The sequence below is a fragment of the Falco rusticolus genome, chromosome Z (genome assembly GCF_015220075.1).
Source record: "Falco rusticolus isolate bFalRus1 chromosome Z, bFalRus1.pri, whole genome shotgun sequence".
Lineage (NCBI taxonomy): Eukaryota > Metazoa > Chordata > Aves > Falconiformes > Falconidae > Falco > Falco rusticolus.
Window position 1 is genome coordinate 59,772,360 of NC_051210.1, and position 144,179 is coordinate 59,916,538.

Genomic DNA, 144,179 nt, shown 5'->3' on the forward strand with positions numbered 1-144,179 from the left:
AGCGGGGCGCCGCGCTCCCCCGATCCGCCCGCCCGCCCACTCCCGGCTGCGGAGATACGGGGCGCCGCTCCTCCTTCCCGCGGCGGCGGGTCCGCTCCTCGCCGTCACGCCTTCTTCTGCGGCGAACGGGCGGGCATCATCCTGGGGCGCGGCGGGTCGGTCGCTGCCAGCGGGCGGCGGGAGGGGCTGCCGCCGCCGAGCCCGCGCTCCTCTGCGGCGGGGCCGCGGGCTCAAGCCCCGCCGGTGGGATGGAAGGAGGGAAGGAGGGAAGGAGGGAGGGCGGGGGGGCGCGACTGCCGCCTCAGGCGCTTCGCTGCAGCTCCGGCGCCCCCGAGCCGCTGCCTCTGGCCGCTCGCATTCCCCGCCTCCGCCTCACACCTCCGCCACCGCCCGCCCGTCCCCTCGCGGTGGGCAGGCGCAGCCGCCGCACGCAGCCCGAGCCTCTGTTCCGCTCCTCCCGTGGGAAGGGAAGGGAGGGCAGGAGCCGAGCCGAGCCGCGCTACAGTCCTGCCCTATAGTCCCCCGCGCACGCCGCCTAGCCCGCTGCTGCTCGCGGCAGCACCTGCCCGCTCTGCCTCCATCCTCCGCTCGGGGAGCTTTAAATAGCAACGTCACCGCGCTCCCCTACGCACCGACGTCACGCACCGCTCCCGGCGCTGACGTCACCGGGGTGCGGAGGATGATGTCAGAGTGGTCCACGCCGCCGGAAGCTCTTCTATAATAGGGAATGGCGGCGGGGGGAGAACCGGAGGGCGGGCGGGCGAGCTGGCTCCGGGCCCGCCGCGACGACGACGACAGCCCCGCGCGCCTCCTCGGGGCGCTGGCGCGGCCGGCCCGCCTCGTCCCGCCCCCGCCCCCTGCCGCGCCGTCTCCGCGGCAACGCCGCGCGCGCCCGCCGCCGCGCCCCGCGCCCCGAGCGGTGAGCCCCGCAGCTGGGCGGGAGGCCCTGCGCGAGCGCCCCCGGGAGCCGCGCGTGGAGACGGCGCGGGGCCCGCTCCCGACTGCGGCTGCGGCAACTCTCGGCCTCTGCCCTGCGGGCGGGAGCGGCAGGGCGCCCCGCTCCCGCGGCAGTTGTACCCCGTCCCAAAGGCTCCCCCACGCCCCTGCTTTGCGAGCGCTTCACACTCGACTGCGTTACCGACTAACGGGGAAGGAAAACCAGCAGCCGTTCCAAAACTGCCCCCAAAATGCTGGTTCCAGCACGTCCATGCTAGCAGTATGGCAAAGAAATAGCCAGCCCTGTCAGCTTGCTAGATCCTGCTATTTTTGGCTCAGTCGTTCAATGGTGCCATGCAAACAGCGTGTGTTGCTGCTTCTAATTAACACAGCAGCCCGAGCTTGAGCACCACCTACTACCTTGCTGAGCACCTACCTCATCTTAGGTTCAGCGAATTCTTCCATCAACTTTCCGAAGTTTTCCTGAATTTATAAATGTTAGGTGTAACTGCTGCTAGATGATGCCAATGGCATTGGGATACCTGAGGTGGATCATGCATCCCAGCCCCTTGCTACTTTTAGGATCGCTTTCAGTATTCTCACAGTATTTTCCTCCTCAAGCAACACTGTAGTCACCACAGGCATATTAATGGGTGTAAGAGGGAGAGATCAGTAAGATACTAGATGTTAACCCCCAAATAGAAATGGAAGAAGACCCAAGTTTTACCAGTGGATGTTATGGCATTGTAAAACATGACAAAACCAACAATGGTAGGTTCACAGCTGTTGCTTTAACAAAAAGTTGCTTGTCCTCTCATAAGAGCTCCACTACCTTGGACTGAGTGTGTTCCAGGAAAAGGATTGGAATGAAAGGCAGCAAAAGGACTTTACTTAACAATCTGATCTCCCCAGAGTAAGGACAGCCATTTTCAAAAGCTATTTTAATTCACACATGCACATGTTTTACAAATCCTTGCTTCGGCATTTTGACCTATAACCAGCTATGGGAAGAGTGAAGATGACAAATTAAATATCAAGGGAAACCTTCTCTGAACACATGAGTAAAAAACCTAGTATGAATCATTTGGAGCAGTAGCAGTAAGGCAGACTGCCTCACAAGGGAGAAAACAACAGCCTTCCCAATTCTTACACGCCACCTCATAACGTAAAGGCTGAGCTACAAAAACTTTAGGCTGAGTGGCAACAGTTTGAGGTTTGTTGTGGGCAATGCTTGGAATATGCATAGTTAGGATGAGGCCGCATCACTTTTCTGGACTGCCCTTGTCATTTCTTGGTTGGGTTTCACATGCTAACTCTGAAACATATGAAGCTCAATGTATCTTCCACTAAAATTAGTTGTACAGGCTTCTATCAGTGAAACTGTTTGAGGCAGTCCCACTGCAGGTGGGGGAAAGATTAAGAAACTAAGGCTCTAAATCCACATGAGCAACTCTTGTTGCATCAGTGTTGTTCTTTCAGCTGAAGCTCACACACTAATGCAGATGCTTTTCACTATGTCCACAGTATTCTGTTTAGGCATCACAGAGATGGCTCCATCTGTCTCTGCCTTTTAACTTGTTCACATATTTGTCTTGCATGAACTATGTTTTCCCACTGTATGGGCACAAACCCAGAAATCCCCGAGACTTAAGATAAAAGGAAAAATATAAAAGACAGCACATTTAGTCCTGGGGGAAAGAATTGCATTTTCACTTGAGAATCAGAGGTGTGAACAGATTCAGGGGCAAAGAAACTGTTATCTTCAGAACAACCCCTTGTGGGATACCAAGAGTGTCTTTACTGACTTGTGAAATGCCCTATGTATTTCATGCTCCTCTGCTAAGTTATACAGTGTGAGTACTGGGACAGTTGAAAACCCAGGTGTGGGAACAGTAGGGACAAAGAAAGCATCACTCCAAGCAAATCTCATGGTTCATCTTTTTGTTTCTTCTTAGTTCTTCATTTAAACAGTATTAATTGATTATTACAGTTAAGTGTAGAAGCTCCACGTAAGTGATCACTTCCTTCCATATTTATTGTTACTGTTCCTCCTGGTCTGACAGCTTTTGCTAAGTCTTAAGCTTTGTCTCAATGACACTCTTACAATTTTGATCAGTTTCCAGGTTGATTTGGTTGAGTTAACATTATTTGTCTTGTGGGAAAAGCCTTTGTTTATGCTTGCTAAACTTACTGAAATCACTTCTCTGTCTTGCTATTCTCCAGATTAGTACACAATACAAAAACACAGTGACGTATGTCAGCTAAGGCTGAACTGCACATGCAGATACAAAGAAAGCAAGCTAGGCAACTAAATCAGACGTGAACAGGAGAAAAAATACACAACCACCTTATCCTGAAGGCTGAAGTAATACAACATGGAGAAATTTGACAGTGATGACAAGAGGCTCAGCTCTAAGTGGGTTGTTTTAGTCCCCCCACCCCCCACCCTTGCTATTTTAGAACACTTCTTTTCCCAGAGCACTCTCACGGAGGCAGTCTTGAGCTGCAGAGCACACTGCCTGCTGGAAACCACCAGCAGGTCAGTGGCTGTTATTTGCAAAGATACCAAGCAGTGCCACCATCAAAGATGGCTTTAGGCAAGGCAAAGCACAGAGTGGTGCAGGAGAAACACCGTTGTTTGCTGCTCTGGCATGTGTGTTTGTAGCCAGCGCTGAGGCTGCCGAACCCTGCTCTGACACCCTTGCCCTGAATGGCCAACCAGTGGCGGCAGCACCTGCAAACTTGCCAGCAGTATTGATACCTTTGAAAGGAGTGTTGGGTTGAACCTCCTGGTGGGATACCTGTAGACAGAAAGAAAACAGACAGCTGTGCTGTCTGAATCTCAAGCCTGCTGGGTATGACATGGCCACTGGCCTGCCCAAAGTCCTGGAACAGCAACAGAACAGAGCTGGAAAAGCAAGGAGCACAAGGGTTTGCATTTTACCTAACCTTCCACGGTACCTCTGTTTTCTCCATGCAAAACTAGATCTGCACCAATTGACTGCCCATTGGTTAGGAGCTACTATTCCCATAGAAAAGAGAAATGTGCTTGTAAGTGACAGGGAGGTCCCATTTCACTGGATAAAGCACCAAAAATATTTGAACTGCAACTCCTTGTTCAGCTCTAGTCAGCATACTCAAAATAAAGGGATTCTAGCTGCACCAAAACCAGACAGAAACTCTAAGGGTGTTTGGGGGAGCCTTCCAAACTGTTATTTGAGAGTTGAAAAATAAAAATTTACTTGTCTGGTTTATCAAACCAAAATCCAATACAATATACTAATGCTCTCCAAATATTTTGGGTGAGGTTAACACAAGCAAGGGAGCAAAAAGAGCTATGAAAAGGCAAAAGAATACATGAGTATGAACTCTCTATAAATATTTATTCCTGGCACTCCAAAGGTTGTTGATCTTCAAGGAGCTGGTAGCTTCAAAAGTAACCTTCAAAACAAGGACTGGGTGCAAAAGAAGCAGCCACTGAAAATCGCAGATCACTGCCTCCATGTGGGAGGTGAAGGCAGCTGCAAGGACGGACACATCCTTCCTCTAGCAGCCTGCAGCCCTTCAAACACTACTTCCCTCACAGCTCTGGGCTGGGCTACTACTGCTGCTCCCTTACATCAATCAGCTGCTGTCTGGTTTAATACCAGATGAGTGTAAATTCCAAATTCCAAAATCCAAAATCAAAAAAAGTGAGAATGTTTATTCCTTTTGAAGATAAGGGAGACAGCACCTCACACTTCCCTCATTTCTCATCCATTGCTGCTTTTCAGTGTCTTCCTTCCTCCTACTCCTTTATGCCTTTTCCTTGCCCTCCTTTCTCCTGTCTAATCACAAAATCTCCCTCCCCACACACATACTCCTTTCAGTGAGTGGGATCACTTCTCCATCATTTTCCCTTGCAGGATCCGCATTTAATACAGAAATGAAGTAGAGGAAAGAGGGGAAGAGAGTAAATGGCATCCTCTTCCCTGAGCCCAAGGTTTCTGTCTGCATTTTCATCAGTCCAGAAGAATCTTCACTATCATACCAGGTGGGCCTGGAGGGATTCTGGAGGAATTTACATTCACCACATTTTTCTCCTGCAATACATGAAGAAACTGTTGCCTTATATTCCAGTAAATGCGGTACTCTCAAACTAAGACTAGATTTGATTTTGAAAGAAACTGTATGACAGAATTCCCTGAGATGCCTTATGGTCCAACATTTCTAACTCTGTCCTGTTGCCAGTGAATGCTGGTTTTCCAGCACCCACTTCCAACATTTCATTGTCTTACCACCATAAATAGATCACACATCTCCTGCACAGCTCTGTGGCACTACACCCCTACAGGATTTTTTTAAGATACTGAGCCCTGAGTAATGCTTTCGGGTTTATTAGTGGCTGTTAGTTCCTCCAGTGTTTTTTCTGACCATACAGAAAGCACAGTTTTTGCCAGTAGACTGATATGTCAGCTTGTCATTTCTGTCTAATTACTCCGAATTTATCTAGATACATCACTCAGCTTTGCTTCTCCAAATCCTTGCAGATATTTTTGCAGTTTCAGCTGAAGGTGATAAAAATATTGTAAAACAACAGTGCATCTTTCACTTCTGAGTTATGAAATGTAGCAATAATGGCACTGTGGATGTGAAACCCTTCCAACAGCATTCCTTTCTTGGCAAAACTGTACTTGCACACAGTGAGTCTTCTTTTCTGGTGATTTCTCTATGGATATCTGAGAAACCTCATACTGATAAAAAAACATTTTTTCATTCGTATTTACATTATGGACAATATGGTCTGTGTTTGCAGAAAGAGTAAGTCATAGCAATCATACAGCATTTTTCTTTTTGATCACTCCTGCCAAACCAGACCAAGTTGATTTCTAATAGAACAAATTACCCAAACATCACCCATGATTTATGTATCCATTCTTTCTGTCTTTGAAATAATAGGTTAATATTTCTACTTCTCAGGGTCTGAAAGCCTGTAGTGTATGAAGTACTCATTCACTAGTGACTATGAGACTGCCTTAGAATAATTAGCTTCTGGTTTTAGCAGTTCTTATTTTCTACTTGTTTTTTAAAAGTTCTTGTAGATGTCCTAACAATAGAATCTGTGAGTATTTGAAGAAACCACTTAATTTTCTGCCCGAGTTTTCCTTCTCAGAGATTAGCTGTTCTGAGACTTTTAAAGAGTCACATTTGGAGCAAATTATGCTGTATTTCTGTAAATCTTTCCATGAAGAACATCTGTAATTTCCAACTATTTTCACAGTTTCCATGAACCTGGACCTAAGCTGCTGCCAGGAATGGCAGTCCTAGCATATTACAAAGGTTTTTGTCCATGTGAGAAAACTTTGACCAAGCTTTGAGAAGCTCTAACATCTTCACGCTGTGAAGCAGAAAATTGAAATCTGGCCATAAACGTCATGAGTATCAACAAAACCAAACCAAACCAAAAAAATTTTTGTTATTATTTTTAGTCTTCCTCCATTCCTCTGTCAGGTTAGTCCAATATGCAACAAGCTAAACTTTGAAAAAGAAATTATTTTTCACACACACTTGGGCATTTACCTACAAATCTCTAAAGATTTCTCCAAAGCCATTTTGCAGCTCAGGCTTAAAAGAGAAGATTACTTGGAGACTGGGACAAGCTTAATAAAAAGTTAGTCCAGCTTTTCACATTATGGGAAAACAGTCAGAAGTCCAAGTGGAAACCACGATTAAGGACCAGTGAGAAAAATGGCAGGCAAAGGAGTGGGAAACAGTGGATCAAGGATGAAACAGAGATCAGATAAAGACCCACAGCTAAACCCCAGTGAGCTTGAAAAAGGTAACAGGCAAGGAAACTCATTGAATTAAAAACTAGGCTGGGGAGAATCTAATCTGGAGGGTAGAATGGAGTCTTCACATTGGTAGGCAGTCTGAGTTCAGAAGCTGGAACTGGCAAATCAAAGATAGTATAGATCTGAGGAGTCAAAAGAGGAGAGGGTGAAATGGGGTGTCACAGAGGGAACAGAACTGTTCAGATCTGATGGGTGAAACTGGATGGGCAGTGTGCCCAGCAGGGCAGGTGTTTCCTCCAGATGCAGGTAAAGGACCCAGCATGTCATTCCTCTGTGTCAGAACACAGCAATGAAATCCACAGGCTCCATGTCCATTTCTCCCCTGACCACTCATGTCTGTGTAACGATGGTAAACTGTACATTGTACTAGTTATTCTAGTGACATCATTCTGCTGATGGCCCGTGTGGCACCAAAGGATGCCAGTGGGTGAGATTTGTCTTTTATGGTTCAGATTTTTTTTAGGACATTCAGAGATTGCACTGAAAGGTTGTATCGTTAGGCTCCCAAGGGTTAGAAATTCTACAACTAAGGGTACACAGGCAAACTGTGTAGTTTCCTTGTGTATATAGACACATTATGATAAAGTAAATAGATGACTGCAGATATTTTTTGCACAGGATTCCTACCTCATTCAACGAATAGGATGGATCTCCTTGGAAGATAGCTTACAGTGAAGGAACACCCACACACACACCCACACCCCCCCCACACACACCCCACCCCCACCAACTCGGCAAGAAGCCTTGTGTATTTCTTTACTTGGAATGTATGCATTTCCTAGTGGAACTTTGGGCTCAGAACAAAAGGCTTGTACTATAAAGGCTCTAAGAAGAGCCACAGAAGTAGGGTTTAAGTGATAGAGGAAGAGAAATGAAATGAAAGAGATGATGGGTTTATAGTAGCTGAATTCTGTTTAGGGCACTCTAACTCCTCTTTGCCGCAATACTTGCGTAGTTCTAGCTGAAAGACAACTTTAAAGTTGGCATGAGTGCTCTCCATCTTCTGGGAGACTCGAGATTTTGGGCATACTAGCAGTTAGGATTGCTAGTAGGATTTCTGTTTCAACAGACTGAAGGGTATATTAAGTGAGCATAACACATGCATACAAAGCAGCTGAATTAAAATTACACCAGCAACCTCATTCCTGTCATTTGCTAGCTCTGAATACTTGTCTTTACATTTGAATTCTGTTGGCATAGTTTGGCATAGTTTTTTCTACATCTCAGACATGTTATATTAAGGGGTTGAGGTTTTCTTTCTTCAAAATCAGTGAAATAGAGAAATCAGACTGGGATGTTACCTTTCTCCTCCATCGCTGTTCCCATTTTCTTCTGTGTTTTATTATTCCCTTTGTCTTTTCAGTGTACTTTTTACACTCTTGATCCTGCTCATCTAATGACCTTAACAAGCTCTGTAATAGCCCTGTGTCAGTGCCCACTGTCTTGCCCCACCAGCAGCCGGGGCACCGCCACCCTCACACTACTTTCAAACAGCCCAAAGAAAAATCCACTTCTCCTCCCCTCCTGATCAGGCCAAATACCTCATCCTGCCCTTTGAGCTACTGTGCTTCAACCTCTCTTGGTCAGACTCATAGCTCATGTGCTGAGTAGGGCAACTAACACAGCTTTCAGCAGTGTCCCACCCAACCTCCCCGTCCTTTGGCCATGGAGACTTCACAGTGTCCTGGTGTTAGAGCAGAACAGAATAGAGTAAAATAGAATATTTCAGCTGGAAGGGACCTGCAACGATCATCTAATCCAACTGTCCGACCACTTCAGGGCTGACCAAAAGGTAAAGCATGTTATTAAGGGCATTGTCTAAATACCTCTTAAACACTGACAGGCTTGGGGCATCTACCGCCACTCTAGAAAGCCCATTGCAATGTCTAACCACACTCTCAGTAAAGAATAGTTTACTCATGCCCAGCCTGAACCTCCCCGGCACAGCTCTGAACCATCCCCACAGGCCTTGTCAGTGGATCCCAGGGAGAAGAGCTCAGCACCTCCCTCCCCACTTACCCCCCTCAGGGAGCTGCAGGAGCCACGAGGTCGCCCCTCAGCCTCCTTTCTCCAAACCAGACAAATCTGGAGCCCTCAGCCGCTCCTCACAGGACATGCCTTCCCACCCTTTCACCAGCTTTGTTGCCCTCCTCTGGGCCCATTGAAGGACCTTCACATCCTTCTTAGACCGCGGGGCCCAGAACTGCACACAGTGCTCAAGGTGAGGCCACACCAGCACTGAATACAGCAGGTTGATGACTCTTCTGGCCGGCTGGTTAAGCTGTTTGATGCCCCCCAGGATGCCGTTTGCCCTCCTGGCTGCCAGGGCAGCCAAGCTGTCAGCCAGCAAGCCCAGACCCTGCTCTGCAGGGCTGCTTTCCAGCCACTGCTCTCCCAGTTTATACTTCTGCCTGGCATTATTCCACCTCAAGTACAGAATCTGGCATTGGAACTTGTTAAAGTTCATCCCATTAATCATTGCCCTGTGCTCCAGTCTAGCTACATCCCTCTGCAAGGCATCTTGTCCTTCAAGAGTCAACAGCACCTCCCAGTTTGGTATCATGAGCAAAGTTGCTAATGGTGCATCCAACTCCTGTATCCAGATCATTGGTAAGTGTATTGAACAGGTCCTAAACACTACTGCTGACCAGTTACCAGCCAGATACAGCCCCAAAGGCAGTGGCATGCCTTTTCCTGGGCCTGTATACAGACAGATATTTAGCCCTGTTTGTCCACTATCATCTCAGTCAGAAGTGCTCAAAATCAACGTAAAACAGCACGACAGCACAGGCTGAACCACCTTTACAAAATATTTACCTTCCAGCATAAAACCTCTTCAGGTGCTGTTTGACAATTTCAGCTGTGTAAATGTAGACACTCCATTACACATTAACTGACCAGTCTATGTAGTCTGAAAGGTAAAGCAGGCTGAAGTACCCTCAAAGATGCCACAGGGAAGCACCCCTTCCCTTCCCTCCCCTCCCCTCCCCAGCAGTTAGCCCTCCGGACAGCAGATTCACTTACTTCACAGGAACTATATAAACCTTAGGAAGCCTTCTTGTGTCCTATGTCTTTGCCTTTCAGGGAGCACCATGAAGGGCACAATTCACACTTTGAGAAATTAAAAGAAAAAAAAAATCCGAGTTGGAAGGCCAAACCTGATTTTCAGAACCAGCATATTAACTAAGCACATAATATATATCCTTGTTTCAGAAGGAAATCTAAAACTTTTGATACACACCCTGCAGTGACACTGTGCAGTGACCTCACAGTTAAACTGCTCCAGTTCTTGCGGTTCTACAGCTGAATAAACTGTTTTCCCAAACGAACTGACTGACTGCCCCCACCACCATGCACTCTCGGTGGCTTCGCTCAGTTGTTCCTCGGGCTGTGTCCCTTGGAACCGGCTGTGTCCCACAAGGAGCAGCCCCAGCCTCTCCTCACAGAGGCTAGCCCTGCAGCCCACCCCTGCCATGCTCTGTATTAAAAACTGTCGTGACAGGCCAAGCCAGAAAAGTCAGCCTTTTAAAAGAGGGGTGACAGCAAGGCTAAGCAGAGTCACTGCTGTCAGCAGATGACTAGTGCAAACCCGTGGCCTGCCTCAGCGTGGATGTGGGGTCCTCCTGAGGACCCTGCTTGGTAGAGGGCTCGGAGGGGCCCCACAGCCACCTGTCAGGAGGCAGTGAGATGGTCTCTTCCGCATTTAAAGCCTGTTTCCTGGCTCTCTAGGAAGTAGTTGCCAATGAAAACTGTAGATATAAAGATTTTAATTTACTGGAACACCATGCTGACCTGTTTTAATATTTATATATTCTACAAATATATTTACTATTACCCAAACAGTGCTGCCAAAAGTGCTACCAGCAGTTTGAGAAACAAAAACTCATGATGCTCATTTTAACATCTTTCTCACAGTACATCCTGTTACTTACACTATTTTGATCATAATCTTCCAAACTTTAATGAACAACTGGAAATTTTAGTTGCAAGTGTGCCCTCTTCTGAAACAGGTTGTCCCAGACCTTGTATGAATTGCTGTCATGGACAGAGGACTTTTTTGGAGTAACGCACCATCCTATTTGCTACTCCTTTCAATATACAATACTAGAGATGTTAGCTTGCTGCCAGGTCTATCAACTTGAGATTTCTATTGAGCCAATGGCTAACCAAGAGACAACAAAAATTCATATAAATCTGCCTCTTTAGCAGACAGATGCAGGAATTCTGAATTGGGCCAGAGAATTTTCAGGTTTGTAGCCTAACGCAAACTTTGCAGAGGCGGCAGGAAACTGGAGAAGGAGCAAGAGTTATGGCCTGTGAAGTACAAGATCAAATACTGGAGGGGAATGTACATTTGTAAAGCATTAATGCTATATTTTCATGCTTTGTGTAGGAGTGTACCATCATCCTGGTTAAACTTCCATGAAATACCATTTTCAATTTAGCTCCTGTAAATGGCCCATGTTTTCTAAGACTTTGCGCTTCTTGTGATGATACTCTGTAATGTGATGGCCACGGTGTGCAATTCTAACCCAGAAAAAGCACTTTGTAATACCTTGGCCTCTAAGTTAGCCATAATATTCTCTTCTAGATAACGCATCATACAGTCACCTTAATGTTAGAGTGCAAGATACAGTCATTCACAGCTAATGCCTGATTTCTGATGTTTGCTGAGTAGCCAGTGCAATTAATGTGTATTATAAATAGCATTCAAAATAATTAAATTTCACATAATAATAAAAGGACATCTATACAGAGTTGTATAAAGAGGAAGTAATTAAAACCATAGCATACTACCTACCTAAAGGTATATATTTAAGGTTTCCACGGCAACCTTAACTGCATTTCCTCCCTTGTATGATTTCAAAGGCTCAGCCTCAGTGGTACTTGAATATAGTATTTCACACTGAATACTTTCACCAATTGAAGTATTATTTTGAAACCTGACATTTCTAGGGTTCTTAATACCAACCCAGTTCACACAGCAACATTATAAATTATTCAAAAGAAACTGTCCTAATACATAGCTCACAACAAAGGTGGAACCTGCCCCAAAGTGGTGTCATGTATTATGGATATGTAGCCTTTTCATAGATAAGGTACTGCTGGCAGCTTCCTTTTGGAACCCTGTTTCATCTCCTCTGTGACACTGGCTGAAAAACTATCTGGCCTGGAAAATGCCATATTAAAACTGAAAGTAAGAAGGAAGACTTCTGCAAATATAAAATGGGAAAAATTAGTTTATTTGAATTACAACTCATTAAAGAACATACACCAAGTGCACCTGGAAAAATGCTGGTTGTGAGCAAAAGCAACACTGGATTACTGCTGCATTAGCTCCAGTTGTTCCAATTTTGAACCTCTAACTTTTGCTTAGACCTGTAACTGACTTCAGCAATTGTGTATAGTTACACAGATATGCGTCCACTTCTTGGCTGCTTGCATTTTAAAAATGAAAGTCACTTTTACAGCTTACTAGTAACATAAAGGCTAGCAACCTGAGAGAGGGACCTGGGTTTTTAGAGCCAAAGTAGATAGGTCCGACTCTTTATAGGCTGCTTTACTTAAATGCTAAGTAAAAACTACGTTATTTAGTTATTCCTATTGCAAGGCCTCATAGAAAAGCCCTGAAGAAAACACATTTACACATATTGTCAAGTTTAAGGTAATCTTTAAAGTTGTTAACAAAAATGTTCCGATACCTTGAGTAAAAACTCTTCAACACTAATACATTTTGTTTCAGAATTTTTACGGTACATGAAAATTTCCTCATTCTGCCAAATGCATTTGAAATTTGGCAAACTTTACTATAGCTTCTGTGTAAGGAGACTTGTATTTTCAAGAGTAACCTAATAAGGTGCGGTACAAACAACTCATCTGGAAAAGATACAGGGATCATTCATATGTAGACATGCTTTGAGATCATCACAAAAAACCCCTGTAAATATGTATTTGCTATAAATCAGCACAATAGATTTGTAAAATCCATATTTTAAAATTGTAAGTTGGAATTCATAGATACAACATACATGTTTTCATAGTTAATTAACATTTTCATATCAATGCCTATGATACACTACTACATTTCATAATGTACTGTATATACATATAGTATAATATATAAAGCATATAAATATATATAAAATATATACAATTAGCATATTGTACTTAATAAGTACATCAACTGATCTTTCACTTAAAAAGCACTACAGAAAGCCTGTAAAGGCGTACATGGACATCACTGAACCTGGCTGAATGCTGAACATCAGAACTAGAATGCTGCAAAGTGGGGAAAAAAAATACTGCATTTGTTTAATTAAGAAAATTAACAATTTTTCCTTCAGTATTTACTTGCTAAAGTTTTGAATCTTGCTTTTAATGTGGTGGATATTTACATGGTTACTTGCTAAACTTAAGCAATTGATTTGTGCATTTTTAAAATTGTTTCTTAATGTACATCTAATTATTAATATCTTGTATTGTTTTCCTGAGGAAAGCTACTTTTTGCCTGGTACATAAAATTTATTTTAGACCTAAGTCTCTGGTTTGGCTTCAATCCCAGTATATTCTGATTTCTAAACAAACTGCAAAACATATCATATGCGTATCATGATTAAAAAGCTGCAGTCTTCACTGTGGATCCTGCACCGTATTAAATCACTGCTATAGTTCCATTTATTGCATTGGAGTTACATTTCTTATTTTAATATACTTGCCAGGTTTGGTCTCAGTATAAAATAAGAAAATGGCCTACTTAAAATGAAACACTGTACTGATACAACTTTCATCATTCCAGATCTGGTCCTGGAGACTAACAAATGATCATATATTACAGCTGGGTTTGAAACTGAAAAATGTTTCAAGTAAGCTAAGTAATTTCTCAGTAGGGAAAGGATAAGTACATAAGTACATGTTTTTAAATGCTCTTAATCAGGTGCCACTTTTAAAAGCAGTAGTATCAAATGCTAGTAGTATCAAAGGCTGCTTGCTACAGTAAAGCACATTCTAAACATATACGTGTTTCAGTTCCCGTACGCTTTCTTTCGCTGGTGCCAAGAGACAGAGAAAAAAGCCTATAGGCTTTTTAAGTTTAGGCAAAAGTTCCACAGAGGAATAGGGTTTTTTTCCTGCATTTTTTCTCCTTGAACTGTTGAACCTGGAGCTGCTCTGACCAAACCTTCCAGCACTATTCACCTTCATACAGCAACAACACCTGGAGCATTTCATCTCTAGAAGTTTCAGAAAATTGCAAATAGCACCAAATAGGAACCTTAATGTCACGTAATTGTTTCCATTCTATGAGAGAGGCTGCAGCTGTTTTACCAGAGACCTCTTTGGTAATGACTTCTGGAAACCACTCTCTTTTCTATGAGAACTAAGTATTGTTTGCAGAGGCTGAATTCCGCCTCTGCTTCTATTACAGACCACAGAGACTCCTAGGAACTGTCCTCACCTTTAATGTCCCCAGGCCCTTAACTGCTGCGATGGAGAGACGGGACGCTGCTTGATGCAAGCAAACATCGATTTATTGTACACAATCACGAGTTTATATATGTTTTCAGAAGCTGCGCGCTAGGCATTACTTACTAGGCAATCCCCGATTGGCGGTTAACTACAAACAAAGGACACTTTAAGTAAGTGTTTACAGTCATCAGTTAACAGCAAGGTGTTACCTCTCCTTGGCACCATCCACCCCCCACTCCCCTATCCTCTCTCGGCATGACTCACCCTGTTAATTGTTACCTATTCACACTCCGAGTCCTCCCAGGGTTCCTGACCTATGAGCTCGAGCACACTCCCCTCAGCTAACTGATTGCCACCCATGGTCCTGATTTCCAGGCCCACTCCTGCACTTAACCACAAGTAAATCAAAACATGGCCCTTGTGATAAATTGCGAACTGTTTGTTCATCAAACTTTGGCAGAATAATGGAAATTTATGTGAAGTATGCAAGGTCAGCCACAAACATCCAGCTATGTAAACATGATATGCAGGAATGCTAAAGAGACTTTAGAAAGAGAAGGAGCTGGGGCCTGAAACTTGAGAAAGAGAGGGGTGGGGGACTCATGAAGACGAGGAGTCCGTGACGTGAGGAAGACAAGGTGCCTTCATCCCCACGACCACCAGGAGGAAGGCAGCAAACGACCCCCTTAGCAACAAGCCGCGCAGACACAGAATGCACCACTAAAAAAGACACATATACTGGAAGACAAAGGGTATAAAACCAGTGACTTTTGGGAAGTGAGTGCACGCCGTTGGTGGAGCAGGAGACTCCCCGGCCGCTCAGCGCTGTTTTGCTTACTTGTTGCTTGCTTTAATAATTATTTTTTTTTTTAATTTGGCCAGTCTCTGTCATTTAATTGGACAGGTAAACTATAACAGCCCTGACAGAAGTTTTTGAGGGCAGTTCAGCAACCAGACTGGCCCTAGGCAGGGCCTGGCCCTGGGCACTGCTTGTCCCCTAACCCTAGCACTGCCCATAGCTCACTTCCCGCAGCCCAGACCTCCCCGGGGCAGCCCCTTGCCAGTCCCTGCGCCCACCGGCTTCATCTTTCTCTGAACTCAGACCCTAGCCTTACCCCAAGCCACAGGCTGAGCCTTACCCTAGGACCACAAATAATAAAAACAATAATAAAAAAAAATTGCCAAAATAAAAAACTGTCAGGGGAAGTTACTTTCTGTCCAAAGATTACCTTTGTGGTTTCACTCCATATATGCCACTAGGGTTTGTCTCTCATAAACGTAATTCTAACCACAGCATAGGCTGATCCTTATACAAGGATCCCAAGCCACGGCCAAGGTGAAAAGTCCTGTGGGAAGGACTCACCTGGAGCCGAAACCCTCCGCTGCCAGTCCATTTGCAGCCCTACTTCATCCGGGCCCCTGCACTTTCTCTTCCATTAAGTCCACCAGGAGCAGCCAGAGCCGGACACCACGCGGCCCTGCCGGCGGGCTCTCCCTCAGGCCAGGAGCTCTTGGGGGAGCCAGCCTCAGCTCACCCAGTCCCTCTCAAAGACTGAAGCTTTAACAGCATGTGTGTACACAAACTCTTCGTTTCAGCTCCTAATTGACACCAAGAGCTCACTGATGGCAACTGTCCCTCCCCAGAGCAAGGAATCAAACCCTGATTTGGCTCTTACCTTCTCAACTCTCCATCTTTCAGGGCGCAAGCATCAGCCCATCCTTGACTTCAGATTCATCCTAGCACACTTACAATCTGTGGTGGCCAAAACCTAACTTATGTATTCAAATATTACCTTTTTCACACTTCAGAACAGTAGTTCAATTACAACTGGTCAGTAACTTTGAAGGCAAAATACCCGGGCTGTTATTCCCATCTTTTGGCCTCGGCCCGAACCGGCTGCGAGGAGCACTGTGAGCTGCCACCTCTGCCCTTGCTCCCGCGGCAGCACCGACCGGCCGCCAGGCCCTTGCCGGACAAACCCCCGGCGAACCACGGCAGCCGGGGCAGGGGGCTGCGCGGAGCTGTAACGGCGGACGCGGTGCAGCTACCGCCCCAGCGTAAGGCGCCGGGCTGGCACCTCCCGGGAACAGCTGCGCCCGAACGGAGGGGCCGCCGCCACCGCACGGCGCTGCCCGCGCCTCTCCGCACCCTTAGCACCTCACCGGGAAGCTACCCCAGCCGCCAGCCCGCCGGTGAGGTGGCAGCCCTATCCGGCGAGTAACGACCACCGGCCCCACGGCCCGCCGGGCCGCTAAGGGCGACGAGCCCCGCGGTGCGGCGGGGAAAAAGCGGTGCGAGAGGCGGGCGGAGCCGCCGTTTCCTGCCCGAGTCTCCTCATCCGGGTGAGAGGCCCTAGCCGGAAGGGCTTCCGGGTGTTGTGGGCCTCTGCTGCGGTGGCACGGGTGCGAGCCAGGGGCTTGGTCCGTGCTGCCTGCGGGCCCACGCCGCCTGTCCTCGCCCCCACCCTAAGTGAGTCTTGCTGTGCGGGGGTCCCCTTTTGCTACGGGGAGAGGTGCGGGGGGGTTGGGGCCCGAGGAACGGAGGGTGGCCCCGGCCGCCGCCTGCTAGGCCGCGGGGTGCTGAGGGCTGGCGGGGCGCCGCGGGAGCGGTTGTGCCGGGGCCTGTCTGCTGGGGCTTGGCTGCCGGGGCAGCCTGCCGGCGGGCACTGTGGGCTGCCCCCGAGGGTGCGCTCCTACCTGGAAAAAGTGCCCCATGGGACAAGCGCACCTGAGTTGTAGTGGTTGCAAAACTCCTTTTGGAGACCTAGGCAATTTCTACCAAGGTAGTCCCTGCTGAGAGTCATGGTAAATGCCTTTGCAGCTGCAGTGAGACAGCAGTGTTGCTACATGGTTTGGTTCTGGTTTGGGGAAGGTAACGCCTTCGTTGCTTTTCTTTCTGGTGCCTACAACTTCAAAGGCTAAAATGAACATGTTACTTTTGCAACTCGATCTTGAATTCTGACGCATGGTTCTGATCCTGATGAATTATATCCATAAACTGGTTATGTATGCTGTGTGTGATGCTGAGAGTGCCCAGGCTGCTCAGAGGTGAACGAGATGTGTGTATTATATTGCCTGTCCATGCTAGAAATGGAAAAGTTCAGATGCACGCAAATATCATTCAGATTAAGTGCATCAGGTGGGTTTCGTGCCATGCAATTTGCATTTATTTCTTCAGCAGAATTGAAAGTAAACATCCCCAAAGTAACTTTCATTAATAGGTAATATTACCCTGCCCCGCCCTCCCAAGAAAAAAAAAAGAAAGAAGCCTGTGAGGGCATTAATCTTGTCAACTTTTTTTTGGCACTAATACAGCAGTGGCTATGTAGGTAGTACTTGGACTTTGCTAGTGTGGGCTGTTGTCACAGGGAGTAAGGAATGAAGACAGACCAAATAAATTCCCTGGTATTTATTTGCCTGTGTTCCATGCTAATGCTGCATGCAGTGACAGTTGGAGCTGTCTGAGGAGGTTAAAACATGACAACAGTCCATAGTGCTAGGAGAGAGCACTTCAAAGGAGATATCATGGCTGTGGTAACAGTGAGACCTTACTACAGTAAAGTTAGGAATAACCAATTTTATTTCAGTGCATGAGAGAATGCCTATTAATATAACTGTTTATACAAATTTTTTTTTGTGTGTGTATATATATTTAGTTTGGTAATTGAGACAACCCAAAAGTGATACTTAAATTTTTATTCCAAATAGAGATTGCTGCGTGGTGATAGGATTTCCATGCCAAGGTGTGGGCCTATCAGCACTTTTTCCAATTGTATTACTGTAGTATTGGGTTGATAAAAGGATTTTTGTGTAATAGTTGGAGAAATACTGCCATTGTTCTTATGGCTTCTAAATGTTCCAGCAAAAAGTTGCTTGAAAAAACGTCATCTTCTTGTATTTGAATCCCTGTATTGCACTAATTGGATAACTATTGTTATGCAGAGTATTGAGATCAGTCATGTACAACTGTGTTTATCAGTGACACATCTTTGGTTGCAAAGCTCCTGCTTAAGACAATAAAAAACAAATGAAGAAACCTGAAAATAATGTCAGGTTTTCACTGCAGCAAAGAGATATGTCCAGCACTGATACCTTGTGTTTAAAATCTTCTGATACATTTTTTCCAGTGTAAAGTCTGAACTTTTGTTTTCAGCATATAAGTTGAGCTTAAGGTAAAATACTAATGATTTGCAAAGTGGTTGCAGTGCACAGTTCAGCCTGTTGCAGAGACAAAGGTTTTCTTTTTCATCCAACGTTTCTGCTAATGTGTAATGCATATAATGATACAAGACCAAATAGCAGTCAGTTGTGCCAGGATAAATTTCAAATTTAGGAGATGGTAAACCTACCTTTTTCTATCATGGATTCCATTCAGCAAGCACAAACATTAAAATTACACTATATATATGACATTTTTAAAGCATGATAGTTGACTTTCCAATTGTTGTCATTATTTGACTGCTTCTTTGCATATCATATCTTGAAAAAAATTAATTTTACTTATAGTTCATGATCAGCTGCATCTTCATGTTTTTATGATGTAGTCAAGTGTTTCTTCACACATATTGTGAACCTCATTGTGGAATGTTTGAAATAAGAAACATATTCCACTATAATATGTTACTTTTCCTTCAGATAAAAACTATGTCTTGTGTCGTGTAATTTTTCTAAAATTAAACTTAAAATGGAGGGGACCAAATAAAAATACACTTTTAAACATAAATAAAGGAAGTAATAGTTGTGAAACTGAGGAGAATATACTATTTTTATTTGGTGTCTTCTCCTGAAAAGAGATAAAACTAGCCCACAATCACAATTCTTTTAAGGAATTTCTGGAAATACGTTTTAGATTATTTGAATTTTTAACCAAGAGTTTAAAATGTAACTAGGATTTCTTGTTGCCTAATTTTGACTTCTTTTTTGTTTTTTAAATGTAGGTGAAAGGATACATGTTCACTTCAAGTACAAAGGAGGATGTTTCCAAAATCCCATGATTTGAGTCATCCACAGTTCCTTTCAAAATATCAACAGCAGAGTGATTTCTTCAATAAGCTTTGTCTAAGTATACCACCTTTTCTCTTTCAGCAGCAAGTTACTGATGCTCAGTTTAATTTTCAGAACACAGAGTAAGTACAGTAAGATTTGATAGTGGGGATTGGGTTGTAAAAGAGAGTTAACAGTTTCTTAAAAGAAATATTTCTGTTCATGGAGGATGTGTTTCACTGTTTTTAACATTAAACTGCGTTAAACTTTAAAAAAAAAATAGGAAGGGGTTGTGTAAAAACAGAGCTGTAACATTTCTGTTGGTGACCTGCAGTTTTAATGTTCTCCTGCATTGTGCATAATGAATGAGATGCCATTGCACTGACTAGAGGTGGTAATCCACAGTTCAGTTTTAAAGATCTTAATTTGTATTTGTTTACTGAGGATAACAGGGAGGACATGAGAAGGGGAAGAAACGTTTATTCTTGGGGCTAGATTTGAAGACACTGAAGTGTTCTTTAGGCTCTTTAAATTTAATAGTACCTAAAGCTAATTTGTTTACTGACCTCTTCTTACACATGTGCTATGAAGAATGACCATCTTCTGTTTCATTAATGAAAAATATATTACATACTGAGATACCTTTTCATTTTGAATAGAAAAGACAGATGTATTTCTTCTAAGAAAAAAATGTCAGGACTAGCTGAGTTTAATATTCACTTTAAGAAAAACCACTAAACCATAAAAAGCATCTTGGTTATCATATGAGTAACAGTTATGGACTGTGGTCTCTCCAGGGCTCTCTTCAGTGGGAATCTTCCAACTACTCCTCCTGTTACACTGCAGCCAATGACTTGCAGAAATAGCAGTCCAGGACATATGTCTGATGCCCCCATGTCATTCCGAGCAAGAAAGTAAGTTCTTTGTGTGTATGTGATTAATTCTGCTTTTAATGTACCTGTGGTGAAGCTTGTCTTAATACCAATTTCATGTGCAACTTGATTACGTTAGCAGTTCCAGTACTGAATAAAATGTTTTTTGATGAAACAGGCCATGTCATGGCTTTTTAAAGCATTCGTGTACCTGCTTTTGAGAACTGTAGTACTCATAAGTGACTTAGTATGTGTATTTTTTCTCTTCAAACAGTTGTAGCCTTACAGAACTGTGATTTACATGTTTTATTTTAATACTGTAATAGAATGATCAAATCATTTAGGTTGGAAAAGACCTTTAAGATCATCAAGTCCAACTGTTAACCCAGGACTGCCAAGTCCATCACTAAACCATGCCACTAAGTACCACATCTACATGTTTTTTAAATATCTCCAGGGATGCTGGTTCCACCACCTCCCTGGGCAGCCTGTTCCAATGCTTCAGCACCCTTGCAGTGAAGAATTTTTTCCTAATACCCAAACTAAACCTCCCCAGTGTAACTTGAGGCTGTTTTCTCTCATCCTGTCACTTGTTGTCTGGGAGAAGAGACCCACCCCCATCTGCCTCCAGCCTCTTCTCGAGAGAGGCAGCTGTAGAGAGCAGTAAGGTCCCCCCTGAGCCTCCTCCTCACCAGACTAAACCACCCCAGTTCCCTCAGCCGCTTCTTATAAGACTTGTTTTCTAGACCCTTCCCCAGCCCCGTTGCCCTTCTCTGGACACGCTGCAGCACCTCTACGTCCCTCTTGAAGTGAGGGGCCCAAACCTGAACACAGTATTTGTGTTCAGTTTCATTCATAGGTCATAGGCTGTGTGTGCTTGCCTGCAAAAGGGTTTGTGTCAATATAATTGAGTGTTCTTTTCCTGTTAGTTTGTCAAGAGTAAGACTGTACCCTCACTCTTTTATGGAAATTGTAATGTTTTTCTGGTGACACACTAGACATTTCTCCTGATTTTCTTAATTACGTGATCCTTTATTTTTCAAACACAAAGTGCTAAATTCAGGCATACGTAAGTTCTTTGAATTTTATTCAAACATAGTTTTTCTACTTTTCAAAAAACCTAAACTTACTTGAATTTACATAACTTCCTTTGTTACTTTAGTTACAACAGAAGGAGGAATTTCAGATGAATGTGTGGTTTTATTTTCTTTTAGCATTCTAGAAAAAGTCACTTCTTAGCAGTTCAAAAATAGTAGTTGATATGTGTTTGTAATAATTCTGTGAATTGGCTGATGGGGAGGAAGCTTTATGTAATCTGTCTTCAAAACTATTTCCTGTATGCTGTTTCTCTTCCAGATTTAACAGATCATAAAATACATAGAATTAAGTATATGGTGTTAAGCTTTAATTGAGCTTATAACTGTCACATGAACTAAAGTTCCTGGTTCCGTGCTACATGCATGTTTTCCCCTTGACCAGTCTGGTTTATGGAAAGCTATGCTATGTTAGGAAGTTTGCAGTCAACTAGTTGATCCTTAGATCTTGAGTTGACTCTTCTTAAGGTATATTTGCTGAACATAATTTTATGCAAGTTCTCAGTCAAAATACGCTGAAACAGCGTTGTGCTTTGATTTAATGTTACGTTATGAGTTCCTTTAAGATTGCAGGAAGGTAATGTTATTAGAACCTCTTTCAGACTGGAAAACTGAAACGATGGCTTGAGGTCTCTTCAGTTAAATTTTTGTTATTAGTAATACTGTCTGTTCAGGTCCCCAAACTACTTTGATTCCAGCTTTTCTGACTACAAGAAATTACTATGGTTTTACTAATATTTCATTTGTTGACACACATGAACATTTGATTACATGCTCTTTAATTAGAAGAATGTATGATTACCCCCATACTGGTTAACTTTATGCAATACTTGACCTATAAACAAAGCATGAATATTCTTTACTGTGGATGGGCCACAGTATTCGGCCACTGATCAGCTTTTCAGCTTTTTCTTAATGAATAGTTAAGACGCCAAAGTGTAATACCAGTGTATCTCTTCAAATATATTTGAGTTCCTGTGACAAACAACGTAATGAAGATATACAGACCAGTGTTTGAAACTGAGACTTCAGGTTTATGACGCGTCTAGCTTAATATCATTGTTAGTTCTATTTGCCAAATGTAGTGTTTCTTTCTTGCCTAGATTACATGGTTTACTGTCTGTATAATCTAAGACACTGGCAAATGCTACATTGAATTGCTATTGTGATATTTCTTTTTCTCTCCTCCCAACTGCTGAATTCATTAATCACTGGGTATTCAGAACTCCACAAAACTTCTCACTGCACTTACGTGAATTTAAAAGAAAAGTACCTTTACATAGTCTGTGTATCTTTTTTTTTTTTAAAAAAAAAAAAGTATGTTGTCCCTGAACTACTGTGATAACTTTTCAAGGTGTCCTTGCTTAGCTGAACTTGCCATTTAGGTTTAAACCGGTTAGTACAGACACTCTTGTAAAGTAGTTGCATCAATTCACTTCACGGGTAGCTGCACTTTTACAGTTGTACATTCTCTTTTCCCATTCCAGGTTTATTTCACCTAATATCTAGGATGGACACCTTTTGTTCAGTAGAATACTTGCTTTTAGTGAAATAGTCACATAATTAAGCATTGATATTTGTACTTTATAGCAACTTTCTTCTGATCGTAGACTGGAGCTTGCAAACTAGAGGGATTTCTTTCTTTCTCTCTCTCTCTCTCTCTCTCTAGGAGACTAAGTGTAGAAAGTGCTCCGCATGATGCCAAACGGCAGCGGTTTCATTCACAACGTCCTCAAACAACTGTAGTTAACCAAGCAGTGCCTTTACCAGGGGGATGTAGATACTTCTTTCCAGGATCAATTCCATCTCCACTGTTCAATACACGTAACGTACAAGATTTAGGTGGATGTGCCAGTCTATTGCAAGATACTATATTTCCAGATCTTACAGAAACCACGCTCCCTGCGGCCAAAGATAAGGTAATATCTTTCTATGCCTGTGCTTTACATCTGTCTTCTGAGTAGGCAGCATGCAAGTGGTTCTGTGGGAGACCACAAAAATTTCTGCAAGGTTCTTAAATATGTCATAGCATCTCTATTGCTGAGCTGTCATTAGAAGGTTACATTTCAATAAATGTAGCTGCCACTGTGGTCCTTTATAGTCTCCTTGTGTGTGTTTGGGTTTGGAGCATTTCTGGGGAGTAGGGGTGGTGTTTGCTTATGTTGTTTGGTTTCCATACTAATGTCAGGAAAATTGCCTGCTCCAGGAAGCAGAAATTGGAGGGATGGTGCATTTGTCACATGTCTGGGGGTAGGGAGAGTCTTGATGAAAGAAAACCCGCCCTAGTAATGGCAGAGAAGCCCATTCTGAAAAAATAGTGTTGGACCTGTAAAGACATTCTCTGCCTGTCTCCAGAAAAAGATAAAAAGTTACTGTCCTAGCTGTTCTACACACAGAAGAGGATGCCTTTTTTAGGTGGGCAGTGCAGTTGGAACTCAGGTTTTTTTCTTTTTTTAGTTAGATGAAAAGCATGTGGCTAATCAGTCCTCATACTTGATCTGCACCAGTGTGAAAGGGTTTTTTAGTATCAATATGCCTGTTGATTATAGCATATAACAGTGTTGTGAAAGAGAAGCAGTTAGTGCCTCCTTCCACCAAAGGTCTGACTACTTCTTTAATAGTTTCTGTGGGATAAAAAAGCTAACAAATAAGTTTTAATATTTATTTTTCTCCCTATTATTGGTAGGCAAACTGTTGATGTTAAAGTCAGCAGAAGATATCTCTGGTCTTTCCCTGCTTATTCCCTGAAAGGCTGCAGATACTGATGAGGCAAAAATTATTTCCTGTGGATAGATACTTTACAACAGATAGAACAATTTAAATATAAAAACCTTGCAGAAATTTCTTCTAGGGAGTTGTTCAATATGAATTCAAGTGCACTAAAACCCTAGACAATGGAATAGGTCATAAAAAATTATGCTGGGTATTTTTTTTTTTAATGCAGTCTTCTGTGTTTCATGTAATTGCATCTCTGGCAGGAATGAATGTTCACTTTTCTCTGTCTTTGCTTTTTGAATGTGTGTGTCAAGTTAAGTCAGCAGGTTTTGGACTTGTTTCAAGTGTATCAGCAAAAGAACTGTGATTTGAACAGAAAAGAGCTCTGCAGAATAGAACTCCAGAGAGAAATTCAGCACATTTTTCCACGTATGTTTTGCATTTGATTACTTAATATCAGTTTCAATGTTTTTCAGGTTTGCGGTTCTTCCTTCCTTTTAAACCATGATATGTCACATGAATTTTTATTCTGTGATTCTTCTGTTACAGGGAGCAGACTCTTTTTGGTTGGGTCCTCACTGAACGGGTTTGGCACTCGTAGCAGTGATGGTGACTTGTGTCTGGTCATTAAAGAAGAACCAGTAAGTAATGAACATACATAGTTGAAACAAAGTCTGTTTTTATAAAGTACGGGCTTTTATAAATCTAGATTCTAAACAGAGAAACTAATTGTCAAATTCTTTTGATAACGTATTTTTGCACTCGTAATAGCTATGAACTATGTGGCCAGTAACGTCACAAATATGAATTTAACCCAATGAAACATTAAAAAAATAAGTGTTACCTGCACTCCATAAGTGAAAAATGCCCAGCAAAACAGAGAAGCAAATTCCCTAGAATCATCAAGAAAATTATTTAGAAAACTCTTAACTCATTTTAGATGCAGGAACAACTTTTAATAAGTACAATTATTTTTTTTACTTAATGATTTAACTTTTTAGCAACTAATTTTTGTGAGCAGGAATAAGAAGGAATTTGATCTGCAAAATATCTTTATTTTTGGTAAAAGAAAATACTTGAGTAGAACTTAAGTTGAGAGAAAAGATGTAATAAAAAGATCTAAATAGAGCATAATTTTGAAAGAATTGAAACATCATCGAAAAGGAAGAAAAGGACATTTTTGTGTAGGTGGGACTAGGTTCTTATCAAGTTCTATGATTTTTGAATGTCTGATAGTTACTTTTTATATTGAATATGAATTGTTCTGTCTGACATTTGCCGCACTAAATGTGTATGTAGGCAGTGGAATTTGTTAGTATACAAGTTCATGTTTTATTCTGAGAATTAGTTTTATTTGAAAAGTAAAGCATGCTTACTGGAAATATCTAAATGAGATATACCAACCTGTTTCTTTAATTTTAATACCATATTTCAGGTAAATCAGAAGACTGAAGCAAGGCAAATACTCAACTTAGTCAAAAACCTCTTCAGTACTAAACTTTGTAAGTTTCCGGCTGCAGTGAGGTGGTAAGATTATGGGCAGTTCTGGTAGAAGTATTGATGCAAAACTGTAACTGCATCTTGACTAGCTTCTAATACAGTTTGTTTGGAGAAAAATGATAATATTTGGTAATATTACTTGGTGCTGGTGGATAGTTATTAGAAAAGCATAAAGGTTGCCTTGTAAAATAGGGGACTTGAAGAACAGGTAGCATCTAAAATGACTTTTGAATCGTGGACCACAATTTGAGCAGCGGGTGTGAAAGTAGATTTCTGTTTGGGAAACCTGTTACTGAATTCTTACTACTTTACTAGATTGCAGTGCCTTCCTGGGGACAATACTTTTGTAAAATAAGGTGTTACTCACAGTACACAGTGTAGAAATGTTTTGGGTTTTTTTGGGGGGTGTGTGGGGAGGGGCTTGGTACCAGTGAAATAATTGGGTGCCTAGTCAAAAAATTATTAACATGTCGACAGTACCAAGACATACAGGAGAAACATGTCAATTCATAGTTCTTACAAGTTGTTTTTCAGAATCCCTTCAGATGAAGAATTCACATGGGCAGTTCTTGACTTAAACGTGAAAGCCTCCTACTTCAAAGAGGCTTTTGTACCATCCTTTGAATTATAAAAAAACCTTGTCATTTATTGATACCAGTGACTGTGTCCCCCTGCTTCTCAGATTTCTCATCATAATCTTTGATGCCATTCCTTATATTGCTACTCTGAACAATCCTGCAATGGTAAAAGGAACAAACCATGAATTTAAATGCAGACTTTAAAATTTCTTCCCTGGCAGGTGTGCATACCCAGATTTCAACAGCTCACTTGGAGAGACTTAATAGATCCATCACAGAATAAGCATCTGATATTTAATGGCTTATTACTGTTGCACATTGGTGTTTTCGTAAGGAGTCCAGAACTTAGTCTGGGTTTGCCAAGGATGCAAGTCATTCTAGTGCTTCCTGAGAAGCACAGTGATAGACCAGGTGTGTTTTCAGGGGTCAGAAAGGGAGCACCTGAATAAACCTTTTTCAAGAGGTTGTGTTCTATGACAGAGCTTTAGATAAAATCAATGTCTAAACATCAAACATCAAAAAAAAATGTTTGTTTGCCAGACAATATGAGTATCAGCTAATAATGGTCATGTGCAAGTGATCCCTGAAAGTTTTTTGGGCCGTTGTGCATTTTTGATGCTTTGCTAATTCTCTGTATCTTGCAAGTGCCTTTGGTCAGCTTCATTTAATTAAAAATGTTCTTTGGAAGGTGAGGCAGGACAAAACACTGCTGATACTACTGCTCTTGTCATACTGTCTCCATTATGGTATAGACCCCTTTGATCATCTCTTCATGACCTTAGTGATGCTAACATCATGAAGCATGAATTCCTGTACCTAGCCATCTGTCCTTGTGTTTTTGTATAGATGTTCTGTGGATAGAACAGATAAACAAAAGTTCTTTGAAAATGTTCATGACTGAAAATGAAAAGACTTTGCTATATGGATCCTTCCATTTGGGTTTAGTTTATTTACAAACTGTAGCTCAACTATGCTAAGGTTCAGTAATTCTGAAACAAGGGCTGTTGCCCAGTTATTTTAATTAAAGCTCACGTAAGTAAATACAGTTGCTGTCATCCATAATTTCAAAACAGCCTGTGGGTTGTTTTTGGTTGGGGACAGGGAGGGAGTTCCAGCAGGCTAGATTTCAGAAGCTAAGTCCTTCATACACTTTTTCTTCACCTCTGGAGAAGTCTTAGCAGTATGCATTTAAGTGGTGTCCTGTTGGTGCTCCTGTGTGTTTGTGGATTCAGGTTTATGTGCTTAGAAATGGCTGTTCGTTGTCAGCTCTAGATTGGCTACGAAGTTCTTTTTTAACAGAACTTGCACATAACTTAATGCAGTTTTTTAAGTTAATTCCTACCTTCTACTGTTTTCAGAAGTGAACTGCCACTTAATCATCAAGCGTGGGATCTACAAGTACATACATGTAAAGAAAAAGCCTACAGAAACTGTAATTCTTTTGAGATGTTACTTCAGCTTGAACCAGAGTTCTAGATTTACAACTTTTAAAAGGTTAGCAGTACATGTATGCTGCTGCTGTGCACAAGCAACTGTAAGATTTGTCTGTACCAAATTTCTTTATTAGTTGCAACTTAATTCCAACAGTATTCTGAATTTTACTGCATGGGCTTTTTAGCCACTTAAAAGGTATAAAGCTTCTTCTGATCATTATTTTTAAGTTTTTGCTGTCCCATTAATATGTATGATGCTATCCTGTACTCTTAAGGTAATCACAGAATGGTCAGGGTTGGAAAGGACCACTGGAGATCATCTAGTCCAACCCACTGCTAAAGCAGGTTCTTCTAGAGCAAGTTGCACAGACTTGCATCCAGGCAGATTTTGAATGTCTCCAGAGAAGGATACTCTGCAACCTCTCTGGGCAGCCTGTTACAGTGCTCTGTCACCCTCAAAGTAAAGAAGTTCTTCCTTATATTGAGACGGAACTTCCTCTATTGCAGTTCGTACCCGTTACCCCTTGTCCTGTTGCTGGGCGCTACTGAAAAGAGCCTGGCCCCAGCCTTTTGACACTCACCTTTAAGATATTTGTAGACAGTGGTAAGATCTGCTCTCAGTCTTCTCCAGGCTAAGCAGGCCCAGCTCCCTCAGCCTTTCCTTACAAGTGAGATGCTCCATCCCCATCACCATCTTTGTGGCCCTCGCTGGACCCTCTCCAGTAGTTGTTCCCTGTCTCTCTTGAACTGGGAAGCTCACCACTGGCTCTAGCACTCCAGATGCAGCCTCACCAGAGCAGAGCAGAGGGGGAGGATCACCTCCCCGGACCTGCTGGCCATGCTCCTCCTGATCCCCCCAGGATCCCACTGGCCACCTTGGCCACCAGGGCACACTGCTGGCTCATGGGCACCTTGCTGTGCTCCAGCACTCCCAGGCCCTTCTCCGCAGAGCTGCCTTCCAGCAGGTCAGCCCCAGCCTGTGCTGGTGCGTGGGGTTGTCCCTCCCCAGGTGCAGGACCCTACACTTGCCTCTGCTGAACTTCATCAGGTTCCTCTCTGCCCAACTCTCCAGCCTGTCCAGGTCTCACTGAACGGCAGTGCAGCCTGCTGGGGTATCAGCCCCTGCTCCCAGCTCTGTATCATCAGCAAGTTGCTGAGGGGACACTGTCCCTTCATCTGTGTCATTTATGAGTAAGTTGACCAGGACTGGTCCCAGTACTGACCCAGGGGCACACCGCTGGCTACAGGCCTCCGGCCAGACTGTGCTGCTGATCACAACCCCCTGAGCTCTGCCATCCATCCAGTTCTCAATCCACTTCACTGCCTGCTCATCTAACTTACTGAGCTTACCCATGAGGATGTTATGGGAGACAGTGTAAAAAGCTGTGCTGAGGTCAAGGTAGACAACACCCACTGCCCTTGCCTACCCAGCCCAGTCATTCCATCATAGAAGGCTATTAGGTTGGACAGGCACAGTTTCCTTTTGGTGAACCCACACTGACTGTTCCTGATGACCTTCTTTTCCTACACGTGCTTTGAGATGGCCTCCAGCGTGAGCTGTTCTCATCACCTTTCGAGGGATGGGGGTGAGGCTGACTGACCTGTAGTTTCCTGGGTCCTCCATCTCGCCCTTCTTGAAGACAGGAGCGACACTGGCTTTCCCCCAGCCCTTAGGTACCTCTCCTGTCCTCCATGACCTTTCAAAGATGATGGAGAGGGGCTTGGCATTAACATCTGCCAGCTCCCTTAGTGCTCAGGGGTGCATCCCATGGGGGCCCATGGATCTGTGGGTGTCAGGTTTGCTTAAGTGATCTCTGACATAGTCCTTTGACCAAGGGGAAGTCTTTCTTTCTCCGACTCCTTCTCCTGCCTCCAGGGTCTGGGATTCCTGAGGGCCGGCCTTGGCAGTGAAGACTGAAGCAAAGAAGACATTCAGTAACTGCCTTCTGTCTGTCCTTTGTCACCAGGGAACCCACCTCATTCAGCAGCGGGCGCATATTTTCCCTAGTCATCCTTTTCCTGCTGATGTGCTTGAAGAAGCCCTTCTTGTTGTCCTTGCTCTGCGCCACTCCCCCACCCCACCACCCCAATTTAATTCCAAATGGACCTTAGCCTTCCTCATTGCCTCCCTGCATGTTCCGACCACATTCCCTATATTCTTCCCAATCTTCTAAAATCTCAGAGCAGAGACTCTTCTATATTGTCATTCTGCATCTAGAGTACTGACTGAAATGAAGGTGTTCTTTTATTTTTGAACAGTCTAGTAAAGTAGGAAAAAGCCTCTGATACTTACTGGTTTTGTGTGACGTGTTAGTCTTAAAGGTATGTATTGGGTTTCTCCTGAAGTAGAGACCTGTAAGGTTAGCAGTATTGAAGAGAGTATAATTCAAACCACTGAGAGTAAACATCAAACTAATTACTTTCTTCAGATTTATTTAGGCAAGATTCATTTGAAAAACAGCTTAGCAGTACTTGGTTGACTGGTCTTTCCTATCTGACTAAATAACAAAAAGCTCATTTTCTCTTAGTTACACAAAGAGATGAAGTGGTGTTGAGACTAGGATATTGGAGTGGAATTTGCTAAGTGGTTTGTCTAGTGGGGAATGTGCAACACCTAGGACAGGCAAGGGAACGCAACTTAAATGAAGGATCTTGGGGGATGATGCTGGTGGGTGAGTGAATGCCTATCAACCATGAATTCATCCTGTGCCAGGCGGTACGCTCCTAGAATCTTCAGGACTCTGGATTCAAACATTGGTGTCAGCTAGTTTCTCTTTCTATAATATAACCCTATCGATGAGAGCAGTCTACTTGTGCAGGGTGCTAAAGATCTTTTTGTCATATACCATGCTTGGGATTAATATTTTGTACAATTGCTTAGTCTTATATAGTAAAAGAAAAGAGAGACTAAAGTTGCTTAATCTGAAATTCTGCATGAGTAGGTTATTTAGGAAACACTGCTTAGTCCTCTTTGAAGGGGTTATGTTCTTTTTACTATAGCTGAAGTGGCAGTGTTTCTTTTTTCATAGATGTGCCCAAAACTGTGGAGCAGCTATGTGGAATTTTTTATGTGTATTTTGGTGTAGGCCCTCTGGTCATAGCTTCAAGGTCAGATAGTCAGCCTAGTAAGGCAGTTACTCAAACTGCATGTATTTCAGAATTCCAGATCCTATGTTTGTCATACATAACAAGGGAAGAAACAGTCAATCTAATGTACAATAGAGATTCTGCGAAGTGTTATTGGTATGAGCCAAGAAAAAGGGTACTAGCAGCAAGTTACTGTCTTCTAACATTGTCTTTGCTTTGTTTCACCGTGGGAAAGAGATTGGAAATATGTTTTGTGATACTTTTTTTAAAATTATTTCTTAGCCAACTAATTTGGCACAAGCATCCATCAAGTGTTGGGAGGCATTTTCAGACAAGGATGTGTTTGGAAGTGGATTGCCACTAGAACGAGCTCAATTGACTACTGAAGGGCACTTGAGAAAGGTCATAGTGAGGAAAGTTGAATTGCTGTGGTATGCAGATAGATACACACTGTTGTCTACCATGTGCTAATGTGTTGGGTATCTTTGTCTTAAATTTGGTAGTGAAAGGAAAGGAGGCAGGGAGCTGTACACGCTTTATAGCTCCATTTTAAGAATGTTATGGGAAGTTGAAGGAGGGGTGATTAGATGTGTCTGCAGGTGCACCTAGAAAGAGGAGACATTAGTTATATTAGACTGTACGCTCAATAAACATGGAGTTGTTAAGATTCTTCCTTTAACATTAGGAAGTTAGTAAGATTATCTCTGGTTTTGAGTGCCAGTCTGTGTGTTGCTTAAGATAATACAACGCATCGTGCCAGTCTGTGTGTGGCTTAAGATAATACAATGCATTAAAATCCAGATAAAGGATTACCTTGTGTCAAATATAGGCATACATAGACATAGGCCCGTATCTACCATCAAGCATAGCCATAAAACACTTCCAGGAAGTCTCAGAATAAAAAGAAAAATTTGTTTTAGTTTAATACTGCACAGTAAGTTTTACCAAACCTGAAGTTGTCATCTAGACACAATGGGGATGATACTGTGTAACCATGGTTGCTATCCAAACTGATAGAAATGCCTCTTAATTACACTCCCCCCACCCCACCCCCCCAGAAAAAAAAAGTGAAAATCAGCTTTTATTTAAGGTTATTTTTCATCAGTGTTACTTCTAGCTTTGTCATTTTATGCTAATTAGAGGTTAATTTATAGAAACAAGGGGAGTGTATCATGTTAGATATGGACCTAGACTGTGCAACAAATCTTGTGGTCCTAGATCAAGCAACAGAAGAAATCACTGAAATCATGCCTTTTGCCCAAATTTAAATTGTGTAACCTACGGGCTTTGCTTTTATTTGTCTTTTCCATTACTTTCTGGGGCACATTAAACATTCAGGGTTATGGACAACTATGAAATATAGCCCGAGGTACCATCAAGAATAAGGAAACAGCAGATAATGACTGATGCAACAGCGTTGGGGAGCTGAGTTGCAAAGGTGCGTTAGGTGGCAGTGTACGAGTCTGGCAGAGTTCAGTATGTTTGGGTTTGGATGGTCTGGCATTGAGCCTGTGTGTCTGTACTGTGTGGATAATCATCTGAGGTGCGATCCTGTGATTGTATACTTGTTGCATGTCCTAGCACCATTAAAGCAAAAGGCAGTTAAAGCTTATTCCATCTTTGCTGGAAAGTGTGTTCCTTTTTTCAGTAAAAATTCAATAGGAAACATGTTTCTTGGTATGTACTTTATCAGTCAAATATTTTTTCAAGGAAGCGTTAAGCATAATTGGTGCATAATGAATACATAGTTATGTTACTTTTTATCAATAAAATACATGATCTGTACTATTAAGCAAACTAGACACAATTAAAAAGCTTATCATATGCCTGTTGCTACAATGTAGCACTTGGCTTAAGTGTCTGGCCATCCTGGATAGATGTGTTCTTGCTCCCTTCTTTTTGAATCTTAAGTATCAGGATTTCTATTACAAGTGCTGCTTAGTGAAAACATTGTAGAACTGCATTCCTTATGTTCCAATTTATTGAATATACTTCTCACACAAAACTAATGCACTAATGTTTTTTTCTAATGTTTACTGCAGGGTGGGTTTTTTTTCACACGCTTTACTAGGTTGTATTTTTGCAGTTGCTGAGGGTTACTTAGTTTAGCACAACCCTTCTGAGAATATTTATGCTAAATTTAATAAGCTACTATTTGCTATGAATCACTCAATATGACTTCTTTAGGATCTTTCTTCAAGATCAGCATCTTACATGAAACTTAATTGCATAATTTTCTCCCTTCCAGCAAGCTACATTGAGCGACCTCAGCTGATTCGAGCAAAAGTGCCGATAGTGAAGTTCAGGGATAAAGTCAGGCAAGTATTCATTTCAACATCATTTTTTAGACTGGCACAGGAAAATACTCTATATAGGTACTGTCCGTATGCATAGTCCCACTGAAGTCATGCTTTGTTTATTTGTGTTGTACTATACTATTACAAATTTGTATGGCTAGTGTGCAGTGGCAGTCAGCTTAGTTCCTTGATGGCCTGAAACACCTCATGTGGTTGAGATGCTGTTTAGTTTCTTTGATGTGAATTAGTAGCAGTACATCACATATTTCTGTGGGTTATTTGTAAATAGCAGACTGCAGTTGATAAATCGTTCATGACAGAAGAACAAAGGTGGGAGGAAAACTGTTGTGAAACATAATTTTGGCTGTGCAAATATGACTATTGAGCTATTTAAAGACTAACTCACAGCATTTACACTATACAAACAACATTAAAACAAACTTTAGTTTCTTGTGATGACATTATTTTCTTGATTCAGAAGTTTTTGTTCATTTTAGAAGAATATATTCTGTCTTCTAGAAAGGTATTCTTTTTAAGGTAGTGGTATTGCATGTTCTGTTTATAGGTTTAGGTACTAATTTTGTGGCCTCTTTTTTAGAATGGGGAAGTAATTGGAGAGAAGTGCATGTGTTGTATGTTGTTCTGTCTTCATCATGAAGACATGAAAATGAGTAATCAAGAGGAATGTACTAGGACAGAGAGTAGTGCAGCTCTTACTGTGTGTGATAAAAGTATCTGACAGAGGAGAACGTTGTGTAAAGCACTCTGATTGGGAGTCTGAGTACAATGTTAAAACCTTCCGGTATCTATGGGCTTAGATTTTGTAAGACTTACATGTATCATCTTCATGTAATAATGTGATTTGACTGTTCTTTATTTTAGAACTTTGAACAACTGTCTTGTATCTAACTATATTACCCTGCCTATAAGCTTCTAAAATTTTGCAACTCAGGCTCTGTATTTAAAAACAAATAAGCCAATTTCTCTGGCCTCTCTTCATAAAAGTGTATCACAATATGCTTTTATCACAGTGTACTTTTATCGGGGCAGAAATCCTGCTGTGATAAAACTGAATCTGTCGTGTTTACAGTTTGAACTAACAAATACTAATTTAAGCTTTTCTTGCATCTGAGATTATGTAACATTTGCTTTACACCAAATCCTGTATTTACTTCTGCCTACCTTTTAAAAATTTGAGTAATTTTTATCTAGTAACTTTCTCCTCTAACAGTACAAAAGGTTACTTCTCCCATACTTTCTGAAAGTATTAAAACTTGTCAAGGCAAAATTTGCATTATATGGCTCAGCTACATATAACAATGTTGTCTTTTCATAGATACTTAGAATGGTAAATTACTGGTACAAATATTGAATAAATTGTGGGATTATAGCAAGAATATTTTATCCCATTTTAAAAGCGGAAAATAAACTTTTAAAAGAAGCCTAAGTATGGAAGTGATTGTGTCAGAAGACGGAAGTCTTTTTATAGGCATTTATAGTCCATACTACAGTCACTTGCCAAAAGTAGTAAGTCACGATATTCATATACCTTACAGACAGGATTTAAAGAATTCTTTATTTCCTACTAAATCAAAGTACAATGTTCTTAGACTAGAAGCTGCCCATCACATTTTTCGGAGAAAAGAAGTGCTGTTCACCATTTGGTTTCCTGTGTTGTTTTTCTGGACAAGGGGGGCTGTAGGGAATGATGTGACTTTAGGTTGGGGATCTTTTTTTTTTTTTTTTTCTATTTCTATTTTATGTAACCTGTCACCTCCCCACATATTTTCTCTTTTTATTTAAGCATCTGTCTCTTTCCAGTCTCTGATTGGCCTCTGTCTTTTGTAGACTTATATATATACATATATGCACACTGATTCATTTTTTCACAGAGGTCTTGAAAAATGGATTGGATATTCTGTACTTGGGGCATTAAGCTTATTTTAGCAAAAACCAGAAGCTAAACGTCACAAGCTTCCTGTGGAAGCAAGTTTTTTTGATGCCCAGCTGCTGGGAGAAGATAGTAGAATTCAGTGGGTGGTATCTCTGCATCTCAATTCTAAGGTATTGCCAATGGTCCATATATACCTGAAAACTGCCATTTCCCACTTTGATTTGGTGAGTGAGAAAGCATTCAGTTTGTGGTTGTTGTCCTTTTACCTCTTAAAGGTGGGGGGTTTTTTGGGCTGTAACAATCAGAGAAGATCCATTGCACTTAAAGACTTAAATTTTTTTTTCAGTCTTTCGCAGAAAATAATTCTGATGCTGGCTCTACTACCAGACAAGCTTTTTATTAATGAACAAGTTTCTGCACTACAGAGGATGCAAAAGGATCCTTTTCTGCCACATCTATGTGCAGTTGACCCTTTTCATCTCCTTTAGTGCCTTTAGTAGAACTTGAGTCCCAACAGTACAAAACTTTTTTCACTTGCCATATTTGCAACTGCTATTAAATGTGCATATTAAAGTACAAAACTGCAATCGAACTTCCTTAATCAGCATCTGGTAAATAGTAATCTTGTCAGTTGGGGTTAACTGGAATTACATGTGCAGCCTGACTTATTTCTGTGTTGTATTTGCACATACAACTCACATTTTTACTGGTGTTTGTGCTTATTTTTACAACTGTCAAGCAGTAGCTCAGGCTTGTTTATTTCCTGTACTATTATGTACTGTGCTTTTGAAACATCTAAAAAGCCATGCTTGATATTAATTCTGGTTTAAAATTGTGTAGCATTTTTGATGCAAAGAATGTTTTAATGTAGTTAATGATGTCAAAAACTTTTTGTAGGCATCTAATGTGTTTTACGCAGTTTAATGAATTCCAGGTCCATGTTCCCCTTACAATAATTCAAGACAATCTAAAAGAGTATTCAGGCAATCAAATGCTATGTGAATGAAACCTAGCTATATAAAATGGTAATAGTTGTATGTTGCAGATAGAGATAGCTACTTCTTTGCCAATAGTAGGCTGTTCTTGTTGTGCATTACAGTGTTGCTATAGCTTATTGACTATGACTTTATTACTGTTTCTGGAGTACTGTGAGTAGTTAAGCTCTGTATGGCATATGAAATTCAAACTTTGGAGTGGGGTGTGATACAAATAAAGCAGGTAGTGCTTGTTTGCCTTGTTTGCTGTTAATATTGTGAAACACATTAAAACTGTTGTATCACAAAATCTGCAATGTTTACTAATACACAGCTTTAATTTCAAAGTGCTTGCTGAGCATCATTGCAGAAAAGAGTTTCTTAGCTTTTGACCTTTTCCAGTTCTCCTCAGTTCATTGGCGTGATTTCCTAAACTAATACCTCAGAGAATTCTTCCTGGCATCAAAAGTTGTCCATAGGAAATCATGTAGTGCAAGTGGTTGGGAGAAAGATTTGTTAGATATATTAAGTTGTCCTAATGTCTAAATTTGGATCTACGTGTATTCTTTATATAAAACAACAATTACATTTTTATAATAATGGAACTCAAGTACTGTAAACAAAACCAGTATAGAAATCACAGCCTCAAAACACTATTTGAATGAAGTTTCTAGAGTATTATCTTAAAGTTACATTTCTCCACCTCTGTCACTAAGTGGGTAATAAATATTCTGAAATTGAGTATCATGATGCTTGATTCTTTTTGTTTTCTTCTCCCCGATAGCTGTGTGGAGTTTGACTTGAATGTAAATAATGTTGTAGGAATAAGAAATACATTCCTTATGAGAACCTATGCATACAGTAAGTTTTTTATGTACTTATTATTTCTATAAACTTTGGTTTTTTAATTTGTATTTTAGTATTGATAGATACATTGATAGAATATAGATATATTCGGTTGAATATATTTAGGTTACTACATATATGTATATAATTATCTAAATAGCTGCATCGGATAGTTTTAATATAAGTTCTTGTTGCGTATTCTAAATACATGGAGAAAACTGATATATTAGCTAGGTATGTCTTTAATTTAATATAATATTCAGAAGGTAACAAAGATTCTTCATATTGAGGTCCGCATATCTACTACAAGGTCTGCTTCAGTATTCTGCGGGTAACAAGATATTTATACTAAGGGTTATCTAGTGGTATAACTTGCAGCTTTTTATTACCTTACAGCCACTGATAGGATGTGTGGCTGATAACTAGCTGTGTCTCTATGCTGTTACAGAGTCTTTACTTGGAAAATCCAAAATACTGCTTCAGGTGGTTTTTTTACTAACCCCAAAACAAAACTGGTTTATGTCTCCTCAGGAGTTCCATGTCAGGGAGAGATTGTGAAACACACTTCTGAAGGGGAAGTAGTAAAAACAGCAGTCTTAATGCTAAACTAAGTTTTTCTTACTTAGCATCACAATATCACTTGGCGGATAAATATCTAGGGAGTGGACTTCAGGCTAATTCTTCTAGGTGATCTGCATTTCTTCCTTGACCACCTTCTGCAGTTCTTGCTTACAGGAATTGCTTTCTATTTAGGGTAGGAAATTACCAGCAGAAGTTACTTTTAGTACTTATTAATATTTCAGACAGAATAGTTTCAGTGTTCCATATTCATGTTACTAGGAGAGTCTATATTTTTTCCTGGATCAGTTGGTTAACTGTGATTTCTTCATACATCCAGGAAGGAGTATGCCTGGAGAAGGATTTCCTTCCAAGCTTAAAAAGGTTAGGCAGATAATCTTTGTTGTTCCTGGCTACAGGTGAGAAATCACTTCACCAAGTCTAATGTTGATATAGTTGTTCCCAGCTTCTGCCACAGATTTTCTTTATTCCTCTCAGCAAATCGCTGTAGAGGGCAGATGAGAGTCCAGATGTGAAAAGAACAGTGGAAGCAGTCCTGGTATCTCACCTTTTCCTCTGCTCTGCCTTGGTGCCCACTTTTATAAGGCCAGCAAAATTAACTTTTTGTCTCCTGATGAAGGATAAATATTGTTATTTTCTTGAGGTTGAGTAAGTGAGTAGCTGAGGGAGACCTGTGATTGAAAAGTTTAGCTCCTCAGTGTGCTAGACCTTCCTAAATGGACAAGTAGTATCAAGCATGGTGTGTGGTGCACCTTTGGACCGGAAAACTCTCAGGTAACATAAGACAAACTGAAGTAGATGGAAACATTGTATCACACAATCTCTTTGCAAGCCTTATAAGTCATATCAACCGGGGTGGGTAGCCTTAAAAATACTAGCCTGCTCACGAAAATTTGTGGCTGAAGGGCTTCACTCTGCATGGGGGAAAAAAAAAAGATCAGATTACCTCTCATGGAAGATGTATGAGTCTCTGTTTCATTAGGACAAATCAGATGCTCAGGCAAACAAAGGACTAGTTATCTTGGTTTTTTTTTTAACCATGTTCACTAAAACTCATAAATATTTCTGTGAGTGCTCTTCTATCTTTATTGAAATCAGCACTTCTATATTGGTGTATAGGCACTGTAGAAAAAATCAAAGATGATATGGCAAAGTGAAGCAGAATGTCCACAGAAAATGTAGGTAGATGAAGCAGAGCTAGAAACTGAAGTCTGTGCTGTTGTGTTATCAGTTGTTTGCCTAAGGAGGCATGTCTGCAGTTAAATCAGTTCATGGTAGATATTTTTCAATTAGTGGAAGCTGGACCTTTAAGCTTGGAGGAAATGACATTACTGAGCATTTTCTTGAGAGGGTAGCTTGTTTACTGTTGAACTCAACAGGCACTAGCAGACAGAAAATCTTGGGTAGCTTGTTTACTGTTGAACTCAAGAGGCACTAACAGACAGAAAATCTTATCTCAGAATGTCAACTAAAAAGAAATCCTTTCTATTGTAACACAGACACACAAGGGTCCCATTTGGAATTTGAGCCTATTTGCATTGTTCTTTCATGGAAAAATCTTTTAGTTAACACATATTCATATGATGTCTGTACAGTAATTTTTCTACATCTTGCACTATTAATAGTTCCATTTTTTTAATTCAACTACTGGTGAATGATGTCGGGAATGAGGTGACTGATGGTAAGGAGTTTTGTTCTGTCTAAGAGGTCTTCCAGATCTAGGACATTCAGTCTGAGAAGAGTACCACTTACGGAGCATGTGTGCTGAACCACTGTGAACAGGTTGTGTGAATATCATGTGCTTGATACAACTTACAGAATAACAGAGAGCACCTCAGCTTGCTGTTGTAGGATGTCTGTTGTCTTGGATGAAGTGATTACGTATTGATATAATCCTGTCCTGATGTGCAGTATACAAAATTCTGCACAGTGATGTCAGTTTAGAAATTACACTCCAGAACAAATAAGGCTTTGTAAGGCCACCATAAGAGATTTGACTTGAGCCGATGATCTGCTTCCACATATCTGCAAATAAAAAAGTACTCTGCAAGGTCCCTAGGTGGTGATGGTGAGTGACATCTCTACAACAGATCACTACCTTAATTAGAAGGCTATCTATGTTCCCCAGAAATTCAGAAGATCATACCTGGCATACAACTGTATTTATGTCTTTCCTAATGAAAAGAATATGTCTTGATTTAATGAATTATTGTATCTAACATCTCATCTACACAAAAAGCTACTGAGGACAAGGCAAACTTAAAATAATTTGCCCTGCATACATTTGTATGCAGGGGTTACTGCTTTCATGGATCTTCAGGAAAAGTTAAGAATGAGCTCTGTGTTGTCCAACCAGGAAAATTCTTTTTCTTGCTGTCAAAGTTTATATAATGTAAATAAATAAATTTTTAAATCATGTGTGGTCTGTCCTGGCAGCAAGTTAATTCAAGGAAAATTAGTACAATGAACTGGAGAGAACTTAAAAGTAGAGTGTGACACTGCTGCATTGACTGATGCATCCAGTTTTGTCTTACCTGCAGGTTACTTGGCATACCCCTTGTAGTGTGTCTGTGGATCTTACTACTCAAAAGACTTTTCAAATGCAAATATTTTTTTCTGATTTTTATAAAATGGATAGAGTTGTATCTATCTACTTCATGTTGTAGAGTAAGTAAATCTTATAAAATGATTGTAAAAGGTAACTTTAAAATACAAGAGTATCATGTTGATCAGGTAGGAACAAATGTTGATTGATTGCTGTCTAGTTAAATGAGCTTTTTTTGAGATGTATTTATTTTATTTGCAGTTGAGAATCGAGTTCGTCCATTAGTACTTGCTGTTAAGAAGTGGGCGAGTTGCAATGACATAAATGATGCCAGTCGTGGTACTTTAAGCAGCTATAGTCTTGTATTGATGGTTTTGCACTATTTACAGAGTAAGTATATTTTTTACATATTGTAAGTGTCCCTTTTAAGTTCATATTTGTGTTGTTTTCCTCTTTAATGAAATTAAACACCAGCAGGAGTCATTTTCCAAACAGAAAAATCTGAAAGCAAAGTGGGTTTACTCCGTTTCCTTACTGCTGCATTTTTCTTTAACAAGTGCACCTCTTCTATAGAGGCAGAGTTACCAGCTTCAAAAAGATGAAAAACCAAAAAAACCACAAAAACGCAAAACCCAAAAAAACCCCACCAAAAAACCAAAACAGTGTACTCGCAGGACACTGTGTAACTATAAAACAAACTCAAGCCCTAGCTAACAAAAATCTGTCTGTTAACAAAGAGAAAGACCTGAACGTAATATTCTCAGTGGGGTTTGGGGGGGATTTTGTTGGGGTTTTTATTTGTTTGTTTTTTTCATTTGGGAACTTACAAGAAAATTCAAAGGGACAACAAATGCTATGGAGTTATTTTTCTGTCTCCTGATAAGCAAAGGCCTGAACACAGGGGACATACACAAGAGTGCACTACCATGTGGTTAGATTTTTCCACTGATTACTGTCTTCTGTAAGGTGACAGATATCAAAGACCATTAATAGTTGGGATATTTGACGGCCAGTGGCAGTATCTTTCCTTGTGATTTCAATATATTGAAACGGTGAACATCTGTATGGAGCTGGAGAGTTTTACCTGAGAAACTAAGGGTCCCTGTTGAGAGTTCAAGAAACCCATGCAGTCCAGAAATGTTTTCAAGGAATGGAATGAAATTACCTTATCCCCCTATTTCTTTCATTACAGGAAATTAATGTTTGTGATTTTTGTAGTTTGTAGTTCATGCTTAAGGCTAAAGGAATCGTTTAAGAAATCATTTAGCTCAGTATGCATTTCTTCATTGTTTATTGGGAGATAAGTGGCTTCAGAAAGGAACACAAGGGATCTTTGAAGTGTACATCTTGTGGAGTGACATGCCTGTAGAAGTATTTTCTTAACTCCTGTCAGTTCACGTATAGACTGTGTATTTTGCTGCCTGTATTTGTTCTGTGTGTCTGAATTTTTTTGTAACAAGCTGATTACTCTTGTTCATCTTATTTTAATGACAACTGGTTCTTAACATTTTATGATCATAGCTGTGGATAAATTGAGTAGTCTCTCATTTTAAAATTTTCCTCTTTGTCAGTTTACATAGGTTTTAATTTTTTATTTTTTAAATTGGGTAGACACAATATTTAGCTCCTGACAGCTTGTTTGGCCTAGAATATAGACAGTTGCTGTAGAGTGCATAGCCAACTATTTATTGGTTTCAGAATTGTGCTACACCCACTCCGTGCAGTGGTGGAAAGTTTTTTATGATAGTTGACTCAAGCTGGTGGCTTGCTTTCAGCCAAACAGTGTGTGTAGTAGATGACCTAGGAGGGCATTTTGTGTGTTTGGGATCCCATTGGCTGAATTACTTCTGAATTATTTTGTGCTCATACTGTGTGCTTGTTACTGTACCAGTCATGAGGACAGTAGGACAACCTACAAGATCCAGCAACACTAGGCTTTTTTGTCTACATCTGCTGTGGTGGAATTAGATAGATTTTTTTGTTTCTATGGAAAGAAAAGAAAATGTGGCCAAGTCTGTTGTCACAGGTCTGAAACCACACTGGAGGTGACTGAGTACTTCAGTGTAGGCCCTTAATATACACCAAGGGTGGGGAGTGGGAATCAATCAAACAAAAAATGTTGATTTGGAGATGAAATTACAATGGTCTTAAAGACACCAAAATGATTATTAGATACAAGATGTAAATTTTGAGTACTACTGGATGTGAAGATTGCTATACAAAGGTGAAGCACAAGATGAGGAGAAAAAGTATCTTTACATGGTCTACCAATTAGTGACCATCCTAACAGTGACTTGATAAGCATTTGATAGTTAGTGTTACACTTTCAATGGAAACAGACCTTTTCACTTGTAAATTTATTCTCCAAATTATTTTCCCTGTATTTCACAGTTACTCTAGAGACTTGTATTTCATGCTGTGTGCAGTCATGGATAGCCAATTACTGAGCTGTGCATAAATGTAACATACAAAAGGGAAGACAGTAGGAGTTACAAGGAAGTATAAAGGTGTAGGCTTGACAGAATGTTAACAGTGCAACAAGCATGAGGGCATTAGCTGTAGTTATCTGTGTCAGCTGCAACAGCTGTCTAGGGAAGGGGAAGAAAGTTCAAATAATCCTTTTCAGAACTACGATCAGTCAGCTGTCTGGGAGGGATCAGCACTCTGCAAACCAAACAGGAGCCTTTAACCTGTGTTTCATCAGCCTTTTCTACTAAAAAAGGCTGAATTGTGGTGCTGGACATGTATCTAGCACCAGCTGTTTAGATTCTGATCTTTCATTCATGCAGATTTTAAGTTGTGGGTTTTTTTGCTTCCCCATTTCTGCTACATGCATGTGATGCTACTGAAAGTAGCTTGTGTCCTACCTAGTCACAGAATTTCTAATAGAGCTTTTGTTCATCTTACTGTGGAGGGAAAAAAAATAAAGTAGTGTCACTGTCTTCACTAGGGAAGTTTCTTTCCTTTACTAGTTAATACATTTCCATATTCTTATACTCATGTGGATGTCTTTGGAGCTAAGGTTAGTGTGGCTTGAGTTTACTTTGTAGATACATCAGTGTCTTGTACATAAACTTTCTTCTACGTAGCAGGTCTGACTGTCTCGTACAGTTAGAAAAGGAAAACTCATGTGGTAAATTCTAGTGATAAGTGGTAACTTTTCCTCTTAACTCCATCCTCTTAATATAGCATACAGACCCAGATAAAATATCTTGATTGCTTGTATTGCTCAGATTTTGTTGCCTTTTATTTTTGTGTGGCAGAGAACTGGAAATTGTCCAAGATGCAGAAATGAGATGCTCTTGCGTATTTCTAAACACCCACAAAAAAATATTATTGAAGCAGCTGTGATCATATTCTTAGCAGTCCTGCTAGTTAATACAGTATATACTCTTTGAAGATAACCCAAGCACATTCTGAGAATTCTGCTGTTCTGATTCCTAGTCTGTATGGAAAATGGATTCTATAACATCTCTTCTCATGTGAGGCCTTTTCAGAAGGGTGAATTAAATCCCAAGTCCAAGTCTTGTGTGCTGAACTTAATTACCATTTTCCCTAGTGAATTATGTAGGCCAGTTGTTTAAAAAAATATATATGTGCTGAAGACATGGCATTAAAGCTTTAGTATGAGAAGTGCTCTAACAGTTCGGTAGCTTCTCTGAGGCTTGAGTGGGATGTAAATGCTTCAGAATGTTTTTGCTATCTGTAGGACCACCTGATCTGGCAGATAAGTTTTTTCCCCTGTTGTTTTTATTGTGCAATAGATGGTCTCCCCATCCATGTCATAAAAGTTACAGTTGTTTAGTTAATTTTGTGTTTGTTGGTGTCACTGGTTTGCATAATCTGTATAACATGTTTGCTGTTCAGTAGACCAGCTAACAGCATTATACTGTATTTATGTATTTTGTTGGGATTTTGCTAGCAATGCCTGCTAAGTGTTTTGAGCATTTTATCTTTAGGTTACTTTTGGAGAGATGGTATGTAAGACATTGCAGATGAAGAATGTGTACTTTTGCAGTATCTGGAGACTTCCTATGCTGTGATAGAATCATATTGTATTGGGGGGGGCGGGCAGGGGGAGGGATTTTTTTTCCTTTAGGGAATCTAGATTAGTTTCTTATAGCAGTGAATTTGTGAATTTTAAAAGTGAAGTCATACCCAGCTGCTGTAGCATTTTTCATGACTTCTGCAAATAGCAGTATCTTAGTAACAGCTTCCCTTAGCCTTCTGTTAACTCCTTATGCTACTACAATACTAAATATAGTAATAGAAAGATCTGCTGAATAAATCTTATGTTACAAAATGCATGAAAACAGAGTTGTCGATAGATGTCTTTAAGTTGGAATTTCAGTCCAGCCCTTCGGTGTAGCTGATGTGATACTGTTTACTGTGAATTACATGAGTCACAGCAACTTTGAACTTTTTTTTTTTATAGCTCTACCTGAACCCATCCTTCCATCCCTCCAAAAAAATTACCCAGTAAGTGTTTCTTGCAAATTTACTACATCATATATGTGTATGAAGCTGCTTATCTAAAAATATATTAATTCTTACATATCTCTAATGGATTAAGTTAAACACAGCCTGTAAGCCTGGTCATTGATACACTAAACGTAAGTGTGAAAAAGGTTATTCGCTGCTTTTGATAATTTCTTTAGTGAAAGTGGTCTGTTACATATAAGAAGATTTCCCATGCAGTCGGAAACAAGTGGTTATGAGAGCTGCTGACCTAATTCTCTTTACACTATACTGAAAATACTACTGTGCCATCTGTAACTTTCTGATTCTTATTTCTTAATGTATTAAGTAGTGCTTTTTCCATCCCACTGTAGTGTTTCAGAATTCCATACCTTCCTACAGCTGTTGGGTTGCCTGGTGTCTTTGGGTGCAGAGAATGAATGATACACACTTACTAAGGAGAGACTTCTGAGATGTGACAAAATGGGGCTTCAGTCCAGCAAGAAAACACCTTTAGGGGACTTTGCTGTAATGTCCAGATCATACTTAGCTGGTTTCCAGAGAACTCTGAAGTCAGTATGCTTTGATCCTCTGCAGCATTAGAGCTATAATTGGTGACTTAATCTAAGGAACGTTACCTAGAAATAAAAGCTACTCTTCTAAATATTGTCTGGGGACAAGAGGGCCATGGCTGAGTAGTTCCATGCTGCAACTTATTTGCAGAAATTCTCAATTCCTTCCTCCTTACCTCTCATCTCACCTGTCACTTTTTAAATTTTTCTTTATTCATGGTTGCCACAGTTTGGTGTCCCTGTATCTATGTATGGGTTTTTACTGTTGCTGATAATTGTGCTGAGGTAGAATTGGAAAGCCATTCTTTCTTTTGCAAGTATTTCCTATAGCTGGAATGGGAATACTGGATGACACTGTACAGCAGGGAGAAGATGCTGTGGTGTCAGCCATTTTGGGTAATTAGGATAATTGAGATGCAGAAGAAAGCTTTGAGCAATAGTACACTGGAGTTTTATTTCTATTTTGTAAACCTGCTTAGGCATACCTGTGTTAAATATTTATGGTCTTTATTTTCCTCTGATTTTTTTAATGTACTGTGTACCTGCTATTTTTTTTCATTATTGGTGCTTAAAAGCATTTGAAGCTGTTCTTCATTTCTTGTACACAATTTTGTTTGATGGGGTTTTTGAATTGCTAAATTTGGTAATTATGTTTGCTTAAAGCTCATATGCTGTAGTGTTTTAAGTTCTGCGTAGCATGTAATTTAAAGAAAACTAAGATTTGGTAGCTTTCGACTCCTTTGTAATAATAATGCAAACATTTATGTTTGTAGTGTTTGAACTATGTGATGGTCTTCAGAGCACTACAGAAATATTAATGGAGTAGAGGAAAAGTGTACAATACCATAAGCTGAATAATCTGATTAATTTGTACTAAATGCAAGGTTTTATTTTGTAAAAGTGGTAAATCGCTTGCAAGTTCCTGTTTCTAGAACACTGCTGTAAGGATAGCATTTTTTACCGTGTTTAAAGGTAGGGTTTTTTGTTGTTGATGTTACCTTGCCTTTGGAGGATGGACTAAATACTATAGGATTGCTAATAAAATATAGTTTTATATATGCTTACTATAAAATTTAATCAAAACTATGGATTAAATTTTTTTAAAAGCTAGAGATTTGCAAATATATTTTTGGTCTGCTGTCTCCATCAAGAGTATAATTGTTGAAGAGTTGTGGAAGTTACAATTTCTGAATACTGATATTGCAAGGAAATTTAAAATGAGAAATATACCCAAAGAATTCTGGTCTTGTAGCTTGCAGTAATAATTACAAAGCATAGGCAAATGTCAGTATCCAAAACACCCATACGTTTCTCATGTGGTTTTAGCTGGTCAAAGCTGTGTCCGCATAAATGCTGCTTCTCCCCTTCATAAACAAAGCACCCTGTCACAGCACTCTCCAAACTACCCAGCTGCAACAAGGTCTTTTACAATCTCATACCAACATACTCTTCATGCTGGTCCCTCTGCTGCCTTCTCCTAGTCTCTCCTCTTCCAGGGCATGTTCACTCTTACCTCTGCTTCCTCCTCTCTCCCTTCCTCGGCTGCTCCCTCTTCACTGGCTGCCCAACCCCTTAACAGAACCAGCCACAGCTGCACCTTGTGTACATCAGCCAACCCACCGACCCTGAAGCCAACCCACAGCTGTATATTATCAATGCTAATTAACCCAGCTACATTGCTCTACAGCACCCTACCTACAATTTTTCAAAATTAAATCTGCAGCTTTCTCTGCAGCCTGAAAATACTTCTGTGCTTTGAAGGAAACTGCTTGTTTGAATTTGTAGGTGCCATGTAAAAGAGGCATGCTTCCCATGAGCGAGAAACAAAAGGCAGATTCTGTGACTCAGTATATCTGTACTGCAGATGTGAAGTCAGCAGCCCTTGTTATCGTTCCTTCCCCTCCTCGTCGTGTTTGTTTCCTCATGAGCTATTATACTGTTAATACTCAGTTCATTTGTTGTGACTCTTCTGCAGTTTTCTGTGGGAGTGGTCAAGTCATGACTTTAACTCTAGTACCTTTCTGATTAACTTTAGGGTTAAAGCTGTGCATACTGTATAACAGGAATAACCATTCCCTTTTTAGATCTTCATATGCTGCATGTCTGCTTCTTATGTCTGTCTCCATGCTTTTGATGTGTTCTGTTGGATTGTAAGCTGTTAAATTCTGAGCTCTACTAACTATAATAATATTTTATATGCAAAGTTGTATCATGTAAGAGAAAGACTTGGAATTTTTCATAGCTGGAAGAATTGTCTTTTTTTCCTAGGAGGTATTGTGAAAGGCTCCAGGAAGTTTTGCTAGAGTTGACAAAAGAGGATGGGAGTACCAAACTTTGAAGTCCTACTGGTTTGATTGCTAACGATACTTTTCTCAGAGGAAGCATGCCAGCTGTGAACATGGAAATAATATTACAGTGTATAGTGCTTCCACTGGTATTCTAGTACTATAAAGTTTGAGTCATGCCTGACACTACTCTTTAAAATAACAAAAGAATGGAAGGGGAGATACAGTAATGATTGAATACATTTCTAAATTTACGTAGATATCATTCATTATGTGAATGTAAAGCTTGCTCTTGTGTATCTTGTGTATTTTAAGGAAATTGAACCCAACATTGCTGTAAGATGTAGTATCACAATATTATCTGCTTTTAAAAATTGTCTCTCTAGCAAAAGAAGATATGTTCTCCATGTACCCCAGTCTCTCAGAAGAACCTAAAGAATTTAGAACCATGTTAATTTAATCTTGTATAGATTCCTTTTCTTCAGCTGGCAGCAGTGCAGTAGTGACTTTTGTTTACAGCAGACCTGACTTTCTCCTCCCCGCCCCACCTCTTGAAGAAAACCATACTTCAGCTTAAGTGTTGTGTTCTGTGTATTTAGGTTTTTTGTATGACTTTTTTTTTACGCTTTCAGATAGGCTGTCTAGAGGAGGTGCTGCTGCAGTCTTTGAACTCATTATGTGGGAGGGTGCAGGTTCATATTAGAGGCAGTGGGTTTCATATGTAATTTTAACTCTGTGCTGTGGGAAATACAAGTCAGGCCTTCCTTTTGGGTTGTTTCTATACCAGTTATGAAAACTTGGGGGTAGGTGCATTAGATTGAGCTACCCTATCAGTTCAACTGCAGCCAGCTCAGTGCAGGTTACCTTACTCAATTTCTGCTCATGTGGTTTTACTAGCATGTAAATGCAAGTCCAGTTCAGCGGTTCTCCCTTCTTAAAATTCTTGAGCAAGCAGAAGGCAAGAGATGGTCTCGGACACTCCTGTGCAAGGTAGTTCTACTTGAGTTCAGGGGGAGTTACCTAGTATCCAACAGAGGAGCACAGGAGAAATAGTCCTTTGCTGGTAAGCTGTCCTTGAACTTCTAATAAGCAAATGACAGGCAGCTTTCTTATTGTGAAAAATACATGCACCTAGATTAAGGCTCTGTGTGTGTGTCTATATATATATAAGCTCTCGTGATTTTATTTTGACAGGAATCTTTTGATCCTGCTATGCAGTTGGATCTTGTTCATGAAGCTCCACGTACCATTCCTCCTTACCAGTCAGAAAATGTATCAAGCCTTGGGGATTTGCTAGTAGGCTTCTTCAAATATTATGCTACAGAATTCGAGTAAGTAATAAACTCGTCTTAGTGTTTTAGAACATGCAAAACTTTAATTCCTTCTGTTCAATATACCAACACTTTATAACTGTTAAAGAGAAAGAATAGCAGTAATGCAGGAGTGGTAGCTGATGGAGAGCCAAATAGGTGAAAAGACTGAAGGACAGCAGGAATGCTGACAAAAGAGTGTCTGACATCTTTTGCTTAGCCAAGCATCCTATCCTATAAAATAGCTGCCTGAAGTTAGAGAGCTTTGTGCTTTAAAAATAGATGGATTTTGCTGTATTATGCTGCCTATCCGTGTGTGAGAAAGATCCGTTCTTTTTAGTTGTTAACATGTAGATCATGACATGAATTATTTGGACCTCAATAGCTGCGCTTATCTTTGTCACCCTGAGTCAATGGAGATAACTAACCAAGTGGCTCCATACTTTGACTATAATATACATCAATATAGGCCACACTAGTCAAGAATTCTGCCATAGGTAGTTGGTTTGCTAGAATCTGAATTTAATTTTGACATCTGAACTGTTTTGTAGAATAGAAGAAGTTAAAGTTGTGAGGGCATCTGAGAAAGTTGTAGATTACAAATATATTGCTAACTTGTCACTTGAGAATTTCGTTTATAAAGTGCTTGTCCATGTAAAATATCAAATGGTTGTATTTCAAAAAGAGATCTTCTAAAGGACTTGTTTCTGAGGCAGTTGGTTCATACATGTTGCTGTCCTGTGTATGTGTATCATATCCATTTCCTGAAAGGATAACAAAATGTGTAACCACTGGATACTCATTATAATTTTGTACTGTTATTTTCGAAGTAGATATATTTTCGAAGTATATCCTTGATAGAAAAACATTGCTGGGGTGTGCACTATATGTGGAATATGTAAGCTAAATCCATATGGCTTGTGGCAATTCATGAACTAATTGCACTTTGTGCATGGTTAAGCCTCATTCTGAGAAATTTTCACATAAAGGATTTTCTTCAATGATCTCTGCATGCTGCGATGGAGGGACAGGGCGCAGCCTGATGCAAGCAAATGTCGTTTTATTGTACAGAAACACGAGTTTATATACACTTTCAGAAGCTGCGTGTTTTAAACAGATTGGTTCTTTTAAGCTAAGCATTGCATACTAGGCAATCCCCAATTGGTGGTTAACTACCATTAATTAACAGCAAGGTGTTACCTTTGGTGCCTTCCGTCCCCCACTCGCCTATGCTCTCTCAGCGTGACTCATCATGTTAATTGTTTTGTCTATACGAGCTCCAGCACATTCCCCTCAGCTAACTGATTGCCACGCATGGTCCTAATTTCCAGCCCGCTTCTGCATCTGCAGTTAAAGGAATGGTCTTTTGCTCTAAAAGTTTCTCCTGAGTACCTGTCTTCATCTGGTAAGGTGTTGTTTGCTAAGAAGATAAATTAGAAGATACCCTAATTAGAAGATATTTGAGGATATCCTCAAATTTCTAATTTATGTGGGTCCTTTTCTACTTGTCTGTACAATGAGCTGTTATTTGCTTTCATGTATAAGGTTATCTTTTTAAGGAAGTGAAACTAGATTTCTAGTTTGCCTGTGCAAGCTAGCAGAGAAGGTCTTGTCCAAATGCAGGTAGAATACCTAATCTGACTCGTCAGGTTTGGGTGCTTATGAACATAGTCAAGAGCAGATTTCTGTGTAAGTCAGTAGCTGGTCCAGGAAGATTTATTTTTCTTTTTTGTCTGCTGTTAGGCATGCAGGATATACTAAGAAGCATGAAGACTAAAAATGCTGCAATATCAGTACTTAAACTGATGGTAATCCCTGAATATTATTTTTCATGATGATCATAAATGAGAAAAAAATGTTACCTAAATTTAATCAGAGGCATGGAGGAGTTTCTGGTTAAAACAAAGTTAGAAAAAGTGGACAGTGAAGAGAGGATAGTTGCAAATATCAAGGCAAGAAAATATTTTTAAAAAACAATCAACCAACCAGCCAAACAAAAAAAAAGTATCTGGCTTGCTTTTCCAGTGTTAAGTTAAATATTTGACTGGTGATACTCTGTCTTTTTAAAAAAAAACAAAACAAAACAACAAAAACCCCCCAGCCTCTAAAAATAGTCTGTGTTGAAAATCTTACATAGCTAAGAAGTCATATCAGGAAATGACACACCTAACGCAGCAACCTATAGTATTTTTAACCCTTTCTGGGACAGAAATGTTTACTTGACCATCGATATATCCCTGACAACTATAAATCCTGTTTGAAAGGGCGTGTGTGTCTCAAAGATAGTAAAATTCCATGTAGTTTCATAAAACCTGGTAACTGGCTGGAGAAGAGAAAGCCAAATTAATGCTATGTGAAGTGAAAAGGCAGGCAGAACATGCTGTTTAAGAATTTTTGTGTGTGATAGCCAATGAGATCAAGTATAGCGTCGTGCTATCCACGGTATCTTGAGGTTGCTGATGGAAATAACAATATAGGTGGGAATGAGGATAAATACACCCAATGCAGGGCTCTTAGTTCTGCATTTCATGGAAGAACTATTTTATTCCTGAATGTGTTGAATGTTTTCATTGCTGTAATCAGCATTTTTTCCAGTGTTTGCTTCTGTTGTAAAACTAGTATGCACAGAGATTTTGAGATTATATTTCAGATACTATGGCTATTATTTTGGGTCACTTTTAAATGACCAGTACTGTGCCAGTGAACACAGTATTTAACTGTAATGTTTTTCAAAAGATTACTAGAGAGAATACTACGTCAATTTTCATAGAAGTGACTTTTGTAGATTCCTGTCTACGCACTAGGACTCAACACTACCAGGTTCGATACGCAGGATTTGTTTTGCTGAAAGAACAACACACAGTCGAGAATGATCAGATCATGTGTGAAGATCATAATTTTGGGCAGAATGAGTCATTGATGCCACCTGCCTGGAATGCTTAACTGATCAGCTATTTTGCATTTGTTGGTCAGGAGAATGAAGTGAAGATGGAAATACATTGTTTTGCACTTCCCCCTCAGTCTAGCAAAGGCCAGTAGGTGTTTCAGTTAAAATCTGTTTTATTGTACTTGATGTAGTGAATAATATTTAAGGGCAGGATGGGCTCGAAGAGTAGGACACAAAGGAAGAAAGAGGATCCTTGCATGCTGAGCAGCCATGAATAAGCTCATCTCCTTGTGCTGTGTCATGAGAAACATTATGCAGACTTGAACTCTTACAGCAAGCTATTTATGCAACCATGTTGGCAAATCAAGCTTTGCTATATGTAGTGTGTAAGCCCAATAATATATGCAGCAATTTCCAAGTCATGTTTTTAGTAACTTATGAAGGGGGGTAAAAATTACTCCTTATGGACACACCAAAAATCCCTGAGTAAGACTGTAGAAAGTGACTGTATAAGTAAATGGTAATCAGCAATTTTCTAAAACAGCTTATATTCTAAATAAACAAAGCATATTAAAAGTATAAAGGGAAAAAACACAATAGGGAGATGAACTTACTCATAGCTGCACAGCATGCGAGGCACCTGTTTCTTCCTTTGTGTTTGTAACTCCATTTTAACTTTGAGTGTTTAAAAGTATCAAAGGTCTGCTGATCCTGCAGTGAATGTAACCAAGTGAAAAAAATGTATGGAGGTGTTCTCGAAACAAAGTATTTGGAAACTGGTCCATGTTTACCGGTCTGTCTGAAGAGTGTCTGATTTCATTTCTGCCGGTGTGAGTGAAGGCAGCAGGTTTTCACTTGGCTGTCTTTTTCCAAAGCAAGACCTTGAAGCAAGGCCCTGCACCCCTGAGTTACTGCTAGGGAACTTCGAGACTGTCTTTTGAGACTGTACTTCTCTTACTTCTTTTAAACCTACTACTTTAAGTTACATAGCAGTTGTTTAAGATTGCTTACCGGTTAAGTTGTATTTGGTGGACTTAATAAAAGATTGGTGACATAATTGTGACAAAACATAAAATACAGGTTCTCAGGGCTCTCTTCAGGGTAGAATTGTTCAGGTAATAAAGGGATCATTTTTTAATAGTATATTGAATTAAATGTGCTTGCAATTTGTACCCATCTTAGTGTGTTTATGGAGGTGGCTTTGGCTTATAAGAACGCTCTGGAAAAGACAAGCTTTTTAATCTGTTTGTAGTGTATTCATACACACTTACACCTGGAAATGCCTGGTCCTTTTCTTCCAAATTCTTGCCTTCTGTATGAGGAACACATACCTAATGGGGCAGTGACACCAGAAATAACTGATAATTGAAATAGCTGTTTAAATTGTTATTGTTAAGTTAACGGATTGGAAGCATATGTGGAGAATATGCTTATGTGCCTATGAGAATATGCATATGTGAATGCTTTGTGTTGACAATAATGAAATTATTGTGTGCAAGCTAAAACGGTTAAAATTGATACACAAATAATTTGCTATTGGTAATTAATTTCTAATTCAGGCTGATTTTGGTACCAATGCAGGGTTAGTGAAGGTTTAAAGAGACTATTAAATAAAGTAGTTGTTTTCAAATTTAAATAAAAAGCTGTTTAAATAGCTAGAAATATCACCTTTTGTTGCTAAACCAGCATGTTACAAACCTACTGTTTGCTGAGGATTCAAGCCAAGTGTAACCTAGAGAAAGGAAGTCAAGAGAAAAATTACATATTTGAAGTGAAACAATGTTTACCCAAACACAGATCAAATATTTTGTTGTGTGGCTTTACCCCCACTGCCCTGGATCTCTCTGATCTTTAAGGTTTTAAAAGAAGCAAAGGAGTTGAACTGACAACTCCTGCGCGTGACCAGTGTTCTGAAGCTGCAGTTTAAACTTTTTTGCTCTAGTCACATGCTTTTTCTCTTTTTTTGTGTTTGATTTTTTTTTTAATTTCTTGTTAAGCTTATGTTGATGGTAGTTTATGAAAAAGACTTGATAGGAAAGTATTTGGTGCCTCATGATATCTCCAGTTCTTGCAAAAGGAGTCTTACTATGGGAATTAAGGAGATGGAGAGTGATGGGTTAGAATGAAAGCTTTAGTTGGCATTGAATGCTAGAAATGATCATTACCTGTACTAATTCTCTAAAGAATATATCAAAGAGAAATATACAGAGCAGTGGGTGAATAAACAGCCTGAGTTATCCTAAACTATGCCTCATATGCTGTGTCTTGTATTTTTTAAATAGGCCCTATTCATATTCTTAAATAGAAGAATAATGTATGTGTTCTACAGAAGTATGGTTACTCAAACAGCTGACATTCATAAGTGGTTTTAATCATGAGTTGTATCCAAGATAATGTGTGGAATTACAGGCATGGTCTTTTAGCCAATGTAAACTGTCTTATCACCAGTGACTTAATGAAGTTAAGACAGCTGATCTGTGGCCTAGGGAGCACAGAGTTCTTCCAGATTTAACTGATGAATTATACTGTATTTTGATTTACAGGTGATATTTACAGATTTACTGCAAGTGGTTCATGCACTCAGTCAAGCTCTTCTCCCTTTGCATTATGTCAAAAGATTGATTCTGTCAGGAGATCACATCAGGTGTACATAACACCAGTACAGCCAATAGCATACTACGGAGCTATTTCTAAGCCACATGAAGTCAGGGCATATGGTGATAGACTGCTGGTGATCAAGGCGCTTTGCTGATATGGTAGTTCCCTGGTTTAGTTAAGAGCACCTAAAAAGTGGCTGCGCAGATGAGAACATAAAACTGCAAGTGGTTGCTTTGGCTTCCATTACGTTTGGCCTAGTCTTGTGCCAAGCATCATAAAGATGCTTGGGAAATGATAAAGATTGCTTTGTAAACTGCCTGCTGTTCCTGTTTCACTGACATTTCCTATGGTTTTGTTGTTGTAAAATTGTGTGCAGGAAGTGGTAAGTATCTTCAAACATGTATTTGAGTTGTTGCACTGGTAGGAGATCTAAAATTCAGTATATACAAAGTGCTAGTGCTTTCTCCTTGCACCAAGAATGCTGGCCTGTAAGCATGCTATCTTTATGTATCTTTTTACTGTTGAATATTAATTTTTTTTAATAGAAGGCAGAATGTGACTTCATCTGCACTTAAACTTCTTACATTCCTTCTCTCCACACAAAAAATTCTGAAAGATAGATTTGAGGTTATAATTTCCTTTGAACTTAGAAATAAATGGAGGTATCCATATTCAAGCTGAGATTGTTTTCTGAAAAAAATAGTCTGTCATGAATATAAGTTATTCATGGATACCTGTGATGTTCTGTTTTGGAGATGATTTTTTAAATACTGTTTGTGGAAATTTTTTCTCGTTTCCTACGCATCATTCCTTAGCCTTACATAGTGTAACAGTCTGATCTTCATAATTTAGTGAATTATAAGGTACTGTGTTATCTAGGCTTAATATCATAGCGATTTGACATTTTTTTTAGGTAAACTGGTATTTTTAATGTAGAAGTAAGAGTTAAATGTTCTGCATATTGTTTTCCCTTTCCTTAGTTGGAGCCATCAAATTATTTCAGTTCGTGAGGCCAAAACTGTTCCAAGGACTGATGGTATTGAATGGAGAAACAAATTTATTTGTATAGAAGGTAAGATGTAAAGCTGCATTAACATTTTTAACTGTTACAACACTAAATACCTAAACCTGTTAATCAGACTTTGTCTTGATTGTGTTTTAATAACGCACATGGGTGATGTATTTATGTAGAAAATTTAATTTTAACTAATGCAAATAGTTCTGGAAACAGTCCCACCCAAAACATTTGAGAAGGAAGCTTTAAGTTCTACAGTGTTTAAAAATAGTTCTCCTGACCTTTTCTTCAAGAGCGCTCATTGCCCTGTTACTTTTGGAACAGGGATTAGGACTTAGACAAGGAATGGCCTTTATGACAGTAGTGTGTGTTCTCCTGCTCTGCAAATGTAGTTGTCAGTTTTGCCAAGACTGGGCTTCTGAAAAAACAGCAGACACATTCAGATTACTCTGCAAGAATATTATTTGTTCTAGAAATGCTCTGTCATTCCAAACATTAGCAGTGACTAGATTATGATCCCCTTGTGGCTACTGTTTTTGGCTGGCTTGTGAACATACAGATTCTGAAGAGACTGTATGATGCCCTCCATAAGTGGAGGGTAAACCAATGCTACCTACCTTTTGGAGTTACATGTCTTGGCTGCCTTAGTGCAGACTAAACCAGGCAATATAACTATATAGGTAACGGGCTTCATGTGCTCTTGATACCTTTCAGCTGCCATGGGGAATCTGTATGAAGAAGATGAACCGTTAGCGTGCTTAGGAGATGAAGCTTGGACCAAGGAAAGAGCAGATAACAGACCAAGAGAAGGACTGAGTTGTTAGGAGAATGAAAAGAGAAGCAGGGAAAGGGACTGAGAGGTGCTGTGTAACTGGAAAGAGTTAACACAAAGAGACAGAAGAGTGAGAATCCAAATGCAGCAGGTGAAGGGGAATTGGTTGGACAAGGGACCATGGATAAGGAGCCAAGGTGGAATGGAAGCAGGATTAGAACTAGGTGTTTTAGTTCACTGAGGTGAAGAGGGAAGGTGTTTGAAATGGGAGAGGTGGCCTGGGCCCTGACTGTAAATAGATGGAGGCTATTAGGATCAACATATTAAGAGCTGAAGTTTTATGATAAAAGCAGAATATAATTTGGACAGGAGTCACATGTTGCGGAAAGAGTTGTTGGAGACTGGGAAAATTTTGCTGGGGGAGAAGAGGGGATAGGGCAGAAGTCCTGTGGGTGGACAGATATTTCTCAAGATTGCTGGGGTGAGAGTGCACCCATGTGTGTATGTATGTAATTTCCTGCATTTGTGCTGCTCTGTGCAAGGAATAATCATCTTCTCATGAAGCTGGTTATTCTGTGGCCCAGAGCTCACCAACTTGGCCATAATCGTATGGATAACAGTGTGAAGAAGACACATGATGGGATTCCTGTTCTTTATTTGTCTTTTGCGGGGGAAAATCAACTACCAGTCATAGGGAAAAAACATGCTGAAAGACAACTGCATGCTTGACTGCAGTCTCAGAGTTGAGAAATATAAGAATTAGACTATCTGCACAGCTGCAGTCATTCAGGACAGCATAGTGCAGGCATTGTGGAAGCTCTGGTCTCAGTGTGGGAGGTGGGAATGCTGGGCAGCAGTGTCTGCTGCTGTCACATGATGCTGACCCTCTGTGTTGAAGGGGGGCTGTGTGTTTCAAGTTCTCAGTTTTTTATGATGACATTACAAAGTGGTTGAATAATTAAGTTTTTTTTCTGTCAGGTTGGAAAATAGAATATCAGCATACAAAATAGGCAGTTCAGAATTTGTATTAAATGGGCTTGATTGCATACAACTCTTCCTTGAAAATGCATTTTGCATTTGAACTATTAAAAAAGCAAGATTATCTATAGGTGGCACATCTGATTCCTTTCTGTTAGTGTGCATCAAGACATTATTAGGAGTGGGTTTTAGCCTCACATACCAAGTTTTTACTTCTAAGTTGGAAGGGAAAAACTTAAGTTTCCTATTTCAACTCAAAGTAGGTTTCATGTTTGTAACAGCTGTTAAGATGAACTCATTTAACAAAGTGTGTAAATGACCTTCTGTGTACTTTGAGAAGAAGCTTTTAAAAGGTAGCTAAACATATCAACATATTCTGGTTTCTAAGTCTTTGTCAGATTTTCCAGTTAGCAAACTAAAATTTCAGTAATTGCTATTATTGTGTATATTTTTTATTATTTTAAAGATATTTCTTAGTAGATTATGCAAGTCATTGCCTGCAAGTTACCATATTTCTGCACGTAGCACTGTATTTAGGTTTGCTCAAAGAAAAAATCGTGGTGTTTTAGTTTTTATTTGCCTTAAGACTGATTCTCACTTGTATTTCTATTAGAGAAACAAATATAGCAGAGATGCTCTTTTCAGATGGTTTAAAATCTGGCAGGCTATTACCATTATGGGGATACTGAAAACACTGCTTTTAGCTAATGCTTGTGAACATTCGTTGTTAGAAGCTTTAAATTGCTAGCAACTATTCTGGTTTCAGTTTAAATCTTGCCTATATCAAATGGTATCTGTGAAAAAGAATTTGGAAAAGCTAGAAGCATGGCAATTTCATGAGACTATGAAATTGATAGTCATTCAGGGAAACTGGATCAGAAGCTGTCTAAGCTGTGCCTGATTCATGCTTGTACTTTTAAATCTGTCAGATCCACATGTTAAAAATAATTCCTCAGTGCTTAGTTTGTAGCAGTTCCCAAGTTTTATGATTTCCTGTATTTTCATTTGGAAAGATGATCCCCTTTAGCCTTTCTCTTAAGCATCAGTGTTGAAGTTGTATTACTTTTTTGATTTTAATATTCTCATAACTGTGTGTGAACAAGATAACTTTTATGATGGACTCTTGTCTTGATGATTAGAAAAATGTAGTGGTGTAAATAGTAGCTGATTGCAAAACTTCTCTTGCTGCGCTCCAGGGAATGAGTCTGTCTTTTGACAGTCAGTAAATACGCAGGAAGAATACAGGGAAGATGTGAGTTGGCTTTTGTGCTAGAGTACGTTTTTTCTCACTGATGGTTTCAGAAGATTGTATAGTTTTGCTCTTTTTGCTTTAAAAAAATACGTATCTCTTGATTTAACATAAAGTACATAAAGGTCCTAGCATTAAAGAAACAGTTAACATCACATATGACACACAAAAGAAATGCTGTACTGCTTCACATGGTAAGGGATGTGGAATTATTAGTGGCAGTAGGTCACTGTATCAAATTATGTGACTGACTTTAGAGGACTATGTACCTTTTTTATTTGATTGCCAGTTGTTTTTTCCCAATCTAAATGTATGATGCATTCTGAAGTAAAATAAATCTGCATGTTCACATCCACTAAAAAAATTTATATGTAGTTTTAAGAGAAACCTTTTCGAAAACTGCCAAATACAACATTTGTTGCCAGAAACAATGTGTGAATTTAAATAGATTGCAGAAATAAAAATTCCAGATTTGAAGCCCCAGTGTCCTTAATGGCATAAGCGCTTCTGATCTGTTTAATGCTTTATTTGATTATATGTCCCTATCTGAATAAAAGCAATTCATAAGCAACTAAACAACATACATAAACAACCTAAAAAGACTGTAAAATCTGTTTTGTAGTGCATTGTAATGCATAGTGTCTAATTTTCTAGTATTTATTGCTTTAATGTTGGCAACCTATCAGTAGCAAGGAATACTTTTTTATTTCTTCAATTAATACTTTGGAACTTTTTTCTGTTAGCAAAAAAAAAAGGTAAAACATCACATAACTTTGTAGTCTTATTAGCAGGTACAAGCACCAAATTATTGATTTATTAATAGATATTGTAGAACAGGTACGAACTGATAAAATAAATTATTAGAGCAGCTGATACATCTCACATAAAAAGTTATAGTAAATATTTTACTGTACTCCTTGTATTTCACTGAGAAGTGGTTGAATGAGATGAATCCAAAGTAGATATTTCCAAGAGGCACGTGTAGTAAGTTTCAAAACATTTTAGTATGCAAATCATATTCTGATATGTCATCACAGACTAAAGCAGTAACAAGTAATTACTGATGCATAATTTCAGCACAATCATGGTGTGCTTCAACAGATATAATAACCTGATTTTATTATGGATTACATAGCATGAAAGCATTCAGGCTTTTGGCCTTTTTGGGGGGTGAATGATTGTGCAAATGGATTGAGAAGCAAAGTAGAATCAGCCATTCAAAACAGTCTTGGGAAGCAACAATATGCTGACCTTTCTGGGTTTTCTCTGACGGCCTAGCTTTAAGATTGTTTTAACTCTTTTAATGTTTGTGTTTTATCTTGCAGAGCCCTTTGATGGGACAAACACTGCTAGAGCTGTACATGAAAAACAGAAGTTTAGTATTATCAAAGGTGAATTTCTGAAGGTAAAAAGCGTATCTCATTTAATATTTCTAGTCATTTTGATTTCCAAGGTAGTTACACAAATGCTAGTCATTTAACCTTCCTGTTTCTGATGATTGTGTTACAAATATTTTTATGCTTTGTACTATAAAAAGAATAGAAATTTATTTTAAAAAAAATTTGTGGAAAATTATTCAGTAAGAGTATTAATGTCTGCCCCTAACATCAGACCAAAGTTGAAATGGATACTTGAAATAGTAAACTCTTTGTCTTGGATCTTCTTGTGCATGTATAAAATTGTAATGATGATCAAGAACTTCAGAATTGCGACTTTATATTCATTACATGTGTTTCACTGGTAATAAACAATGGTTTATACGTCTTACTATATAAGTATAATATATATTTTTTTTATATAAATATCGCCACCTATGGTTTTCTGCTGGTTTTTGACAAGCAAATTAAATTGGTAGTTTCCTTCAGGGAGGCCACACTCATAGTTTTAGAACACGAGTAGTTCAAACTGGAGCTTTCACTGTTCCTGCCAGTGGAGGAGGCAAGGATGGTTAGAAGCACACAGAGATTTAGGCCTTAATTAAACATAATTCTTGTAAAAACCCTTGCTACCAACTCTGTCTTATGCTCGTCTCCTATCATAGGCATTGCATTTGGAATCACAGCTCAAATTCCAGTTTTTGAGGCTTCTGATTATTCATAATGTAGTGAAGAGTAGGGACTTGCACAGAAGTGGCTTCCAGCTTTAACCAGTTAGACTCCCCTGTTGTGCTGTCATTGGAGGATCCTGTTTGCTCCAGTTAGTCAAATCTTTAAACATCTTGAGAGTTTCTCCAGCTAAAAGGAAATCAATGCCAGTTATTTATAATAGAACAAATGCTGTAAGGCGTTGCCTTAGTCAGAAAAGAATAACTTTCTTGCTTTGTAATTCTATTTGGAAATGTCAGTTTGCTAACATTTAACCATGTTAGCACACAAAATACTGAACTGTTCACGTATGCTTACATAAAATACTTGATTTTGCGAACCTGCTAAAGCAGTATTTTACAAAGTAGTTTGGGTGTTCTCACTGTTCTGTGAAAACAGTGAACCCTTTTCAGATTTTCAGTTAAAAAATTCATTTCAAACCTGCGTGGTTTTCTGAAAATTGTAAAAGCAGTTGTTTGCTCCTAGCTTTCTAGAAGCCTATATACTAGAGTGTCACGGCCCTGAAAAAATTTTCCTCTTTACTAGGAACCACAAGGAATGACAGTTGCCTAAAGCTGCAAGTACTTACTAATAGGTTGACTTTTTTTAAGAAGCCTAAGGAATCTGTCTCATCACCCTTGAGAGATTATTCTTCATGTGGTTTTCTTTACACATTGTGGTTTAAATTAATTCTGTGTAAAGACAGGAGGGTGACTGCAGTTATTTGTGGGCTCGTGGCCTAGCAGATGTGACAGATGTGTCCTGGAGTTAACACTAGAATACAGAAGAAAATTCAAACAACCTATTTTGAAGACACAATTAAGTTCTGAAGATGTCAGAGTATAACAGCTTGTATCAGGAACTTTGACATGTGTGAATTTGAGAGCATTATTTTGCAGTTAGAATATCAATGTAATGCTTAAATAATGTTAACATGTCAGTCTCCACAAATCTACTCTCTTCTTGAGAGGCTGTAGCATCCTCAGTAATTCATTGCATTTTGTGTACTTTTTGGATTTTTTCATGCCTTCAAAAAAAACCGCCCCCCCCCCCCCCCCCCCCCCCCCCCCCCCCAAAAAAAAAAACCCACCAAAACCCACCAAAATCCCAAACCCCCTCTCTTCAAGACGGGGAAAAAATATCAACCTGATTTTTGTGGATTTGTGAGGCTTACTGCTTACAATGATGTCTAAATATTAACAGCAAAGATTATTTAGCCTTTTAAAACCTTGTGCTTTTTTTTCCCCCCCCCCCAGGCCTGGCAGGTATTACGAGACAAAGCGGACCTGAACAGTATATTACCTTTAAGAACAACCACACACCAAAAATAATCAACTTATTTCGCTTCCTTCTTATGGCACCCTGGTGAAATAAGGCACAGTATCAAAATCACAAGGCTGTTACCCCACATTTTTTTATGAAATGTTTTTCTCTGTAAACTTCTATTAAGGAAATTTTTTAATAAGGATTGCATATTTTGTTATCAATATTTGTTAATACAGCTGTTCATTCAAAGGAATATGTAATAAATGATACAAAGACATTCAGAGCTAAACAATATGCAAGTCCAACTGTATCCTTAAGGTAATCTAAAATGGAATTTGCAAGCAATGTTTCTACTACAGAAAAGTTGAAGTAAAAAGGACGAATCAATGTACATGAAGGCTTCATATTCACACAGAGCGTATGAAGGAGAGATGGGGAAAAAAAACCACACTAAAACCAAAACACCCCACAACCCTACCACTGCTACAATAATTTGGGCTTCTGTTTCTATTTTGTGTAAATATTTGTAAATTGGTCACTACTGTAAAATGAATAGAGGCAAGTAATCTTGAAAATTCTAGCATTAAAAAAAAAGTTGTGAACCCTCTTTTAAAATCCTGAGTACATTTTGTGCCTCTCACATACTTGTTATTGAAAATGAATTCACTGTTAAAACTGCACTTACCCTTATTGTCAAATTTGTATTTTCATTTTTGTAAGTTTAATATTTTGTATCATGTCACATGAAATAAATTTATATATGGAAGATACAGCTTTTCCATTTTATGTTGTACTGCATACTTAAAATATTTCTTATAATTAAGTAGAAAAGAAAATGCCCTGTAAAAGTAAGGCCTCTGCTGAAAATCATACACTTCTGTATGGCTATTCTGCATTGCACCTGTGTACAGGTAAAAGTTTCATCTATTGCTGTCTCTAACAAGATTGTGAAAACCTTTATAACTGTGTAAAATAACAAGCATTAGGTCTTCTTGTGCAAACTTTTATGTTCTAATTTATTTCAGGTTTTATGATTTAGATGTTCTAGAAACTGTAAAGTATTTGCCTGCTGTGGGGTTACTTACTAGACATTTCATGATCTAGTCTCTAAGATTTTGGCTTGCTTCTTAAAACATCTTCCTTCTGCAATTTAAACAGTCTTTCAGTCATAATCTGACCGTAGCAATCCATTACTCTCTGCGTATATTCCCCCCTCGCTGATCTTTCTCTTTATAAGGTGGTAAACTTGGTCTTAGTGAAACACTCATTTTGACCTGTTTTATGTAAAATGGAAGCATGACTTTTTAGTACAGGCTGATGTCTACAATCAAAGATGCTATACAAGTCCTAGGGGGATTTGAGGAAGAGAGGAGGGCTGTTTCTGTTTTTCTAAACAAACAGTTGTTGACTATGTCTTTGTCTAGGAAAATTTAAAACGTTACCAACGTAGGATAACTGAATGGACAAGTTCAAACTTGGCAAAAATGTTATTTCAAGTGAGCTGGATGTGCAGCACAAAATTTTGTACTTGTCTCTCTCATGAGTTTGCATTGCATCACGTAATGCGTCAACCTGTCTCACACCTTAAATTACTGCTTTATGTTTGAAACCGCTTCTTCCTGTTTTGAAATAGACAGTTAAAAAACCTGTGATACCTCCATTCAATTCTGTAAAAATTGACCACCACTACTTGGTAATCCTTTTAACACAAGCCAAGATCTGTAACCACAATGGCCTGTGCCTTTTGAAAGAGTCTTTTTGCCTTTTTTCTCAAGTTCATGTACTTCTGATAAGCTACATCTATAATTAGAAATACAAAGTCTAGTTGGTAGTTTTCCACAGTTGCTTGGGGACAAGCCTGTTTGTTGTATCCTCTCTAACAACAGAAGACTCCCCAGTAATTTACTGTGTTACCTAAGCAAGGTGCAAGATAGTGTAACTTGGGTTAGCTCATAGTGGAAGAAGCTAGTGGGTAGTCTGACAAAAGCACGGAATGTGGCAGTGCTCTTGCACGCTAAAAAATAATCTGTGGGGTCTGGAAAACATATGTTACCAGACATGGCATTGTATTATTCACCTGTCAAGGCAAACGGGAGCAGCACCACTTTCTGTGAGTGAATGTAATGATGGTGACAAAATGGTGGGTTGCAACTTTCATCAGAAAGCTTCAAATAAAACACCACAAAATAAGTGGTTTGGGGACAGCGAGTAGGAGCTGGACTTGTAACTTGGGATTCAGTTCTGCATAGTATGAAGTTGTTCAGAGGTTTAATGGCCTGAATTTCCATCTACTTATATTTCATGGAATAATCTACTCTGGGCAGGTGTCCAGAGTGAGAAATCCCTAATGGCTATCATTAATCTTAATGTTACCATGAAGTTTTCCCTTCAACTTCAAAATAAAAACCTTCACACTCCTATCCCTTGGCATACACCCTAGCAGGAATTGTTTTTCTGGGAGACCTTTGGTAAAAGGTGTTTTTAATGGCCGACCAAGATTTCAGCACATGTGCAAGATGCTAACTTCTCTGGGGCTTCTTACAGCCTTGGAATGAAAATGCTTTAGTTCAGCTCTGGTTGTTATTTTAGAACTAGCTTTGACTACTCATTTTGGCATTGGGTTGGTCTGTAATTTCTCACTTTGTATAATGTCAGAAACTACTAGTGTCTTGCATAGGATTTTAGGAACTCTTCGGTCCTCTAGGAGTGCTTTTAATTAACAGGCTCAGGGGTGAATGGGAAGATCGAACATTAGCAAGAGCTTCACAGTCAGTAACAGTAGTGCCAGAAATGGCACAGGCTGTATACTGTGAAACTTGAAATTTCTCTTCTAGTTCTAATGTCTCCTAAAATGTGATTGCGTAAGTGTACTCTCTTAAGGTACCTTAAGGTGTCCTGACAGTATAAGAAGTTATTTTTAAGAAATCCCCTACAAGGAATTCAATATAAACCAATTTTAAGATTCAAATTGCAGGGTTATATGGGAGAAGTGGGCAGCCAAGACAAAAGGATGGAAGATGATATGTAGATAATCTTAAGTTAGCGTTAGTGAACACCATTCCAAATGCTTACTTGGAACCAGTGCTTTCTTTGAACTTAAATTTAAATCCATCAGACAAAGCCGCTCTTGATTTAATGGACTTTGCTTGCTCTGGGTTCTCTCATGTGTATTTTGAAGCTGTTTTTTTTAAAATGTTTGTCTTGTTTTCTCTAATCCTTGTGTGTTTTGATATAAATATTTTCCTCATTGATTTTACAGAATCAAGGCTTATAAGAAGAACATGAATATGCTGGTTTGGTCAGCTTGCAGGTCAAATGAAGTTGTGAGAAGTACAGAAGAGAGAGCACTAGGTCTGGAAATAATTTCAAGGGGTTCTGGTAAAAGGGTACTCACCTTCCTCTTACTGTGCTAAAAATGAATCAAAACTTGTGTGATGTATGTATGCTTCGTATAAAAGCATTTCTAGAAGATTGTAATGCTCTTTTCCATGCATAAAGAACATTAAGTCCTCTACCTTAAATTTCATTGTGCTGTGTACACCATCTCTGTGCTCCTGATAAAATGTGGAGCTTAAGTTAGCATCTGTTTCAAGTATACTTCTTCAATGTTCTGAGCTTGTAAATTGTGTACTTCAGCGGGCAGGTCAAGAGAGCAGACAGGTTTTATCTGTATGTACTGTGTAAGAAACATTTTACTTCAAGTGGATCTGTCAGCAGAATTTTAATTTAGCATTGCAGAGAGAGCTTGTACTCAGAAATATCTGCTTGGGTGTTTCTGAACTTAGAACACAAGTAAAAATTTGCTGATTGATTTATAACCAGCTATTTGTTTGAAGAAGAGGAAGAAAAAGGGATTAGAGTTATACTGTGTACACAATGTTTTATACCTGAAGTAGCTTGCAAGTTCTTTATTTAGAATCAATTTCAGTGCTTCTTCCCCATCTTCCAAAAAAAAAAAATTGTAAAAAAAGTCATTACTTTGAATAGTACAGGTTGGAAACATTTCCATTTTGTCTATGAAAAGCACTGCATTTCATGTGAAATGCAGAATAATAAAGAGTAAGGGTAGCTTAACCTACACTGCAATGTAATTTATCTTTGCTTTAAATTAAAATTGGTTCCAGTCCACATGAAGAGGAAATTTGAAATGTCCTGCTGTTTAAGAACACATTCATAATTTTGGGGGTTAACATATATTCTCTCTGCGTTATTAAAAACTGCAGTGCATCTGACAGCTCTCACGGCACAGTATTAATTATTAAAGGTGTGTCCTGGGCTCAATTACTAGTACAGTAATTGTATTAGAGTCCTCTATCTCAAATGTGAGGCACTCTGGGTATGCTCGGGGTGGAACTTGCTTTCAGCCACACTAAATGCACCTTTTCTTGGGGCCACAAGAAAACGGTCCTTCAGCTTCATCTGTGCATCACCCCAGATTTGCTAGAGGTGGCTGGGGAAGGTCTGCTGGAGCCCCAGCCCCTTCCTCCCTGCCACCTCGGTCGTGGGCTGGCAGGTGGAGGGGGCAAGCAGCCAGATAGATGGCTGCCAGGTCTGGCCATGTGTCTTGGCACCCGGTTGGTGCTAGGACCCAGGGTAGGACCAGCAGCAACTTGGCGCTGTAGCTTCACTGCCTTCTATTTAAAGACTGCCCTGAGTCAGGAGAAGTGAGAGCTGCTGGGGATGACAGTTGCTTCAGGCAACCCTGGGGAGGACAGGGTCGGGGGTAAAAATCACCGGCGAGGGCCTGAGCTAGAAGGGGCATGGAGGGGAATCGCAGTGCCGAGTGCGACAGGGCGTCTGAGACCTCATCCTTCGTAGAGGATGATGAAGAAGAAGAGGAAGAAGAGGAGGAGGAGGACGAGGAGGACGAGGAAGATGTAGACCCAGAGGAAGCAGAGGAGCTGACTAACAGGTACTGCCACCCCAGGGACTGAGCCTTGGGAGGAGCTGGCAGCTGCACCCCAAAGCACCAGCCCAGGGGGATGCCAGGACTGGGGCGTGGTGCTGGTTTCAGTGCCTTTCCCCCTTCCCTTCCCCAGCCACTGCAGATAAAGTGGGGGGGGGGGGGGGGGGGGGGAAGGGCGGGGGGGGGGGGTCGGGGAGGGGGTGGCAACGTGGGGGTTTTTTGATGGGTACGGCGGTAGTTAAGTTTTGTGCAACAAGCGCCTGCCCTGAGTTCCCTGAAAGCTTTTCTATTTAGAGATCCTCTGGCATGCCAGCTCAAGTGGCATCTCCCTCTGCTCCTCCCTCTCTGGCTGACTCTTTGTCACATATCGATCTTAAATGCTCTGCAGATTTGCTTGTCAGGGAGAAAATGGTCCAAGATTATAATGGCGCATTGACACTTGTTCCTTTTTATGTCCCTTTCTTCCTTCACACTTGTCCCTCCCTCTTTAGTTTCTTCTTCCCCAAAAAAGGAAAAACTTGCTGTACGTGCTCGCCTCCACCAGCCACCATTTCTGTGGCTGATTTTTGGGGTGGAATGAGGAATATTTTAGCACTTTTGATTCCCCATCCCCCCTAGTAACTCTTGCACAGAGGCAGTTTGTTGTCCTAATATTTTGCTTGTACCGTCAGGAAAATAATGAGTGAGGCAGTGGCCCAGTGCCTGGTGCCTGGCCCCCTGCCCACGCGGGGTGCAGAGGGGCCTGCAGCCTGCCCCACACAGACAGGCTCCCCCGCCATGCCAGCCCTGGTGGTTTCAAAGAGACTCTGAGGCCTGGGCCACCTATTGGGTCACAAGATTTCTTCCTCATCTTGTGTAAAGCCTTTCAGGTTTAAAGTTTTGGCTGGATACTGTTGGAAGAGCCAAAGACGTTAACGTGGATAGTTTAAGGTATTTCCAGAAACCATTTTTTAAAGAAATTTGGGCCATACAGTTCTGAATACCTCAGTGCTATGGAGCCAGCCTGTGTTTACAAGCCACTCTGGGTGTACCGCATAGTTCAAAGCACTTTCTGACATTGCTGATGGTCACTGGGAGAAAAAACACGGAAGAAGAGAGGCAGGGGGTTTCTGCACAGCCCACCCCACCCCAAGTGCTGTGAGAGCAAAAGCCAAACAGGGAAACATAGCCCAGAACTGCAGGAAAACCTCCTTGCAGAAGGAACAGAGAGCTAGTTTTTCAAATGGGTGGGGGCGTGTAATGCCCCTTTTCTCACAAACGGAGATGTTGACTCTTCAGTCCTGTACTGGCAGGGAGAGGGGATACATGCCAATAAACACTGCTTGCACATGGCAGCAACCCTATGAAACAACCAGCTGAAGTCAGTGGAGTGGAGCTACTCGCTGCAGACAGCTAAAACACAACTGACTGGATATTTCTTAATGCAATCTGAAATTAAATGGCTAATAATAAAACTGCGATTGTGAAATGTAAGTGGGAATGGCTAACTTTTCTGCTAAAGGGAGGGAAATCTGTGTAGGCTTATTTCCACGGGTGCCTGTTAGGCAGCTCCCTGCAGCTGGGTCTTGCTTCTGGCTGGCAACTTCCACAACACAACTCAGGCATTACATCTTGCCACTTAATTAAATCACAGCTACCCTTCCCTTTAGGTCTCAGTTATATTAAACATTGCAGCATTTATCTCTGTCCTTAACCACCTTACTAATAAGAGAGGTCAGAGTCTAGCAGAGCGGTTTTAAGCAGCTTTTCTCAGTTGTAGCAGGGTATATTCAAATCCATTTGATTATTTTAATTAGGTTAAAGAAGGTATAAAATTTTGGGGTTGACAGGTATGGTAACTGCACAAGCACTCAGCAGTACCTTAGTAAAGTTAAATAAACCTGACGCTTTAAATGATTAAATTTTGTTGCTGCAAATGCCAGCAGTTGTTGAGCTTAAGGCTTCTCCTGCACCAAGTGCCTGGGCAAAGCTCCTGGGAGGTGCTGGCAGAGGAAAAACAGCCAGGTCGAGACCCTGGGATATACTTTCTCAGGCTGTAAGCTAATTATTTGTTGACAAACAGGTTTTCCGGCCCCTGTTGCAGAACAGATTTTTTTTATGTGTGCTTTGAAAACATAGCTTGGAGGCGGTGTAACCAATATGCAAGCTTGGCTGAAGACAGCCTGTCCTGGACCCTGCTGTCATTGATTTATTTTTAACAACCCCAAGCTCTCTGCTGCTTTTGTCTTCCTCCTCTGCATGAAGTTGAACAGCACCTGGTTGTGCAACATTGCAGTCAGTAAGAAGTTCCCCATTGGCTCCTATTTCCAACTTTCAAGCATACTAAACATTCTGATACCTATTTTATAAGAGAGTTATGCAGCAAGATAGATGGCCCATGGTCAGCCAGTGCCTGTGTGAAAGAAACAGAAGAGCCCTGGTGTTCCTCCAGGACACCAACCCCCAAGCCCTGACCAACCCACTCTGCTTCCACACCTGTCCCTCTACAGCAGCCATAGGGAATAAAATCCCAAAAGCTGCAGCAGAATTATGACTTTTCCCAAAATTTTAATCCAGAAAAGCAGAAGAAAAAAAAGCAGGAAAGTTTGGGTTTCACATTTTTATTACCCTTTTTAATGTAAGCTTTAAATAATTCAGTTTCCTAACACAGATTTTTATGCAAGTAATGAGACTAACATGCAGCAGCAGAACCTATTATAAAGATGTGATAATGCATTATATCCTTGCCAGCATAAATAACCCACTGGTCATGCAATGGGCTCATGCAATATTTTCTTGCCTTTGGTGTTTTGCTACCTGAGATGGACAGATCATGGCAGATGTCTTTGGTTTCTAACTCCAAGTAAAATTAGTCATCTAAACATGGAAAATATTTTGAAAGCCTGCATTGTGTGTTTTCAGGTAAATGTGAGTATGACATTAATAGGCTTTCATTTTTATGTTGGTAATGGTGAGAATTAAATCTAGCTATAGGAAAATAATTTACTGATTTACATACCCACTGGAATATCTGTGTCTCTAACAACTACGTGATGGGTGAGCTGCTCTGACACAGCTCTGTCACTCAGACCATTCCTGGCTGGTGTCCTTTTCAATGGTAAGGCCTCGAGATGTGTCTCTGTGCAGAGCTTACATAAAAATGGCTTGGCAGCCAATTTGTACATGTTTCCAGGTAGCTGGTTTGCCTGAAATGGTTACAGGCCTCATTTTAGCTATTCATTTAGTGGTGATTTAAGACCACTAAATGGGGAGAAAGACCTGGAGTTCTGGAATTATTTTTTCATACTTTTTTTTTTTTTTTTTTTTTAAATGAAGCAGACCTTCCACAAGAAGAACAGAGGTGTGGAAGCTTTAGAGCCAAGTCTAGCTTAAAATAATTGGTGAAAGAGGTGAAACGGGAAGTACAGTGGAGAAGGGGACTGCCTGCCACGTGAGGAAAGCTGCAGCATCCAGGAGAGCGAAGGAATGGAATGATAGCAAATGGGATGCTGGGAAAGAAGTGGTGGGAAGGGGAGTGCTGGGGTTTTGTCTTCCCAAGGAAAACTTTGTCATACCCTCTTCAAAGTAGAAAAATATGTGGGGAAAGGCTGTGTGGTTTTAGTTCCCTAGACAAGGCAGCGCCTGCCTTGGGCCAGGGTGGAAGGGGCTGGCAGGGCCATTTGTTGGCCGCTGGCTGCAGGCGCAGCCTCAGTGAAGGCAAGAGCAGTGGAAAGCAGAGGCTTTTGATTGCCCTGCATGAGCCATTTTGAGTGCGGCAGGGCAGAGGCTGGAGCAAAAGGGCACTGGGAGCAGCTGTATGGGTGCAATGTTGAGGTGGGGGTGTTGCAGCAGGGTGTGGTGCAGCTGGTGATCCCACTGTGCGTCCCAGCTCCTGCAACAGCTGCAACCAGATGCTCCACATTTTGTTTCTTTTCAGCCTTGGCAAAGGTGTACATTGCAATTTGTGGATCTAAAATAACACTAGACTTCAAGAAGTTCCCCATTAGGTCTCAACAAAGTGATTAAATCCCTGTGTAAAGGAAGTCTCCCACCCAGACAAAAGTGTTTGTTCAATAACTGTGCTCTCTCCACAACCTGTACGATGGAGAATCCAGAATGCAGGAGCAACACAGACCTCTGAGGCACAGAGCTGCTGTGGTTTCTCAAGCAGCACCTGAACCTGTTTACTGGCAATGCCATCAGGCCATGCCACAACTCAATGTCTGGAAGAGACCAGCACCCCAGCAGGTTGTGCCCCTTCCCAGATGTGTCTTTGATGATACAAAATGTGTGAGACAGGCCCAGCTCCTGGCTCCCAGCTACTCTTAATGAAAATCAGCTTTGTAAGCAGTGAGCAGCTATCTTACTGCTTTTGGATAATTATTCACTTGAATTCGGACAGATGAATGAGCCATGGTGTTGCCAGAAGGGGCATCATCAATAGTAAAGGAAGTTAGCAGTAGGTTAACAAGTGAAAGGCTGGGTTTAAAATAGGGACTTCTGTAGCTCCTCATTCTCTTACCCTGAAGAAGGAGATGGACAGGCTATAGCCCTAGGCAATGCAGAGCAATAGGCAGAGACCTCGCTGAGCATACTGATTGCTGTAGGGGGAAGGGGGTAGCGTGGTGAAGGCAGAAACTGCAAGATTGTACAGAACAAAAGTGCAAACAGAGAGAAATAGAATATTTCCTTCAACTCGGAAGGCAAGCTTGCCAATAACAATTTCCACCTCCCTCGCACTGTGCCTGCAGGGCTGCAGTAGGAGCCTTCAGGGAATGAGAGAACTTGTCAGTATAGGCCACTGCCACAACCAGGACACCCGGGTCATTTTGTCTGGGTTGTTTTCAGCTTGCAAGGTGCTATGCAGCAAACAGCAACAAATTTTGATGATAACCAGGAGTGACGAGGTCTGATGTGAAAAGGCTGAAGGGAGACTCAGGAGGATTTTAGAAAGCTGATGGGCTGGCTGTGCTTCTCTGTGATGGTGCTGGTGTAGCACAGATGAACAGACCTCGGTCAGTGTGTCTGAATGCAACTGCTCTGGCAGCTGGGGAGGTGGAAACTCTTCCCTGCTATGATACGTAAGGGGACATGTGCCCAGCCTGCCAGGATGGATAGAAACCTGAAATCCCAGTGGACACAGCACAGAAGTTATAGTGAGAAGAAAGAAACGATAAGAAAGATTTGGTTTTGAGCTATTATGGCAGGAAGCATGAAACTGGTTGTCAGCATCTTCAAGAATCATGAAAGGTTTGAGTCAATGTCCTAGCAGTGAAAAAATAAACTGAAACCACATGCGCTGACAGGATGGGTTGTGAAAAGTCTACATGCAATGATGGCAGCACTGGCTTTTGTCCCTGGATGTCAGTGGCTTCATTATGCATTTATGGAGCTGAAATATTGCAAATGTCCTTTTGCAACGGCAGAAGCGAGTAGAGAGGGGTGTTTCAGCTACTACTGTGCAGCATGCAAATTGTATACAAAACTGTGGTAACATTTGGAAGTATATTGGAAGGAAATACTTATGTGCCTTTCATTCTGGTCTTAAAGATATAAAACACCAACTCATCACACTGTAGAGGAATATGGGCTGTGACCATAACCTTGGAAATGAGAAAATGATGTGAATAATTCAAGCTTTTTGCATAAGCAGGGCCAGGGCAGCCCATTCTTATTCACACTATATCAGCTGAAGTGGGAGTGCTGCTCTGTTCTGCATGGGGTTTTATTTAATAACACTAGGTAGTGCAGAAAAATAGGTTTAACAACAGATTAAGGAGATTTAGAAGTTGAAAAATGTAAAAAACATATCAGTCATCTGTTATCATGGACTCACATAAGACCTGAAAGCTTCCTTAGTACTATTGCTATAGATTGATTTGATTTGATTTGATTTGATTTTTCTATGCCCAACTCAACCTGATGCCAAGCCGTGAAACTGCAAAGGAAAAGCTAACAGCAAAGTTGATATATATTTGCTTGCTTTGCCTCTTCCTCCAACCTGTAAATTTTATCTTATGGAGCTAGCCTCTTTAGTGAGTACTGCACCAAGACGGATAATCAGCTGTAGACCCTAGGGTTTCTATCTGTTTGAGGGCTGGGTTTGGTATTGTTTTTGGTTTTGGGGAGTTTTGCTAAGGTGTCATTACTTAGTATTGCACTGCCAGGCTCACTTTGAATTGTGGGCTTTAGTCCAAGCTATCCTGCTAGTCACAGTCTCCAGGCCAGCCCAGTCACCACAGCTGGCTTTAAGCCCCATCATTGGACTTCGATACCTTGTTGTCCCTCCACTGCCTGGTCAGGCTGCTGTCCCACAGGGTGACTTCAGTTTTCAGTTAGCATTGAGGACATCAGAGATTAGATAGTCTGTGTATAAGTTTGCATAGACCTCATCATGGGCCAGCCAAGGGCAACCCTTCTTGTTCTGTGCTCTGGAGAGCAAATTCATGGAAAGGTAAGGCCAGCACTGCTAGTATCAGTATTACCTTTTTGTTTCTGATAGGTACTGAGCAGTTTTGCTGAGTGCCCTTCACAAAAACCTTACAGTTCAGAGAGTTTGCTTGATGGAGCAATTATAGCTCTCCTCAAGATTTCCTCTTCTCCTCCTTCAAAGACCTCTGCATTCTGCCAGGCACTTGGTGCCCTCTAGAGTGATGCCAGTTGCTCCTCAGAGGTGTCCCCTGCCTCTGCAGCCATCTCTGGTACCCACGTGGTGCTGGGTCATAGCCTATGGCAGTTGGTGAGACAGATTCTCTGATCCCATGGTCAGGAGCCAGATATTTTTCACTGCAGTTGAAGAAGCACTTTATTCCAATCACCTGGAAAGTGACCCTTCCCTCTGTTCAGTGGAAGAAAGATGTTGTGTGGCCATAGGTTTGCATCCTTCCACGGGAGTGAAAGAGAATTCACCACTCTGCTCTACTGAAGCCTCTGCCTTTGCCAGCAGATACTCTGCCTTCCTTTCCATTGGCTGCTATTATGATTTCCCTAGATAAACTACTGTCCACTCAAGAAGTATCAGGATTGAGTATTGATTACCTTTTCTATTTTTTTTAATTACTTACAACCCTAAAAATATTTTTTTAAAAAATATGTCTTTTAATTGATTTTGCTATTCTTCACACTCTTATTTCTAAGCTGTTTTTCTAATGTTTCTCAGAAAAGATTTCTCCAGCCTTTTTTTTTTTTTTATTGAGAGAGATTTGATTGCAGTATATGATAGTGTACTGATTACGTATCCTAAGGTTTAAAGTTAGCTTTATAAATCATTGTTATTTCATTTGAGGAGGGCTTAGTATATTTTTTTATTGTTGAATGCATTCTAAATTACTTCGTAAAATATGTGGAGCGCTTAGAGGATGAAACATATCAAAAGACATTAACAAACTAGCAAATAGATTCTCTACCCCTTTGAGAACTAATAATCATTTACTCTTGGGCAAAGCAAGTGTGGGTGCTATTGAAACACTGACAGTATCTTGTAAGTGTGTAATGCAAGGTTTAAATTATACCGTGAGATAACCATGCACTGGCAATAGCCCCAGAATCAGCTCAATCTCACACTGGCTAAACAAGGTCAGATCAAAGACTTTTTTTCCTGCATTGTCAAGAGCATTTAAACACCTGTCCTTCACTGAAATAACCTTGCAACGTGCAGCTTTACAAAACTATCTAAAATGGATGTCAGATGAAATATGACTTTCCTTATGCAAAATTTATGCACAAGCAGTATTTTTTAAAACCTTGAAAATCAGTTTTGCTTTAATGCAAATATTTAGATTTTACTGCAAAAATTTAATTTGTTGTGTGTTTTTTACAGCTCTTTTTTTCTTTGGTTTTTTCTGTTTTTAGTTTAAAAGATGTTATCCAAAATGAAGATGTGAAACCCAAGCTGCAGTACATCATGACTAACCCTTCCTTTTCTATGGTAACAGTTCAAAGTGAAGACAGTGGGATAACCTGGGAAACTAGCTCAAGCAGATGTTCTACTCCCTGGGCCTCAGAAACTAGTATGACTTCTGACCTTTACAGTATGGAAAGTTCACCGGTAGGTTCTCCTCCAGGAAAAGTTATCTTTATTATGGATGAAGGTAAGATTGTTCGGAAAAGGAAGCGCAAATCTTCAAATAGGGTGCCAATGGCTACAAGACTGAAGGGAGGCCTGGGCAGTAAAAAACGTGACTCTTCTGGAAGGCAAAGGCAGGAACCAAGAACTGTCCTAGGAGATGTGCAGGCAACAGTGTTAAATGTTGAACAGATGGAAGTACAAGACACAGATGAGGAAATGTTGGATGACGAAGAAGATCTAGAGAACATTGCAGAAGAGCCAGTAAAACGTGCTCCGATAAGGTCAATATTTAGAGAGAGCAGACTGAGAAAAGTAGGGCCGATCCTTGGAGGACCAGTACAAGCTAGAATCCAGCTGTTCAACTCAATTTTTGGAGGGACTGAGCCAGCCCCTGAAACATCGGAGAAAACCAGAATTCAGAGAAGTAACTCAGTTTCAGGGGATTCTGAACAGTTCCTTGAAACATCAGTAAAAGAAAGATTGCAGATGTTCAGTTCACTTTCAGAAGCAACACATCCAAAGCCTTTCCAGACAGCAAGAAGTAGAAATCTTCAAACACCATCAGAGAGAAGAAGGGAGCAAAGACAACAATCCACAGCACAAGCAAATCAAAGCGATTCTTCACCAACAAGACCTCTTGAAAACTGGCTTACTAATAAAGGTGGTATTTCATCTGAAAATATTAAACCCATTAAAACGAAAGATAAACCAAGCAGATTTTCACACTTTGGTGCAGAAACAACTCTTCAGCATGAAGAAAGAAAAGACAGACAATCCTTTTTGGAGGCTCCAGATCAGGTACCAGGACACTCACTGAAGTCCTGCCCTCCTGAAGAAGGCAGGAAACAGCAAAGTTATTCACCTGCAGACAAAATGTTAATAACAGAGCAAACAACCTCTGTTTCATTAGAGTCTGATGATAAAACAGAGAAACAAGCACCACTGCTCTCAGCTGAAAATGCAAACAAGAAAACAGACCAATCCCTGCTGACAGCATCAGATCATCTGGAAGAACCAGAGGAGCAGGAAATTCAGCCCAGTGCTGCATCACAGTCTGTTTCAGCAGATCTTGTTAATGAGTTAGAAAGACAAGGTACCCAAAGTACTTTGCCTATAGCATCCATGTCGGATCATCCTGGGAGGGAAGCACAGAAGTCAGCTGTTCAGTCTTACTTACCTAGTGCTCCATCAGATAAATCCAAATATTCCACTCTTTCTGAAACAAGGCAGGAGGATATTATTCCTCAGTCATCAGGAACTGCACAGGCTGAGTCTGAATATATGTTTTTACCACACTCTGAAGATGAAACAGAGAAGCAAGAAACTGAATGTCAGCCACCAGTAACTGCACTGCCAGAAAGTGAGCCTTCAGGTCTGTTGTATTCTTCCAAAAAAAAAGAGGATCAAAAGATCCCACCACTTGAAATCCAAAATGTTCACTTAGAGAAGCAAACAAAGTCCAAACAAGACTTTTCCTCCTCCCTTCAGGAAACAGAGGAGCAAGGGATTGCACTAAATACACCTATTTCTGAAAAAATAGATTCTAAATATCTTGGAGTTTCATACCCTACCCACACAGAAACAGAAGAAACTGAGAAAACTCCAGCTACAAATAAAGCAGTAGATTTGGATCACCCTGATTTTCCCATTGAAACAAACGAACAAGCAGAGCGTGTGCAAATGGAGATGGAGCATCCAGATTTCTCATATCCCAGCAAAGAAATCAGAGAATCAGAGAGAACACAGATGGAAACAGAGCATCTGGGCTTCTCTTTTTCCAAGGAAGAAACAGAGGAATTGGAGGGTGCACAAATCGAGATGGAGCATCCAGACTTTTCTTTTTCCAGGGAAGAAATGGAGGAACCCAAAAGTGCACAACTGGAGATGGAACATCCAGCTTTCTCTTATGCCAGGGAAGAAATGGAAGAATTGGAGAGTGCACAATTGGAGACCAAGCATACAGATTTCTTATACTCCAGAGAAGAAGCAGTGGAATCGGAGAGTGCAGAACTGGAGGCAGAATATCCAGAATTGCTTTTTTCTATGAAAGAAACAGAGGAACTGGAAAGTGCTCAACTGGAGACAAAGTGGTCCGATTTCTCATATTCCATAAAAGAAACAGAGGAATCAGAAAGTTCACAACTTGAGAAAGAGCGTCCAGACTTTTTTCCCAAGAAAGAAACAGAAGAATCAGAAAGTGTACAGCTGAAGATGGAGCACCCAGATTTCTCATATTCTGGAGAAGAAATGGTGGAATCAGAGAGTGCACAGCTGCAGACAGAGTATCCAGACTTTTCTTTTTCCAGGGAAGAAATGGAGGAATCAGAAAGTGTACAGCTGGAGACAGAGCATCCAGATTTCTCATATTCCAGAGAAGAAATGGTGGAATCAGAGAGTGCACAGCTGGAGACAGAGTATCCAGACTTTTCTTTTTCCAGGGAAGAAGTGGAAGGTGCACAGCTGGAAATGGAACATGAGGGGTTTTCACTTTCCAGGGAAGAAACAAAAAAACAAACACGTGTTCCTTTTGAACTGGAACAACCAGAGTCTTATTCCCCTGAAGAAGCAGAGCAAGAAAAAACAGCACCGCTTGCACCAGTACCGTCAGATTTATCGTGTTTGATGGAAAAAGCAGAGAAAGAAAACACCACTGAATTCCAGTGGTCAGTACATCCAGATATATTTGATTCCATGAGAAGAGCTGAAACAGAGCAAACTGGATATCAGGAAACAGCACATTCAGATTTACTCTATAACATGAATAAAACAAAGCAGCAAAAATTGGCACAAACAGATTTGGACAATTCTCTTATGTCAGATTTTAGTGACAAAGGACAACAGCTGCAGCCTGTACAGCAGCATTCACAACCTGGAGATAAGTTGTATTCCTGTCCCAAGGGAGTACAAGGAGAAACTACTCCACTGCAGTCAGAGCATCCAGTTTTGTCATATTCTACTGGAGAAGAACAGCAACATAAATTCTCACAGCTGAGGGCAGAACAGCCAGAGACATTGAATCGCACTGGCAAAACAGAGCAACAGAAAGTATTGCAACCAAAGCTGGAACAAGAAGATTCACCATATTCCCAGGGAGAAACAGCACAAGAAGCTGTACAAGGAGACTTAGAAGGTCCAGAGCCATCATGTTTCGTTAGTGAGGCAGAGCAATGTGAAAACGTACAACCAGCTTCAGAAAATAGGGATTTCTCATTTACCACTGGAGAAGTAATGCAAAAAGGAGTGGAGTCAGGATCTTTAGGGTCCCTACATTTGATTGACAGAGCAAAGCCCTGGGAAATGTCACAAACAGAGCAAGAGCAGTCACTTGACTCCTGTTCCGCTGCTGGTAGTCATCAACAAGAAGCACCACCACTGGATATGGTGCAGCCAGATAGATCATATTCTTTTGGCAGAATGGAACAACAAGATATAGTAGAAAGAGAGATGGAACAGCAGGAAACAGCCCAACAAAAAGCTAAGCAAACGGGAATGGTGTGTTCAGATTTGTCAGAAACCTGGGAGAAAGAAGAGCCACTGGTCACAGACCAAATTAATTTGGTACATCAAGAAATAGCTCAGCCAGAGCTGGTGCATCCGTCTTTGCCGTATTCTTTCAGTGAAGAAATGCAAGAAGAAATGCAAACAGAGCCAGCATATCCAGAACAGACATTTTATGTAAGTACAGAAATGCAGGAGGAAATGACACACCGCAAATCAGAACAAGCATTTCTTTCATGTTTTACTAGCAAAACAGAACAACAAGAAATAATACACCCAGAACAGGAGCAAATATTTTTACCATCTTCCACTGGAAAAGAAGCTCCACTGGAAAAGGAAATGAGTTCAGAATATCCAGATACTTCGTATTTCCTTCATGAAACTGAACAACAAAAAAAGATGAAACATCCAACCTTACCACTGATGAAACATCCAACCTTACCACTGACGAAACAACCAGATTTTTCATGTGACAGTGGTGAAACAAGACCAGGTGACATCATAGAGCAGGAGTCAGGACATCCAGAGCTTTCATACTCCATGGGAGAAACACAACAACAATTAGAACATTTGGATTCATCAGGAAACCTGGATGAAGCAGTACAAGATGAAAGTATGGAAGTAGAATCTAAATGCCCAGATTTATCTGATGTCCAAAGAAACCAGCAACAAACTTCACAACTAGATTCAAAATATCCAGATTCATCATTTACGTTTGGTAAAGCCAAAGAACAAGCAACTCAAGACTTTGAATCTAAATATCAAGAATTGCCTAAAGTGGCCCAAAAAAGACCTTCTGCAGCACAAATAGAGTCAAAACATCCAGATTTGACATATTGCCCTGGCAAAGCAAATGAGCCGGAAACTGCAACATGGGAAATGAAACATCCTGATTTGTCACATTCCACTGAGACAAACTACCAAGAAGTGGTAGTGTTGGATAAGAAACACAGAAAAGTTTCTGTTGGCAGAGAAAATCAGCAGCAAACCACAAAACAGCAGATAGAGCAAGAAAAGTTATCACTTTCTCCTGGTAAGACAGAGCAATTTAAACATGCCCAGGAGGACTTGGAACAACCAGATTTATCATTTTCCTTTCACAGGCCAGATGATGAAATGGCACCACCAGAGGCAGAGCACACTGATGTGATATATCCTCTGGAGAACACAGAGGTGCAACAAAGAGTGCAACAAGAAACAGAGCAAACTTACCCCTTTGGAAAAGCAGAACAAAAAACAGTTCAGCGGGAAGTGGAAATTCCAGATTTGGCCCATTCTGTGGGTATAGCAGCAGCAGAAGAAGAAACGGCAGAACCATGGCAGAGACATTCTGACTTGCCTTATTCTGATTTGAAAATAGGAGGACTGCAAAGTGAAAAGCTGAAACCTGAACACCCTGGCCTAGCATGTTCCCTGGACAAAGTGCAGGAAATGAACAAGCAGAAGTTGGAACAGTCAGGTGCCTTGGATGTTCATGACAAAACAGAGCAAATCCCACCTGCCCAGCTGGAGCTGGGCCACGCACACGTGGCATCCCCTGCCAACAAAGTGGGGCAGCGAGGAATGCAGCACTCAGCCTCAGGGTGCCCAAGTGAGGAACAGTCTGCCAGCAGAGCACAACATCCACAAGCTGCAGAAGAGAAACTAGGAGCTCTGCAGGCATCATCTCATGGTGGAAAAGCAGAGGAAAGAGAAATGACAAAGCCAGAGCCAAAACATCCTGATTTGTCATATTCCATTGATAAAACACAAACAGAAGAAACCACACAACTGGTGTTAGGAAAATCAGATCTACCAAGTTGGCCTGGCAAAACAGAGCAAGCACAAACTGCACAAGAGGAGCAGCCAGGCTTCTTGCTTTCTTCCAAAAAAGCTGCGCAAGGTAAGAAAGCACAGCCAGGACTGGGACACTCACAGTTACCTCATTCTGCTAGTGAAGCAGAACAAGAAGCTGCACTTGCAAAATCAAGCTGTTCAGATTTATCTGCTGGCAGATCAGAACGCCATGAAGTCATACAACCAGAGACAGAAATAATGGATTTATCAAGTTCAACTGGTAAAACACAGCAACCTCAGATTGCTGAAGTGGATTTGGTTTATCCAGATTTATTGCATTCCAGTGGCAAAGTACAACAACAGGAAAAGTTTCCACCAGAGCAGGAACAACCAGGTGATTTCTCATCATCTCTCAGCAAAGAAGAGCAATGGGAAGGTGTAGGAATGCAGACAGAACACCCTGAGCTGCAGTGCTCTGTGGGGAAAACAGAAGGATTGCAAAATTCACAAGCAAAATCAGAGTATGCAAATTTGTCATTCCCTGTTGACACTGCAGAAACTCGTAAAACAACACAAGCGAAATTGAAAGAAGACAATTTGTTGCATATGTCTGTTGAAACAAAGCCATCATGGCCTGCCCCACTGGAGTCTGAACATCCAGATGTCTCGGATGCTATGGGCAAAGTACTGCACCCTGGTGTGTCCTGTGCTTTTAGTGAAGAAAAAACAAGTGCACATCTGGAGGTCAAACAGGAGAGGGGAAGCTATACATTACACCCAGAGGAAATAGTACACCTGAAACTGGAGCAGACAATGTTTTCAAGTTCTCATGGCACAGCAGAGCAACCACATAGGGCCACACTGGAAGGGGAATTCCCAGGTTTCCTCTATTCCTCTGGCAAAAAAGAGCAACAAGAAATGGCAAAACTAGAGTCAGAACATTCAGATTTATCATACTCCACTGATGAGACACAACAACAAGAAACCACAAAACTTGGGTTAGGACTACCAGAATTATCTTGTCCTGAGGAGACAGAGCAACCACAAATTGCTCAAGTGGAAGCAGAGCATCAGGATTTACTGCATTTCACTGGCAAAAGAGCATGGCGAGGAACAGCACAACCAGAGGTTGAGCAGCCAGATTCATCGTATTCCAGTGACCAAGTAGGGCAGCCACTAGCTACACAACGGATATCAAAGCAGCCTGTAACACCCTATCCCATTGGAAAAACAGAGCAACAAGGAAGGGCACATCCAGAACGCGAACTTCCTGGTTTATCTTATGCCATTTGCAAAACACTATCACAAGAAGCAACACAAATGGACTTAGGGGTACAAGATTTAACGTATGCCCTTGGTAAAACAGATGAAATGCAAACTGCGCAAGGTGGACTGGAACATACAGGTTCATTGTATTCTTCTGACAAAAGAGAAGAAGAAATGACGTTGCCAGCATTGCAACATCTGCAGCTGTCTTACCCTGTTAGAGAAGTAGAGGAGGAAACTATTTATCAGAAATCAAACTATCCAGATTTGTCATATTCTATTGTTCAACAAAAGCACCATGAAACTGAGCAACCAGAGGTGGAAGAAATGGACTTATCCTATCCAACTGGCAAATCAGAGCACTCACAACCTGCCCAAGACTTACTGCAACAGCCAGAGCTTAAGGAGTCCTTCAGCCAACTGGAGGAAAAAAGAATGGCTCAGCCTGGCTTTTTGCACTCCATTGGTGAAGAAAAGCAGAAACCAGCTTCACAATTAGAATTAGTGCAGCCAGGTTTATCACATTTGCTTGGTGAAAGAGAAAAACAGGAAATGGCACGAGCAAGGTTCATGCCTTCTGATTTTTCATATTCCACAGGAAAATCAGAGCAGTTGCAACCAGAACAGCTAAAATCAAAACATCTAGATTTGTCTTATTCTCTTGGCAAAGCAGAGACTCATGGAATGAAGCCACCAGATTTATTGTATTCCTGTGGCAAAGCAGAGCAGTCACAAACTGCCCAGCTGGAGCATCTGCAAACATTGTCTTTCACAGGTGAAACGGAGCGGGGGGATGGGGCCCAAGCTGAACGGCAGTGCATCAATTTGCAGTCCTCCGTTGTTGAAACAGAGCAACCAGAAACACCTTCTGTATCACATACCTTTGGCAGGCCTGAGGAGCAGGGAACCACACAACTGGACTTTGAGCAATCAGATTTATTAATTCCTACTGACAAAGCAGAAAAGCATGATTTGGCCCTGCTGAGAGCAGGACGTTCAGAGAAGCGAGGCAGTGGGGCTACTTCATCTCCAATTGCTCAGATGGAAACTGAACAACAAGAATTATCCTTTTCCACTGAGGAAGCAGAGAGTCAAAAAATTCAACCATATTCCTCTCCTACTGAACAAACACTGTCTGTACCTGTGGGTGTTTCACATTCTGTCTCTGAAACAAAATCAGAAAGAGGTCCAAAGTCTCCACCTGTAACTGGAAGCCTGTTGCCCAAGCACTTAGAGTTATCAGAGCAGTCAGAAACTTCCCAATCTGAGTCAGGTTTCTTAGCAAGAAAAGAAGCAGAGAATAAAAAAAGTCATATACATTTGCCTGTGGCTGCACAGTCAGAGGCTGAACACATAATTTTACCTGAAACAGAGAGAGAACAGACTCCACAGTACTTCCACACAGCTATACAATTAGAATCTGAACAATTAAATTTATCATATCCTACAGATAAAGCAGAAACTCTAGAAAGTCAAGATTATTTATCTTTACCTTCAAAAACAGAGTTTGAATCTTCAGTTCCATTTTATTCAGCTGATGAAACATGTCAGCAAGAAATTCCACCTTATTCAAAACCAGCCTCTGAGTATTTGGTTCCCACATTGTCCCTTGCTGAACAAGAAAAGCAAAGCATGCAGGCTCAGTCTACACAATCAGAGTGTAAACATGTAATTCCACCACATGATGAAAAAGAATTGCAAAAAATTCAGCTCCCTTCACCTAAAACAACAAGCTTGAAGACAGTGCAGTTAGAGAGTGTGTCTCTAATGCATACACAAGACCAAGACAAGCAAGAATCTCAAGATCATTTGTTGGACACAAAATATTTGTCATCAGAGCAGAGAAGAAATCCCTCCAGATTCACTACTAAGCAGGATAACCAAGAAATGCAACCTGATGTGGGGACCATGCCACGGTCAGTGACCACAGAGTCAAAGATGACTGCTGTAGCAGGCCAGCAAGCAGTGTCATCAGATTCATTTTTACCTTTTCATACATTACCTGAACAGCCAGTATCAGTGGCTTTCATTGATGATGAAGAGAAACAAAATATACCTTCATCTTTGTCCGACATAGTAGGCATGTTTGGAAAGCAATCTAACATCGTTTCAGGCATTTATTTTAAAGGAGAGGATAGATGCAAAATGCAACAAGATTTTGCAGATCAAAACCATACGTCCTTAGAGTCTGTGGGAGCTGTTTCATCAGATGTTGTTTATGAAACTGTGACACACAAAACTCAGCATCATTCCAGTGAACAGGGCAGCCTTTCTTCAGCAGAGATGAAGTCTGTTATCTCTAGTTCTGATCAAGAGGAGAATCCAGATATTCCATCTCTTGCGCTAGCCAGCTGGCTGACAGAAGAGGTGGAAGCTCGCTCAATTAGTCCAATAAGAGCTGCAGAAGCAAGCAGGCAAGGAGTTCAGCTTTCTGCAAGTGAAGCTTCTGATTTTGGATCAAAACAATTCCCAGCTGGAAGCTGCACAGAACTTGCAGTTCATGGTGCTACAAAAAATAAAGATCATACGTTTAGAGCTTCTGATTCAGTGTCAAGTAAAATTTCCCACGAGATGTCCTCAGACTCCAGAAACAGAACACAAAGGTATAATTTACCAGCTCTGGTAGGAGATAATCCAGGTCCAGACAAAGTTTCAGAGCATGAAACCAGCAGTGGAAATCCTCAAAAAATGGAAGCAACACAACATCCAGAGGTAGACAATGTGTCTGAAGTACCTGAACATTACCTGAGAGGAGAAGAGGAAGAAATGGAACATGCGAGCACTGTAGAAGGCACTCAGCATGCTCCAGAGACTACTGAACAAAAAGATATATTTAATATAATATCAGAAGGTTATGAAATACTCAATATTCATGCTTCTACACATATTTTTTCTGTTGATGAAGAAGAAAGTAAACACATGGTAGATAAACTAGAATACTTGGAAACAAATCCTTCATATAAAAGAAAATCAGCTGATGATGGCCATAGAGCCCTAGCTTCTGGAACAATCACAGAAATTTCAGAAAGCTCATTGTTGGGAAAGCCTGCGAGTGATGAACTAAAAGAATTGATCAAAAATGATGATGTTGAGGAAACTGGAGAAACACAACAAGAAAATCCTGTTTTGCCAGAAAATGATAATAATGTGGTGTTGGATCCTAATAATGGTATGGCCGATATGGATTATTTTGAAAAATATACATTGATTGATGACAAATCCCCAGTTAAGCCACATTTTGAAAGACCAAGTTCATTGTTTTCTGTGACAGAAGTTCCCCACGAACCTGTGGAAGAAGCCACAACTTTTAAAGAAAGCACCGAGGCAGATACTTTGGAAGAGGAATTCTCCTTACTTGAGGATCTGGATGAAGTCTTTTATGGTACTGTGAAAGGAGAAAGCAAAATGCAGTCCTACGCAGATTCTCCAAAACCTTTACCTCTGCAGAAACCAATTGATATTAGCAGTAAAAAGGTTACAAATGTAGAAGATGAACAGAAGTCACCAGGGACCCCACTGTTTGATTCTGAAGAAGGAGTGCTAGAACGATCTCTATTGTTTCCTACCACTGTTGCTGCAGTTAATCCAGAGCTTCTAGAGGAGCCACCTGCTCTGTCATTTTTATACAAGGACCTCTATGCAGAAGCAGTAGGAGAAAAAACAAAGGATGGGACTCCCTCTGATGAAGAAAGTGGTAATTCTAATGCATCTTTTCCTAGTAGAAATTCAGACACAGATGATGGAACAGGAATGTATTTTGAAAAATATATTCTTAAAGATGAAATTCCAAGTAAGGCCATAGGGCCTCAAAAGTATCAGATACCGGAGGATGAGTCCTTTACTGGAGGAATTTCAGTTCAGAGTTCACAGGACAAACAAAAGCAGGGGTCTGGTGATCTTCAATGTGTCAGAACTGAGGTTCTGCCAGAAAGGGGTGTTGTGGAGAGAAAAAAAGTTCAGGTTGACTGTAACATTCAAGCAACAATTTGTAAACCAATGCATGCCATTCCTTTTGGAAGCAAAGTCATTCCTTCAGGTGCAGCAACTGATACCACTGAACAAAGAGAAGAAGAAAATGTACCTGTAGAAACAACTGAGGAGTTACCAGATCAATCAAGTCAACAAGCCTATAGTCAACTAGTGGATTACCAGAGAGCTGCTTATCAAGAAGCTGGTAATAAGCAGGAAGAACAGCATGACATAACAGCCGTTCCTCAAATGGAAAAATATGTCCCATATGTCAGAACTCCTGTTGAAGACAGTGAAGATGATCAGTATACTCAGGAAAATCTTTCATGTATCCCTACCATTCAGCAAACAGAGAAGCCAGACTTGCAAAGAGAAGAGCACCACTCTGATATTTATGAAGATCTTGCTGAGTCAATGGACTATGATGTAATTACACAAGAAGAACTCTTGCAAGATGAAATATCATCTCAATTGACACATGAGGAGCTGTTATTTGAAGACAGGGACTCTTTTGAGCATGCTGGTGATAGTTATGAATTTGTTAATGAGCCAGAGCAAAGAACACCTGTTGAGCTTGAAGATTCAGGCTTTGTGGTTATGTATCCTGAAAAATCAGCAACAAACATTCCTCAAGTTGAGAGCCCACAAAGAGAACTGAAGAAAGCACAAGCAGACACATATTGTTACCACTGTAAGTGCCCAATATCTGCTATTGACAAGCTTTTTGGAGAACATAAAGACCATGAAGTCACAACACTAGATGATGCTGCAAACAAGATGAAGGTAAGAATTAGTTTGGGTGGTGGAAGGGGCTACTGAGGCTAATTTCTCCAGACCTCCTGTGTTGTCAGGGGAGAGGCTTCAAAGAGCAGTCCAGAGGCTAAGTCACAGTACTTACAAAATAAAAACTATTCCTAAACACCTGTTAGTGATCTTGAACAGAGACTGTCTTATTAAGGTGTTCTCTGGAGTCCTAGGCTTGCTAAGCTGGTATTTTTGCTTGTTCAGAAGTTTGAATTACTTTGTTTATATGTAGCTGCTACCAAACTTTCCATCTTTTAGATTTCTCACCTGTAAGTTTATTCTGGTTTGTATGTGTAGAGGAAGAAATGGGAAGAGTGTTGTTTCTATGAAAAGAAAATTTTAGTAACAGCAGCTTATTTCACTTAGCAAAGTACAGAAACCTTCTTATGTGGGGACCAGTATCATCATGAAGTGTTCCCTGTCCCGGCTACAGGTGTTTGTTGCTTGGAGATGTTGTATGAGTTGCAAAGTTCACACAGTTTTGTTGATATGCCTTCTTCATTTTCTGTTCAGTTCGTGTTCATCTATGCCAATAGTGGTTTAGCTGTAGCACAGGTAGGAGTTTGGCAAGTCCTACTTCCCACTATCTCTAAGCTGTACCACTCTAAAAGACAGAAAGAATTGCCCTCCATTTCAGTAGCCTAGTCCTTTGCTATCAATACTAGTGAAAATGCTTTTGTTTCTGTGGAAGCTGTTCCTCATTAAATTGTAGTTCTGCTTGTGAAAACAGCATGCATGTGATGTCTCGTTTTTCCCATATCAGATTTGTTCATGTACAAGTATAAAGATGTTCCTTTCTTGGTCACCAGCTACTTAATCTTGTAGTTGACTGGCTCAGTATTAGATCAGACATATGTATATACATGGTTGATAGAGGGTCAGTCTGTTATTTAACTCGAAATTTAGACAAAATATGTAAATATCTACAATGAAAAACAAGAAAGAATTTGAAAAACAAAGTATGTTACAAATTGTTAATGAAACAGGGTCTTGGGAGGACTAGACACCATAAATAATGTCAAGCTGGGGCATAACAAGGTAACTCAAGGAGAACCAAATAGTTAATGAGACAAACAGAAAATTACTTGAACTATGTATCCTAATCACCATACTAAAAGATCCACCCTGAGCGAAGAGAGCCCCCTACTAACAAAGCCCCCTCCCCACAAAACATAGGAGGTGAAAAAAAAAGAATGCTGTACCTTTAAATGGAGACAAGGCTCATAAGAACAAATGAAAATTAAGTGACTAAACATAACAGTAAACAATTGCTCAAAGTGTATAGAAAATTTTACTATGTGCCAGCTTTGTGGATTTCCTACCTAGCACCCATCTCTGTGCAGACATGCAATGAATAGGTACCTCAGCTCTGTGTGTGAGATTGGCTTTTTGCACACCAGGTAACAAACTATGTTTGTGAAACAGCAGTCTCACCCCCGGAACCTGAAAGGTGAAGTCTGTTTCATGTTCATTTGATGGTAATACAGATTGTGCGTCATCTCACTAAAAATCCAGAAGCTTGTATCGATGGTATTTACGTTAACTTTATGTTAACTCATCTGCAAAAAAAGAGAAATTTAAAGTAGTAAGAGTCAATGTAGAAGTTTCAAATGTCAGTATTTACAAACTATCTCCATGGTGTACTGACATATGACAGCAGAGTTTCTTTTTATATGTGGCCATTCATGCTTGACTTAGAAATGATAATCAGCCACCAGTAAGTCAGCAATAAAGTCACAGACCCCAACCATAACTCAATGGTACCTGCACTGCAGCAAGTCAAGCCACAAATAAACATCCCATTATACCCCTCCCTGGCTGTGGAACATGGACATGAAGCCAATATTAAATCTGGCTACAACACAGACTTGGCTTCACATGATTTTTAGGGGTCAGGGCTCAGGTTACCTTGACACAGCACTTGTATGTTTCTTGTTACTTCTGTGCAATTACTGTGAAAACTTTAAGATGGCAAATGTATTGTCATCTGAATTTTAACTGTAGGAGCATAGCCCCACAGTAAACGAAATGTGCTATGGATGGCATATGTCAGATTTTATAGGTTATCTTGAGAAACAGAAGTTTGCTTCCGAATCTTGGTGATTGGCCCTAAATATTTATAAAACTGTACAGTCCAATGTGACATTGCTAATCAATAGAAAGTCATATGTTAGTTTTCAACAGATCTAGCTGTAAAAAAATTGCCACAATATGAAACTGTTACCAAATTAAGTTAACCTTCCTTTTAGATTTATGCCAGCTAATTAAAACTAAATATTGTCATAAATTATAAATTGCACCTGAGCAGATATCCAGCTTGCTTTCACAAAAGGTCAGGAATGACCAAGAAAAAGTTCTGAGTTGTCTCTGATGCCTGTTGTCCCTTGAACTGCTTTTGTTTCCACATCTAATTCAACCAGTGATTTTGATGATTCTGGGTTATAGGAAATATCTTTAAAATTCCGATTAAAAAAATCATGGCACTGCATGTTCTATTAGACTCATAATCACCTGCATTATCTTCCTTTTTATGGACTTGTTCTTGTGGTCTCTCAAGGACCTTCATGAGGTTCTGAGTACCCTCAGTCTCTAGCAAAGCTACATTGGAATTCATAATGTTCAACAGCTTGTATAGACACTCAGCACCTTGTCGATCTGAGCTCACTTTTCTGGTTTGGAAACAGTTTTGTGACTGTTCCAATTGCTATTTCTGTGCTTGTCATTATAGCAGGGTGATACTTGAACTTAATTTAGCAATTGTTCCAATGGTGGCTCATAGCAAAACAGAAATATTCACCTAAAATAAGTTGCATGTAAACCCTGTATAAAACAACATGTTTATATTACTGAAAATTTTTAAATTTCAGAATCAGTTAAATGAATTACTAATAGCAGTGGAAGAAAAGTCAATGAAGATTGAAGAGTTTGTAGGTGATATTGAATTACTATTTAACTCTGTTGAGGTAAGTCCAGTGTTTTATCACACTAGTTTTCTTTCCCTCTATTTAATTTATATATATATATATATATATATTACTTATAAGATATGCTTGCCTTGTTTTGTAGCGTCATCATTTCCACTAAAATAGGCTGTTTCTCCAGTCCCCAAATTGACTTCTCCCACTGGAAGGTGTTAACTGTAGGGGAAGAAAAAGATTGCTTTTTTTGCACATTGTTGCAAAGTGGAATATGTGACTGTCAAGCACTGGAGGAAAAGGTTCCTTTCATTTTTTTTGTGCTTATAAAAAGCTCACACTGTTTGTGTCTTTATTTAGAATCCTGTGTGAAGCATTTAAATGAGTTGCCCAATGTCAAAAGTTCTTAATGCCGAAATTCTTAAGCCTTGAGGACTGTATTAATTTCAGTTAGAAGTATGGACTTATTTATCAATTTTGTAGTCAGACTTCCTGCTCAGTGCTTAAATATAGAACTTTAAACATTAACAGTAAAAAAAAAATTAAAAAAATCTGTCATTGTTTTAATGTATTTCTCTAGCATTATTTCTCCCAGATGAGCTTGCTTACAGAAATAAAGTTCTCTTATTGTCAGGATGCGAGAGGATAGCTTGTATTGATGTAATTGTATGAGGAATTGAGATGTAATGAGTAATTGAGAATTGCTGTGTATTCTTTAGATGTTGTGATTTTTTCAGCAGACCAATTTACATCTGCTTTTATTTTGCAGGAAAACTGTAAGAAAAATGCAGAGTTATTGGAAAAGCAAAATGAAGACATGCTTAAGAAAGTGGTAGCACAATATGATGAGAAATCAGAGAACTTCGAGGAAGTAAAGAAGATGAAAATGGAGTACCTGTATGAGCAGATGGTTAACTTCCAGCAAACTGTTGATTCAGCAAAGGAAACTTTGGAGACAACAGCAAAAGAAATGGAAGAACTTGATGGATTTGTTTTCCTAAATGTAAGTAAAAATGGCTTTCATACTGTAGCTTTCATGATACTTGTTAGGAAAGCACTGTACTGTATCTAGGCTGAGAAAGAGTTATTTACCTTTTTCTTTTTTTTTTTTTTTCTTTTTTTTTTTTTTTTAAGACGGCTAAATCCTGCAAGCTCAGCTATTCCATTCTGAAACTGCTAGATCATTTCTTTTTGTCATATGAATTCTCAGAGTGAATTGCAAATGATGCACAGGATGAAAACATGACATGCCATTAAGATTTTTTTGTGAAGAGAAGGCTAAGAGACAGTTCAATAATTTATCTACAATTAATTGTCTGCTGAGGAATAAGAAATATTAGAGTAAAAGGTACTTTATGAAAAATGAGGGTGAAACAAGAAAGTGTAATTGAAAATTATCCAAAGCAGAGTTTTTGTTGGGTTGTGATGTTTTTGTGTTGTTGTGGGTTTTTTTAATGAGCACAGACAGTAGTTATGCACTCAAATTACTGAGGCTGTGATAAATGTTTACTGCTGAAAAACAGTGAGCAGCTGTGTGGTGCTTTGTTGCCAGCCAGGGTTGAAGTATGAGAATGGGCTAGGTTTAGGAATGTGCATGTGAGGTGCATGTCTGTAATGGTCCTTTCCGGATGTAAAAAATATCCCTTATGAATCTGCATGACTAGAGGTACCTCGCTCATACTGTTGTCAGTCATAAGCTAGTTTCAGGGGGTCTTACAGGTTAAAAATTAATGGCCTGGGTCCTCCAAGATTGTTCTTGTGCTGCACAACTTGTCTGTAAGCTAGCTGTGGTGCTTTCTCCTCTATACAAGTTTATCAGCGGTCTTGAAGGGGGTGGGATTTTTGGGACAATAATCTCCCATTATGGAGTTAGAATGTAGTCTGACGTTGCAGAGAAACTATCCTGGAATACAAGAAATGGAAAGTTCAAATTACTGTCTAAAGATCCATCATTTGTGCAAAATAAAACAGCTTTCCAAATACAAACTCCCAGCCCATATACCAGCAGTTATAGAAATAGCAATATTTGGCTTCCTCCCTTGTTCCAAGCTACACAATGTCTTAGTATCCTGAAACCAAGTGAATGCTGTGGTAGGTTGGCTGTTTTGGGATGGATGAAAAATATAGCTTATTTTCCGGAATTTTGTGAGGTAATAAAGCAGTGCTTTCACAAAGAGATCTTTGCAATCTGGAATTCTTTTGGGGGCTGTGAAAATTACTGGATTCCCTGCTCCTTTCTGTTAGTGATAAAGAACGGAAACTTTTCTGTCCACAAGCCAGGGAACATTAGCTGAAGATTCATGGAGCACAGGGGGGACTCTCACTCCATGCATATACATCTCACCCAGCTTCTAGTGATAAGAAGTTATGAAGGAGTGTTCAGCCAGAATTTGGATTTGTTTAAGTGTAAAAGTCTTGGTTTAAGAAAATATCTGACTGTGCTCCAGTCTTTAAACCTGGGTATTGAATACTGACCCCTCAGGGGCTTAAAACCAGATTTAGACTCTGATAGCCTGCTGAGCCAGAGCTTTGAAGTGCTATATTGTTAAGGAACCAAATTCTCTGCTGCTGTGAATGAGCAGCATCCCAGACATCAAGCCAATAAAGTCATGTGTATTTTATATCTGTGGAGTAGCAAGACCGTTAGATGAGTGGCTCTTCAACATTTTCAGGGCTTTGAAAACTGTTAATATCTCTTTTTCTCCTCCTCTAGTCATCGAAAGAATTCAATAAAAGGTATATGAAGTATGAGTTAGTGCACTGTAGTGAGTACTAGGCCTAGCATGCTGGGTGCTTCATTTAGTATTTGCAAGCTTTGAAAACACACTGCTAATATTCATAACTACTTTTATAAACCTTGCAAAGAATGATATTAAGAGAAGAGCTGCTGTAACTGACTGGTTTTGAAGTGTTTTGCAAATGTTCTGTAATACATCAATTGAACAAGTAGCATTTTAAAATGTCAGCTCAATTTTTGATCTCTACACAGACGTTTTTAAACAGATGTTCCTTGTAGTTGTTATTATATACACATATACTAAAAAACATTTTGACCATACTTCCATCTCTTAGACATCACTGGTATGTTCTTTTTTCACTAGTCTGGTTCTATAGTACCTGGTCTCTGAAAGTTTATAATGCAGTGTCACTCACATGGCTGGGGTTGTTTGACTATATTTCTGAACACAGCTCCAGGAAAAATAATGAGATAAAGTAGCTTTCAAAAGCTTACCAGGAGACTATAGGCTGATGTTTTCCTATGTCTCTCCATCGGCACTGCCTGATTCAGGATGTGTCAGAGGACTGGTGCCTCACCACAGCTGCATCCCAGCCTGCCTGCCAGCCAATACCAGTAAATACATACAATTGCGAACAGTTCTCTGGCGTGTGTGATTTCCTCAAGGAAGTCATTTTGGTGAGACCCATCCTTTATGAAAGAAGTGTTTGATTATAAGCCCATATTCCCCCAATAGATTTTCTAAGGTGAGCTACAAATATGCAGACAAGCTGGCTGCAGGCTCCTCCTATGCAAGACCCCAGATCTGCCTTGCCCACACTGCTGCCGTTGGCTTTGCCCAAAGGGCATGGGCATTGTGCAATGTATTTCAGACATACCCTTGTCAGTGCTGCCACAGCCAGCCCAGTGATATGCATACTGACATGGACTGGGATATAACGATGACACTAGGGTTTCGATTTGTGGTCAAACTACAACCTTCGGAGAGTGGTCTGTAAGAGAATGTGCCCAAAAAAACCTTCATGGTTCCTGTTAATCTGCAGAATTAGGAGTATGAATTTGGACTCACATGTTGTAAATCAAAATGTGAGAGTCTGGACACATATCTGCATGTACTTTATTGCGTAAGAATAGAGCAAGTGTAATGGGACAAAACAATTTTCCAAGACTTCCTGTATACTTATCTTTACTTGTTTACTTACACACTAAACATAAAGTTTATTCTGTTTTGTGCATGGGTTTTGTTATTACTTTCCTTTTATAATAACTGACTTGCTAAAAAATGTCAAGAACAAGTCTATATAACAATTAGGTTTTTTCTAAAGAAAGTGTATTTTACATTTGTTGTGCTTTGTTAAAATTATGCATGATTACTTCAGTGACTGACAAAAAAGAAGGGGAGAAAGGTAAAATTCAGTTGCCTTGAAAAAAAATAAGCTTTCATTTCCTTGAGGCTGCTTCTACCTCAGAGTTAAAAATATGTTGGGGTTTTTTTCCTGTAATGAACTCAGCAAATATGGGCTAATTAAGTGGAATCTATCTTCCCTCTCATGTTTTGGGGTTTTTTTGCTTGCCACAAGCAGCTGTTTTACATCATGTCTCTGGAGTCAGCTGCTGTATTTTAGCTCTAAGGTTTGTAACCTTTAAGAGCACTGCATTAGTAAGTCTGAGCCCCTGTGCTCTTGGGAGCCTTGCTGCGAACTTCATGTTCTCATGGGTTACATCTATACAGACCGTGTGCACTCTCACGGTGCTACAGATTCCAAACCGCGGTATGCTCTACATGTTCAAAATCAGGGAAGCAGTTTCTCCTTGCATGTTGTCCTCAAGTTCATAGGAAGTGTTTGGAGAAACGTACATTGCATGGTCTTTGCTTCTGGCCTCTGGAAAACTATGCCACAAGGGATTTAACTGGACAGCTATGTGTTTTCTTCCAAACAGATTACTTTCTGCGATGGACAATACCCTCTCTTTAGAAAAGGTGCCCAGTGCTTTTTCACTGTTTGAGCACTATGCGGACAGTCCAGGACAAAGTAACCAGCACTCCTTAAAACATGTGGCTGGTAAGGATCTCAATTTCATCTTTTTAAAAGCCAACATTTTGGCAATGCTTTGGAAATTTTAGTGAGCTAAAAAGAGAATCTATTTGAGAAGTACTGGTTTGCAAACCATGTAATTAGCAATCAGAGCTGAATGTAAAATGAAGTCTAATTGTGCATAAGTGTTTGGCTTATAGTAGAACACTAAGAGGAGCAACAGAGGGAAAGTGGAGGATTCTTGCATTATTTCAGCTGTCTCTATGTCAGATTAGCAGAAAGTCTCTACCTGTAAATCTCCTGAGGCTGAAGAAGTTGCTGTTTGCTTGCAGTCAGGGACAAAAAGAAGCAATTAAAGGGTGTCCTGAGCTCTCTTCCTCCGAGGGGAGCAGCCCCAGCATCGGTGGTGTGTGGAGGTGAGCAGGAGGCTGGCTGACAGCTCGGGTCCTTGGGCTTGTGCTAAGTGAATGGAGGCACCTGAAACCCCCACGGGATGTGAAGGGAAAGTGGTTAACTGTAGCTGGAAACAGCCTCTGCTTTGGAGATCATCGGTGAAAATTGCTTATCTGATATTTCATGTCCTGTAAAAAGCCTGCCTGTGTGGGCTTTCTGCTCTGCCTGTGCATACATCTATGGAAATTGTCTGGATCTGGACAGCTGTCAATGAAGAATTTGTCAGCACCAATTTGTGGATTTGTTTTCCTCAAAAAGGGGTCTTACTCCAGTGTCTCTTTCTCAAGAGAAAGTTTGTTAGGGATCTTGCATCTCACTGTTATGCTTTGTGACCTCTTGTTCACGATCGCATGTATCACCACCATCATGGTCACTCTGTGGCTTTACAAGCAAGGCCTCTTTCTCACGTGTTTGGTCCCTGAGCACTGGAACTAGAGCATCGATTTCCCTAAGGTGCTTTGTTTCTTGGCTGGATTTTCAGGTGCCTAATGGAACACTGGAGAAGCACCATCTTGCACAGACTCTCCGGTGTCTAGTAAGAGCTGAGTGTATTCAGCAGCATCATTATGGGGACATGGTCTCTCTCCACCCCACCACTGCTTTTATTAGACTTAGATGAACTGAGTATCTCTGAGACTTTAATGTCCTTTGTCAGATTTGTATGAATTTGCCTGCAGCATTCGAAGCTTCTCAGGTGGTCAGGCAGCTGTGCATGCAGTGTTACCTATGTCATTTTTTTAGGAAGTCACATAAAAAGATCTTTTTTGTAACGCACTCTCAGTCAGAGTTAACTTAGTGATGTGAATGTGCTATGTGTCTTGGTTCGGTTCCTAAACTTCCTCTTGCAGTCCCATGGGTGCAAACATTCTTTCTTCCTGGCCTGCTACCCACTGGCAATGCCATCCAGGAGGACAGACCCATTTTGTCATACTGTATTTCCTTTTCCTACAACTCACTTCCACGTGGTTTTCCCTAAACTGCTGAGATCCGCTTTTCAGCTCGATTTGCATTAGCTACTGTGTTTGCTGAACACCAATGGCTCCGGACCAGTTTGCTTTGACAAACTGGAAATGCATGACTACCCACTAGCAAGCAACCTTCAATGCTTCTCATCCTTTATACTTTCTTCTCTTTCTGAAATACCTGGTTTTCATTCTTCACTTTCTAGTACCAGGTATTTCAGTTGCTATTGTGATTTTTACTTCGGTGAGCAGTGGAAAAAATATATATTTATTTCTTTCAAAATTACACCCTTCCTGAAGAAAAATAGAGGTAAATGCCCACATGAAACTTTATGTGGAATTGAATGTCTTGAGTACACCATTTATCACGTAGCGGAGGCAAACGTCAGACGCTCTCAATTTTTTTGACTGAACCATTTGATGAAATACATGTGAATTTACCATGTTTCTCCAATCAATGTGTTTTTTCCTTCAGAAAGTATAGTCTTTTGCTGAACAACTTAATAGAATTTCATTTTCACCACTTCAGTAATATCTTTCCTTCAAAATGCCCTCAGTTTCCAAATTTCCATATCAGCTAATGAAAGGCCCTTTTCCCTCAAATTCTTCCTCCTATCATGTAAGCCCCATTGAAAAATGCATAAGCATAAAAAATCCTTGCAGCATGACACTGAGTGTATTGGAACCCAGGCTCTGCCACAAGAAGAGTGCGAATAATTTTAAAATTTTTAAAAATATTATTTCCAAAGCCTGCCACGAGTCCTGCCCTTTTATACCAGAAGGTGAGGATCTTGTAACAATCTTCCATTAGAGTCACAGGGGAATGTAACTGCTTTTCTTCAAGCCCACAAAGCCAAGGAAATTTTATTTCTCATTACATTGGAAAGGAGTAAATATCCATAAAATATCTGGGATTATTAATTTTTTCTCCTGGGGGCTGTGGAGATTAGGTAACATGAAGTAAAAACTTCCTTACACCACAAAACTTCAATAAAAACCGAACTGATGAGAAAACATCATGGTTTTCTGTAAAAAAATAAGATTTAGTCAAACTTGTGGTGCAAATATTTCATTTCTTTAACTGAAATTCATTTAAAAAGGGACCAGCATTTTGATAGCACATAAATGCTCTGGTTTTGAAGAAATAGTTCAACTTCTTGCTTTGAAAGTATTTCCTTTCAGAATTTTGTATCATACTAAGCAAAAAGGAAATTAGAAATAAAATGTTTCTCAATGTTCCCAAACTGAATTTTTATATATAATTTTTTTTCAGGAGTTTTATTCATTAAGCTAGCTTCTCTTCAGATTTGGCATAATAATAAATCTTGCAATTGTGGGGTTTCTCTGATCATAAAACAATTGTTTCTAGGCAGCTTCACAGGAATAAAAAAGCTGGTTTCCCTACCAGGTCCACTGAAAGGAAGTCTTTTCCTAAAGATGATCAATTTTTAAATTGATCAACTCTAGATGCAGTCAAAAGACAAAATGCAGATTGTTTTTAGCAATTAGAAGGTTGAGGGTTTTTTTCAATGGGAAGCAGATGTAGTCCTACTGTACTGATAGCTCTCTGTATAAATCATAAGGCAACAGCCAGCATCTGCATTTGCCTTTTTCATGCCACAGGGGATCATCATCATTACTGTGAAGATAACTGAAGAAAAGCAAAAGCTTGCTGCTGAGATTCTAGGAGAATTCATGCAATATGGAAATTTACTGGGTGAAGAAATAGAACCATGTATTTTTGTTCCCTGCAATCACTTTAACAATGAGCATCTTTTGGGGCTTTTTTCTTCTTTCTTTACTCTCCCTCTCATTTAAGCCATAATTGTAGAAAGGAACAATATCTCATCAGGGATGGATTTGTGCCGATCAGGAGACAAAGTTTATAAGAAAGCTGGGGAGCCTTGGAGGTCTTTGAAGCACTCTTTGCGAGGGATGCTCCTGTTTGTCCCATTGGGTTCAGATGCTTTGGCAGAGCTCAGTTTCACCTGTGCACCAATTATTCGTTGTCCACTGGGTCTGTGGGAAAATGACCATGCCAGGCAGGAGCACCTAGCTGTGTACCTGCAGTAGGAGTCCACCTCTGGGCAGGGGTGGACTTGAGTCTGCAGGGAGCCACCTGCTCCCCTGTGCTGTTAAAGCCTCCCTTTGCTTATAGCACATCCCTGCTGCGGTCAGTGTCTGGATTTGACAAACTGCATGAATCCCCTCCTGGTGTGTCAGGTCCTTTCCCCTGCCCACCTTTCTGGGATCAGCTATATACATCTGTCTCTGGAGAAGGCTTTCTTCTTCTGCAAGCTCCCTCTCCCCATCAGTGAGCTATCCTGTGCTGTTTGCTACAAACAAGTGCTTTCAGCCTCTGCTTTCGTGGGCATCCTCTTCATAAGGTGTCCTCTCCTCTGGTGCCTGTGCTGCAAGGCAAAGTCAGGTAATAGAGAAGGCAATCACCCAAAGGAGCCTGCATTAAGCTCCAGGGTCCAGTCTTCTGGCCTTTCTGAGGACGTGGCCTGAAATTCTCAGGAGTCCCTTGAGGTTTCATCAGCACGTGTGCCTCAAAGAGTGGAGCACAGAGCTGGAGGACCCTCCCTGTGACTGAAGGGAGCAGGTTTCTTGGGGAAAGGAGAGGGATTGTTGGAGTGGTATGACACCTCTGCATGTCCAGGATTGCTACAGCCCTGGGAGCCTCCCCACTGGAGGTCAGAAATGAACAACTGTGTCATGACTTACCTGCATGATGGTCCTGCCCCATGGGGAAGGTCCCCAAGAGCTGGGCAGGGCATGGACTCATGGTTTGTGTTGGGTTCAGGTGTACTAGGACTGGATTTTATTTTATCCAGACTGTGGGGGAAAAGGACAGATTCCAATGCTAAGAAATTATTTTTTTCTTTTCTTAGTTTAGGACAGCGTATTGCTCTAAAAGTGCACCAATATTCCACATTTCATATACTTATTGTGCTTGTTCTGTGGAAATAAGCAATCTGAGTGAAAATAAGCAAGGGTGTTGCCTCATGAACCTGTAAGTAATTTGGCTGAAAATACAGGAGTGTAAGTAACAATGAAAGACTTTCAGTCCCACAGACACCGACTGTCATACCTCAGGAACCAAACTCGGCCACCAGCACCTCCATAGCTGTCTACTGGGCTGTGAATGATGGGGACGCCATTGACTGCTTCCAGGTCTACTGTATGGAGGAGCTGCAAGCCAGCAAAGATGCAGGGGGTACGTAAGGTCTTCCCTTCACAATGGCAGGAGTCCTTTCTGCTCTGGTTTGGGGTCATCAGAAGGGAGGCCAAGCTGCAGGGGAGGTCCCAGGGCACAGAGAGATGAGAAGGGATGTGAAGGCATTGTATGTAGTACTAAGGATGGGTAATGGTGGAGGAGGGTGAAGTAGATGCTGTTCCTTCTGCTCCCATTTGTCCCCCAAAATGCAAGATAAATATCATGGTCTGTGAAGTGCAAGGCAGTTGTTTGCAAAGAAGCAGCAACATCCCTGTTGAGGTGCCCTGTTATGAAGTGGCCTGGCCTTCAGAGAGGATGTGTCTGTGCTGCCCCGTAGGAACTCACAGGGACTACAGACAGGTCTCCCAAAGGGTCTGCCTTCATTAGGCTTTTAGGGTCCTGTGTGTGCTTCAGAAATATGTCCCAAGAAAAAAAGTTACAGGAAAAGATAAGCAGTATTTCCACAGCATTTGCATATGCAGACAGTTGGGGTTTTTTTCCAAATTGACATTAAAATACTTAAAATGTTAAATATGAAGTTGAGAAAAGGGGATTGAATTGCTCATTCATTAGAAAGCTCAGACTGATCATAAAGTCACTTTAAGCAGCTGGGCTTTGCACAAATCCATGTGTGTATGTGGGTGCGTGAGTATATGCATGTGCATGCTAAAGGTTGCTAAGGGCTTTTTATAATAGCTAATTTATAGCTAAGAGCTATAAAGTCCATTATGAGAAACTGTTGGTATAGAGTGGTGAAACCAGGGTTGATACCTGCTGATTGTATGTCACAAATTTGCAGTCTAGTACTCAGTAGGACTGAGGGCCATAGTCTCCCTTTGCCATCAACGGTGTTTGAGTGCACTCAACTCAAGGGTATATCAGAAACTTTCTGTCAGAACTGTGTCAGAGTAAAAGAGGGAGATCTCGGCTAGTAACACTTTCTGGACTTTCTGCAGTGGCTGTTTTTTACCTGCTAGTTGAGAGATGCCATCGTAGGCCGTATCAGTGCAACATGTGAGTGTGACGTCCCGTTCATGTGTGTGTTCCTCCTAGCTTTGGTGGAAGAATACAGAGTGACGGTGAAGGAGAGCCACTGCATTTTGGAGGACCTGGAGCCAGATTGTTGCTACAGTGTGTGGGTCATGGCTGTGAATGGCACAGGCTGTAGCCTACCCAGTGAAAAAGCCATTTTTAAAACAGGTATGTACATATGTTACCATTGATTATTATTTTGACATTTGATTATTATAAGCTTCAGGTCCTCGGGTGAATTCTAGTCCATAGTGTTACTGAAACAGAAGAAACTTCTTGATTTAGCCCATCTGGCAGATATCAGGCAACTCATGGTCATTTCTTTATTTGCTAAGAGATAGTGGCTTAATTGCTCCAGGGAGGAAACATGAAGGCATTCATATTTGAAGATGTTCCCAGTCTCACACCTTGTAAGTGGGGCATTGGTGCAGCACATCACAAATTTCTCTCCTAAGTACACTGCAATGCTCCAAGAAGCCCTGGGAAAGCCACCTGGCTGTTCCCTGCTGCTTCTGCTGCTTTCTCCTGCAGAAAACAGCTGCAATTTTTGCCTCTCTGCCATCCTCCCAAATACGTCTATGTTGGATTGATTTAAATTATTAACTTTTCAACGGAAGGCCTGCTTTACTGAGGTTACATGCTGTGTCTAGCTCAGTGGGACACAAATCTCTGCTGTGGCTGAGAGGTTCTGCTGCTGTTTAAGTGGTACAAATTATGATGAAGAATTAGATGAGTACTGTTCATGAGCTTCATTTGACTGGCTATTTTTCCTGAGTTATAATTTCCTTAGTAATTTGTATTGACAAAACTATTGCTTCTTGAATTACAAGCAAGGTGAAGCATCCTGTGTCTGAGGCCCTCTTGCAGGCAATTTTTTTAGTGCTACAGGATAAAAACAATTATTCCATTCTTGCAGTCACAAAATACAGACAAGCATATTTAACAGTTTTGTAATTAAATAACTGTGCAACACTGAGTGTATTGTTGAAATCACTTGGCAGCAACCACAGCTTCAAGCCTATTGCTTAATCCACTAGACTTCAAATTTGTTGATGATTCTCTTTGATATTCGATTTGCTATTCATTGGCTCATCAAAGATTATTTTCCAGACAATTCAAAATAGAAATTCAAATTTTACAGCCTCAATAATGTAATTGTAGGCATAATGCAGAATTCCTGCAAAATGGTCAATAATAATGAATTATTGCTACCTAATAAATCATAATTTATAAAGGGGTTTCTCACCTCTTTGAAGCCATTTGAAGCCTTCTGAAGAAGTTAATAGCCTCGAGTTTTTCATGCCTTTGTTTGGCCTGTTTCTTTAAGAAAACAAATAAACTAGATCAAATAAGGGCTCATTTAAACACCTTCCCTCAAGATGAGGTGAACTCCTTCTGGAGCGTGCTGAGCCCCAGATGGACTTGCGGGAGCACTGGTGAGCACCGATTAATGCAGAACCACTGCACCCCCTTAACACCAAAGTTGGAAAGATGAGCGCCAGTAATGGAAACGAGTTCCTCAGTGTGAGCCCAGCTACCCTGACATAAAGCTAGAGAATACTTTGATTCTTCAAGCAGTCCAATAAACTCAGAAGCAAGATTTTAGAGTTTATGTGCCGGCTTTTAATCTGAATTACCAAAAATAAAAGAAAATAATTTGCTGGTATATGCAGTTATGGGAACATGCACATTAATAGTGGATCAAGGCTGTGCCTTTTCCAGGTGTTGGGAACCCCCACAAGGTTCCTCTGTTGGGATAGCACCTATGGAGGTGGCAGTGAGCCTGGGGAGCTGTGGGCAATGCAGGTGGGTGCTGCTGCAGCAATCCCCCCAGCGTCTTCTGTCTCCTGCTCTTCCACCTCCCAAATTCACAGCTTGTCTGACCCTTCCCTCAGGAGCACACTGTTTCCAAGCTGTATTTTCTGTGAGGGAATGATGCTGAAGGCAGCAGGTATCCCTCTACCTGCCATCCCCTGTCTGTCTGTCTCAAACTGATCTCTGGATGAAGGCTCTTTGCAATCCTAAAGACACAGGTGTGAATGCACCTTCCTCCGTTGTTCAAAACTTATGTGATCCTCACCCTGTACCTGAGGGACAGAGTAATAACTTACTCTTTTTGCCTTTTATAAAATCACTGGACTATTATGAGGATATCGGATACATATTCTAACCGCAGTTAATTTGTTAAGATCTCAGAAGCACAGTAACAACTTTTTCTGGTATGCTCACTCCATCTACTCTTTAGACAGATAATTTCATATTAAAAAAAAAAAAAAAGCTTGATGTCTTGTGACATACTGTTTGCACATACGTAAGTGAGGGTATGTGTGTCAGTTGCTGAATGCAGGTATTAGGGGATTTAGCTATTAATTTTACATTCTTTAGGAACAGATGCATTTAAAAATAGGCAATAATAAAGTATGACGGAAGAGAATGAAGGGATTGTTACTAAGGGAGCTACACAGATGTATTACCAGATGAGAATCAATCTCACGGTTTCATTGTTCTGCTGAATACCTAGATTAGCTGTTCCTGTAGTAAAATATCAAGTACATCTTAACCTGAACTGCTAATCTCCTGATTTTCACTAAATCAGGAAATTGATATGTAGTTGTAGGTGTTTTTCTTTCCTGTTCTACTAGTAACAAGTTGTTTTTCTTACAAAACAGGATGCGTCTGGAATGCTTGTTGCGCTGCTGTAAGATTATCATATCATAACACTGTCTAATTTCTACTTTTGTCTTAGGCCTCTTATTTGGAACCCAGTATTTTTAAAAGCAAACAGCTTTCTATGACTAGGATTTTTTTAAATCAATAACCTTTCTTTTAAGGATTGGTATTAAGAATGTTTGTATGAGTTTCAACAACAGGTTGTAAGGTTCATTTATGTTGCTATTCCTTGGAGAGGGAAAAAGCAAGTGAATACAACTGATCCATTTTCAGCCCATGATGCTGGATGTGCAATTTCACACAATAGCTTTTGATTACTTGCATTCAGTGCACTATTTTACATTCTGTTTTCTGTTTTGCAGTTGGGCCTGTAGTTCTTAAACTGAGGTTCTAAAAGAGAGAAATTACAGGACCAAATTGTAGCATTGCAAAAATAAACAGGACATAATTAAGCAGAAAGTCAGCATCTCCCTGTGAGTTCTGCAGCAGCACATTTGTTTCTGGTGCAGTTCATGCAGGGACTGCTGAGGACAGGACTGAGGTGATGCAGGGAGAGCTGTAGGCGGTACTGCCTTGGTGCTCTGCTCCTTTAAGATTGGCAGAAATGAGGAAAATGTGCTTGAGGAAAGGCATAAAAATCTACAAGGGTGTTCTAAGGATGTGCAGTAATGCACAAATACTCACAGTGACTTCCCTAGCATGGGTTTTTCCCCCGTAATGTAACCCTCTGCTGTTGAAACACAAACAAGCAAATGGTCACTGTAAAGGTGGGCAAAACTGACTATCCTGTGGGATTTTGGGGGAGGTGACTTTCCTTTCCCTTTTGAGCATCTCCCTCCAGCTGCTGGTGCACTCCTTGCGGTATGCCTAATATGTCCCTGTGTCCTCAGCACCCACTGTCCCCACCATCAAGGCCGAGGACTGCACAGTGTGTTGGGACATGGCCACTGTCCGCTGGCATGCTGGCTCGGCGTCGGCGGAGTCCTTCATCCTGGAGTACTGTCGACAGCACTCGCCAGAAGGAGAGGGTCTCAGGTCAGTGCCACCATTGCAAGCACTGCTCGGTCGGATTAGGCAGCCACAAATCAGCATCCCCAAGACCGTGGGTCATTATGCAAGAGATTATTCTGCCTCCAACTGCACAAGGAAGAAATCTGCTTCTGCGTGCTGAGGAGCTCATAGGACAGACACTAATCTATGAGATCAGGCTGGGACATAAAAATACTTCTTTTTAATTCTGCTTAACCAGGAAATCCCATTCATTTGGGCCCAAAACCTTGGAGATGTTGCACTGTCTGCAGTGAACTAGAAGCTGCAGGGCTGTGGTGGCTGGGGAACCAACTGCTGCCCTGCAGATGTCATGGCCCTGGGCAGGGCAGGGTAGCTGCTGAGCTCCAAGGGAAGGAGTGGGATGGAGGAACTGGACCCAGTTTGCTCTCTGCTTTGTGGTGAACAACGTAGGAGCCAGACTGGAGCATAGTGAAGGTGGTATGGGTGTCCCAGTAATATTGGTGATACATCTCCACTGTCTGGATGTACAGGCAGGTGCCTCTCAAAGCACAGCTGAACTAAGCACTGCTGAACTGTGCAGGCATGCCACAGAGGTCAAAGAGCAACCTAAAGAGCAGCTTTGAAAATGGGGGTGGTGTCTGCTTACGCCAGACTCTCTCTGGTTTCGCCTACACAAAGTCTATGCTTCATAGATTGGAGGGTGAGGAGGAATGCAGGCACCACTAAGCCATGAAACCACACACTGTCGAAATGTAGAAAAATTATATGGTGCTTTGTAAATACTTGGGGCTTGGGGGTTTTAATTTGTTTTTTACAAACAATGAAAACATTTTTTCCAGTAAAATATAGTTGCAAATGTCTAGGAAGCTTTGGGAGGTGGAGGGGTGACTTGCCATATGGACCCTGTGGAAGAGCTTCAGTCCAGCTGAGTTTGTCATCTTTGCCTCCCTGGAAGCCTGATTAGGGGTCTTCACCTGGAAGATAGTTCACATGGATTTCATGGAGATATGGCAGAGAAGGAAGAGCTCTACCCTGTGCAGTCAAAATTAGTTGACTAAAAGGTTCATGGGTTTCTAGCAGACAAGTATGCCAGTGAAACTGTGTGTGCCTTGCTGCTTACAAAAGTAGGTTAAAAATTGAAATAAAAAATTTCTGTGGGGTTGGGAGACCTATTTTTCATGCAGTAGCAGCATGCTGCATTAATGCAATCAAGGACTGGTCTTGCCAAGCTCTCCTGCCTCTCAGAGGGCAACCATGACCTGCACTGTTTCATACATATTTCATGAGGCCATCAAGTCCCTGTCAACCTGCCAAAGTCACTGTTGGTCAAGGATAATGCAGATGCTCCCAAAACCTGTGCTGTGTGTTTGCCCTCAGATTTCTTTGCTGTTAACTGGAATTACCTCTTTTTCTCAAAACTGGACCAGAAAGTGTGACAGTTTCTGTAATTGGTGAGCGAGGTGTCAATAACACCAAGCAGTTTCCTTGTGGGGTGATAAGTGTGGCAAAAAGCTGCCAGAATTGACCCATTCCCTTTCTCAGTGACCTTGTGGAAATTCTAACTTGTTTGTAATTACACTGAGTCACATTTGACTTTTTGGCCTCCCTGTGAGTGGAAGGTGGCCTTTTACTGTGACAAGTGTAAAAAATTCCCACAGGACAAAGTCATGAGTCTTCTCAGAATTGCTGTAGTTTAAATTTCTGTATTTGTAGAAGGGCTCTGACTTCTTTTTACAGTGTCAAAGATGATCTTTTACCACTTATTTTCCCTTAAAGCATTACCACTCTTTTCTTTTCCAAAAGCAACCCCCTGAGATTAACCTGGAAAGCTTCTGTAACAGCGCAAGACATTTCAGTGATGGAGAATATTTTTTTTTATTTTATTTATTTATGTATTTATTTATTTTGCATAAAGCCAAGGAAAAAAGAGCCTGCTGGTACATGGAGCATACTGCTGCCTGTATTGCTCCCATCCAGGGCCCCCATGGTGCAAGTGAGGACTAGAAATCAATGCCTTATGTAGCTGATATAGTGAGAAGCTGCCTTCTTGGAAGTACCTGTAGGGAGCTTAGAATTCCTATGTCAAGTACTTTTATCAGGTGGAATAAAACTGTGTCTTTATGGACACCTAGCATTTGCGCCTGGAAATACTGTAGTTTCTTCTGATTGCTTTTCTTGAAAGTTGGGGTTTGTCCTTTGCAAGTTTCCTGAGCAACACTCATCTTGGGGAGCAGCCAAATGCGGAGTCCTTTGACAGACAGCCTGTGCCTCTCATGCTTGTGGTGGCCCTGTAGCTGAGTGATTTCTCAGTCCCTGGGTGGGAGTTCAAATACGTTTCTCAGCAACTCTGGACAGTTCATACAGTTGCAGCTGGGGACACAGCCTGAAAACACTGGTTGGGGAAGGACATCCAAGCCAAGTCCTGGAGAAAGTGGCATGGTCCCACCCCACAAGGCTACTTTCACAGACATTGTTCTAGGAGCTCAGCCAAGGCGAGGGACACAGCCAAGGGAGCAGGCCGGAGAAATACCCCCATCAAACAGCCAGAGATGAGTGTGGACCCCCTGGTCTGGGCCAGCCCCCTGTCAGGGAGCCTTGGACATGTCACAGAATTGCAGGATGGTTGAGGTTGGAAGGGATTTTTGGAGGTCATCTGGTCAACACTCCTACTCAAACAGGGCCACATGGAGCCACTTGCCCAGGCAGCTTTTAAGTATTTCTGAGGAGGTCCTTAGAGTAGTTCTGGAGCAGTCCCAGCTCCCCAGGGAGAGAATTTGAAGCACATCTGGAAATGAGTTCATTAAAAGTTCCTTCTAAATACTATTTTAGAAAATATTTTTATCTGTGTTTTCCCTTCTGAGTTCTCTCTCCTTGCCAGCTTGCCATCTGAGGGACATGGTTTCATATGAAATCATCTTAAGTCTACTGCAACAATGAGTCCCTGGCCTCCTGCTTTGGTCTTAAAGCTCCTTCCTGGGTTGATTCTTTTTCCAGAATCTTCACAAGGCTTGGAAATTTTCTTTCAGTTTCCAAAGCTCTGCTATTTTCTCACCATTCAGGCTCTTTGTGTTGAGAAGTCAATGGAGCTGTGGGTGGAAGATGGAAAACTGTGAGAAACGTAGTCCAGGGATTAAGTGTGTGGGCTGTTCAGATGGAAACCATGTATCACATTATGAGAAATCTGTAAGACTCATGGAGGCAGAAATTAGTACATTATGCAGTGAGTTTGTAAAAGTGGAAGTGACTGAGTGTCACCCTCTCTGCCAATGCAAGACCAGCACTTCCAGTAACAAAAAGTTTACCGTCTACTTGCAGAGCAGGTCTAATGCTGGAATAGCGAGAAGACAGAAGAGGGCATCACTGTGCTTAAGATGTTGCCATAAACAGCTTCTGACAAATAGCTCAGCATATCCTCCCTTCATCTCACTTGTAACTACTTGCTCAAAACTTCTTTCTGGTAGTCTGTGGTTCAGATACATGTCAAAGATGTCAAAATGGTGCTTTTACAGAACAGATTGGGTGAGACTTGCCCAGGAAGCATGGACAAATTTCTTCAAAGCTTAGATGCCCACTTCTTTTCCCCTGCCTCTGCTTCCATCCCAGTTTTCCTTTCTCTCACTTCTTTTATATTTGCCTTCTTGCTCAGTTCCCATCTTGTATTTTTCTTTAACTCATCTTTCCTTTTTCTCTTGTGCCTTACACTCAGATGAGCTTTTTTCCTCTTCCAAGTCTAAAGATCTCGGGTTCCTTTCATCAAGCAACTCATCAGGTTGCACCTTTTCCCTGAATCTTTCAGTAAGAACCGACCAGCCTGCCAAACTCCCAGTGCCTTGCTGAAGTGCTCTTGTGGTTGGTGCTTTGGTTAGTCATGGGGGTGAAGCAAACTGCAATTGCTACCACGTTTGGGCAACCCATTTCTGTTTACCGCATTAGTTCCAGCATTAATGTAACACATTTCCCAAAGGTGACATGGCCCTGTGCTGATCACGCAAGAGCCCCAACCTCTCTGGAATTCTTTCAAATTGAAAAAAACAGATCACAGGAGCACCCTGTGCTTTTTCTCAGTGCTTTCAATCACTTTCAATGGCAGCTGTCAGTACAAAATACCTGTTACAATCTAACAAGAATGATGCACCAGTCTTTCCCCAGAGCCATCCTCCTAGACGCAGAGCTCTATGTGGTGTTAGCAGGAATTTGGTGTGTGTAGTGCTATAGGATTTTACCTTTATGTAATAAATGCAGCAGAGGCAAGCATGTGAAAAACCCTGATGGATGAGCACCGATTATTCTTCAGATTGTACTGCTCTCTGGTGAGACATATGTGGAAAAACAGACACTATGAGTGAATAGCAATGATCTGATCTGACTGCTGACTCACCTACCTTACCTCCTCTGGGGTCACAACAATTAGGGCTAGAAAAGGTAATTTGTTTAATTTAGCTTCCCATAGAGACATTACCTGTGGGAAGGAGACCATCCTGGGTGCCACTCTCAAACCTGAGGTTGAAGGGAAAGTGCCTTTACATAGGCACGTCTCCTATTCATGAATTTAAATAAATTGCCTTGAAGATTTGTATAAGCATTTCTGGGAGGCAACTATCACCTTTATACAGATGAACAGTCTTTACCTGCAGGCATACAATGCATTGAATATATACTCTCTGGCTTTGCAGCTATCAGTCAAAGCAAAATCAAGGAAAATCAGGATCCAGTGTATGAGAATTTGTTAAGCCAATTTTTCATACTCCTGACAACACAGAAAATAAAGTTGGCATCTTTCTAGCCATCCAAAGTACTTCCAGTGGCACTTCAAAGCACCTGTGATCATATTGAGTTGGTACTGACTGTTGCTTTCCAGCAGTGTGTCAAAATACCAACAGTTGAGTATGTGAACACTGGAGGTTTTGAGGCACCACAAAGCAGGGCACTGTGCAAAGGCAGTTCCCCTGCCGCTGCCTTTTGCTAAACCAGTCTGTGAGACTGCATGGCACCATAAGGGAGACAAAGTCAAGAATTTGTTGATAAACAATTTGTGAGCCAGGAGGTCATAAGAAGAACTGTATGGTTTCAGTATGGTCTCAGATATGGGTATCCTTTTTTTTATCTGGAATATGTGCCCAGAGAGTACAAACACAAGAATTGTTTTCACTGTGGTGCAAATGAATTAATTAAAAGGGTTGGGGTTTTTTTCTTCAGAAGCTTGTCCATTTTGTAAAACAGATTTTTCACAGGAGGCAGATGAGAATTCGATTCTGTGCTGCTTGCATTTCATGTGATGACTTATGCTGTAAAATGAAGTAAGCATTACACCAGATAACTGCACGGAGTGAGAAGGTGGTACAGGAACAAAGACCTGAAAATTTGTCTGAAAAAATAAGGAGGATCCCTCAAGTGACAAATGCCAAAGCTCCTACATGATCCACTTGTTTGTAAAATAAGTGTTTGCCTTTCTGATTTGGAGTTTCCAGTTGTGCCTGTTGTTTCAGTAGTCGACAATACTGTTAGCTGGCTTAGCTGTTTGAATAAATTAGTCTTTCCAGGTTTGGGTATCTGCATACATTTTCAAGTATGAAAATCTTAAAACTTTGCAGATCTTTTGCTGGTATAAAGAGACCTGAACTGAAAGTATCCCTGGAGCCCAATGTGAACTATTTCTTCTACTTGAAGGCTGTCAACCCATTTGGGACAAGTGAACAAAGTGAAGCAGCTCTCATCTCAACTAAAGGTAGATCACCATTTTCTGATGTCAAAACAATGGGACAGAGGGGCAAAGCAGCCAAAGATGGAATTTTCCTCTGGAAATCAAACCTAAACTTTCTGATAGGAGAGTATGCAAGTTATTGAGATAAAAGGGATTGTGTTTTATCTGCTGCTTAAAATCAGCACAGTCACGGATGACTTCACTTTAAGTTGGTGTATTTATGTCAGTGTAAAATTGATGTGACCTCAGAAGCAAAAACATTGAATTCTGTCAGATACATGAAATGATTAAAAATTCTTCAGGGATCTCAGTTTGCTTGAGTCTGGCAGAGCACGTTCTGATAAAAGATAACATAATCTTAAAAAAAAGCCCCTTACAATTAAATCCTTGTGGACTTTGGATTTCAGGGATGAGGAAACACGCAGAACAGTTTTAAAATGTAATGGATGATTTAAACTTTAAGGTTTCCAGATGAATATCATTAAAACATGTCTGGTTCTTCCAAACCAGCCTCAAAATTCAAATTTGCTATTTTGAAAAAATAATAGATTGAACATTATTCAACCTTTTTAAATAGTGAAGACTCCTTTATCACTTAGCTACAGTTCTGAATATTAGACTGCCATCCCAATCAGGCACAGCTTAGAAGACCCTTAGCATTTGCATCCTATTTTCTGTTGCGTCTACCTGCCAGCAGACACAACTCTGTCCAGTTGACAGCTAAAACGGTAGTAATTGTTGCTTAATGTTTTATGATTCATCTTGTGTTAACATTGCCAGCCTCTCATAACTGGTGTTTCCTTTTCACTAATTGTATCAGGAACTCGGTTTCACCTGCTGAGCAACACAGCCCATCCCGCTTTGCAAATCTCCTCCAATGCAACAGTGATCTGCCTTCCTGAGAAAACAAAATTCATGGGGTGAGTAGCATCATGACAAGCATGATCACCCTGTGGAGTTCAGGATGGGTCCCTCACTCTTATTTTTGCCTATAGGTAGCTTTCACTTGACACTAATTAATTTTGTAGAACTGAAGCATTTCAGTGCTGGCACATTTCAGACACAGCCCCTGGACTTTGCGTGGTTGACCCCCACTTTCAAGCACTGCAATATTTCAATAAAGCCAGTAGCAGCGTTGATGTACGTTCTGGGAAGAGTTCAGTTTCACACTGAGGAACTGCCAGAAAGTCAAAGGCAGTGGTACCTACTGCAGTTGCTGGGTTTGCCTCAGTCCATGGTCACTTGCTTAATCCTTCAGAGCACTTCAGTCTCAAAGCAATTTGTAGCTGCCCCAAGAAGGCCAGATTTGTGGGCTTATTTTTTAATATATTGTGGCTGGAAGTAATCCATCTCCCATACTTTGCTCCTCTACTGAGGGCATTATTGATAATGTTTTCCAAAGCATCTGTGGCTTTGGAGAACTAGGAAGTGTTCCTGGGGTATCTATAGAACAGTTGTACCAGCCTAGCTCCATCCATTGCAAACATGATTTTTGCAAAAAAAAAACCCCAAACATGCTGATACTGGCCCAATCACAAGTACACGTTAGCTTGCATAACTTGTTCCATTACTGAGATGGCTTCTTAAAAAGTAATGAGGTATTACCGGTTTAAGCACTTTTTTTTACTATTACAGCTGAATGCACGCGAAGTGTTTGCCACTGTGTCTACTCAAACCAGCCATACTTCATAGTTTGCACAGGCTGAATAAATTTGAGATCCATTCTTTGCCTCCAAAGTCACCTTTTCCACCTTTTTCTAGCTTCGTATAACTTTTGGTGAAGTTGCATGGGTTTGCCTCCTTAAGATGAGTCCATCTCAGTGCAAAGATGAAACGACTCTCAGTGACAATATTCAAATCTTTGATAAAACCCTGCAGTTAGAAGAACAGAGTGCAATCAATTAGTAATTTTAGATGCTGCTACATGATGTGATTGGAAGAAATATCACAATATGGTTGGTCTGCCACCATACTCACTTTACTGTATGCCTCTTCCACAAACAGGTTTCCTTCAGTCCTGGGTGAACTGCTGCCTGCTAGGGGACGTCATTACTGGGAAATTGTTGTCACTGCCTGCAGAAGCTACAGGATTGGGATTTGCTACAAGGCAGTGCCACAGAGTAGTATCTTGGGGCTGAGTGATACCTCCTGGTGCATGCTGTGCTGTCCTACACAGACCAGGTAAAGCTTAGTCGGTCTAGCTGCTTCGGAGGTTACTTGCCCTTCATGTAAATGAAGCTGGCCAGCTTCAGAAATCACAAGAGCAGAAAGGATTCTTCTGCTTTCTTTCTGAAAAACTGAGTTATAAGGAAAAGACAACTACAAAGGAGCTTTAGGCCTCCTCTTAATTAACAAAAAAAAAAAAGCCTTATAAAGCACCTCAAAAAATAAAAGTTAATCTCAGACAGACCAGTTCACAGCCCTTGAACCAGGCAGTGAATAAAACTTAAAAAACTAATTTGCTACTGCTTTGTCATACCAGGCGTGTATGCTGAACTGCTGCACAAAATCCCAGCAAGTGTATTTATTTCCATAAATGTGTTCTTTTTAGAACCTATTTCCACCTGCAGGAGATGTCAAGACTCCATAGGGAATGCCTTCTCCTGCCTTGTCCTTCACAGCAGTGGGCACCCAACTGCCACTGTGGCAGGGCTGCAGGGTGCTGGGGTAGTTTTTAAACAGTCCAGTGCCAGGCTGCTTGGAGGTTTGTAAGGCATAACCCTGTTAATGGCATAAAGGTGCTTTTGATCTAAACAAGTGTGCTTTTTTTAGTGTGAAATCATACAGATGCATGAACATAAGTAGCTAAATGAAACATCTGAGACGTAAAGGATTTTGCCAAAGCAGAGCTCATGGTTAAGTCTGCATAAAGACTTGTAATAAGAAATACATAGAGTAATATGATTACAGGAAGTCTGCTTTTATGCTGGGAGTCCAAAGATACGAAGTGAAAGAGCTCATCGGCATGCCAGGCAGGGCTTTGAAGCAATGCCATGTTGGTTTTGCTTACGTACTGAGCAAAATGTGGTTGCCATGTGATATGCTGCTGTATGCAGCCACCTGTTAATAGGTGGGAATAAAGCCATAGGTTATTTCTGGTAAATCACCATGAGGAGGCTCACTGTATTCTGGTTTCCATATTCCTGCAGCTTTCTCTACAGATTTCTTCACACCGGTGTGATGAGTGATGTCCATGTGACAGAACACCCAACCAGGATTGGCATCCTGTTGGATTACAGTGGTGGCAGGCTGTTGTTCTTCAATGCAGAGAGAGAACTGGTGCTGTTTGCCATCAGGCACAAATTCACTGATGCTGCTCACCCAGCCTTTGCCCTGGAGAAGGCTGGGATGCTTACCCTGTGCACGGGAATGGAGCTGCCAGAGTTCGTAAAGAACAGCTAATCCCCTGCTTTATGCCACAGAAAAACTGGCAGTTGCAGTGTCAGGGGACAGGGCGAGGAAGAGGGGTGCCCGGGAGGGTTGTCTAGTCTTCACTGATGAATGCTATGCACGCAGCTCTCCCCCACATCATCAGTAATTGTAGTTAATGCTCAGCCACACAGTCATCCTGAGCCTGGAGAAAAAATTGACTCCTTCAGGTGGAGTGTGTGTCTAGTGATGTACACAGGAGTACTTTTGAGGGGAAAAATAAGTTTTGTTAGATATGAACATTAAGAGGGGGGGAGATTATTTTCCCTGTAGAAATGATAGTGCTAGCTGTCTTTTTAAAGTTGATGATGAGCCTGTGTATGAAATAAATGCATTTCTCACTGCAATACGTGACAGCCATCATTTCATCATTTACCAGGACAGTCAAAGCCTGAATCCAACATGATATGTTTGAAAAATGTACAAAAATTTCAACAACTGAACATTCTGTAGGTTAATACATCTTATGTTATTGTTTGCCAACTCTTTTTAAATGCACAAATTGAGAAAACTTGAAAACTTAGAAATCTGCACATTTGCAAAATAAGTGAATCCCAGACTAGTCTTCATATCTGTCATGTAAAGTTTGAATATGCAACACCTACCCAACCTGCTCACAGCAGACTAACAGGCAGCTACCTGACTGTGTCAGCAAATACCTGTTCCTGTGAATACTCATGAAACACATGTATGAGGAAACTTGATACTGGTGCTAAAAGTCTTCTATGCTTTCCGTCCTCAATTTGTTGGCTAAGTGGTTTTGATGGTGAAGGGAAGGTTGCCACCTGGGACCTTAGGGAACAGTCAAATTACCAGCAATCTTATTGTGGATCACCCTTTTTCCATCACTGCTTTTTACCTTTGCATTTAGAGATTGGTTGCTCTTAATTTCAGGGTTGTGGATATTTTCCTGCAACTGTCCTGCTCTCTCTTGTTACCTACACTAACATCAGCATCGTGGCAGTGAGATGCAGTGTTTCAGGGCCATCAAAACAGGCAGGCTAGAAATGGTTGATGTCAGCAGAGGAACAGGATGCTGACTTTCCCCCTTAGCTTTTTCAAACCATTTTTCCAAGCACTTCACACACTGGTGGTGCAGTTGTCTTCTTGCCTGCCCCAGGGGCTGAACACATGAATGCCAGTGGTGCTGAACTCCAGTGAATGCTGGGGGGACATTAATCTTAAGGCAGGCAGGCAGGCAGGCAATGCTTTTCATGCTGTGTCTGCTCTGGAGATTTCTGCCATGAAGGACTGGGCTGCTGGACTCATTTCTGAGCTCAGCTGAAGAGCTGTACTCCACAAAGTAAAGCAGATTTCAGGAGTCTAACAGAGGGTTTGTCTCTGAAGAGAGGACTTAAATGAGTTACAGGGAAGCTTCTGCTTTTTATGCTCAGAGAAGGTGCCTGCTGCTGCTCTTTATTTATGATTTAACACCACCAAGGCATGTGCTTGCTGCTTTAGCCTGCTGTATGCTTGGTGTCCCAGAGAAGCCACACTACACACTGTCATAGGCTCAGGCGAGATGGCTGGGGCAAGATAAACAAAATCCTGTGACCATTTATTTTAAGCCAGAGCTCTTTTTGGCGTTTCAATTGAAGAGTGCCTTTAATTGAAGTCCCTGCTGGGGAGAGGGGAATGAAAAAGCAGAATAGTGCCCTGTTGGTTTAAGCAAGTGTTTTGTGGAGGTGTGGAGGATGGTGAGAAAATGTCCAGGATTAACTGGGAAAGGAAGACAGAAAGGCTATTGGGGGTAGTGTTACCATGAAGGCTGAGGAGGAGGAGGAGGCAGAAGGCAGGCTAGAGACACAGAGAGCAGATGGTGATAAACTAAGAGGCAGGTCAGTGGTGTCAGCAGGGTGCATTCCCCAGGTTCCTGCAGCCAGTGAGCTCAGTGGAGGTTTAACTATCTCCAGAGCTTAATGTGTCGCTTTGAACTAAACCTAAAAAATCCCAGCACTGGGGCGATTTCACTTGTGTTCTCCTCACCCTGGTTGCTGCTGTCCCAAATGTGGAATTGCTTCAAGGACGTCAAAGTGGTATATCGCCAAGGGAACAGCCAGTGAGGAGGCGAGCAAAATGACATGGTATTATGTAGGTAGCCTTTTCAATGAAAGCAAGAAGCAATTGCTGTGTTAAAGGCAATGGTGTATTTCTAAATAATGGTTTTAACATGAAAAGTGAAAGCCGTGTCTATTGCCATGCATCATTACTCAGGTACTACCACAACATCTGAGGCTGGCAAAATGTTTTTACTGAAGGCACATCAGTATTTGAAATGTTTGGTTCATTTTGAAAAACTGTCTGACTCTGTTTTCTTGTTTTCTTGCTGATTTTTGTATAAGGTTCAACTTTTCCATTGGGCAGTATTCAAAAAGAGTATTTACTGTTTATACAAAAGCTGGATAAATTATTTTAAATTGAAAATGTCATTTTAAGAGCCTAAACAGTACTAATTTGAGTGAAAGAAGAAATGCCTAGAGACAGTATCATGTTCAGAGATATGGAAAAAAGTACATGCTAAACAAAAAACAACATACAAGAGTTATCATTCAGTATAGAGAGAGATTTCACCAGTGAGGAAAGCAGATCCTGAAAGCCACAATTAAGCTGCCACAATATATGGTGCAAACTGTCCTGTCCTTGGAAAGCCTGGCGCCACATCTGCTGAGATCTTTTACTTGCCTGATGCGCATAAAGTGGCACCAAGTTCAGGGATTCACTTTCCAGAAGATAACCATCCACAGGCACTTCAGTGTGCAGGCATAGTCCATATGTCTTTGAGTTCAGATGAACTGAGATTTTGAGGCTTGTTGCATCTATTTTTTTTTTTTCTGGCCATTGTAGTTTGTAACCACGTAATAAAAAAGAAAGACAAAAAACTCCCAGACACTATTTTTCTTGTGCTTGATGAATTTAGCATTTAGAAATACGTCAAAACCAGCATGACTTATTCTTCAGCAAAGAAAGTTAACTTGGCTGATAGTAACTAAGACTTTGTGAAATACTGACAGGGTTGTGTGGTATGTGTACATGGTCTGGTCATCATTCCATGCTTAGATTACATAGAAATATATTTCAAGACTTAACTCAAAGAACTGTAAAAGAGTTCATCAGTAATTTGGAGGTTATTTTCATCCTGAAAGTACAAAAGCTGATGTCTAACACTGTAAATATCATTAATAAATATTTGGACTGATCCAAAACATATTGGATTAAAAGGAACGATTTCTCTTCCCTTCAGCAAGTTTTAGATTAGGCTCATAAACTCTTGTGCACTGAGATAAAAATTTAGGCCTAACTCTAAGAAGAGAAACATTAATTTCTATTGCCAAAATAGTGCTGAACTGGAATATTGCTATTATCAGTAGTATTGATCCACAAATCTTGCTTAGGTCTTGCTGCTCCAGAGAGAGTTTAATACTTGCATGACATGACAGGCGGAAGAACTTGCCAAAGTGTCTGCAAACCAGTGCACGCAATGCACATGTGTGCAGGCACAAATTTGCTCTCATGCTAGCTCTTTTTAAAAAGGGAAATATCACTGAAATACAACTGTTTGTACTGCAGATGGTCTAGTGATGCCTTATTTTAGAAATAGGTACATTAACACACTCGTTCCCACTATTGTGGAACTTAATTACATGTTATCACTATACTTGTTGTAAGACATAGACCCAGTGAGGCACACTACCAATAAATTGTTGTTAAATCCACAGTGCTGTGATATTATCGGTGATATACATGTGAAATATGATTTCTGTTTGCACTGCAGGGTTTTGAATAGGTATGTAAAGATGTATTTAAGAATAATATGAAAATATTACCTTTTTGAACCCTCCTCACTTCAGAATAATAAATAGGACCTCTTCCGTGTTGGAGTTTAAATTGGATTTGAAAAATTACATTCTGTGATGGAATCACGATTGTATTAATGTAATTTTGCTGATGGATTTACTTGCTATCGAGAAGCTCGGTATGCTCAGATAGTCACACAACCAGCAAGAAAGTGACGTATCTCTTCTTCTTCAAGCCACACATACTGGAAGAAAGACTGAACTAGAAAAGTACCTTCATTTTTCGTGTTGAGTTTGTCCAATTTTTTTCCATAGCAGAAAGTAGCATTTGCTGACCAGAGACCACTCTGCAGCACATTTCCTACAGGAACACAGCCTGGAAGGGCAGATGTCCACCCCAGACCCTGCAATGATTTTGTCAACAGGTCAAAAAAATGTATAATGTCATAGAACCACAGGATGGTTTGGGTTGGAAAGGACCTTAAAGATCATCTAGTCCCAACCCCCCTGCCATGAGCAGGGACACCTTCCCTGAGACCAGGTGGCTCAAAGCCACATCCAGCCTGGCCTTGAACACTGCCAGGGATGGGGCATCCACAGCTTCTCTGGGCAGCCTGTTCCCAGGCTGCTTCACCACCCTCACAGTAAGGAATGTCTTCCTAATATCTAACCTAAATCCACCCTCTTTTGGTTTAAATACATTCCCCCTTGTTCTGTCACTACATGCCCTTGTCAAAAGTCCCTCTCCAGCTTTCTTGCAGGCCCACTTTAGGAACTGGACAGCTGCTACAAGGTCTCCTCGGAGTCTTTGCTTCTCCAGACTGAGCAATCCCAACTCTCAGCCTGTTTTCATAGGAGAGCTGCTCCAGCCCTCTGATCATCCTTGTGCCCTTCCTCTGGACTTGCTCCAACAGGTCCATGTCCTTCTTATGTTGGGGACCCCAGAGCTGGATGCAGTACTCCAGGTGGGGTCTCACCAGAGCAGAGCAGAGGGAGAGAATCGCCTCCCTCGACCTGCTGGCCATGCTTCTTTTGGTGCAGCCCAGGATACGTTTGGCTTTCTGGGTTGCAAGCACACATTGTCAGGCCATGTAGAGCTTCTTGTCCACCAGTACATCCCCAAGTCCTTCTCCTCAGGGCTGCTCTCAATCCATTCCCCACCGAGCAGTATTTGTGCTTGGGATTGTCCTGACTCAGGTGCAGGACCTTGCACTTGGCTTTGTTGAACTACATGAGGTTTGCACCTCTCAAGCCTGTCAAGGTCCCTCTGGATGACATCCCTTCTCTCCAGTGTGTCGATTGCACCACACAGCTTGGTGTTGTTGGCAAACATGAAATTTAGCTAAATTTCAAGTACAGTTCTGCTCTAGAAAACATCTGTGCAGAAATGACACCTTCCCTTTCACAATTTGTATCACAGAGACACTCAATTACTAGTATGTACTTTTCTTAACCCTGAAGAAACAGTGCTGCAAGCAGAGATGGAAGTCACCCATAGCACTGTCAAAGCAGTGGTCAGCTGAATTTCAACCTGCCAGACCATTACAACACTACTGAGGCGTGAGGGATGGAGAGCTGGACCCGGCCACAACACATACAGGAGAGAACTGGCTTCTGCTGAGCAAGCAAGAAGCCAGCGTGGCTTTTAATGCTGGGGCTGCCAAAAGAGACCTTTATCTCAGCATCACTTCATATAGCCCAGCCTTCTGAGGTTGTAAAATTCTACCCCACATCATTTCATGAGCCCAGGTCAGAAGGCACGGCGTCCCTTCTCTTGTAGTCCCACATCTCTTTATTTTCATATTTACCATGAAGAAGAGAACTGTGGATAACTGGCTAGCTGAAAAAGGTCACATAGACCTAGTCCAGCTGGCTGGACAAAAATGCACATCGCTCTCAGCCTATCTGAAGTAAAGCAAAAATACGCTATCCTTGGCTGTTCTTGTTACACAGTAACAGGAAGATTGCAGTGGGAAAAGAATGATGCAGGTGGGAACAGATAACTACAGAAGAGAAACTAGGGGCGGGCTTGGTATTTAGGCAACTGACCAATAATGAGCTTAACTTTTGTAATATGTATGAGCTAATTATAACAAGGCAGAAAAGGTGACTGTAAGGCACAATAAACGAAGTCTGCTGATCACTCATATTGAGTGACTGTGTCTTCCCTCCATCGTGACAGAGAACTACATTTTGAAGTAAAATTAAAAGGGATTATATTACCTAATTCCATAATTGTTTCGGATATGTGTCTTTCCACTTCTTGATATCTTTTAAGAAAAATATAAAACTTCTGAAAATGGTACTTGTAGAATGAAGCACAGCCTTCAGAAAAAAAATTAAAAATACAAATAAATTCTGAGTACTTTGTAAGAAGCTAGGGAGCTTTGCACATTTTCCAACAGCATCTTCTGGTGTTGGTCTCCCACACTGGCTACCAGTATCGTTCTCTTTACCCATATGGAGTTTTTTTTTCTGAAACACACATTAATAAAAATACTACATGCAACTAGCAGTGTAAAGAACTGATAAATGACTGCTAGTGCTTAAGAAGTCATCTTATCAGTATGTAATGTACCAAGTGAGGGCTTTCCTTTCAAAGCAAAGAACGTGTGTTGAGAACAGCAGAACTACACAGGAATGCATACTAATAGCCTGGCCAGGTACAGAAAGGATATTACTCTCCAGAGTACAAAACCAGATTTTGGAAGTTAAACAAGGGCATTTCTTGGGGGTTTTAAAGCAAAAAAGTGTATTTTGTCATTGAGCCCAAGTTAAAAATTGCTTTTTTTTAGCTCAGAGCCACATACTTCTGGTATATGCTTCTCCAGCAGAAACTAGTGCTGCATTCTGCAATTGCAATGCAACAAGACTCAGTTTTGCTGCATGGCACTGCAGTTATTTTTGCAGACATTCAGTAAGTTCAGTGGAGCCTGAATAGGTTGGGCTTGCTGATCATGTATGGCTCATCTGGGTAATTAAAGAGCGGTAAGTCAGACAATTCCTCGAAGTGTGAGATTCCAGAACACCTGCATATCCGTGGTGGAGAAATACCATCAACTTTTCTACCAGTTATTCTTCCACAGCTGCTAGACCCTTGAAAGACCCACAGAAGGAGCACAGGAGTTATGGTCCATCTGAACAGCATTTCTGCTGCAAGAAACATTCATGCTGGAGGGGCTTACTCTGGGCTTTAATCATGTCCGAAGTTCGTCTTCTGCTTAAGTGAACAATGGTAGGTAGGTCACATTCAATTGATCAGAAAAAAAAAAACCACCAACAAACCAACCATACAAGTCCTCTTCCCCAGTTACTTCACCAAGTGCCATGGGGTTGTGGCCCACTGTAAGGAAGCATTTGTTCTGCTGCTGAACACTTGCTTTCCCACCAGTTTATAGCATGCTCCTCATCTTCAAAAAAGCAGGTTCTCTGCTAACAGCAACAGAAGTTACAGAAGAAATCCCAAGCAATTATACAGAGTTCTTTGTCATCACTTTTACACTGTTCTTTATCAAACACACCTAGAAATAATTTAAGATCTTCACATTCTTTATCGAACACACCTAGAAATAACTTAAGATCTTCACATTCATGAAACTATTCCCTTAATACGGTTTTGATCTCAAGTTAAACAGGTTGGCTTTAGCTTTCCAAGCTTAAAATAGTTATCTGCCTTTTATAGATAAGTATCTGTGTTTTAAGGTGGTACACATGCTCTGCTCATGCACCATCTTGAAACTGCAAGGCAGCTCTGTTATCTGCAGTGCAGTGGTAACGGAAGACATTAAAGGTTATGAAATAACTGGTTAAAGGAAAAGGCATTGTGGCTGTAACCCTCAAGAGGATGCTAACAAAGCAGCAAATCCATGGCCGGATAGCAGGCTGTTAGCACAGGGAAGTGAAAGCCTGGAGATGTTACCAAATTGTAAGCCAAGGAAGATGCGAATGCTGGCTTTTACTGCACAAAGAAAGGAGTGAATACGCAGGAGAGATATGCTGGATGTAAGGACCACGGGCTTATTTTTGTCAACCTGTAACAGGCGTGTAACAACGTGGCAAAATCCTCTTTTTAATGTAGTTAATTAGACTGAATGACATATGCACACACTGAAAAAGCAAAGATGTTGTCAGACTTGTGGCACTGAAATGAACCCAGAGTGACTATTCCCACACTATGGCTTGACATACTCTGCTTCCTTGGATACCTCCTGCAGCTGGAGCTGAGGAACAGCTGTCCTGGATTCACCACCTGCTTCAGCTGAGGCTTCCAGTCTGGTTTGTAGACAAAGGAGAATAAAATGGCAGAAATGAGGCTAACAGTGAGAAGACAGACAGATGCTACCAGCAGGGCCAGCTTCCACAGGACTGCCACCAAGGGGGCTGCTGGAAAGAAAAGGACTGTGATGCTGGAATGCAGTTGCACTTCCTTAGTCCTGTAGAGGTGCAGCAAAGTGTTAAATCACGCCTCTCAACCCCTGGCTTCTACAATAAGGGGAATAAAAAAACAGGAATAACAGAATGATAAGTTTCAAATTGGGTGGCAGAAAGAGTACGGAATGTGCTGGCGTGTGAAAGAGCTGATCTCCACAACACAACAACTCCTAACTGCAGCCAGAAATGGTAGCTCAGTGTAATGTATGCTCTGCTTACAGCAATTTCACAGCTACGTGTCTCTTGCTGTAATTCTGGAAGAGTGCAATTATTGTTCTGCAAGTCTCACTGAAATTTGCACAGCCCAGCTTTGACAAATAAGCACCTTTTTTAAATTGAAAACTGCTTCCTAAAGAAATTCTTGACTCAGTGTGTGTAATCCCTTCTATGAGCTTCCCCATTCTCTCCAAGAAGGGAAGGTACTCGTAGCATGAACCCAGGTCAGCTCTGGTCTGGCACCAGACTATACAGTGTATCAACCCTCCTGAATGATGCCTGCTTGGCTAGCAAAGACTGTTTGGTTGGCTCACCACACTGGTGAGCCTTCCAATAGCTTGTTTACTACCTACCTTTCATGGATTAGCCAGTACATGGATTAGCCAGCTTTTTACTTTTAAAATGTCTATATAGTCTGCTTGCAGTGTCCTTGCACCTACCAGAAGTAATATCTGCAACCAGTTACATCTACAAGTAAGCAAACTAGCAGCCAAGTAAGTATCACATTTTCTCTCTCATTTCTCCCGCAGCCCGTAGTGACAGCACTGATTTCTGGTTTTGCAAGTGTCTAATTCAGTGACTGCAGCAGTGTGAGAAGCGCTGTCACTTTCTCCCACTTCAGTCTACAGAGTTGAAGTATGCATGTGTGGGAGTATATCATGCAAGCATGGCTTCAAATGAGAAAGAATGTTGAATTTTTAAAACACTGTTTTCTCTGATCTCACTCCTGGAATGACCCTGGTGCTCCCAATGAGTATTTGGGAGGTTTTGTGCCAGCACACCAGTTCTTGTAACTGAGGTTGAGGGGAGAGGACAAGTATTTCATTTTCAGAAAATTGGGCTGTGTGGAACTTTCAGGGACAACAGTAGAAGACAGGGTAATGTTTCTGAGCTGCATAATTCCGAGTTACTCAGAAACTCTGATGAGATGGGTCTATATCTTTCATTACATATCCTGTTTTGAAAAACAAAGATCTACTAACCTAAAATGTCCATCACCTGAATCACAGGTAATCATAGATTCATAGAATTGTTTAGGTTGGAAAAGACCTTTAAGACAACCAAGTCCAACTGTCACGCTAGCACTACCAAGTCCACCACTAAACCATGCCCTGAAGCACCACACCTACACATCTTTAAAATGCCTCCAGGGATGGTGATTCAACCGATTCCATGGGCAGCCTATTCCAATGCTTGTCAACTCTTTCAGTGAACACATTTTTCCTAATATCCAATCTAAACCTCTCCTGCCACAACTTGAGGCCATTTCTTCTTGTCTGTCGCTGAGGCTCGAAAGGATCTCTGGAGGTCATCCTGCCCAACCCCCCTGCTCAAGCAGAGCTATCTACAGGTGGTTGCCCAGGAAAACACCTAGGTGGCTTTGGAATATCTCCAAGAATAGAGACTCCACCAGTTCTCTGAGCAAGCTGTACCATTGCTCTGTCATCCTCAAAGTAAAAAAAGTGTTTCCTGATGTTTCCTGCCTCCCAGCCACAGCCACAGGGTTTGGGACTGGAGGAGCTGGGCTGCTGTTGTAGAAAATTGTCAGAGAAAGGCTCAGAGCACGGTGACTGGAAGGTGACAGGGCCAATTGGTGTGGAGGTGCTGGCAGAACAACCCAGCACAGGTAGAGCTGTCAGCACGGCCTGTGTCCGTGGCACCCTGCTTCACAGGTCTTCAGGACAAATGGCCCTGCAGAACCTCAAGGGACTTAGACAGCTCTGCCTCAGTGGTTGGAAGGGGGAAGTGGGGAGGCTGGAAAGCATTCCCTGCATTAACTTGTGCTATCACTTTGAAATAAATATTCCATAAAATCTTTGGATTCTTTATTTCCATTAAACTACCATGAATTTCCATGAAATTATAATGACAATTTTAATAAAATCATAAAGCCATGCTCTCAGCCCCACTGTTGTTGTGGAGGCCAGGTCCAGCCACTGGACTGGCTGGGTGCGGCATCACAACCTGATGGCCAGAGGCACTGGAGTGCCTTGGAGCTGCATCACCCTGTGCCCCTCAGTACCTCCTCCTTCTCCCAGCTGCGGTCTGGTTGTTGGTGGACCTTGGGCGCAGGTGGTAGCGTTGCTGCAAGGATCTTCTGTGCACCGCCATGGTCCTTTGCTCACGGGTAGATGAGCCGACCATGTACACCTGGTACTGATCTGCGTTCACTGAAAGCAGAATGTGGTTAAAAGACTGCATGCAGAGCGGGCACACAGGTCTCTTGGCAGCCCACTGCTGGATGCATTTGAAGCAGAACGTGTGAAAGCATTCCTCAACAGAAGCTGCATTGACAATCTCACTCAGGCAGATGGAGCACAGGTTCTCTGGCTCTTCCTCTGCTTGCCTTTTCTCTGCCTGGTTTGTAGTGGCCATCATAGCAGAGCCAGTCTGCACCTCTCCAGCATCTGATGCCATGTCCTGCCAAAAAAGTTATTAAAAGTGTCTAAGCATTCCTGGCACTAGGAACAGAAGAGCAAAGACGGCTGCAAAAGCAGTGGGAGAAGGGGGTTAAGGACCTCCTGAAGGGTCTCCATGCAGCCTGAAAAGTGGCAGCAGAAGCAGCCCTGTGTGACAGCAAGCCCAAGGGCTGCCCTCCCCCCTGCCTGTCCCCCTCGGCTCTCCCACAGAGACACTGCCCACAGTCCAAGACCCCCCACTTGCTCTGCTCCCTCCAGACAACCAGCACAACTTGAGCTAGAACCGGGTACCTGACGGAGGTAGTCAGGGAAGGCGGATGAAATGGCTGGGAGTCTTCAGTGGCATCCACAGTCACAGCGCAGCGGTCTTGAAGGATCCACAGCACCCCAGCCAAGGTTCTGCACAGTGGCAGCACCCCAGCTGGAGGTCCACAATCCCAATGCACTACCAGGACACCCAGGTCCTTTCCCTTAGAGCTGCTTTCCAGTCAGTCAGTCTCCAGCGTATGCTAGTGCATGTTCCCCCGCAGGAGGAACTGCTATTGTTGATCTTGGTTATGTTCCTTTTGCCCCGTTTGTCCAGCCCCTCAGGGTCTCCCTGGATGGCACACTGTCCTCTAGCCTACCAGCTGCTCCTCCCAGTTTTGCATAATCAGCCAACTTGTTGAAAGTACATTCTGCCCCATTATCCGATTAATTAATGAAGATGTTAAACAATATTGGACCTGGTGTTGAGCCCTGAGGTACACTGCTAGTTACCAGCATCCAAATAGATTTTACACCACTGATCAATATGCTGAATCCACCTACCCAAGTTCTCAACAAAAGTCTCCTCTCTAACCCCTTAAAAAAACCTATTTTAAGCTGCTGCAGTAAAATTAGCACTATATAATGGAAACTTTGCATGTAATCACATCTCAGTGGGATGTTTGAACTTCACCATGACATTCTGGTGAGGCAGATCCCCAAGATTTTGTGGACGTCTAATGCCCACATAGTTACTGCTTAGCAACCAAGAGCTTCTTCAGCAGAAAGCAAATCCTTTGCAGCTTGTGAGTTGGTTCCATCCAGAAAGGAGGAGAACTGAAACTGTAGAGTGGATCTCAGCACACTCATCTCCAAGGTACTAATGGCTTTTTTCTTCACACCATGATTTGTGTCACTATGTGAACCAGGCACAGCTCAGAGCCAGCCACTGCCTCGCAGACTTCCACAATGCTCTGAGGACATGTGGAAGGCTTGTTTCTTTTCTCAATAAGGTTATTGCTTATAGGCTGCAACAGGAGTCCTGCTGTCTGAACCCAGGCTGTTCTGAAAGTCTGTCCTCTTTTATACACTTCAATGAAGTTTATTAATTTCCTCAACCCAGGTGGCATTAGCCCATCTTTGAGAAACACTAGCAATGCACCTAGTGGGGAGCTGGGGCCAGCTAAGGCTCAGTACTTGCTTGTTGTAGTGGGGATCTGTCCCCTCACCTGTAAAATTACCACAGGAGACCTGCTCCATAAAGAGCAGTATCTACTGATCCTCTTCCAGAGCTCTAGAAGTGGGTCTTTCTCTTTCTCTTTTATTGCATCTTTCCCTCCCATGAAAACAAGACACTGTATACAAAAAGGAGCAAACAAAATGTGCCTCTCAGCTGTGCTTTCAAATGTTCTCTAAGTGAAAAAATGAGTCAAAATCTATGATGGTATCCCAGCTAACTTATCTCACACTTCTCAGTTTTTCTGTCATTTTCATTATCATTTAATAGGTCCATTCTGATGTGTGATTTACATTGCTCTACCACTTCTTGGGGTCCTTTCTGCAAATATTAAGAAGTTGTCTTGGAATTCCTTCTGTAAATATTAAGGAAGTCTTAGCCAGCATCTTGTATTAACCCTGTGGCAACATTTCAGAGCTATTTTTGTGCCCACGGCCTTGAAGGCTGGTGTGCAGAATTCATCATCGCTTTGTTCTGGGACATTCTTTTGTCCAACAAGATTTTAAATTGTGTAAGCTCACTGACAAGAAATCTTGTACTTGATGTTCCTTGTGGCTCCGAATTTTTTTCCTTGTGCCAAATGTAAATGTTCCTTGCTATAACATGAGCAGTGAGCTTTCTTACAAGTGACATACAGAAAGATTATTTCCTTCAAGTCTGCAGATACTCTTTTATATTATTGTGCTTCTGGTCAATCTTTTCTTTGCTTCTCAGAAGTTATGTTTTCCACACCTCTGAATAGTAGGTTTTCCTTCTCTGGATGTTCTCTAACTAGTCTGTTCTTTCTGTGGTGTTTTTTATGGTTGGTGGTTTGGGATTTTTTGGGGGAGGTGGGGGTTGGGGATCGGTTTTCCTGATACCTATTGCCTAATACAAGAAATGGAAGCCATCTAGTACTGTCAAGAAGAGTTTTTTTCCTTAAGACATAAGTCTTAAGACATAAGTCTTACTTATGTTTATTTACTGCCATAAAATGTTTGCCTTTTTTCCACAATATAATGTTGTTTAATTCATGATACAGTGAAATCTACAGACTTTCCTGATATACTGCTGCAAAACTAATTGTTCCCTCCCCAGGCATGTGTAAGTATATATTCTTGCCTGAGTTCAGAGTATTTGTTCTTGTTCTTCAGGATTTTCATCCTGTTGCTTTTCCAACAGCTTTATGTCACTGTGACTGTTACCAGGCTTCTGCATAGGCTCCTGTTCCAGCATCCACTGAAGTTGCTCTGGAATAGCTCTCCAGGCCTCTACTTCCTACTTTGCACAGTAATCCTTCTTCCATCTGGGTATTTTGGACATTAGAAACACTTATTTTCATACAAATAATTGATAAAGAATAGGATTCTTTTTGTTGTTGCTGTTTCTGGTTACGTGTTATCCAAAAGGAGGCAATATAGAGTAAGAACAGAACTGTTGGAACTGCACAGAAAATGTTGTCAGGATCCAAGCAAGATTAGGTGTATTTTGTCTTTTTTCCCCTCTGGAGAGTTTCTGGTTAGCTTCATCTGTGAAGGAATTTGAAGGATCCCAACCCTATGGTGTTATTGTTTTCAAAATCAGTGTTATGTCTGATGGCTGTTGAGAAAATTGTTTAATTTTGCACAAAAGTAGCCTTTGATTAGGACAGTTATGCTGTATTTATATTTTGTTTTCCTGTAAAGGGTAGAGAAAATTATTTGTAAAAAACCAAGGCAATATTTTTTTTCCTTTCTGGTATGCACTGATAGGCCGTAACAGGAACCAGTGCAAAAATGTGTTCAGCTTGAGCTATACAATTTTGGAGAAAGAAGTTTATTAGAAACAAATGTGTTTTCAGGAGGAATATTCTCTCAGTGGTATTGAAAGCTTGCTAGGCAAATCTCTAATAGTTTTGCTTGGTTCCAGCTGCTGTCATCTGAAAGTCCACTCTGAGCAAATTGTATGTTTTTGTATTTTGTTTACGTATTTTGGTGGTATGGTAATGTTTCTGAATACATGCCATGAACCGCAGCAAAGAATACCTTCACTATGCTAATGCCTAAAGTCATTAGCTTCTACAGGGGCCAGCTTCCCAATATCATTCAAATACCAGGCAGTCTGAGTCAGTCCTGATCATCTCTTTGGGAAAACAAATTCACCCCTTTGCCAAAAAATAGCTTGAGTGAAGAGTGATCCTGCAATTATTCTGCCATTCCACAGAGCTGAGGATCTTGGTGTGGAGCATAGCATATCTTCCTGAGGCCTGGGATGTGCCATCCAGCAGCCGGCTCTCATGCCCCAATGCTCCAGGTGCATAAAAATGTATTTAGTCTCCGTGATACGGTCCTTTCCCTCTGCACAGCCTAAACCTCTTTTTCTTTTGTGCCTCTCTTCCTTCTTAGGCAGCAGCAACCACCACCACTGGAGCTCTGATTTATTTCTCCATTTGACTTTCCTTATGCCACTTGTCAATAAATACCTCAGAAAACTGAGGCCAGGCTCTGTGCTGACAAATGTTGAGACCTTTTGAAGGGATGGTGGATTCATTTTTGTACTTGAACCTTTAGCTCCAGTAAAACAGTATTCAGGTAGTTGCTACTTCTTGGTTGGCTTCACATATGGCTGCACACATGTCCCTGCCTCCCACTGGGATCTGAGACAGTGGGCCTCAGGAGACCTCCGTGTGGGGTTTTGTAAACCACCCTCATCACACTGCCTCTCCTATGGCTGCAGCAAGCCAAAGCAGAGTGGAGCAGTGAAGGACTTGGGTCCAAAGGTGCATCCTTAACCTCTAAGTGTATACAGTCTCCCTAAATGGCCACACAACTCCTCACATCAGCATACTCTCTGACTTTCGCTATCAAATTTCTTTAAAATGAGAACTAACAATAATACTAAGAAAATGGAAGAAGGGGATAAAATGACTTAAAATTCTAAAACTGAAAATATTTTTCCCTTATGACTTTGATATGCAGAACAGATGGTCCTCAAAAAAAAAAAGTTCAGGCAGAAGAAAGGAGCCTAGAATGAGTCTGTATCCTGCTCCCACTGCACTGGGACCATGAGCAGCTGAAAGGCTAATGGAATTGATTGTTCTGTTGAACGAAAACATCCATCCATTAGTGGTTCTGTCTGAAAACAGCTCTGTTTTTTTAATTCAGAGTTCCTTCTTTTATTTTTTTCCTCACTACCCAGTGTGTGACAAAATGACATTATGTGACACTGAAACGCACTGTCAGTTGGAAGCCTTAGCTGTCCTTCTTAAGATACATTTTCATTTGTGCAAGAGCTAGACAATTTCTCTGTAATGATATTTGTAGTGAGTGGGATTGTTCCTGGGTGGGATTGTTCCTTGAGTAAAATAGTGAAGAAGAAAAAGCAAATAGTAAGAGCTCTTGTTTTCTTGACCCTAAAATAGATTCTATTTCCAGCCCTCCAGACATTTGCTTAGCAGGTCAGCATGCTTCTAAACAGCCCAACTGTTCTCCAGAAATTGCCATGTAAAGCTCAGTTGCTGCTAACTAAAACTTTAGTATATGAAATGTAAACCCCTTTGAAATGGGTTTGACATTATTTTTTATTTGTAAGAAATTATTTGTCTGCTTCAAGAAACTAGTATTTTTCTTTCATCCCCTCTAATGATGCACGCTTGGTAATTGAAGGACCAGTAATTCCTTCAACTCTCTGCTAAACTTTTCTTGAGGTCAATGCATTACCTGTCTGTGGGCACCACAAAACTTGTCAAAACCCCAAACCATCTTGCCTTCTTTTTCTTCTGTATTCACAGCTCTCTTAAGTTGCTTTATAAATACCTGGGAATCATTCTGAAAGTGGAAGCCAAGCAAGTGATTCTCCTGTGGCTCATTTTTATTTCAAGTAATTAGGTTATGAGCAATTTATGCTGGCTTGGTCTCTCACCATTCTTCTGTGACAGGCCTGGGACAGTGTATTTAGAAGAAGGGTTGCTTCTATTGCTTTTAGAACTAACATTAAAAGCCCATTTGCCCTTTTCAGACTGAACCGGTTAAGAACATAGTGTTTACCAGATATCAAAGGGAGAACATTTTGAGGTATTTCCTCCTAAATAGGGGTTTGAACCCTTCATCTCACAAATCAAAGGATGCTTCCTCAAAGTAAATGCTTTCTATTCCAGATCTGGAATTGTGTTTTATACTGTCCCTTCAATTTTTTTTCATTTGGCAGTACTGTAATTACAGGCCAGCTGTGGACACATGTTCAGCTGCAGCAATGCACAGAGAGTGAAGCACAAGAGTCTTAACCTTTCAATAATATTTTTCATGACCCATCATCATGTTCTCTAAGCCTAAAAACTCAGGCAAATGACAAGGCTCTGCTTTTTTCTAATTGAATCTGAGCCACAGATCACAGTTATTTTAAAGGGAAACAGAACAGAACAAGTTCATTCCAATTGCGTTACAAACAAGGGAAAGACCTCACAGCTTCATCTAGAGGGGCATCTGTCAAACTCAGACAGCAGCCATTACAGAAACAGCCATTCAGAAACTGTTCCCTCTCCTCTGCAGAATCAGTCCTTTGACCACTTATATCCCCTTTATGCTATTGTAAGATCTTGACTTTAATAGACTAGCTCCTGGTTTATCCCCTTATCAGCAGTAGACAGTATATTCCTGCATGTTCACACATCCAATGCACGGGGAACAGCGGACAGTACAATAATATTAAACTATGAAAAAGAATTAGAAAGCATCCAATTAACAAGAGCATTTCCCCAGAGGCAGAGGTAGAGGAAACTGGCCTTGCTGAACAACAGCTTCTGCATGCTCCGTGATTTCCATCCTCTGGCTGCTCCAAGTACATGTCTGAAAGGGACCTTTGAGCTGGAAATGAAGTAGTCAGAAACTTTACTTTAAAACGTTATCACAAGAAGTTTCTGTATAATATAAATGTTCCCACCCTGTATCTGTACTTGTTACTGTTACTTCTTTGCGATACTTCTGCATGAGGAAAGACCATTTTGTAATTAGAGCTGAATAAAAATAACACTTGAATGTGAAAGATATTTGCTGGGTTTTAGAACATTTTGATTTCTGGAAACAGACCACCTGCTGCGTAGGACCCTTAAGTCTCCTAGCTAATAATCTTCTCTCCACTTGGAGGACTAATTTTAGCTATTGCCACTTGAAACTTTTAATGGTTTCAGACACCTACTTCCTTAATGCAACTTTTCCAGCCCCTTTCTAGCACTCTGCCTGTTCATATATCTGAGGATTATAAATAGTTTTATTTGGAAAATGGTCACTGGAGATGGAGGTGGAGAGACAGGAATCATCTGAGTGTAAATAGATTGTTAATTCCCTTCTGAGCACTGAGCTGCTGATTCACTCCCAGTCAGTTCCCACACAGCCTGGGCTGAGTCAGCCCAGAGGGTGTTGAATAGTCAAGAGCAAAGACAATTCAGAGAATAATGGTTCTGCAGAGACCAAAACAGAAAAGTGATTCAGAAGAGGGAACTAAAAGAAGAAAAAGCACATACTGCCTCAAAAGAGAAATAAAAATAGACAAGCAACCCCTATGCTGCTACCTCTGTGTGAGAAACAAAGGTGTGCAGGGATCTTAGAGATGAAACAGAGATGAATGAAAGGAAAGGAGTGGATGGAAGAGGAGAAAAGACATTACAAACCAAAAATAGTATCAGAGTAAAACCATCACAGGAAAGTCAAAAAGGAAAAGGGCTGTAGGCAGAAAATGGGCTCAGAGTAAGGGACACACTTCCAGGTGTGTCTCAGCTTAGCCACTGACTTCCCATCCACATAAACATGGACATAAAAGCTTGCAACTATAAATGTCATATCCATACCTATCCATGGGGAGGAAATAGCTGAAGCAGGGCCCTACAGTCAAGAACTTTTCCATCCTTTACACATCAAAACACATGAGATAGAAAAAAAAGTAAGGTTCATAGGAGAAATGGACACTCCAGAAATACATGAACATATTGGAAAGCACATTCACCCAGATTAAATCCAGGCTTCTGGCTTTGAGTTTGCTGTCAGTTCAGTGAAGAGTGTGAAGGTCCTGACCTGGATGCTCTCAATCAACCTGTGGGACATTTCCACAACCTTTGGTTTCTCTACCACTTCAAAAAGTTCCCTAAGTCATCTCAGTCCAATAGTGCAGTCTCTTATATCTCAAATTCAGTCCTGCAGCTTCTGGGCATACTTGGGCTCAGGACAGAGACTTGGCTCATCAGAGAGTTTCTCATTTCATGTCCTGTGCAGGAGCTTTCCATCTTTGCAGTTTGTTCATATGAAAGGCAAATAGCTGCTATGGCGCTGCACCTCCCGATGCAATAAGCTCTCTGCTTGCATTCAGCACTGCTGAATATACATTCTGCCACAGTAATCTAGGCTTCAATTTCCTTCTTCTTAGAGCATCTTATTTTCAAATAGTTTGTATATATTCAACCTGTGTATGTTTAAGGAGGCCGTAGTGAAGACTTGTCAGCAAGAGGATAGGAAGACATTGTTAGCAAGAGGATACATTGGCTTGCATCTGGCAAATTTAATGCACAGTAATGGTCAAGATTTAGGCACAAATTGGTGGTACTGATCCCAAAGCATGCGAACAAGCACTTAAAGGCATGTCCCTGGAAATGACCTCTTTACAATTGTATGGAGCTATATGGATGATGCAAGGCCCACTTGGCTGAGATGCCTAAGTTAGAAGTGTGTTTGCCCAGAGATACCTGTGGGGTGAGTGGAGAGAGTTTGCAGGGGCAGCTGAGAACAAGATTCAGCTTTCATCTGGGTCAGCTTGTCCTCTGCAAGTTCCCCCAGCCCCTTTAGTAAGTCAAAAAACACTTGTATTTCCAGCCTTATCACCTCAGCCAGACGATTAAAGACAGAAGGGCATGAGCTGAAATTTAGGCACTAAAGCAGGTGTTCAAGTGAGGCTGTGCATTTCCTCCAAGAATGTACTGTTTACTTATATGTGAAAACAAGTAACAAGTTACTGTGATGTGAACGTTTGCACAAAAATTAATCCCACCTCATTCCTCTAGGGAGCTGAGACAGACTTAGCAATGTATCTGAGCCTGCTCTGTACTGCTCTGACAGCTAAACACTCTCCAGAACTGGTAAAAAGTAAAATTAACAGTTCTGGTATATTGTTCATAATGTCACACTCTCTGCCAAAGAGAGAGAATTGTATGATAGTCATTTATGGTGTGGTGCTCTCTTGAGGCTTGTTTAGAGGAGGTTGTTTTGCTGTGTATTTGCATCAGAGAAGGAGAACTCTAGAAAACACTCTTCACACTTTGAGTAAATACCATTGAGCTTTGAGATGTTCCTTAGTTCCTGGCTTGCCAGGGTTTCAGACCAGCTCCTGAAAAAGTTGTATCTCATGAAATTAAGGTAGTTATTGTATCTCATGAAATTAAGGTAGTTATTGTATCTCCAAGGCACTGAAGCAGGCCTCCAGAGACGATGTTCTGATGGTTGCCTCAGAAAGATTATCACAGGGTGGCTACCACCACAGAGTAAATGACCATGTTGCAGGACCCCAAAATGGCAATTTCTATCAGTCTTGCAATGCTTCTTACCAGCTGTAGATTTAATAAGCATTTTACTGGTTTTTATTTTATTTTATTTTATTGTCAAAGAAGCAATTGTTTTGATCCCATGAAAGAAAAGCAATTGTCTGGAAAAAAACATACATACAAGATACCTATGATAACTATTATCTGGTAATGAAAAAGGAAAGCAGCAAGTTTTCCTGTGCCACCAATACATGCAGTGGGCACTGCAGCTGCCCTTGCATACACTGTGTTTCTGCACCATGCTGCTCAGCACAGGAAGCTAGTAGCAGGAGAATGAACTATGGATGTGGTGAGGAGATCCTTGTGATTACAGCTTGAGTACTCATATCATGGAACAGTCAAAACAAAAAAGGGCCTTTGATGAGAATTTTTGGGTTTGGTGGTTCTGCAAAACCAGAGGGTGCTGATGATAGAGGAATAAAAGCCACAGAGGTGTGGCTGAGGTGAGATGTGTTTCTGCTGACACACCACCATTGTCAGTGGCAGTTTTGGAGGGCAAACATTGCTGCAAAGTGATGAAACTGCATGGTTTGCCAGACACGGAGGGACTGTCAGCAGTTCCACTGCTCCTGTGTGGTGCAGGTTCCCAAGAACTGTGTGAAAATCTTCCCCCATCCAACCCACTACTTTGGGGTTGGAATAACATTTCTGGGGTGCCAGAGATGCACTACGCTGCCATGAAGCTCATCCATCAGTGGGTTACTAATAGAAAGACTTCTAACCCAACTGATGGAGGCAGTGAGCATGTCAACTTTACTCGTCTCATTTCAGCAGGATTGGGAGTCTTGTGGAAGATGCATAGAAACATCAGAAGCAAGGGCAAGACTCAAAGGGTCTGAGGGACACAGGAATCTATGTTCTTCAACAGCTTCATCTCCATGGGGAGTGTCATCATACTTAGGTGACTTCAGGAGCTTCACAGCCCAGCGACAGTGGAGCACATGATGAACTCAGTGGTCCTCTATATCATGTTTTGCTGGTTAGGTGGGTAAAATGCTGTCCATAGATTTAAGAGGACAAAGAAACTTTCTTTCGCTCCTCCATCTTCTGAAAATGAGTGAGACAATAAGGACTGCCTTCAGCAGCAGCACAGAGGAAATCTGATCTCAGCCATCCCATTTTTCCCCCTTAGTAAGAACATCAGTTAGGTCACAAATTCTGCAGTGGATACAGTAGTGGAGTCAAATTCCCCTATCCCAAAAATATCAATGTAAGGAAATAGAGCTGACACAGACATGGCAAAGAGAAAGTACTGGATAAGAGTTGTACCTTTTATTTTCTCTAATAGATACTACCTTTCAATGAAATAAGCAGCAAAACATGTTTAAAATTAATTATTTGGTTCAAAATGCATTGTTCTGCTCACATGAGGATTTATGTCAAGTTCAGGGCTTTTAAAGCAGTGAATTTACTGTACTTCATTAATCTGGTACCATTTAATAGGTCACGACCTGGTACAATAAAGGACCACCCCAAGAAATGGCAGTGCTATAAAGGCAGGCAATAAAACTCTCTGATACAGCAAATGTTACCTTTCTTCACATGTCTGCTATTGCATTTAGGATGAAACTTACCAGAACGAATCACTTTCAAGAGGTGAAGTCTTTTGGCTCTTCTTTTTTGGAAAATAAAAAAAAAGAATAAAGAAAGAAATGAAAAGGCAATACTTGCCTCCTTCAGTCTTTTGTTACAAGCAAAAGAGATATGCGAAGTGGTACTGTTGTTCTTAGCTGTGAATTGCTGTCTGCATCCCTGCTTCAACAGGATGGATATGGGCAGGCTGCTAGTGTGGTAGTACAGAAACCCTGTACTACTGGCTGACCAGACTGAAGACCCTTCTGTCAGTGGTGGTGAATTCTGCTGGGTCAGCTTGAAAACACCTGCCTCAGCCTGGCATTGACCAGAGTCATGACTGCTCCCTAGGCACTGCTCAGGTCTGCTTGTCTTCTTTGTGAGCTGGAAGCCTGAAACCTCAGTGAGAAGTACATACTGTTTATCTGTAAAATCAGAGCTCTACAGGCTTAGGGCACTCCTTGCTCAGCTTGCTCTGATACATGGATGGCTCAGAGCCACAATGGTGGTGCAAAGGACTCCAAGCAGACATGAGGCCTGGGCACACCTCTGCTCCCACCACTACACTGTGTGCTCTGCACTGCTGCCGAACACCCTGCTCAGGGCCTCTAGCAATTTTCTTTGCTGCTTTCCCCACAAGGCTGTTCTGGATCGACTTACCATTAACTAACAATAGAGTAGTGGGGACAGAAACAGTAATGGAAGTGCCATACCTTTGGAAAAGTCGCAACAGCAGGAGACATGTCAGCTTGAATTTTTCCTTGCTTCAAAGTGCCTTTGGTTTTATAGCTTTTATGCTGAACATGACATGTATTTTATAATTTACATGCTGGAACACATGCCTAACTTCAGAAGACTGTTCGCATAATTGGAGTTAAGTCTGTGTTTAGGTGTGTTCCTTAATCAGTGACCAAAAGCTAATGCAGAAACGTTGATTCATTGTATAATAAGAACTACTAACACCTTAACACGCTAACAAACTGTTAATTGGTTTCTGCCTATTTGCACTGACAGGATTTATGACAAAACCAGTATACTTGCAAAACAATTTGGGATCCTTATTAAGCAGAAATGTGTGAGTGGACTTGCCTTAACTCATTATGTTCCACTGGAAAAATTATATTTGTTTTTGCTGGTGGTGTAATTAATTGTGTCCAGGTTAGATGGAAAGGTTTTTTATATTAGCTAACGCATTAATGCATTAAGAAAATTTTGAAAATGAGTTTTTTCAATATCTCACTGTTTGGTGGCATGGCTCTGGTCTGCGTATATGCTTGACAGATGTGGGTCTGGAATCTTACCGGGGTTTTCTTTGAAAAAATATTAAGAAGGAGTAACAATAAGCAGATTCTTTTTTATATTCTGCCTAGAAGGCACAAAGGGTTTTTTTGTTGAAAGCATTCATTATGTGCTCAAAATGCGACATCTCAAGAGTTGGGGGAGTGCAGGTACCATGCGTAATTTAAGAAGCTTGCACGTTAACATGAAGGTAAGTGGAGATTCCAAAAAGACTGAGAGGGGTAAAAAGCACTCCTCAGGGGAAAAAAAAAAAAAAAAAAGGAAGGAGTGGCACAGGAAACTAAGGTACAATCAAGTTAACAAAGTAATGTATTGAGATAACGGCAGTCTTCATCTGGAATAGGCCAAGTTAAAACCCGTTGTCCACAATATCTGTCCTGGGATATGTTTTAATTCTGTTCTGCAGGATGAAGTTCCTTATGCAGGGAGTATGTCTTATGACCTAAAGTAATGCTTCATATCCATCTGGAAAATAGAAGATTGGCTTCTCAGAGTCTGAATCCACTATATGCAAGATGTTTGATCATCTGGAATCTCAATCAGAGAAAAGAGATGTTCCTGCTACAGCTTACTACATCAGTATGCTGGATACCTGAGGCTAGGTACTTTTGTGACCCAATGTCACATTGGACTACAGAAGTCAGCTAGAGTTTTATGGGAATACTTGAAGAAAAAATAGTTTCCTTCACTTTATTCACAGGGTTAAAGTCTTAGGATATCGGGCAGTTCAGAAGAGCAGAATAAACAATAACAGAGAGCTGAGCTAAGCATTCTAGTGAGAACAGTGGGTGCTCTGGGGATCAGATCCCTACACGAGATCATGGCATTTGAAAAACCTCAGTACAGCTCCTCTGTCTGGATACCTTCAGGCAACACCCTCAGACAGGGATTGTATCTAGAGCTAGAGTTCATCAGCATTTGAATAACCTTCCTCTTCCATGCGCTGAGCTCTCTCCAAAATGTTCTACTTAATGAATCGCAGCATATCAATTCAATTGCTGATGTACCCATCCTCCAAGGGGACACTGACTCAAGCGGTAACACAGTGAAGGAGCAAACTGCTCCTGCCTTTAAACTGGTACAATATACAACAGGCTCTTTACAATAAAGTCTCCTTCACAAAGCTGCTATTCTGGAGAAACAGCTTAAAAACAAAAAAAGTGAAAGCTTTCTGTTGTACCTATTTATTTATTTATTGTTCCCCATCTTAAATCACACCAGCATCACTTTTTTTACTTGAGTATTGCCCAGACTGGGTACTTTTTAACACCCTGCTTTCCTCACTTGATTGGGGAAAGTTTCTAACTGGAATACCTCCCAAGGGCACATAACTGAGGTTGGTGCTATTTCTAGCAAAGAATACTGCTTAATGGGGCAGTGCTAAATGGGAACACCAGCCAGTTACGGCTTTTGTTCATCTCCCACTCCTGAAGGTGCTGTATGTTCCTGGGGGCTCCTGCTCTCTGCTCTCAGATACCAGCTCTCCAGCTTGTCTCAACCCTGAGACAGGCAGAAAAGCTCCTCTCTTGTGCATTCAGCATAGCTGTGAGTGCTGGCCCACTAAATCAAAGAATTTACACCAGTTAAATATGATCAAGGGGGAAAGTCCTCATCCTATATCAGCCAGGGCCCACTCATAGCTTCATTTTTATTAAGGATATCATATGCCAGTTTGTGGAGCCAGGGGCCACTCAGAGGCTGTTCCTTTGAAAAGATCCTGCTCTAGTTGCTGCTTACAAGCATTGCCACCTTTCTGTGCTGTTTTTCTTTCCAGTGGGAGTGAGGATTTTTGGAGTTAGAAGCACTGTGAGGAATCTGTGTGGCTTTGGAACAGTTTCTTCTTGCAATGATTTAGCACTGAGCTTCAGTTCTTGCACTGAGATAAACCAGCTACCCCACAGCAGCCTGGATCAGATTCTAATCCTGCCATATCATCAGACTAAACAGGGAGAAAACAGCCTTGGTCGGATTAGCTAAACTTTCGGTTAAAATAGATGGAATGCTAAAATGTTACAAATGCTTAAGCAGTAAAGTGAGGACAAGATAAAAATGAATGGTTTTAGAAACCAGCTCTGAGAGAGAAAAAAGAGCTCTTAAAGAAAAAGAAACCCAAGAGCATCATCAGTCTGGAGGTCTGTACATTAGTGGACAAACCTAATGTTCATAGTCCAGTAATACTCCTGAGCTTGCAGAAAGCTACGAAGTATTTCCTCTTTGAATGTGTTCCCAAATGACTGACCTTTATAATATATGGTACAGGTCACTGTGAGCTAGGAATTCGTGCTGGGAAGTAAAGATGGCTTCTTTGTAGCACCATGGGGATGCTGGAGCCTCAAATATCTGTCTCATTATAGTTCATGGGTTTGTAGTACTCAAGCTAGAGCATTCAAAGGAAAAACGCTTGAATATCTAGTTCTAGAGACCACTGCTCAATAGAAGAGTCTTTGAAGCCATCATAAATAACCTGGATGGCTAAACTATACCTAATATGAGTGGATAATAGTTTGCGTGTAAACAGAAGCACAATGTGTGGCTAGCTCTTGCTTTTGTAAAGCAATTTGAATATATTGATGCTTCTGTTTCACATACCAAGCAATGAATAGCTGAATCCGGAACAGCAGCAAGGATGGAGGAGAAGAAGTGTTTGAACACCATTAACTCCCAGTGTGGTCACGCAAGAAGACACACTGGAGGCTTTGCAGGGAATGAACAATGAGAAACTGCCTCATGAAGGGTTAACGAGGAAGTGTGAGAGTGCCCAAAGTGGTTAGTCTGATAGGCTTGTGAGTATTCTGTTTTAACTCTTTGTATTGCTGTTGTATTGGATTAGACTGCCCCAGGGTCCTTGCTAAAACCTAGAACTGCTCATCTTTTTGCCCCTGTGGTTTGACAAAGCTTTGCAAGCAACAAGGACTCCTGTGAATCTGAGCTTGTCCTTGCACACATAGAGTGGGGGGAGCTTCCTCGCTTCTCTGCTTCTGCATCCTTTTTGTGAGCTCTAAGTCCCCTTCTGCCTTGGATCCTGCTGTGGTTTGCCCTTACTCTGGCACATCCACCTAAGCCAAACAAAAGCAGGAATAGAGGAATGAGAACATGGAAACTTTCTCTGCTGAGTCAGATTTTAGCTGTTACCCATCTGCTTGTTCTAAGGAGTTGTTGTGGGTTTTTTTAACTCCGTTTCACCATCTATTATAGAAAAATATTCTGACTACAATTTGCAATAAAGAGGAAAAGGCAATTTCAGTTCCCCCTTTCAAGCAACCAACAATAAGCATCTATCTGTATTGCCTGTTGCTTCTGCCACCAGCCTAATGGAGCCAACTGCAGTAACCTGTCCCATCCTGTCCCCTCTTTCACCCCTCCATGCTGTGGGGTTGACTTTTCCCCCTAGCTGTTTGTGTTGGCACCTCAGGAAATAGCATTTCAGCTCCAGCATTCTTTCCAGGTCAGGAACAGCAGGGAGTTTTCCTTCTGACTGCTTCTGATAATTTCTTACAAGGTGAAAAGAGAAGTGTGTGCTCTGAACTCCCAAACGTGCATTGATTTACATGTTTGGAGTTACAGGTCTAAACAGTCATTTGACTAATGACATTTTGAAAGTGAAAATATGCTTTTTTGTTGGTGGTGTTTTGTTTTGTTTTTTTTAACCTACCTTCTGTCTTCCCTCTCCAGCAACAGACAATCAAAATGTCTTGCAGGTAGAAGCTAGCTCCCATGGCCTCTGGGTATAACAGGTTGTCAATTTTTTTTTTTGAGATCATATGTTGAGAAAGGCAAGTATCTCTTAACAAAGCTTCAGAGGTGGGCTCCTTTCAGTGAAGTGCCCAGCTGGAAATTAAAATGTCATACGCTGTCTGTGTAGGAAACTGGTGTAAAACTAAGCACAATAGCCCAAGAAAGCAGAATGAAATTTGGTTTTACAAATCTCTGTATAACTTGCTTCTACCCATGGACACTCTCACACATACATATTTCAAAGCAGCAAAACACATAGATAAGTCTTCTGACTTTTCTTTCCCAAATTTGGGTATCTGTGCAGATGCGGTCTGTTGTCCTGTTTGGAGAACTGGAAGAACACCACATGCACTAGACTGTCCTGTTGTCAACCTCTTGGCACCAGAGTGTGCCTTTATCAGAGCACAGGCTCTTTCATGCTGGTGTAAACAACACATTCCTCAGTGTTTAGCAGCTTTAGCACTTACAGTGATGTCCTTGGCTATGAGCACAGGCCATTCTTCTAAACCTTGCTCCACTGTTTTTTCTTATGGTTTCACATGCATATTTCCACTCTAAACTAGAATTGTAATATTTTTTTTACAAATCTCCACACCTGTCAGTAGGTACCAGGATAGCTTGAGGGTGTAGATTTTTAAAGGATAACATATGGCATGTTTTCTCACTAAGTAAGTGTAGTCCCATGTCACATACTAATGCCAATGCAGCACCACTCTGGGTATCTCAGTGGTACTCATTTTCATGAAATACTGAGTAGCATTTTATATTTTTAAGGAAGTCATATATTCCTGATACTTGTGGAAGGTGCTAGGCCTGGAGGAGGATGGTCACTTCCAAGAAAAACCACCAAAAATAAGTTTGGGGTGTGTCAATAGGAAGCCACACTTCAGGTTCGTTCATTTGCTGTGTACATCCACACCAGCTTATCTGTTGGGGCTTCAGTCAGGCCCTGAAGCAGTCATGACTGCGTTTGAGAAGAGACCTGCCTGGGCTGAGACCAATAAAACACATCACGTACATAACCCAACAGTCCCTCCAGGGACAGGCACACCGCACTATGTGCTGTCTGCAGCCCAGCACAGGCACACTGATCATTTTCAGCAAACAGATATGTTGGAGGGTTACAGTGAGTAGTAATATTTTCAATCTGTTAGCAGAGCTTTTTTCATTCTTTAAGAAGGTTGACCTTTTTGGGGTTTTTGCCTTAATCTTTTAGGAATCATCACTGGGCCTGTCTCTGTTTAAAAACTGCTCCTGTTTCTGCTGGTATGTGCATAGAAACGTATTTCTTCAACACTGAGCTTAAAAGATCTCATTGATAAGCTGCTGAGCTTCCACAGCGTCATGATGAAATCCTTGTGAGACGTATGCTGCAAAGACCTTACATGAAAGATACCCATTTTCTTTTATTATGAATAAAGGTTACAGAAAAAGGACTTCGAGACTAAGTATAGTGTAAGTAAATAAATTAGATGCAAAAAAAATCTAGCAGTGTAGTTATTCTAAGGTTTTGTATAAAAACATATTATCTTCATTAGCTGTAAAAACAAAATTAGAATTGTCTGCAGGATTTTACAGTAACTCATTTAATTTCCTGTTTTCTGAGTTATTTGATTTCTACAGCATGATTGGTTGGGGGTGGGGGAGCGGAAATCATCAACTACTTTTCTTTGAAGATGGTACAGGAAACTCAGGAAACTTAAATTTCAAAGATTAGCCAGTTCATAAGAGGAATATATTTCACCAGGTTCTAAATAGTGAACTGGCTCTTGACAGAGCTGTGGTGACCAGCAACCTCCATCTGTTTTCAAAAAAGGAAGAAATAATGTTCTTTCTGTATGTCAACAGGCAGGAAAAAAGGGATATGTAAAATGGTTGTGTAAGAGCATCAGAAAATAGGCACCTGCCACCTTTAATGTATCAAAATAGTTGAGGTTTTCTCCCCCTCCACTGCCTCCCAGTCCCATCTTCACCCCAATGTAAAGATCAGGACTTCACTGATGAGTTCTTCCTCATCAAAGCATTGCAACCATTTTCCTTCCCAAACCCCAAATCTAAACCCAGAAACTTCCCCCTCAGGGAAACACAGGTGTGTTGTTGGGAAGTAGCAAAGCCATCACATCAGGTACATCCACAGAGACATAGGTAAGGGGCTTGGCCCCCAGTGTACAGATCTTCAGCAGCTCTGCCCTATCCCTGCAGGGTCCCTGGGCTTCCCTCCAGTCACTGGGCTCCAGCTAATGCCTTCTCCTGGCCCATGGAGTGCCTAAATGCAGCAGCACGAACTAGCCGTGTGTAAAAGGTAACCCTGATGAGGGCCTTGGGAACATTCACGGGGATTCCTCTCAAGGGCATGATGCAATAGGAAGAAATGGTGGTGTCTGTAACGCACACGGCTTTAATCCTACGCCACCCGCTCCAAGGCCCCATAGCGCAGCCTGTGACCCAGCCAGCTTTCAGGGCTGGGAGGCAAGAGCATGAGCACCATCTCTCCAGTGTGATTCAGCTCCCGTTCAGCAGCCACCCCACCTAAGCAAAGTAAATCTTTCAGGGGCTAAGATCAGAAATTATCCAATGTGACCACTATTTAGGATGCTGAGGGAATGCCCTAGCTGCCCTGTTCAACAAATGCCAAACTCCTGACTGAAAACACACCCTTCTGCACGGGCCACATCTTTGCTCCTGGGGAAGAAAAGCAGCCAAGGAAAAGGAAGTCTCCTCAGAGAAAAGCTTTTATCTAACCTCAAAGGCAAGATCTTCAGAGAGCGAAGGATTAATAAGCTCATTAGCAAACAAGTTGCATGCTGCTGCAGACAATACAATATCTGATTTCAGGCACTAAAACCTTTTCATTCCTCTCATATTCGTAGGCCAGATCCCTTGAGCTATCTACTTCCAGGACCAAGCCTTGATCATACAGCTGAAATGTAGGCCTAGTGCATGCAGATAAACTGTAGTTTCAAGAAAGCTTGGCCAGGGAGGATGCCAGTGTCTCGTTGGTGCTGAGAACCCAGGAGAGATGCAGTGACCATCCAGCCTGAGCTTTCCTAAAACTCGGGCCAGAGAAGTATCCTGAATTCATTTCAGCCTGTGTTGGAGCAGACCAGCTGGAAATCCAGCCCTCTCCATTTCACAGTTTCCATGGAGGTGGAACCACAGCAACACTGCAAAGAGGTACCAAAACCTAAATAGTCTCCCTATTAAGAATACAGTGCCATATTTCTGGTTGAATTTATGGCACCTCAACATGTAGCCATTGAATCTGCCTATGCCATTCTCTTCCAGAATAATGAAACTTAAATCCTATTTCTGTGCCATTACAAGTGCTCTTAGACTGTCATCAAAAACATCCAAACCCCTCTCTTTTTGCTAAGCTGCACAGATTTGAGCTCCTGCAGTCCTTTGTTAGAAGGCATTTTCTGATGTGTTAGTTGTTCCTAGTTCTGCTCCGGCTGAGCCTCTAATTCACCAGCATCCTTCTTCAGCTGCGGGCATCAGGAACCAGCTGAGCACAGGATTTGCAGCAATGTCAAAGACAGACATGTGGCAATTTCTTTGCAAGTGGATGCAGGCCCATTTTCATGTCCCAGTTTAGCCCTTGTGGCCCCCACATTGCACAGGAACTCCTGATTAGCTAGTCTCTGCCATGACTCCATGCCCTTCTGCAAAAGGCTGGGATGAGTTCTGTTATTCTGCAAACCTACACTATCATTTGCAGTCTTCAATGGATGATTTGCCATTTAGCTGTATTCAAATGTACTCTGTTTGCTTACCCCACACAGTCAGCCTGTCTAGGTTCCACATGGTTATATCTTTATTTTGCACTCCTTTGCATTTGGGGGTATTTTTTACCATCTGTGCTGCTAACAGGCAGTGTGATGGAATATAAAAAAAAGTATTAATTATTCAGTCCAGGAACGGCAGGCACGGTGACTCCTCTTCAGCTCCTTCCTTCCCTTTTTTCTCTCACACTTGTAGCCGCTGCCATTTTGGCTGAGCATAAGGACCGCTACAAAAGAGGACAATGCATAGTAGTGCAGATGGAGAACAGGGTGCTTTGGTTTACAGTGCCTGTGGACACAGGCGCCTGGGATCTGCTCCAGAGCCACTCCTTTGCACTCGCTCCCCCAACAGTCCACCGGAGGCAGTGCGTGGCCACAGGGATGGCCGTGGACACCTTACACAGCAGCAGCATTTGACCTTCCTCTGCAGGCACACAGAAACACATTTTAAGTTAGCTAACGGTAGCCACAGCAGCTAGGGCTTGCCGCTGCCGCACTCACCCAGGCTCTTTAGTAAGCATGACTACTGTGTTAACGACACCCAAGCCCACCTCTGCAACTGGCATAGCCTCGGTTGTGTGTAACATAGTCAGAGGCCATTCTGGATTCAGTAAGGCTTTATTCTGTAAGGTACTAAACACCTCACAGAATCAGAGTCTGTAAAATATACCTCAAAGTCTTTTTTCACTTGCCTTTTAACTACCAAAGGAATTAATTAGTATCAGCATGAGTGTACAAACTGTGGAAAGCAGAACAAGCTATATGAACTTCGTTGAGTCTGTTCCAGAGAGTTCTCATCAGAATTCATCCAAATGTCATCCTTGGTTTGCTTCTTTCAGAAACCTACTATTCCTGTGTGTTTAAAATGATCCTGTGGATGTGCTGTTCATCTGAGCTAATTAAAGCCTATAGACTAACAGGCACATTTTGCTCCTTGTTCTTTCAACAAACAGTGAGGCTGTATGTGCAAAGATGTGTGGTAGATCTAGGGGTTATGACAACTTTATTTGTAGTAAAAGGGATAGATGTGAGCCGGTACGATTTATCACAAAAGTGATTTTAAGTCTTGGTTTTTATTTTGACATTTCAATAATAGCCTTATAATTTTAATTCCAGGAAGGTGGGGGGGGGGGCAGAATATATTACGTTCTCATCTTTTAAAATAATTTCACTCTTTAAAAACAGTTGATATTGAATAGGTTAATGTTATAATTTGGTTTATTAACTCTTTCAAATATTTTTTGTCAGCTTTTGATATAGCTTTTTTAATTAAAATCTCTAGGCGTCATATATGAATAATGCTGGCCAAGCATTTATTACATCTCTGCCTCTTAAATCTCCAGTGACTGGCTAACTAAATCTGTAAGTCTGTAAACTCACTTCTTATTCTGTGTAATGTGCTATTAAGCAAATAAAACAACAGAGAAATCCAGTCTGGAAGGTGTCACTGTATGCCCTATTCTCATTCTTTTGTTGTTGTTACTACCTTCATAACAGATTGAAGACTACAATAGATTGAATGGAAATAAATGCAATGCTATTTTAACAGTAAAACCCAGATGCAATGCTATTTTAACAGTAAACCCCAGAATGTTGCACAGCCACATTTCTGTTGAGATTTAAAAGAACTGTTTTAATTTTTCTTGTGTTCAGGTATTGCTTCATCTGTGATCTTCTATTGTTATCTACAATTTACCTCGTTGTCTGCAACCCCTTTTGAAAACACAAGTGCTGTTTTCTGCTTGGAACATTGATCAGCAAATGCTGTTCCTATAGTATATATCAAGACCACACTGGAATGAAATTTCTGTGCAATGAATTAGATTTATAGACAGATGGATAAGACAGGCAAATAGATGAATTGGATAGAGATCCAGTCCCCGCTGACATATGTTGAATCAATATTAAAATAACTGTGTTAAACCACAAGGTTTTACACTGTATGTTGACAGGAGTTAACAGGTGGTGAATGAAAGCGAGGTTTTTCCAAAGCAAGGTAATGGGACAATTTTTTCAGTGGTGACATCAGTAAGCCAAGGACACTGGTACCCCAAAATTGACAACATTTGTTATTTAGGAACATACAGTACTGGTACTGTTACCGAAATCTCGGAATGAAGAACTTATCGACACCAATGTGATGTAGATAAGCAGACACTTTATTAAAGGCTGGGTGCATGGTGAGTCCTCTCACGATCAATGCACACCATGGTTCAAAATCATACAACTTATATAGAACTCATTCATACATATTCATTAAGTATTCCTGCATAATCATAAGTTTTCCCATAAATCCTTAACATACTCTCCTCCCATATCCGATTCTGCGCAGTAAAGCTTAGAAAGGTCCGGAAATGGGTCTGGGGTACGATT

At 41.1% G+C, this 144,179-nt stretch overlaps 2 protein-coding genes across 6 annotated transcripts; both read left to right on the forward strand.

Moving 5' to 3' along the window:
• The first annotated feature begins 16,568 nt into the window (after positions 1 to 16,568).
• Positions 16,569 to 64,623, forward strand: TENT2 (terminal nucleotidyltransferase 2). Of its 5 annotated transcripts, none has more exons than XR_005101876.1 (16): positions 16,569 to 16,701; positions 19,169 to 19,357; positions 20,012 to 20,128; positions 22,850 to 23,099; positions 24,210 to 24,324; positions 24,445 to 24,536; positions 25,331 to 25,397; positions 32,742 to 32,811; positions 36,443 to 36,519; positions 39,890 to 40,018; positions 44,064 to 44,107; positions 48,138 to 48,274; positions 54,719 to 54,810; positions 59,078 to 59,157; positions 61,093 to 62,013; positions 64,362 to 64,623. XR_005101876.1 is itself a non-coding variant. In XM_037373280.1 (16 exons), exons 3-16 carry the CDS (start codon positions 19,206 to 19,208, stop codon positions 61,165 to 61,167), a joined length of 1,497 nt encoding a protein of 498 aa, XP_037229177.1. In that variant the 5' UTR covers positions 16,569 to 16,701; positions 17,149 to 17,370; positions 19,169 to 19,205; the 3' UTR covers positions 61,168 to 64,623. The 5 variants fall into 5 exon arrangements, 4 of the variants coding, with proteins under 4 accessions (XP_037229177.1, XP_037229178.1, XP_037229176.1 ...); XM_037373280.1 differs by adding an exon at positions 17,149 to 17,370 and having other exon boundaries at positions 61,093 to 64,623; XM_037373281.1 differs by having other exon boundaries at positions 16,569 to 16,744; positions 61,093 to 64,623.
• Positions 64,624 to 65,684: 1,061 nt separating this feature from the next.
• Positions 65,685 to 111,868, forward strand: CMYA5 (cardiomyopathy associated 5). The gene is made up of 13 exons (XM_037374521.1): positions 65,685 to 66,014; positions 73,839 to 85,347; positions 88,236 to 88,331; positions 89,053 to 89,286; positions 90,997 to 91,019; positions 92,962 to 93,083; positions 97,542 to 97,691; positions 98,745 to 98,891; positions 102,284 to 102,428; positions 107,996 to 108,129; positions 108,926 to 109,025; positions 110,110 to 110,286; positions 111,255 to 111,868. Exons 1-13 carry the CDS (start codon positions 65,863 to 65,865, stop codon positions 111,505 to 111,507), a joined length of 13,242 nt encoding a protein of 4,413 aa, XP_037230418.1. The 5' UTR covers positions 65,685 to 65,862; the 3' UTR covers positions 111,508 to 111,868.
• The last annotated feature ends 32,311 nt before the right edge of the window (positions 111,869 to 144,179 follow it).

Bases quoted from the DNA above. Each gene is read 5' to 3' on its own strand.
- TENT2 (XM_037373281.1), top strand. From the start codon at position 19,206: ATGTTTCCAAAATCCCATGATTTGAGTCATCCACAGTTCCTTTCAAAA. The intron at 20,129-22,849 runs GTAAGTTCTTTG...CTCTCTCTCTAG, and splicing joins ATGTCATTCCGAGCAAGAAA to GAGACTAAGTGTAGAAAGTG. The intron at 40,019-44,063 runs GTAAGTATATTT...TTTTTTTTATAG, and splicing joins GGTTTTGCACTATTTACAGA to CTCTACCTGAACCCATCCTT.
- CMYA5 (XM_037374521.1), top strand. From the start codon at position 65,863: ATGGAGGGGAATCGCAGTGCCGAGTGCGACAGGGCGTCTGAGACCTCA. The intron at 93,084-97,541 runs GTAAGGATCTCA...AAAGACTTTCAG, and splicing joins CTCCTTAAAACATGTGGCTG to TCCCACAGACACCGACTGTC. The intron at 110,287-111,254 runs GTAAAGCTTAGT...ATATTCCTGCAG, and splicing joins TGCTGTCCTACACAGACCAG to CTTTCTCTACAGATTTCTTC.